General features: G+C 43.8%; 2 protein-coding genes across 9 annotated transcripts; both read left to right on the plus strand.

Annotated features, from left to right (window-relative positions):
* The first annotated feature begins 20,426 nt into the window (after nt 1-20,426).
* Nucleotides 20,427-80,592, plus strand: mef2aa (myocyte enhancer factor 2aa). 5 transcript variants are annotated; one of them, XM_062389541.1, is made up of 10 exons: nt 20,427-20,698; nt 41,489-41,719; nt 49,963-50,166; nt 64,835-64,966; nt 66,606-66,828; nt 73,230-73,414; nt 74,886-74,909; nt 76,417-76,546; nt 76,718-76,841; nt 77,004-80,592. In XM_062389541.1, exons 2-10 carry the CDS (start codon nt 41,666-41,668, stop codon nt 77,338-77,340), a joined length of 1,413 nt encoding a protein of 470 aa, XP_062245525.1. In that variant the 5' UTR covers nt 20,427-20,698; nt 41,489-41,665; the 3' UTR covers nt 77,341-80,592. The 5 variants fall into 5 exon arrangements, with proteins under 5 accessions (XP_062245525.1, XP_062245523.1, XP_062245527.1 ...); XM_062389539.1 differs by lacking the exon at nt 64,835-64,966 and adding an exon at nt 65,035-65,169; XM_062389540.1 differs by lacking the exons at nt 20,427-20,698; nt 64,835-64,966 and adding exons at nt 24,718-24,862; nt 65,035-65,169.
* Nucleotides 80,593-82,926: 2,334 nt separating this feature from the next.
* mctp2a (multiple C2 domains, transmembrane 2a) lies at nt 82,927-116,799 on the plus strand. Of its 4 annotated transcripts, none has more exons than XM_062390645.1 (23): nt 82,928-83,043; nt 83,539-84,612; nt 85,949-86,008; nt 86,086-86,191; nt 88,498-88,640; nt 88,729-88,805; nt 88,912-89,026; nt 89,119-89,142; nt 91,497-91,673; nt 92,373-92,503; nt 92,610-92,796; nt 93,008-93,101; nt 93,197-93,299; nt 93,400-93,502; nt 93,617-93,718; nt 94,260-94,334; nt 94,618-94,737; nt 104,476-104,595; nt 105,714-105,755; nt 111,334-111,443; nt 111,536-111,645; nt 113,671-113,768; nt 115,942-116,799. In XM_062390645.1, the coding sequence occupies exons 2-23, from the start codon at nt 83,551-83,553 to the stop codon at nt 115,999-116,001; spliced, it is 3,219 nt and encodes a 1,072-aa protein (XP_062246629.1). In that variant the 5' UTR covers nt 82,928-83,043; nt 83,539-83,550; the 3' UTR covers nt 116,002-116,799. The 4 variants fall into 4 exon arrangements, with proteins under 4 accessions (XP_062246632.1, XP_062246629.1, XP_062246630.1 ...); XM_062390646.1 differs by having other exon boundaries at nt 86,089-86,191; XM_062390647.1 differs by having other exon boundaries at nt 86,128-86,191.
* The last annotated feature ends 27,380 nt before the right edge of the window (nt 116,800-144,179 follow it).

Raw genomic sequence — 144,179 nt, forward strand, 5'->3', positions numbered from 1 at the left:
CACCTGTGAATAAAACAATGAGTGGATCATACAATAGGAATGTCAGAGGAGTTCGCTTACCTTTGGCTGTGAATCTGAATGAAAGGCTAAATGTCTGCCTGTGGTTCTCTGACCTTTGTGGTTCCTCTGCTGACTTGGTTCAGGTGAGTGCAGGTTGTGTGATGCAGTGGTATCAATAATGGAAGAAAGGCAACCCCCTCCCCCCCACCCCCCTCCCTCTGGTTGCTATGTGGGTCAGAGGAGGCTCTCTGTGGATGCGAGAGATTGATGAAGAGCACCAGGGAGAGCGTCGGAGCCGCCTACCTCACAGCGGTGCAACCCAAGCCGCTCCCCCTGCACTTGTTCCGTGGCCCCCCTCCCGAGCTGCAGCGCCTCTCGCTCTTTAAATGACCTTCAAATTAGCCTTATTTTTCAGGACCCAAAACCCTTCAGGGTCCTTTCCTGGAAGTATGACGGGTCTGGTTCTCACTCTCTTTCTCTGCTTTTTCTCTTTGTTATCCTCCTCTGGACCAGAGACGGATGAGAAAAAACGGGAAAGGAGTCGAGCCGGAATAGGTCTCTGATGTAATCAGAAAAGTGAGCTGTTTGGTGTTCCTGATTATGCAATTGCACACGCACACACACACAGATGCACACACACACACACACACACACACACACACACACACACACACACACACACACACACACATCTTTAACTTACACCCACTCTCTCAAACAATTCCTTTTGTTTCACACCCTCACTTCAGCATCTGAAGACAATGATACATGTGGTGTTTTGAGAGGTTTGTGTGCGTGATGGTGGAGGGGAGTCTCAGTGGGATCTTTCTTTCTTTCTCTGCATCGCAAAGCAACACTCTGTCCAGGTTGCCATCCATTACTACAGCTGTGGTTTGTGTACACACATCAGGCTGGTCCTCAGTCCAGACCTAATGCAGAGCTCCTTATTATCCATTTGCATTAAGAGAAACACCTCTTTCTAATAGAACTAAATGACTCAGAAGGCCGCAATTTGTAAGGTCATGCTTTGCTGGATGGGGTGGATGTCTGGAAGGCTTTGATTTATTAAGTTTTTCAGCAATTTTCTGGTTGACTTGCTCAGAACTTGCTCAGGCTTATTACGGCAAAATGAATTCCCCGAACTCATCTCTCTACATCTGTGATGAATTTAGAGAGAGGAGACGCTTATTGCAAACTCACACAAACAATTGTGTAATCACTGAGTTGATGCTTCGCTGACGTTTTCAATGTAGCCCTTAGCTGCAGACTGGAGCGCAGCAGCCTTAAAGGTGACCCACACGGTGCCGGCATGTGTTGCAACCTTGTGGAACTATTTTTTCTTTGTTATTGCACTGGGGTGAAGCTGTACTCAGAAGAAGACAATACAACTCGACACAGTCCTGGCATCATACATTTTATTTGCTCAAGTGGCAATTCGTCATGGAAAGCTTTTAAACATCCTCTCTTTTTCAACTGACCTTGTGCAGAAGAGTGCACGGAAACTTTTAACTTGCCAAGTTCAGATAACTTAGAGGCTGTAGAAGATCTTCCCAAGCCTCTTTGCAAATATCCAAACCAAGCAGATATTCTTTTTAATGGTACATACTATTGATAATATATACTCGATGATAAGTGAATGGAAAAAGAAAAAAAAAATGCAAAGCTGTCTTTTCTCCACAGGTCCCCCTCCTGCTTACTTTTGACGCTCTGCCAAACATTTGGAGCTGATTCTCCAGCTATCATGACGGAAAATAGGCAGAAAGTATCGCAACCCGCTGGCAGCGAGAGAGTTAGAGAGCAAACATCAAGGGGAATCAAGCTGGAAAACATAATAAGTCATCGTGCTTGCAGCGGAGTGAAAGAGATGGTGTGAAAATAGGTAAGAGGACAACCAGAGGTGGGACATGACTGATGGCTGGGCAGGATGGTGGCTTGTTGCTCCAGAAGGGCAAACATTGCCTGATTGATTGTCGAGTATATCAGAGAGGCCCCCGTGCCCATTTGATTATGATGCTGTAATTCTTTGGTAGCATAACAAAGAAGAGGCTCATGTAAGATGAAAGATTACTGAGGGGGAATGAGGTAAAAAAGAGAATGAGGTCATACAAGGAGATCATCATGGTGTTTATATTATTTATACATTATATCTGCTGTATAGCTCCTAAAAGCTCCCTTATGTTGAGTGTCTTTCATTATAAGGAAAAGATGCTTCATGAGTAAATTCAATATTTTTTTTGTTAGTTTGATATCGGGAGCATAACTCACATATGGTAACCGGAAGATACGCTCGCAACAGAACTATAATATAAAGCATCTATATAAGGACGAGTTGCAGCCATTTTAAAATACTGTATCCACACATATGGAAACATGCTAGTGGCCTGTGAGACTGTAGTCAGACACATTCATGCGGGAAATGGTAATGCTAGCATGCTAACGTGGGCAAATGCACGATATGCAAAAATGTTTAATGTGTACCTTATTCACAATTTTTGTCTATCATGTTAGCATGCTGATGTCGGCAAATTTGCACTAAACACCAATGTTGGGCAATTCCTCCAGCAAGTTAGTCATAAACCAAAATACTGAGCATGTGTTTACTATATGGTCGTACTGAACCGAAAGTACATAAAGATGTTAGACGTATCTCTCATATGGAGGCTTTAACCATTGCTAAAACCAAGACTACAGCATTTTATTTTACGTTTAATTTTCTGTATGCGAACTTGTTCGTTACAGTATTATAACGAGAGGCTCTGTGTTCCTCTCAGATTTTATTGCATTAAACCTCATATCTTATCTCCTCTGTCTCTTCTGAGTGTGTGGCTGTGCTCCATGAACTACAACAGAAAGAAACACTTAGGTTTGGAATGTGCTTCAAAGAAGAGCCTTTCTTCATCTGAATAGTGGAATGGCTGTATCCTGACTTTCTAATACCTATCCAGAGAGGCTGTTACAAAGAGAGGAATATCATGGTGCGTTATCCACAGACAAGCTCAAAAAACAATGATGGAAATGTACTGAGCACTTTGCTAGAACATCACCAGCTGTTTGGCTGTTTTAAAGGAGGAAAGAGGATACATGCTGCCTCCACAATGCACTTTTCCTCTGCTTTTGCCTCTTTGAACCTACTTCAAACATTAGTCAGTGTGTGTTTAGTGTCATGCCAGCCATGTGGATGGCATATGCTAACAGTGCAGTTGGGCCGGCTTGTTATAGGTATGTGGTGACCAGTAGCTTCTTGTTATATCCCTGATCTGAAAGCTTGATGTGAGGCGATGGATGCCAGTGGAAAGGTGACGGCCGAGGTAAATGTGGGTGTGGACACCCTTGAGATGCATGCAGTGTACAACAGTAGCCACACTAAAGCCCCCATGTGGGGCCCCTGCTACCTTACAGATGGTCAGCTTCCTTCGTCCATTAAACAACAACAGTGCTCTGATCTCTCCCCGGGCCAGATGGGCCGAAGCATTAAGATGCTAAATGGAAACAAATCAGCCCGGCTTTACTCTTTAATTGAGCACTGGGGTGTTTACTTTCTTGAGAATGTCATAATAGACTTCAAAATTCCCATAAAAAAAAAACACCTCTGAAGGCAGATTAGCCCATTTAGCATCTCCAGACAGTATTTACCACATGAGACAAGTCTTAAGTGCAGTTCTGCTGGTGGCGAGACTTCCACGCGGGACCGGCCACATCTTTAGTCACTCCTTATTTCTGCTCTGTGATCTTGCACTTAGAGGCACCCCTTGTAAAAGCAGAAGTCGCAGGGAGGTCGCCCTGACATCTTTATCATAATTGCCCTAAATACCCCCATTAGAGAAGCTAGCCAGTATCCTCAATAACACTAGTCATCCCTGGTAGCGCTGGTGCATCTAATTGCCTGGGCCCTTTTTTGAAAGATTGCCTGACATCAGCAGGGCTCCCTGTGGGCTGGCCCTCTTCATTCTCTGCCCAGCAAACCATATCGTTATCACAGCCAGCAAAGAGACCCGGCCTCCCTGCTCCTGGATAATTAACTGTCTGGCTTAACTGCATAATGGAAAAAAAGACCATTGGAGGTGTGGTAGTTATTCAAGCAGGCCTTGGAGAGGAGAGGTATAAGACAATACCAGGGTCATTGATGCTCACCATTTTTCAGTGGGATGGGCGATAATGTAGAAGGATGGGGAGCCATATTGGAGGCAGAGGCTGGTTATGGAGGATTGGTTTCATATGCTAATTAGGCTCATATGCTAATTGCCATGGTAGCCTGATGAATTCCTTCAGCCCGGCTCGCCACTTCACGACTGGTTCTCCAATCAGCTGTCCCCAACGTCCCCCACTTCAAAGACTTGAAACATCCTCACTGCGTTCAGAACTTCCTATCTCCCCATCAGTGCGCATAAAAAATGATTTATAATTATATATATATATACAAACAAAAACAGCAACAGCAGCAACAATAGAAGGGGGAAGCGAAGGGGCGTCGGGCTTTTGTTTGACATTTACAAGTCTCTCAGTGAAACGCACAATGCCCGTCCCTGTAAGTCTGTGCACACAAGTGTAATTAGAACACGGCAGGCACGTGTTTGTCTTTGTGTTTTTGTATGGCGGAGGTATCAAGGACAAGTGCATTAATGAGCACCTGGAGAGGAACAGCTTGTGTCTCCTGGTTAGTGTGACCGCGAGCCGGGGCGCAGACTCCTTCACTGACTCAGATGACGTGACTGATGGAGGGGGAGGTTTCTGTCAGATCTGGGGCACTCCCAGGAGCTGCAGTTTGTCTCGGCTGACAACAACACTCACCAAAGGGGCCCCCGTACCACACATCAGCTGGAAAGGTCGAGAGGGGATGTTGTCCTTCCCTCTGTACTAAGAGTCATACTGTTCTTCCTTATATTTACTCCTCAGAATGTATTCTCCCCTTGTATTCCCTGATAGTGTGACACTATGTCCATTGAACTGGCAGCTGCTAACTTAAACATAAATGGATGTTTTGTGGATTTGAAAGTATTTATTCAACACTCAATAGAAAATGTAGAACATATCAAACCAACAAATGTGTTCTGTCACGTGACATGATGTTGCATATGAGAAACAGATGGTTCATGTATGTTCGGTGTATATTCTGCTCTATTGATACATAAACAAATAGATTCGATTTTGTTTCTATTCTGCTGGTGTTCAGCAAAGTCATACCACATCAGCACAAGTCGTTACTTCAAAAAAGATAAAATAAAAGTACTGAACAGATGTTATTACAAATGTTACTGTTTTTTGAATGGCAGAAGAACAAAGGGATACTGTCACATCCTTAGTTAAATATGGATTGAACAGGATGCGTATGGAGCCAGAGATATGACAGAGCAGCTGGATTTTTTGTTTGGCATTGCTTTAAAGTGTGCTGAGACACTGGGTCCAGCCTGTAATGAAAATTTTTTGGCCAGTCATCCAACTTTAGATAAAAATTATATATATAGATATACATATATAATCTTTTTATATACAATCTTATTCAAGAAAAAACAAGAGCAGTCATCAAAACATCTCTTTTGTGTCCCAAAGCGTATTCCCCCTGTAAGGAGCATGAGAGGTGAATGCATTTTTTTCCCAATGTTGTATTCAGTCCCCGTTGTAAACCCGCCTGTTTGGAATGATTAAGTGGGTCAGGACTGGCTGCAGATCTCAGTCCACAGACCCCTGAAGCGGCTGCACATAGAACTGTTCACCTGTTTGTATAAAGTTCAGCGAAGCTCGACTCAGCACGCAGAACCGCCAACTGGAGAATCAGCTGTCATTACTATTTTCATGAACGCTGTTGTTATCGTGACATTACTGTTGTTGTGACCGTGCTGATGTTGTGATAAACAATGTCACATACATTGATTAGTGACAAACGTAGCTGCTTCAGAGTTCTGGTCAGCTGTTTACTGAAAGTTTGTTACTATTGAACGTTACCCGTGTCCAAATTGCTCAAAACGTAATATTGGATTTCCTTGGCCTCTTAACAATACATATGCAAAGTGTGAAACCGGTAAGATGAAAGGTTCTCGACGTTTATGAGCTTCATACAGACCAACTTAAGACTCTGGAATTAGTAGATAAATAAATGACCTAATGAACTTGTGAGCGAGTGTCGTTCACCATACTCCTGAGTCTTAAAAGTAAAGATAAATCAATTGGTAGTTTACTGAGGACAGTTAATAACACTGTACTCGTGCTGTGACATGGGTAATAGCTGCCTCATTAGATTTGCTCTGTGGTAATGCACTGCATTACTTACAGAATTACCTGTCCACTGCTAATAGCATTACACTGGCTAGTATCTCACATCCCCATCGATGCACAAGGCAACAATAGCCTGTCTTGTTCCCTGTGATGGCTCTGACACAAAATACAAAATACAAAAAACGTGTGCATTAGCACGAGCATCCAGAACAACATGTTTACACTGAAACAGATGTCTTTACCTTGGCTTGCTGCAGCGCGTGAAGAGACTGAATTAACCTCCTGCTTAGGGCCCACTGGTGCCCCTCGCAAACAAAGCAGCCTCAAAGTACATTATTACGTTTTTAACAGCTGTTGACAAAATAACTGCCATACTTTACTGTACTCACCCTTAGGTTTTATAAGCTCCAGTCAGTGATGGGTTTTCCAGGTCCCAGTCTACTGGTGACAGAGTTGCTGGTTTTATGGCTGCAATGGCCCTCTGCAGTTGCTTCAAACACATGATACTCATTATAGTAGAGCATCATTTCAAAATGCTCAGGAAAATAAAGTTTGGAAAACTGCAGCATGCAGAGTTTACCATTAAGTATTCTCCTCTTCTCTGGGACTTCTTGTTGAGATGATTCTCTGAAGTAGGATCTCCTTCTGGTCAGTCTGCTGTGACCTTTACACAAGTGAATCTTTGAGCAGTATATTGATACGGTTTGATAAGGTTATCGATACAGTATTTCCTCCTTGCAGTTTCTCCATTGAAAGTCCTCAGATGAGCCCACAGGGACATTTGAGCTTGTGTTACAGCTGCCCATGTTTACCTTCCTCCACCTCAGGCTCTTTCCGCTGAGAAAAAGATGCTGGCTAGGGTGCAACTCTGCAAATCCCACCTGGATGTGGCATTTGTAGTAAACAACCTAGGGGCATGGCTGCCACCCTTTCTCTTTAAACTCCCAGCGCTCCTCCTCAAGCCCCTTCAACACTGTTCTACCCTACCAAAACAACCTCTAATTTGTGCCTTGATCATTGCCATGTAAACTGAGACGTGTTTGTCCAATAGGTAGTGTGTGCACGGCTGCTCTTCATGCTCTTTTTTTGTCTCTCATTCACACACACATGCACACTCTCTCTCCATCGCTGTGATAGCACATGAGGGGGAAGATATAGTTATTCAGGGAATTATTTTCCTCATTGGTGCCATATCTCATCCGGTCCTTTTGTGCCAAATGGCCGTGTTTCCATGGTGCCTGCCTGTATTTACTGTGACGTGCCATGGCAGGGCCCTTTCTGGTACAGAGGGGACTTAGTGCACAGCAGTGGAGGGTATTTCAGTCCCTGTCTGGAGTTTTGGGGCTTACTTCTCCAGCTCTCCCCTCTCCTCCCACCTGCTCTCCTCGCTGTTGCTTCATTGGTCGCTCGTGTGGCTCTGTGCTGGCGCTCCCGGCCCTGTTCTTAGACAGACAAGGCTAATTGAAAGGGAAGGCTGCTTTCTGCTGATCAGCTCTGACAGCAGTGTCTTGCTAGAGGTGGGTGTGCCACCCCATGCTGAGAGTTTTCACAGGAAAATAACAGTGCTGTCGTGAAAAACACAGGCCGTGCCACGATTACCCAGGCAGCTTGCCAAAGGAGACAGATGAATTCAGAAGAAAGAATGGGAACCTACGTAGTCTGCTTTTTGACTTTTGGGAGGATCGCTGTGCCAGCATTTAGTGCAAATCAAACAGGCATTCTCAATTTCATTTAGGGTTAGAACTAAATGAAACCACATCTTTTAAACCACAACGACTGCGACAATTAATGATCTTGTTTGATGACAGATGAACAGTCTGTCATTTTGTGTTGCTTTGCAGAGCTTCAGGGAAAAAAAGCATTTATTCCCCCAAACTTTAAAGGTAATTAATACAAGAGTTTAAACACTTTCCAACATGAAATAACTACGTCCTGAGTCTCACTTCTTCTTTGTGAGCTATACCCCAATCTTTTCAGATCTGTGTTTTGGTAGCTGTCCCTGGTGCATGTTCACCGTAGTGCATTAGCGTATTTGTGCATGTGAGTTGCTAGCCATGTTTTTAAAGCGAGATGGCAAGTGTAGTTATTGTGAAACGTTCAGGTGAAAGAGACATTCCAGAAGGAGTTCTTCACCTAACAAGGCCTCCAACAAAAAGAGGCATAAGAACAGAATCAATATTTTTCTGGCTTTTTGGAGCTGTGGAGCTGTGAGAGCTGTAAAAGCCTCTGACTTCACTGACTTGTCTTCGCCTTGATTTGAAAGAACTTGATACTTTCATAAGGTTTTGTCTGTTTTCCGTGGTGACCAGTATAGAGCAAGCATTAAAGCATTAAAGCAAGCTAAGTTGCTAAAGATAGCATAAAGGCTGAATAAAGATTAATGTTTTTTTGTTATATAAGTCTCGTTCAGTTGGTACCAAATGTCATCAAAGAAAATAATCCTTAAGACAGACGCCGATTAGGCTAATGGTTGAGCCATATTGAGCCATATTGAACCTAATATGGCTCAACCATAAAAAGGAAAATAATAAAGTGCAAGTTTTGAAAGGGTCACAAAAACACAGCTAAAATTATGCTTGTATTAAATTTATATACATAAGAGGCATACAGTGTAGAAAAATATCAGAGCATGAAAAACCTCATAACATAAATAACACAGACATCAGAAATGTATGGCCAGCGTCAATGGCCATGTCACCGTTGACGGATAGTTTTGACTTCCTGACTTACTGCTAGCATTGCTGTGGAGCGTGTTATGGCAAATCTAGCATTAGCTAATGGTTGGGGATTGATTGTAGTTGTTAGCTCTCAGGTATTCACCGTGTTACTTTATTCAGGTGTGATTCTTCTGGAGTGTTTAGAAGGCCACTCTCACCGGCTTCGCAACATCTTGCTGAGGTGTATGTGGCCTGAAGAAAGACGGCCGTGAGATGTTGTTGCCCCAGTGGGACATCTAGTATTCAACCTTTGAAATTCTTTTTTTCTTCTTTATGAATTTTTAGCAAAAAAATAAACCTTCATGATGTTTCATCTGAACCTTGTGAACTACTGAGGACGTCAATGAAAACAAATCATTTTGAATGGGGGAAAATATCCATTCATTAGCTACATGGATAACGGCCAATGTCCTGGACAGGTTTACTGGCAAGAGTCACCTGCAAAAATACATTGTGAGGAAGCTGGAGGCCAGAATACATGGAGTCAATCATATAGAGGCAGAACCAGGAATTCTAGGTTGGACTTTTTTTAACATTGCAAGTGTTAGCAGGTAATACTGCTTGGAACTCGATGAAAAAATTCTGGCATAAATTTAAGGAAGTAATATCTGAAAGTGTGTGCAATTTGCTGCAGCTTGAAATCTAAGGGAATTGTTGGGCCTTGGTGGTGATATGTTCTCTACTGAGTTTCCATATTTAATGATTAAGTGCATACAGCTGGAAACTATGAAGACAGGTGGCAAAACTCTGATCCTGTATCTGTAGAAACTAATACTGATCACTCGTAACTTTTTTAGGTGAAAATGCCTTTAACGCTGAGTTTGATTGTCTCATTCCAGCAGATCATTTTCACTTGCCTCAGGTTCTCAGATAAAAAGCACCTCCTCCGCTGTGCTCGCCTGCTCGCAGGCCCTTTCCACTGCCCGTATCAGAGGTGTCACACTACAGCGTGACTTGATTCACCAGGACAGGCTGGGACCCCTCAGCAGGCCCACGGTGGACAGCTGTGATTACTGCTGACAATAATGTATGGTCCCTTCTGATTGAAAACATGAGAGCTGGAGATAGAAGAGCTGGTGAAGAGTCAAGGCACCACCTTAAGATATAAAGCCGAGGCCGCAGCTGCTGTCAGACGCATGAGTCCTGCCAAGCTCTGCAGGCCTTCTGCCCGTTTACACACACACACACACACACAAGCTCACATTTTGCTTTCTTTTCTTTTACATTTCCCTTCCTCTGTTTCTTTGCCTGGTTGTAGACCTCTTCTACATTGTGTCTCTCATCATCTCCGTCTTGCACATGCTACTCTTATATTATGTTCCCCTAGCTTGACTTAATGCAAAATGAATGTTTGTCTGAGAGGAAATTTAATTAAATTTAACGTAATCATGCAAAAGAGCCTTTTCATTTGGTTAGTCCTGCAAAAGAATACAGGGAAGCTGCAGCAAAATACATGAAGTGACAAAATACATCCAGAAGACATTGGATGAAAGGAACAATAAGAAAATGTAATATTGAGGAATGCTGTTTGTAAAATGAAAGATGAACAAATACTTATCCCCCCTGGCTGATCAGGTGTCTCCGCGGTGAGCTGTTCCAGCCCTGAGATTACCATGCTAATCCCCACAAGAGCTTCTATGCAGCTGGTTTGAACAACTATCAGCGCTATTGTTTATGTTGTCATCTCTGCTGGATCGTTCTCACGAGGAGGAACCGTTTCAGTGGATTTGGATTCACTTTTTCAAATGGAATTTCTCGGGATGACGACCGCTTCCACTAAATGGATGTATGTTCTGGGTATTATGTTCTATTTCGGGAAAGAGGTCTTGACCTGAAGAGAAGGGGTAGTAGCACGCTTGTGGATAGAAAAATGTGATATTGAACAACCTCTCGAATGAGAAATATTTAAACAGAATCAGACGGTGTGAAATTACAAACAGATAATAAACAGATCATGTCTAATTCTCTGTGATTGTTGGTTATGCTAATCGCGGAATTGAAAGTATGTTTAACACGTGTCCATTTTAATTAGATTTAATTTAATGTCTATATAACAAAGTGATATGTTTCTTCTATAAACTGTCGTTATATAAACATGTTTTAATATAATAATATACAATACTGTGGACTTTCTGATAATCTGTGCTATTTTCCCTAAAGAGTTTTACAATTGTGTCTAGTAAAGACTTAGTTAAGATATCACTTTACAAGTCTGTTCTCTATCTGCTTTTAATGTAAAAATAGCACCTCAGTCTAAACACGGAACATGTTTCCTTTCAGTGGAACAGGCTCGGTGTTATGTCAACAACAGACCAAGTGGAATCCCCCCAAAAGTCAATGTGTATTACTTGGTTGTTCTTCAGAAATAGTCACATCACTACATGAGGAGGCCGTGGGAAATACAGAAATATCCTGTCGAAGGCTACAAGAAAGAAACACAAAAAGACAACATATCAAGTAAGAGCGCACTCACAGACTATCCGCCCAGTGAATGTTCAACTTTTTGCAGTACGTGTTCTGGGATAAGCTCCAGTCTCACTCCTGTGACCTTGAGCAGGATACTGAGAAAAGGGTGGAAAATTAAATTCAGCTTACAAATCCAAACAGTTTCTTTTCATTTATCTCACACTTTTGCTTGTTGTGCTGGGGATGAGAACCAATACATCTATGATGAAACCAGATTTGAGACTTATATATGTTAAATGCAGTCAATGCGCTATGGAGCCTTTATACCAACATTAAACACATTTACATTTATTGTTAGATTTTGATAAGCTCTGATATCAACCAGTACACAGATCTGCGTTTAACCAGTACTGTCATACCTATGATTGTCATACAATGAGGGACACAATACTGTGTAAAAACAAATATCTTGTATTTAAAGTTTGGTTGAAATCTGGACTGATAAGCGACTGGAGATTGAAGGTATACAGTAGATTGAGGTTAGGAATCAATGGAGAGAAAAACTACATATTCTTTTATTGGTATTTTTATACATTAATTGGAGATTATAATAATCTTTTCCAATTTGTCAAAAACAACCAACAGTTTTAACATTTAATTCAGATAGAAGCAAAGTGCTATTGCCAGTAGACAAATAGCACCAGCACTGGGTCACAACATGAAGTTCATCAATGTCATATATTCTATGAACACAAAAGTATAAAATAATAGAGTATTGTGTTAACACTATGTATAAATATGAATTTCCATGTGGATTTTTATACAAGCGATATATCTTGATGATGAAAAAAGCCTATTAAGAACACTTTTAGAAAATGAGTCTTTCTAAAAGCTGTTTATGCAACCTTCAAAATGAATATGCAATGTTATGAAAACGTAGATGTAGAGTTTCTGAGTGTTGTCGAGACATAAGCCCCAGCAGAATGGCTGCTGATGTGCACGTTTTATCCTTGCACACCTGATTATAGGGTCAAACTTTGCACTAACTATGTCTGAGAATTGCGTTTTTTCTTAATCTGGCACGATTACCCTTTGCCACTTGGTTGTGGTCATTAATCCCCCCTCATATAGTGACTGACAATAATTCCTGCACTTTGTCCAGGAGACACCACAACCATTCATCACTCTGTCACCCCTCGCCAGGGACCCAGCGGTGTCCATTTATCCAAAGGAAAACAGTGGCTCAGTTCCGTATATAATATTGCTTCCATGATGTAGCCTCCTAAACTGGGAGAAAGCAAATGACAGAAAAGTGGTAGATGAGATCGTTGCAATATAACTTATTAAAGATATCTAAATTGTTCCTTACACTGACAGAGCAAACAAAAGAAGGCAAGCTAACATTATGGCGGAGTTGGTTGGTGGTTGTTGCCGATTGCTTGATGTTCTTTAGCTCACACGAGGCTGCTGCTATCTGATATTGCTATTTCTCTCTCATCTCTCCCCCCCTCTCTCCGCCTTCCTCGCTCACATTCACTCTGTGCCACCTGCACACACTCACATAGGCACACACATCGATGACATAAAAAGACTGTTTTCTGATGAATAAATTTGTATATTTTAGAACCTATCCCAGCTCTAGCAAGTATTCTCCAGAGGCCCTGCCTTCTTCTCTCCTGAGTTCCCCTGCAACCCAGTGGAGTCATTAGTCTGCTTGCTGTGTTGAACTCTTTAATCATCTGTGTGTTACATAAAAAGAGGACTATTCCTCAGTGACATACAACGGCATGCTCAGCTTGGTCGGGGCTTGCTTTGATGTGTGTAGGCTGTTGTGTTGTGTCTGCACTATAGGCTTCTTGAGGCTCAGTTTTTTCCATTCCTCTGTGGAGGTGCGATAATATGTCAGTCTTCCTCTTGTGGCAGTGAAGACGTGACTGTGAGTGTAGAGTTTGCAACTAAATAGCAGCAATGGGCCTTTGTAGATATTCATCCCACTTCAGTGTATAGTGCAGAGTTTTGTCCTCTGCCTATGGTGCCTGTATCATGTTCACTTTTCCTGATAGTGAGATACATGGCTCTGGTTGCTAAAAGCCCTTCATTATTAATTCACATATTTACCACAATTAATCTCACTTTTCTAAAGAAAATAAAATAAATAAATGGAAAAAACAATTCCCTTTGTGTGAAAGTTTATTGAAAACCTAATGTACACGCTCACACACCCACATGTGCACATGTACACGCTGCATCGGTGTTCCTCTGGGATGGAGGCAGGCGCCTGCTGCCATGGTATCAGGTTGCAGGTCTGTCAGACACAATGGTGAGGAGTTGCCCCGCGACTCGGCCTGAGAGAGCAGAACAATGGAGCCGCAGTGCAGACGGAGCAGCAGAGGGCACGACGAGCAGATCCGTCAGCCGGGCAGAGCTGCGCGGGCCGCTCCGGGCCCCCGGACCCTCTCCTCGTGCACACAATAGAGGGTGGGAGGTCAAGAGCGTGAGGAAATGGAGGGGAATTCCCAGCATGTTGTAATGAAATGGATTCCTCTATTTTGGTGACTGAACAAATAGGACAGAGTCAGGCTACACCCAGAATACATCATAACTTTCAGGGATTACAGTGAAGTCATTTCTACGGGTCAGGGTGCAGCTGGAGATAATCAATTTGGGGGTCAGTGGTTCACTCCTCTTGAAGCACTGCTCATTAGTTTTGCCTGAAAGTAAATAGCTTGTCTGTCTTGACAGCTGAACTTGTGTCATGGGACCATTCCCAGCATGCTCTATCTGGTTATCAGAACATGTTACTGTAAAATATGATTATGAATGATAAAGCCATCCATCCATCCCCTGCTTATCGTGTGAGAGTCTCAGGGGGCAGCTGGAGACAAATCCCAGCTGACATTGGGCGACAACCTGGACAGGTTGCCAGCGTATCGAAGGGCCAAACAACCAGTCACACTCGCATTCACAACCACCATCAATATAGAGTCTCCAGTCAACTTTACCACTTTCTGCATGTCTTTAGAGAAGTCGGAGTACCGGAGAAAACCCACGCAGACAAGGGGAGAACATACAAACTCAGAATAGAAAAGTCTCGGCCGAGCTGGATCTCGAACCTTCCATCTGTAACCACCGGGCCGCCTAGAAAAAAAAATCCCTTTCTGAATTTTAATGCAATAACGTAGAAAAAAAGATTTTGAGTTGCTACTAAATACGTTGGAGGTAGAAAAAGAAAGCTCATCCATGTCCTGACCAATAAATCTGAGTGCGTCTGATCTGTTCCATCTCTTCCAGGAAGAAGCATATCACTTCATGCACATGTATACTGCCCCGATCTGTTTCAGGGGGACCAGGCTTTTAGTCGCTGCCGTGCACAAACAGAGGTCCTGGAGACTGCTGCCCTCAGAGGTAGTGAAAGCCAGATTTTGTTAAAGCTCTTAATAAGGCACAGTGTGATATATAAGCCCGCAGGCGGCAAAGCTCTATGTGCAAACACTTCAACCACTCGTGTGATAGGGCAATCTGTGTACGGAACAGCGGATGGCCTAACAACTCTGTTATTTCACACGCGACCCTATTTGGCCTCTGTGATATCCTTAATTTGGTCGCTGAATTTGATATAGCGCTGCAAATATTTGCTTAGGCACACATTAACTCTGTTTGCCTGGTGTGTTATGATACAAACAAACCGCAATGGTGTACTGAATGTAATAAATGTTAAACAGTGCATGCAATTATGCACTTCACATATCTAACCCTGCATGCTGAAAGCGCACTTTGTGCACATATGAGCTCTATTTTGACGGATCGTTATTCCCCCTTCCTGACCACCTAGGCTTACATTCAGAAATGAACTGTTTATGAGATGCCTTGGGTGGATGGGATATTTTTTTTTTTTATGCCGTATTCCAGTGTGTGGAAAATATAGGTTTTTACATGACAATTTCTCAGTTTCAGGGAGCGGAAAATACATAAAAAAGCACAGATGCGTATGGTCTGGTTTCCTCTTTACTAACCCTAACCCTAACCCTTTATTTTTTTTCTTGATTCGCTTTGAATGGACTTCACCTAATGCCTTTTGTCCTGTTTCTAGGACTTGTGCTCTTTTACTTTCCTTGGCTTCCCTGTAGAAAGGGGAGAATGGCAAACGGTTTAGGCCCCTTTGCTATTATACGTTCAGCTGTTTTATCTCCTCCGTGTTGGGGATTTTTTCCCCCACCTCTCTGGATTTTAGAAAAGCTCTTTTCTCCTGGCCACAGTATTGCCTATTATTCCTACTAGTGAAGTGCCCGTTCTAAACCTGTCTAAACCTCCAAACCTGTTTGGAATCGGATGTTTGTTTGGCCTGTGGAGATACTGGTTGGAGCTTTCTTTCTGAAACTAAAGAGCCATGAAATTGCGCCACCGCTTCTGCAGAAAAAAGCTGCTCACCTATTCAAGTTCACTGAAGCTCGTCTCACCATGCAGAATCACGAACTAGAGAAAAGCGCCTTTTACCGGGAATGTGCTGTTGTCGTTATCGATAATGTGACTTACCTTGATGACTGCTGATCGCCTGTTTATTCAAAGTTCATTACAATTTAACTTATCGTGTGTCCAACTCGAAACCAAACTAGATGACTTCCCGGGCCATCAACAAAACACATGACAGGTGTGAAGCCAATCCGATGATTTTCGAGATATTTGAGCAACATATAGACAGATTTCTGGAATCAGTCGATAGATTATATCCATAACAACCCGGTCATACACTACTTGACTGCTGACATACACAGCAGTCAAGGGTAGTTAGGGTTCACTATTTTGCCCAAAGACACTTCGGCATTAGGTATTGGGACAATGGATTCAAACCGCTGATTCTCTGGTAATTGGACAACCTGCTTCCCCTCCTAAGCCATAGCCACCCACCAAACACATGGATGACCTATAAAAGGGAGGTCTTTGGTAAGGACGAAGGGTTGATGGACGTTTAGCTGAAGATATCAAACTGAGTGGGAAATCTAGCAAAAAGAATATCATGTTATATATTACATCCCATTTGCACTAAATTATATTTAGTTTTCTGATGCAGTCGCTCCCTCCGATGACTCTTCGATGTCCTCAAGAAAGTTGACTTGATCAAATGTGTGTAAAGTCATGTAAGGTCAACAACGTGTTCACCTTTAAGTCAGTCAGGGGAAGAGCTCTTATTTCGCCCCTGCTCGCCTCATTACCTGAAACCCAACATCAGAATGAGGGAGTGAGTGTGTGAGATCCGTAGAAAAGTAGGGCATCAGCGGTCAGCTGTATTCGGATTATAAGTCAACATGCTTTTAGCTGTGCTGTCTGCTGAATCAGCTGTTTCTGCCACATTATGAATGATCTTAATCCTGTATATCCAGGTAACCTTTTCTGAAGGAGGATGAATACAAGAAAAGTGCAGACATTGTAGTCGGGCCATGTCTAGACAAAGACGGCAGCATAGGACTGTTCCTACATGGGGTTAGGGTCATTGATTTTGTACCGGCATGAACGCAACAGCTGCCACACTGTGCGGAGAATGAGGAAGGGGCTCCTGTTTTTTTAGAGTTGCAAGTTAATATCTTTCCTCTGTGAGAATACACCCAGTACGAACCCCACGGTTTCAGAAGGCACAGCACCGGCAGCTTCTACTTCTTGATACTTGTTCTGAAGTGAGCTTTTTTTCCCTCAGCGCGGTGACAGCTCGCAGCACTGGTGAGAGAGGGGAAGACAAAGCACTCTGTACTCCGAGGCAGTGTGTGATTAATGACAGGGGTGTGTGTTGCAGTGGGCACCCTCGGAGCAGCTACAGATCAGTCTTCCTGTAAGACAAATCTGACACTCAACAACCCACCGCCCCACCTGCTACCCCCTCACCGCCATCAAACCCTCAGCTCCTCGCAGCCAAGTGCACCCAGCACGACATCGCGCCCATAAATCATCCTAAACAAAGCATGTTTAATCTGTGACGCGCAGGCCTGACACGCAAATTTATTACCTGTTGTAGGAAAACTGCATGTGCCCCTCTGAGTCAAGCCTCTATTTACCTTTGAGAAACCAGTAAAATACTGGAAGAGACAAAGTCTGCAACAAAAGGGGGGCTGATGATGGCAGTGTCTCTCAGGCTGAATTCAGGAGACAAAGCGTGGTGCTACCCAAACACGCCGCCGCCTTTTCACGGCGGATGACATGCTTGCTGCCACTTCCTCGACTGCACTTGCCAAAAAGAATTAGGGATTTTTTTTCTCAAGCACATTTGTAAAACATGAATACCAAATTATCTCTTGAGGATTAGAGTTACATAGCTGCTCTACGCATGCTATGAGTCATAATGCTCAGCGAGACCTGGGCACCTACCATCAATTGCATGAGGGTAGGTTTTTCAGAAATCAAGTGTGCTGTACCGGGGCATTGTCAGGGAATATGCATGTGAAATTGAGCTCAGCCTGCAAAGGCAGCAGTGTAACAGCAAAAGTTAGTGTGAGAGGAAAATTGTTTTAAAAAAAAAAAAAATAGATGATGTTTTTCACTTATCAGTTAAACAAGGTCTGAACATCATTTGGAGCCGAGTGGAGAAAACCGTCTGCTCTAAAATACTGCCCACAGGTGAACAGTGACAGTGGATCCAGATATCTTTAGCCTCCTTGCCATACAGTCTGACAAAGTGAATTACGGTAGCATTAGCTTGATGTGGAGTCGTCGCTAAAACGCCAAGGAGTGGTCTCTCCCACACATTCCCTCTGGCAGACTCCCTCGATCGTGCTTGTCCTCGACATGTCTTTACACTGTAAATGGTGGGAATGAGAAGTGATGGCACCTGCTGACTGGCTCTGGCAATGTCAGGAAATCACACGTACACACACACACACACACACAAACACACACAACGGGGATATGCTTATGATGCAATCATCAAGTCAGAAAATCTGTGAAATTAGCCGACAGTGAAATGCCCTAGTACAAAATGATCGTTACGCCTCATAGAACATAAAAGTTTTATCCTCCTAAAAGCCAGAACAGGCATTAAGGCATCATGAACCTTTTCTTTTTTTTAAATGTAAATGCAACCAAAGGAAATTACAGCTCTCTCTTAATTAAAAAAAAAAAAGCAGAGGGAAGAAATTTAGAGAAAGTTTGTTGTTCCTTTTATTCTATGCAATTTGTGTGCTTGCAAAATAGACTCATCTTACCCAGCAACCTCTGACACTGTGAATCATTTGAGGTGATTAATTGAATAATACTTGAAATTAGGGACAAAATGAATAATGGTAAGAGCAGTTTCATTCCTGACCTTGTTCAATATTTAATGAGCCCACAGATGATGGAGACAAGATTTTATAAATGGAGCTATAGGCTCATGTGAATATTGGGGATAATTAAAGAGCGTGTGTTATTACCTGCATGGATTTCTGTACACCCATAAAACATACAAGACAAGATGGACACTTGGACGACTCCGCCTCGCAGGTCACAAGCATTCAGCGCTGTGATAAACAGAGGAGAATACATCAATAGACCCGGGAGATGGGTTAATCTCCAGAGAGATCATGCAGCTCATCACAGGGACCTTTGTGGTGCTGTCGTTCTCTGCCTCGGGAAAAGCACAGGCGCTCGACAAAAAAAACAAAACACGGCGGAGTGTCAGAGTTGCACAGAAGTGAGATGAGAAAAACAAGATCAGACAACACCAGAGAAGTCACTCCTGTCGTTAAAACCTGTCTGGAAACCGCCCTGACTCGCAGAGGCTCCTCTGACGGCTGATGACCCTTGCAGCAAACTGGTCACCTTCCTACTCACCCACAGTCACCGGAGCTCTGCGTTACGTGCTCCACTTCACCCAGCTCACTGATATCATGGGGGGGGAGGGTCATTTCAAGTGGCATTCCTCTGCATTAACAGTTGCATGCTATTCTACGCTGTTTGCAGCCGACAGGCCGTGGTTACTTTTAATTACAGTGGGTAATAAGAGACGAGATCCAGACTCTGAGACACAGGGTATTTTTAGATCTTGATCTTGATTATCCAACACGCCGCTGCACAGACACGACTTTGTTGGGAGACTTTTTTCTCCCTGTAAATATGATATAATCACTGTGGATGGAGAGTTTCCGCACTTTGAAACCATCATTATCCGGAGCTTATTATCTTATATGTATTAAACTTCACAAATACATTTGCATGCTTTAGCCAGAAACTCCAACAGCGTATGTAATGAGGACATTATTGTATCACAGTCGTTTTCTCACTGTAGCCGCGGTGTGATATTTGTGGGCAGAATTCGTCTCGTGACTGAACGTGTGGTGTGTGTGTGGCGAGCGGAGGACCACGGGATGGGTGAGGGCCGTTGAGGGCTTTTCAGAGACGCTCTTTTAATGAGCCTCAGATAATGAAATGTTATTTCAGCAGATCGCGATGGTGAGATTGCCGCCTCAGAAAATTGTGTGACTCAGTGATCTGCTCGTGCTTTTCTCATTTACAAAATAAACATCTATTTCTTTCCCCCCACATTCGTATTATAGATCAAACTTGACTCGTACAGCCTAATAAAGCTGGCTGCATGAGACGTGTGTTTTTAGGCCCTTTTTTTAATTGGAGAGAAACAGTGTCTGGGTCTATTTGTGGTCTGGAGTAATGTTGGAAATGCCAGCTGTCGCGCATCAAAGCCCTGCTAGAACAAACCGTTATTTGGCATCTCCCTGCAACTTGTTGAAATACATGGCTTACTTTGTCTTATAGTTAATTTTCGCCTTAATTTAAAAAGGCAAACTGCTTCACATGGACATTTGATGAATAAAGTTGAAAGAAACTTGCCTTTTTAATCAACGTGAAAAAATGCCCTTTTAATGCTAATTTTGATCTAAACGAAATAAGTGTCAGACATAAACTTACGAATGATTAACTCTGAAACTTTAGCCTGTTTTCAGAGAAAGGACAGTTTTGTATTCTGTCTATCCTCCTGAGCGAGGAAAGAAAAATCCTCAACACCTTCTGGAGTTATGACTGACAGCTGTGGCTGGTGCAGAGAGCCCTGAGCCAAGCCCCATCACATAACGCATGCCCGACATGTCCATGTCCATCTGGGGGTCCACTCTCATTGCTCTCTGCCGGCAGAGAGACAGAGGGACAAGAGGAGGAACAGGGTGTGAAGACAGCCTCTCAGGGCTTCGGAGGGAAAAGCATCACAAAGCCAGCTGGTCTGGCTTTGATGTAAATCGATGGGCAGAGTGAAACAAAGCCAGCAGAAAGAAGAGGACGTCTTGCAGGTAGAACGCAAAGGAGAGACAAAGAAAGTTAATACTCTCAGGAGAAGGTCGGAACAGCAGGTTCTGTGAAGGTGTCTGTGCAGCAGCAGCAAGAACAACAAACAGGTGAGACACAGGCGTCACCGAGGGTCTCGACTGCTTCCACGTGACGGAAATGTGATGCCAATTAGAGCTAATGTCACGTCAGGTTTGATACATCTGCGATTATGTGGATTTGAGAAATGATCTAACAACACATACTGCATCATACTTTAGTCCACTGCATCACATTCTAGTTAAACCTAATGAGCTAATGTAAACCACTGCCATTGGGCTGGTTGTGTTTTTGCCAGCATCACATTTTTTTATTTTATGGTTGCCATCACTTTGGGAAGATGTGGAGTGTGGGCTGGGCAAAGGAGGTGCTAAAGGAGATGCTGAGAGCAGCTTGGATCTGAACTGTTGTCAGCTGGCATCAGGCTGAACTCCCAAAGAACCACTACACAGCAGAAAGTTTACTGATTGAAAACACTCCAAGGAAACAGCTGGGGGCTGTAATTGTTTTGTGTCACGACTATTGTTACACACTGTGTGATGCCCAAGAAAGAGCCAAATAACATTCATGTTCAAGAGGATGTTGATTTACTTGTTTTCATTAAAAAATAATGTCATGCTATGCTACTTTTATTGAAAGGAATGTTGCTAATATGGTTTTAAACATAGACTGTATACAAAGATGGACAAAGTGTCCTCATCCTCCCTCTACCCAGAAACGAAGCCAATATATCCAAGTTACGAATGCTAGCATCTTGCTCATTTGAGCCACAGTCTGCAGAGCGACAAAATAACATTTTACACATCATTCGGAGCAGACAGGGTTTATGACCTACAGTGAAGCCAGCCACCAGGGACGCTTTGGCTTCACTTTTGGAGAGCATTCATGTCATCCTTAAAGAGTGTCTATGGTTTTATTGTGGAAACTCTTTAGAAAACTGTAGAGAAAATAAAAATGTTTGCTACATTTTTGTAATATTACTCTTGCGATGCTGTAGCAGCGTGTCTCGATTTGTAGAAATCATGGAAATGAGATTTCAGAAAGTCATCAGTTTTCAGTAAGCCAGTTCTATCACGCTGAAGGACTGGGAAATCACTCGTTTGTTGTTGTTCGGTGCAACATCTTTAAAATAAAAGCCCCTCTGGGTGCCATGGAATACAATCTAAGCCACCCCCACAGAAAGGAAATTCATTTGGTATAATAGTGTAATAACTATAAAAATTACAGATATTATTGAAAATATGCCTTTTTCAGCGAAAAATTGCCCAAACTCTCATTTTGTACTAATGACTTCATTAAAAAAAAGACAACTGAGGACATTTAAAACCTCCACAAATAACAAATACACATATAGTGCATTGTGGTGCAAAATGAGGACTGAAGCAGATGGGAGCATCTGTGTCTCTACCATGAGAACAGTAGCACTGCCCTTTGGTTTGGCATCTACTCTTCTTCTTCTTCTTGAGTAGGTACACACTATTTTTATGTCATTTAGAGTTTGCTACAGCTGCCATTTACAACAATGGACCAAATGATAATTATACACTATCTCGGCTGGCCTTTTAAAAGCCAGCAGTTGAAATGTCTGGCTCCTTTAATATTGTTCTTTTGCACAGTAAAGCAAAAGAGGACCAAGGCACAAGCAAACTGCAGGAAGAGCCAACCAACACATCACCTCATGTTGCCATAAAGAAGGACCTCATTTAACCTGAACAAGTGCATGGCCAGGAGCCAAGAGGGGGACAATACAGACACTAAATCTGGATGCCTACAAGCAATGGTCTTTAAAGTCCACCATTATCATGGATTGTTCCTGCAGATTATGACATACCTATGGAGACTTTAACAAACGTATAGTGCAGTGTGGGTATTAATGCGGCGAGTGTTTCGTATAGGCATTAAAAGTCATTAAGGACAGTTGTGAATTCCTGGCCTAGAGCCCTGAGCAATCAGGAGGGATGAGGAAGGCGAGACACAACCTTCTCCTGTGGGACTGGGACTAAGTGGTGAAAAAGGTAGCTCAATACACCAGGGACTATACTATACTAGACTTATACAAATGAGTTGGAGACAGCGGCAGCAATACTTTGTGAAAACCCTTCTCCTTCATTAGTGCGCATACAGCATAATGACACTGGATGTCATTATAGGAGCGGAAGCCCAAATAATCATGCATTGTTTTACTATTCAGCCACTGGAATGTTGCCATTAAATTACTGATTAATCATATTTATGAGCTCATCTTAAATTTTGTAGATAAAATCTTAATCTGCTGTAACTACAGCTGTAAAATAAATGGAGTGGAATAAAATATTTCCCTCTGAAATGTTGGACTAAGTAGCACCTAATGGAAAATGCTTGAGTAAACTATATGTACTTGAAAACGTATCCACATTGTTAGGGTTGCAGCATTAACATGATAAAAGGGCATGTTCAGCTCAGAACTTATTTAAACGGAAACGGTCAGAGGCCCTTTACATAAAGCCTTCCCTCTTCCTGTTAGTCCTGTTGTATTGAAATATGCTGCAATTCACCTAGAGGGCACTCACTAGGTTGCCCAGACAGCAAGAGCTTTGATTGGTCGCTTGGTAGCATCGCATCTCTGGCAGACTTGCTGCCATTTTTTAATTGAGTCCAAGGACAAAGTCTTTCTTTTCTTCATTGCAGTTCTTTAAGATAAAGTAATTCCTCTTAAACATCTATCAGCTCCAACTCCAACACGATCCATTTGGTAAAGCTCGCCATTCATCTGAAGAAAACAGAGACGCCTGACCAGACCCCGTAAGACACTCAACAACAGCATAGAAACTGTGCCTTGTGCGTAGGCTACGTGTTTACACACAGGGTAGCCTCGACGCAGCATGAATCGTCCTTAACATGGAGGAGGTAGGATTTATGAGCTTTACTGAAGCCAACAACAAGGGGGCGGCATAATGGTTTGGCTTCACTTTTTGTCAAGTCTATGTATATTCCGCACTCAGATGAAAACCGGCTCTGCTGAAACCTTAATGGACCATGCCATCATGGGACAATACTTTACAAATACCCCCCCCCCCCCCCCCCCCCCCCATGTAACCCGGAGAATGGAAGTTCTGAAGATATTATAAAATCTGTGAAGACAGGGGAACCTGGAACAAACTGATTACTTACGCATGCACATCAACTTTAAAGGTGTTTATATACAACAGAGGCCATAGTTTCAAATGACTATGTAGTTCAACCAGAGATCAGTTTGGAGACTTTAAGCTCTCCTGGTTGAACCTGCTGCATTTCTCCACTGTCCATGTGCTTCTGTAGTCCCCTGTCCAAACTTGACTACATGTTCTTCCCCACCATATTTCATACATAATCCAGTGGACTGCTCTTTCACTCGCACCTGCCTCCTCCTACATGCCAGCGCACAGTCTGAGCTGACCACCACACCTCCTCTGATCCTGCACATGTCCACACGTGACACGCTCATGCGCACGTCAACCAGCGCCCGCCCTCCTCCTCATCCTATTGGCTCCCGAAGAGACGCTGCGGGTTCCCATTGGCTTGAGGGCGCGTCCTTCCCACCCCCGAATTCCATCGCTGTTGTCTTAGAGATATGACGTCAAACGTGTCTAATGTGATGAGGCTGAAAGTTGTCCCCCCCCCCCCCCACCACCACCAAAAAAGGACTAGTCAGACTCCAAAGAAACAGACTGTACTTTAACGCAGTTAAAGAGTTGGCTTCAGATTGAGGCTCGTTGAACTTGTTTTTATTATTATTATTAGTTAATTCAGTTAAAGTTTCCACAAGTTTTGATTTACTCTGCGCCCATGGGACACAGTTGTTGTTATGAAGAATGTGACAGGAATCAAACCACAGCAGAGTATTTCATTTTAATAACAATATTGTGCAAAACAGATCTGAGACTCTCTATTGCCTTGTTTACCTCTTGGTTCTAATCAGGGACTTTTCCAAGTTGTTCCAATGTTTTGACTCCGTGTGTGCGTGTGTGGGAGAGAGAGAGAGAGAGAGAGAGAGAGAGAGAGAGAGAGAGAGAGAGAGAGAGAGAGAGGGAGGGATAGGGAGGCAGCTCGTCAGATGAGGGGAGGAGTCTCGGTGACAAGAGGAAGACTGGCTTCTCTGAGTTTGTCAGCGTCCCCCCCCTCCCCTAAAATAGCAGTCAGCGTGTAAATGCGCACTGAAATTACGTTTATCCAGCGGAGCCACCGATATAGAGTGTCTATATCCAGCGGGAGCGAAGGTGAGTACACGGAAATAGAAACAATGTGGCAGTGTTGAGTGTGGCAGCAGCGACACAGAGGGAGAGAGAGGGAGAGAGAGTGAGAGAGAGCGCAAGAGGGAGATGTAGAGAGGGATTGAGGAGCCGGGGGAGACTCCTCATCTTATCTATCTATCTGTTCATCCGACAGAAGACAGCATCAACATGTCCTCGTGGGCAGATCCTCGGTTCGAGCTGTGGTCCTCCGCGTGTGTTCTGTGTGTTCATAACAATCCGAATCATAACGAGAAACTTTTCCAGGATTGATCCGGTAACACGCTCCTTCCCAAGAAACAGGAGGGAAAAAAGAAAAAACTCCCATTCGGTGATCTGTGTCTGTAAAAGTCCTTGTAGTGGAAAGTGTGAACCTGAGTGTACTTTGTCAAACAGGCGCATCGCTTGGGGAAAATAGTAATCAGTGTGTGTAATAACACAGTGGAGCCGTCACTTCACACACACACGCACACACACACCATGAGTGTGTCATGGTGATAGAAAGTTGAGCACAATATTTTCTTTAAACGCATGTGACCACTTTCCTTTTGTTTTAAGTCTACACATCTAATTCCACTTACTAATATTTGTAATTTAGACACGAGTGCTAGAGCCTGGTGCCAGTTTGGCTCCTGGCTTGAAGTTAGTGGTGTTGAGATGTAGATGGTACTGTTCAGCCTGTCTCTCCACTCGCTTGTAGCCATGCACGCTGCTCCCAGTGTTCTCCTTAAGTCTGCAACCAACTTAAAAAATCTATTAAACAGGAAATCAAACCTTGTTTTGGCTTTTTAACTTCTTCCTGAATATATAGTAAACAACCCGTTGTGGCTTTATTTAAAATTTAATAGGCTTAAAAAAGCACAGCTGAAATATTTAAGAGGTAATCTTTAATCTTGACAGTCTTGTCACAGCACAAACTCACCTCACCATCGCATTTTTTTTAAATTTCTTTTTTTAAGTGGCAGTCAGTTACACGGTACATGTCGGATAAGTTGCACAGTCAGGTTTGGTTCATGGAGCCTGTTAGTGGTGCTTCTTTGAATCTCTCGTCCGTCTCTTTTTTCTCGGTGTTTGACCTTAACCTCTGGCCACAGCGAGCAGCGGCCAGCGGTAACCTGACCTTCTCAAATGTTTCTGGTGTACGCCTACAACCTTACTTGTCTCATTAATATTGTTCATAAGGAGCTGGTTGCTGCAGAGAATAGCAAAATGTAACATTGGTTATCTTTGGGAGTTTTTTTTTCTTTATGGTTGCCTGATGTGTTGCAACTTGTAAAGTGTGGTTTGTGTTATCGAACGGATCCAGCCAATTCACGTAGTCCTTAAAAGCTGCTTCTTCCTCGAGTTATTTACACTCACCCATTTAGAAATGATCTCTTTGCGTTGATGTCAGTAATCAATATTTTACAACTTGCTGTATGAACTGAACCAATAACAAAATGCTCCTATTAAAGTCAGTCCTCTGGGACACGAGTTGTTTCTGCACGCTTGTAGCTTTTTCAAAGCCCATTTGCTGTTGCCGCTGTTCCGATGGCATGCACATTACCTTACCAGCTGGCTGCCAGTGATTTCTAAAGCAAAGCATAAAGCACCCTCCAATCTGCAGTCATTAGCTTCTGCGCTGCCCCAGGCCTCGTCAGTAATGGGGCCTTGTTGCTCATGATCCACATCACGTGAGCTCTTATGTCTAATGTGTGGATGAGGGATTCTTTCCACGCTGCCGAAATGAATATCATCTCAACAATTTATGATGTGTATTAGACTGAGCAAGAACCTGAAGGCGCGGAGCGAGCCGTCGTGAATGTCTTTACTATGCATGCGGTTGAACTGTCGCTCTAACCTTTGCCTCTTCCATTACACAAACACCCTGGGAGAGGTTTGATAACATGATAATCATGAGATTTTGCCCTCTATCATTTAATCAAGGACAGGAAGACAAAATAATGCGCGATAGCTGATATTTCCTCGATGACTGCGAGTGTTTATTAAAGGTTTTAGCCTTGTTACATGTTATGTTTGCATGTCCCTGTAAATGTTGCCGAAGTGCGTGTTGTCAGCGTCTCAGCACAAGTTCTCGGTGGGAAAGGGAGAAATGAGAGGTGGCGACGTAGCGAGGAATGGGCAGCTGCAGCATCTTTTACTGCACTCCTCATCCCACTTCAGTATCAGTGTCTCAGCTTCTCCTTCCAGGAGAAATGTGGAGTGTGTGGGCGAGTTGGATCCGCAATTAAGGCTGGTTGTCAGAGGGAGAATGCTGGCGTTCACACGATGCCTCTGAATCACTGAGTGCAAGTCTTTTCTCCTCCACTCTCCTCCTCCCAGGACGTTTTTTTTTTTTCTCCAAGGAGGACAAAACACCAGAAAGCTGAAATCCAAGGATGTATTGAATGAAAAATAAGAGATAGAAGCTGAATATTCTCGGGCCAATAAAGAGGATAGTGTTTCTTTGATTGTTCGGTAAGCCGAGATGTTCTTTTATATTGCAAATTCAGCTTTAACATCACAGCAATTATGGATATTACAATTGTTTCAGAATAGGTTTGTGCATTTTTAATTTTTCCACATGATTATAAATCTATTTTTTTTATGGGTTTTGTATTATTTGATATTGTTCAATGTGCAGCAGTGAAGCCGCATCTGTAAAGGGCTGTTTTTTTTATTACTACTGAACATTTGACAAGTGTGATTGAAGTTCAGTTGCTTTAGGTAGGATTAAATACGGATTGTTAGGTGGTTTGGTTGTAATTATTATTAGCTGCTGAAACATTAGAAATTTAATTTTATAAGATAGGTAACTGTCTTATCCTTTTTGTTTTTTTATAGTTTGTTTTAACTCTGTATCTTGAGAGAATCTAATGCTTGAAATTGGGTTTTATGTAAACTCAACTTTGTCTTTGACCCTTAGTAACATGATTCATTGTTTATTGGAGCATCAATATGGAGATTCCAGCGTTCTCCTGTGAGACCTGGAGGTTGGATGCAGAATCTTGAGCCTGGCAGATAATGTTTTAGACCGCAGTTCACTGAAGACTGTCCTGTGGAGACCAAAGAGCCAAGTCTTGTGTTGTTTTTCTCTTTTTTTTGGTAAAGAAAACTTCACATTAATGCGAATATACTGTTTGATTATTTCCTTTGCTGTGCACAAAGCCCACAACGAGACCTTAAACTATAAACTTTGAGCAGAAAACTTTTATTTAGAGTACTTTCAAGTCATGTTAAATGATTTATAAAAAATATTGTTTCCTTCTGTATCTGGTTTATGGCTATTAGGTCATCATACCAGCAAATATCCGGAGTATGGGGGCGTCACGGTGTATAGATCCTTGGTTCACTATGCGTCACATTTTCATGCTTGTGCGTCTCATATTAGACAGGATGTTCATATGGTGTGATTGTGAGCTATTGTGGTCAAGAACTAGCAGCGGGTCTCAGACAAACATGTATTCATTGTTTAACATTATGTGGTTTTCTTTAAAACCTTCAACCACTGCAAGGACATTAAAACTAAATTTTCAGATGTCAAAGAATGCTTTGGTTATTTATCTTAAAAAACTTTCCCCATATTTATAATAAACAATATCAGAAAATGGTGTTGTTGTTGTACATTTGAGTGACTGACAGCCACTCAAATGTACAACAACAACACCATTTTCTGATATTGTTTATTATAAATATGGGGAAAGTTTTTTCCCCATAAAAAACGGCCCTCTAACAGCTTGATGTAAGCTCAGAGGGTAAATGTCGCTGAGGCAATGTTTGTATAGCAAGACAGCTACCAGTGACCTTTCAACTGTCCTGCCCTTGCCTGAGACCTCTGGTGGTAAGCCACCGCGTTCGGCTCACTCAGCACATGTGCTGCTGAGCGGGGCAGAGCAGCTTAAGGCCGTACTGTCTTTTCCTACCTCCCCTGCTCCTCCGAACAAGGACTGACTGGAGGTCCATTCACCCCTTTTACACCTGGACCACACAGGAGAATCAGCAGGATTCCTCGGCCAGGGCCGCACTCTAAATCTGCTGTTAATCTGCTTTCAACACTATGATCCTGCATGGGCCGCGTCTCACTACACATCCATACTGTTCGCCGACTGTGACTCTGAATACAAACAAACAAATCCATGGTGTCCACTGTTGACACAGAGGTGCATCCAGGACAAAATAGGGACTCTGCGCCTCTAAGAAATGACCCCAAAGGGCATCCGTGCAAGCAGTATACTGTGACCCATAGTTACATGTTTATCATTTGACTTCTAGTGACCATATTAATTATGATGCTAGTAAAGCAGGAAGTCAGCTGACATAGTGTGCAGAGCCCTAAAGTTCACGTTAGGAGACGGATTGGGATGATAGATGGGTCGACAGGACATAAGAATTAGGAGACCACTGTTCTTTTACCATTTGAAACCAATAGTCATCATTGTCTCTTTTACCCATGACCGGTCAACAACCTTAACTGCGTGACAACAAAGCTCCAGGAAGTCCACCACCTTTTCCTAAACCTGACCAAGTATTTTTTATGTTAAACCTAACCATACCGTTTCGGTAAAATAAGCTTAACTGCAATAAAGGTCCTGTATGCCTGTTGTGACACGAGCACTACTCCAGGGTCGTAAGGGAAGGGAGATAAGAGTGAAATATATTGTATGTAAAAATTATTCATTAAAATGACCTGTGTTGAATATTGTTTGATATATGTACTTACATTATACAAAATATTTTTGACAATGTTCAAACCCAGAGAAATTCTCAATTTAATTATTTGTTAAGTAACGGGACGTTCCTTTTTGTGGCCTTTTGACTGTGTCATATCTGCTTAACTGTTCTTTGCCATAATTTACGGGGCAATATATTGTACCTTTAAATGCTCATTCAGTTTGTAGTACTTGTTGCTATTTTTTTTTTTTTCTATAAAGCACCATACAATATTTGATTTTCCCTCGGTTACTGGCTTTGTCACCTATAATTCAATCTAATGAGGTTAGCACATGCACAATGTGTGGTTTGGGATGCTATAGACTGTGGAAGCATGTGGTGGAGCAAAGGTGATGACTTTGAGAAGTCAAGTCATTTCACACTTTTCTGAGATGTAACCTCCTCCCTCTTTGGCTTTCTGGAGTGCAAAAGAAACCACAGAGTCACACTGTGCATCTTCTCACAAGTGAGTGGGCTACACTAACAAGACGTATAACCCAAATATGTGTGTCCTGTGGTTTAGTTGGTCATTATAATTTTTTAGCTTGCTTTCTCAATGTTGTTTACATGCTACAGACATTTCCTAATATGCCTCTTTTACACCAAAATCTGTGTTTTTTGTAAACATGCTGAAAAAAGTAATTGACTCCTTTTCTATTGTAAGTAGAGGAGTTTGGCTTTCCTTTGTTTTATTTCACCTGGTGAGTTAGTTCGAAAACCTTGCTTGCATCTTGCACGATCTGAATGAAACATTCCCAATGGGCAGTACAACAGTACACAAACATTCATGGCTATTTACGCGCCATAGCAAGAAGTTAATGCGCATAATAGTGTAGTATCTGTATCTAGCCTGCCAAAAATATAGAAGAGGAAATTAGGCTATTCACCCATAAGTCATGTTTCCGTCAGTGCCAATCAGAGCAGAAGACGATAAAAACCCGTGTCTACCGTGCAGTATTTTGACCAAGATCATGATAGTGGGTCTGTTTGACCATCGGAAAAGGGTTAACAGTGATGGATGGTAGAAAAGCGGTTTTATTAAGTGATTATGTTGCCGCACAATCCCATAGTGATATTATTAAGTTGAATCATGTGTAAAAGCAAAACTGATGAAGTTGAAAATTAAGTTAAGAAAGACATCTCTTTGCTGAGTTGCGTTTTAACTGAATCTCAATGAGACATACATAAATCAAAGGAATACATTATAATCTAATTTACTAGATCAAAAGATCTCCCATGATTGCTAATATACCCCACTGTATTGAATTCCTGATGCTGTATTGTAGATCTTTTCTCGCTCGCTAGAGATTTAAATTCTCCTGCTTTCTGTAGAGATAATTTAAGGAGAAACATCACAAGCAGACAAACAATTGAAGTGTGTGCTAAGTGAACTTTCTTCAAAGTCTAGTAAGCTCTGTGTAATGGAGCTGTTAACTACGCGTTATCCGGTGCCAAAATAAGTGATTTGAAACATCGCTTACAACCTTTATCGCCATTTCATCTTGACTACCATCATGTTTCCAATAATAGTAAAGACGGAGAGTAGGCCTGGGTGTAACAGCTTTGCACCACTGACTAAAGGTCCAGTAGCTACTGGAAGGAAGCTACTGGACTGGACTCTCCTGCAGCTGGACAGACTCCGTCACTCCTCCCGCGAGCGGCAGGAAGGAGGCCTGGCCTGCGATATCCTTGTTTTTCTGTCTGTCTCAGAAAGGCATGTGAACCAGGACAGCTGAGGGGGCGGTGGCGGCCGCTCTGCTGGTTGTCCGATTCCTCCCATTATTTTGTAGCACATATGGGGCCATACGAACAGGGAAGGGAAGTGACCCAGCCCCTTCTACTCTGTGGACGCGGCCCTGGTCCACTGCAGGGCTCTGACTTGCAGTTCAAAGTTGTCTTCCTTTCCGCTGTGAGGGCCATGAACCAGCAGCATGTACACTGCAACGCCACACGCGTGTTCTTTTTTGGTTAAAGAGGATGAGATTCCAAACTTTGTACATTACAGTGAGATAGAGTTTATTGTGTTTATGTTGTGTGTGCAGATTCCGAGCATGTTTATGACCTTGCTCACTTTAGGGGAAGTGTATATGCTTAGTTTAGTACGATTTTTACAAGCCTAGATATCATCTTTAGACGTTTCCAGTTCACTTAGTTTTCTAAAGCATCAACATAACTCCTCTTTATACAATTTTAAAACCTCTGCAATCTTGTAAATCATGTTTGTTTCCGTTGTGGAGGTTTTTTTTAGTTGCCGTTTGTTTGTTTGTCTGTTAGCAGGATTTCAAACATGAAACTCCAGAAAATGTCCTCACAATAGGGTCTGAACTTTCTCTGGAGTTTACCATTTACACATTAAGAGTACAGGAAGAGATTCTCCAGTCAGACGTGTTCACAACAGGCAGGAAATAATGTTTATATTGTACTGCGGAGAGCACATGCTTTAGTTAACAGCACATCCACACAGTAGACAGCCCTTATCACCGAAAGCTCTTGGATCTTGTTTTCATACCCAGGTGACATCTTCAGCGGTTGTATGATATATATTTCTTTCAGTTTTGCATGTTAGACATCTCTAGGAGTGAAACCTCTAGATAATCTTGTTCTGCCATGGTCTCACTTAGACCGTATCATTAGTTTTCACCAGTTGGCGGGGCAGGAGAAACTCCGGAGAATGTCCTTAGCAACTGACTCAGACGTTTGCGTTCTCACATACAGCCCCCTCTGGAGGGTCTAGTTGTCAATAAAGCTTTTTTTTTAAACTCAGCCAGAGTCTTTTTAAGTAAATTCCATCTATAAAGTATTGTCATCACATCTTTAGTCCCTGGATCCCAGCTCTCTATAGTGTGACTGGGATTGAGATTGAGGTGTCGGGTCCGCCCGCTGTTTGTGCGTCTGCCTGCCTGTCCTCTCCACCCTCTCCCAGTCCAGTTCCCATCTGTGTCCTGTGGGCTGCAGATCTAGGTGAAAATTGTGTCGTTTTTTCTTTTTTTTTCACATGTGAGTTGTTGGCAGCCTATATTCATGTCAGACCGTGTTGTTCTTGATTCTGTTTCCCTCCGCCCCTCAACCTCTGTCGCTGTTCCAACTGCCAGGGGTGTTCAGAACATATATGGGGGCTGGGGAGAGGGGTTGGGGTGGTGTGTAGGGGGGGGGGGGGTGGCAGCCATCATCAGCCGTTGGCCCTGGGACTCGGGACCAGAGGCTATCAGCAAACAGTTTGACTGAAAAGATTCCTGGAGAGGTGAGCAGCAGCAGGGGCCTGTGGGGGTCTCTCTTTTTCTCTCTCTCTCTCTCTCTCTCTCTCTCTCTCTCTCTCTCTCTCTCTCTCTCTCTCTCTCTCTATCACAGTGTTTGCACACAGTGTTCATGTGACAGCTAGCACACATCATCTGATTTGGGAAATACTGTGGGCTAACTGCCTAAATGCCCCTTAGATTATTTGCTCAGTGAATGCCCTTCATTGATGTCAATAGATATTCAAGCCGGAGGGAGAGAGAGAGAGAAATGTTCCCCTCGTCTTTCATGTTCAAGTCAGTTTATCGGCTTTTATTGGTTATAAAGAAATGATCCGCCTCACACTTTTTTTGGTCACATCTGCCCTCTGAGAACAGAGCATTAGTGGATTGTCTGCTTCTAAAACTGCTGTTTTCTGTTAAGACGCATCATTCACAGAGCAGATTCAGAGCGTGCACTCTAACTGAAAACTGTCTCCTATTGTGTTGCAGACATCAAACAACATAAAACTTCATGACAAACATCGCACAGATCCAGATTTTAAGTATTTTCCTGCCACTTCCAGCCTCCATGTGTCATTATGTATTTTCAGAAATACGGTGAGCAGCTGTTTAGTTTGAAATGTTTACGTGGAAAAAAATCTAAAAGCGTGAATCCCAGAGGCTGTAAGGGATCATTAAAAGACAAATTCTACAACATTAAATTATAAGAAAGAGAGAAAAAAAAATCAATGCTACTTTAGCTAGCCCCTTTCACTGTTGTTATGACTCATGGCCATCCTCACTGCTCATATTGCATAAACCTTTTATGTAATGGAACACTGTGGGAAAGAGGCATCGAGTGGAAGATAAAAATGGGAAGAGAAAATCAAATATTTATTCTGAGCTTTTTAATTTTTTTTTCCATTGAAAGCGGACATTCTCTGAAGGCAGACAGTAATCCTAAACTGCATGTACAGTATTTGTAGCAAAGAAACTCTTTTTGTTTTCGCCGCTCACTGTTTATTTAATGAAATATGCCCGCTGATCATCAACACTGGGAGAGAATTGAATTGAATATCTAGGATCTCAGTATCTAATCCGGATCCTCAGTGTTTCCAAAGATGCGTCGAGATTGGTTAAATGCTCGACTGCTGAGAGACATTATGCGTGACGTCCCTAATACCCATACACTGCAGATTCCCCCCGGAGGAAGATCTCGGTTCATCTTCGCTGTTTACCATTTCTGCGTTGCGGCCTGTGCAACATCAAAAGGCTGCCATGGCACTTAACACGACTCGCAGGGATCCTTAGAGGGTTGGGGTGGTGGATGGGATGGTGGGTGAGAAGGGGGTCTGTTGCTCCCAGTGGTGTTGGCATTATTATAATTCCCTGGTGAGGGGTCCATCTAATGATAGACAACCATGCAAATGGACACATGCCATTGTAGGATATCAGACGACAGCACCGCACTGTAACGCTATGCAAATGTATAAACCTCTAGGACCATGCTTGTATTTGTGTTTTTGTGTGCATGTGTTTGTGCGTAAAAGAGAGTTACAAAATACTCATCTTACAACAAAAATCAATAAAACAAAACATTCAAATTGTGAAAACTGATAATAAAACCTACTCAAATTTGTAACATGTATATTTATCAGTTAAAGCAAAGAAGTGATCATCCATAAAGAGTCCTGGATTCTGATGTTCTGTCATGTCAAGAAACTGACATGTTTAAGTGACATACCGACACACTGTCATATCTAGATGTTAGAATTGTGGGAAAATCTTCAAAAGTGTGTTAAATGTTATTAGATCGCTCTGGATTTTTTTCAAGATCCCCTGTAAATGATTATTTAAAACAATCTACTAGGCCACTTTAGAAACTGTATTGTGTGTCTATGAATTCTCAGTTGTCAAGCACCTTCAGTTTTAATGAGACATAATTCCTCAGCCTACCCTTGCATCAAGGAAGTTAACATCGTTTTTTTCTTTGTTCGTAAAAGTTTCACTCCAATCTGCATCAAGGGATTTACCTTGAGGAGGAGAGTAGCTTCTCTACATGAAATGGATATAACTGCTCGGAGAGGGTCATCTCTTTATCCTTGAGAAACTGAGAATCCATTCATTGGCTGGGCTTGAAAACCTGACTGACGCAAATGGATCATTGGGAATAGAAGTGTCCCAGCAGTAATTATGTTACAACGCCGCTGCCGCTCACTACCACAGAGGTGGGATGGGATGGGCGCCGGGTGCTTCTTTGAGTCTTATTTCCTTTACATCTTTTCCACATAGTTAACACACCCTTACTGTCTTTTCGCTCCGTCTGACTTTCCCTCCCCTTCCTCTCTTGTTTTTGTTCAGCCTCCGTGTCGCACACACCTGCTGTCGCACCCAAACACACATGAAGCACAGCGCAAAGTTTCCGACTAGCATTCAGCCTGCGAATGTCTCGTCCCTCCGTTGAATGGAGGAAAAAAGTTGGTGGCCGATCATGTCACCTATTTGTCACTGTTGTCTTCCTTGGCCTCTTGCGCCTTGAAGCTACAGCAAAATTGTCTCTCTGTCCTTTTTCTTTTTTTTCATGCTATCCGGGACTCCCTGGCACTAAATCAGTAAAAAAAGAGACATGAAATTAATGTAATGTCAATGGCATCTTTCTCATGAAACCCCAAGGCACTGAGTCAAAGTCACCTTGCATAGTCCTCTCATCCCCTGACAGCAATGTGAGAGTGAGATGGAGGATGTCTGTCTGGTAATGCTGTCAGCGAATGACATCCTTTGGTTGTTGGTCGTTCCTGTACTTCCACTCGTCGTCATTCAGATGTTGTAGATTGGACACTTGTCCAGTATTTATTCTAAAGATCGACATGGTGTCCATCCAGGCGGCTGTGTAATATTGAAACATGCTCTCAGTGCAACCAGGTTCATCCTGTGGGGCTTTCTTTCCTTTTGATGTCATTTTGGAGGTGATAAGTAGCTTTCTGTCTCCTGGTCCCTGTCTAACAGCACAATCCCACCAGCGCAGGCAAGGTGCTAGCAGCGCGGAGGATTGTTTGAACTTGCATTGATCCAATGTGGGATTACAGCTGGGTCATCGGAGGGTTGGACTCAGCCACCAGTCATCAGGGCAGATTAACCACTCGCTGTCTGCCTGGCTGCCATTTTAGTGCAGACTCTCACTGCTGGCTTTGTGACTGTCCCGACTGTGCAGGTCACTTCCTCCTCTGGAGCGATGAGTTTTTTTCCTAATGAAATTAGTCTTGAAGAATCTCAATGACCTTTAGAGACTTAATATGTCACAATTCTTCATTAACGTGCCTAGAAATGATCAGACATACTTTTTTATATTTTGTTGACTGGTGTACTTACATTATCCAACATGTTTCCAACAATGTTCAAACCCAATCTCCCGACAACTCCCATGATCCCACTCTGCTTCAGGGCGTCATCAAACAAGGTATTTTGTTTTTGTTTTGATTGAGAGGCCCCTCACAGCAAAACATGAATTAATGTACTGTTACGACCCACATTAAGTTTAGTAAGAAATCTATTGGAGATATATCTTCATTTACCAATCTCAAGATTTTAGCCTGGAGATTTTACTTTTGAGCTAATTGTATTTGGTTATTCCTTCAAAACTTTTAAGGTAATCATATCAAAATTATGTTAGCCTGTAAACCACCCCTCTGTATATGAAAAATGTCAACCCTAGAAATTCTTTACAGAGAAAGGGGAAGTGCTGCAGAAATTCCATGATTTGAAGAGAGCCCCACCAATTTCCACATTTCTCAAAGCCTCCCTCTTCCCTTCTTTTTTGTCCGCATGCCCTTGCGATAGCTCTTATTAATTATATCTCATTAGTTGCCTTGGAAACTGAGGTGAAAGAACGTATAACATGGGTTCAAAGAAAGAAAGCCGGAACGAAAAGAAAGAAATCACGAGTAAAAGCCAAGAAAGAAAGAGGGCTGAAAAGAGGCGTTGGAAAAAGTGGCTGTTGAGAGATCAGCCGTGTGTCAGATTAGCATCAGGAGACATTAACACTAGTGATGCTGCTGCTGGGGCCACAATCCTGCCTTTCACTGCTGGAGAAGGAGATAAGCGTGCTCGCACAAAGGGAAGAGGGAGAGAGCATGAGAGGGTTGGCTTGCCTCCACTTCCCTCAGGCCAACAACCCCATTTACAGGTACAGCACCTCCTGATGAAAGCAAGAACAAAGGGGGTGAATGTTCATTTCCTGCTGTGCTGGCGTCAAAGCTCCATTGAAACACATTGGTAAAACTGTGGATTTAGGCTGCTTTAGCTCTTTGTCTGCCGGCTGCCGGAGGCGAATCACATCCGAGCGAGAGTGTTGACACTGGTTTCGATATACTTAAGAACGCCGGATTATTTCACAGAATCCACATATCTCTGTACATCAGATTACTGCATGAGGCTGTTGCATCCCATCGGAAAATGTACTTCTGTCATAATCACGTTGTTTCCATGTATGTTAACTCCTGTTGTGAGAGCTGTGATTCATTCTTATGTAACCCGGTGGAGTGTTTGAACAACAAGGAAAGGTCTCTGCCTACTAATTGCAAAGTGAGCGGCTGAAAGCAGCATGTGCACATTGTCCAGCCTGTGTAATGATCCTTCCAGTAAACATAATAAGCACACAGAGTGAGGCCAGAGGAGATGCGCCTCTGTTGTTGTTTAGTCTCGGACTTACAGTCGGGACAGTAATAAGGGGAAGGATCAGAGGGGAAGGGTGTCCCCAAGGTGGGTCCCTCCCTCTGTCCGCCTCTCCATCTCTCCCTGGCCTCCCTTTGACTCCCCCGCGGAGGGAACGCAGAAGGGTCCTAAATAACAGGAAGTGGAGGGGCAGGAAGTTGAGTCTTGTCTGCCCACGGCCTGCGGTAGGATACTGAGGCTGACGCTGCCTCGCACAGGAAACACAACTGTCACGGCTATGCTCAAGACTTTGGCTGCTGTCCACCACCTTCAAAGAAGTGTAGGCATGCTCGCCTCACGTATTGGGTGCTTCTGTAGCACAAGTCAAACAGGGCGAATGTTCGAGTACCTTCAATATATCAGGTTTTATTTGCAAATGTGAGACTAGAAAAGATTCTAGTGGTGTTGATTTGATGCAGTTTTATTATACCACAAGAGTAACACTGGCCTCATTTTCTGTTCATTAGGTAACCGCAACATGAATGTACTGTGTAGATTTATATTACCTTTTATATAGGACAACAGTTGAGGGAGTAATGCCTCAACTTTGTGCCGAGTGAACACAGGCATGGAAGCGGAGGGGGAGGAGGAGGCCATGCTGGATCCGGTAATTACACAGGGGATTGAGCATGTTTTATTGATTGTGAAAGGACCAGGGCTGTCACCAAGTCCTCCATTGTCTCCATGAGCTTCCTTTAGGGAGGAGAAGGCAGACCGGCCCTCCCGTCAATGGACCAGTCTCGCACCTCGTCATGGAGGATCAGCGCAGCTCTGGTCAGAAATCACCGTAATGCATATTCCGTAGGTATACAGCATATTCCAGAACTGGGAGCATGTGTTCGACACTTAAGCATAGACATGTCATATTGACTTTCTGTGCCAAGCTCATGTGCTCATTCCTATGGCGACATATTCTCCGCACATTGATTAATGTGTGGCAAGGTTTGGTAAGCATCGTTCAGAAGGGCTGGAGTAGTGCACATCGAAGTGGACCACGTGTTCTAGTCACGCAAATGTCTTCATAAAGAGGACGGAATTAAGGCCGTTAAACACTGTCCATCTCTGTTTGTGCAAACATGCACCAATCCTCTGATTCAAGCAGCCCTATGATGCACACAAGGTTCTTAACCTTTAGAACTCCACTAAGGAGGTTATGTTTTCATCTGAGTTGTTATTTGATTGTCAGTTACTAGCAGGATTATGCAAAGCTACTGTTCAGATTGCCACAAACTTGGTGGAAAGATGCGGTATGGGTCAGGGGGGGATGCAGCAGGATTTTTTGTCATTTTGTTTATCAATGTGAGATGTGGCATTCATTTCTTATTTTTTTCAAGAGATAATACGCAGATCTTTATGAGAAAAATCTGTCAACAGCTGAAAATGGTGTGGATTGGGTGAATCAAAATAGATATTTTTTATGATGGAGGCGATTTTTTCAGAACCTTTCTGTGGACATGGTATATGTGTCTCATCTTAAGAAGCAATATGGTGAAAAACATCTGTCAACCTTAGCGGAAATATGTGCTCTCCTCTTCTAGTACGTCCTGTTGTTTGCAGAGTGCTATGTATGAGTTTTGAAGGTGGGATTCTGCAGTAGTTAGGGGGTTTCTGTTCACACTTAGTGCATAGATATTAACCACGTGCTTGCTTTCCTTCTTTTTTTTCTCTATTTCCTTGTCTCCCTGTTTCTTACTCGCAACACAAACAACACACAGAAACACACACACACACACACAAAAAGAGCACACAGAAGGAGCACATGATTACGCCATAAACAGATAGTCTGTCCGATTCTTGTGCTTAGAAGTCAGAACATAACACCAAAACATGTAACTGCACACAGTAGAGACATTGTTCTTCTTTGTAACACAGACATTTCAATATTCAATCTACAGTGAATTATGTTGCGTCATGATTAACGACACTATTCGATTATAATATTTATATTGGACATCCTGCAAATTAGGTTTTGTCAGCATTGTTTTTTGTAGCTTTTTAGGTGCATTTCAGACGAATGTGGACAATTAGTTAGCCCCCCCCTCTCGACTTGTCATTGTGTATCTGTCTTTGTGAGAATAAAAGTCAGGACAGTGTGTCATGCCTGTAGACTTGAACTGTCCTGCTGTGGCAGCTCCTTTGCATAAAGGCAGGACAGAGTGGAAACATTTCGTATGTGAGAATGTCTCTTAACCAACACTGATCACTGTGAGAAAAGTCTCCTTATCTGTATGTGGATACAATTTACCACGGTAGACATTTACTATTGAGACCCACAAACCCAGAATCAAGGTCTTTTATTAAATTAACTTCATGAACTAATGGTGAATTCAACAGCAAACCTTCAATTCCAGTAAATGCACTGAAGGTTTTTTAATATTACATAAACACAATTCACTTAATTAGATCACTTCCTGTAACACGCACAACTGCTTTGTTCATAGTCAAATATGTATTTTGGGGAGCTGAACCAATCCCTGACCTCTTATCTTACACTGCTTTTTCAGTTTGTGTGACATGGTGAATGAACAAGAGCACCATCGTTCTCCCTGACCTGTTGTGATGGGGTTCAGGGGGAAATTCTTCATCAGAGATCAGGCTGTCACTTTCCTGGCTCCGACAGCCACGCGTGGGTAGTTAGTGAGGTGATCTCAGTCAAGGTTGCCTACGGCGGAGCCCCGATTCAGACAGCCAGACACCATAATGCCAGTCCATCTGTAACCGATAATGACTGTGTGCCACTGGAACTGGTCATTTTACATTTTCACTGCCAATTCGGCCCTTGGCTTCCTTGCCTCGCAACTGCTGACTGCATCGAATGGCCTGAGTTGTTAACCTCTCTACATTTTTTCTCATAGGGGAAATAGAGTTGTTTAGACATTTTGTATTTGCTGGGCTTAAGTGATGGATGTACCATTAGGGAGGGGGCTATATTTCTTCTTGCAGAGAAGTAGAGACAGGACAGAGTTAGATGTTCTCAGGGGAACAGTGTGGTCTGAACCACTAGACATGTTAGAAACACATATGTGGGAATACACCCCCTCCCTCAACATCCCCTGTGGCTTCTCCGGCAGCCCAGGAGATTTCAGCTACTGTCAACCCCAGACTGGGTGCTCTCTTAATCATCTTAAGAGCAAAGCCTACATGAGGGTGGGTCAGCTCAGGGAGAGCATGAAACCTCGCTGTACTGTCTCGCCCAACAGGGGAAAGTAAATGAAAAGACATGCGGCAAGTAGCTGGTTAGCTTAGCTTAGCACAAAGACTGAAGATGAAATCCAAACATTTTCCGGTATTGAAGGGGCTGCATCCAAGAATGTTTGAGACATTTGCTTTTGAAATTTTTCAGAACTTTTCCTGTAAACTCATGAAATGCCATGGAAATGTCAGAGTGAGCCCATGGGAGAGTACAGCAGGACAGTTGGAGGAAAATTCAGTGGGGAGACGCAAAACTGGTATGATACAAATATCTCAGCGTGAAAAAGAGGTGCCAACAATCGAAAGACAAAGAGGAAGAAAATCATTGAAAATGTCATGGCCCAAATTTACAAACAAGCCGGAAAACAGAATATAAGATCGAAAAAAGAGGGAAGAGCTCAGATCAATGTGTAGACACCAAATTGTCACACCAGCTCCCATAAATCGTACTAATTAACATCTTGTATCATCTTTATGATCAAATTAGGGTTCGGTTAAGTAGGTTATAATGTATTTCAGTAATTTTGGTTAGCAAATATGTCATATGTTCTGTTCAATTCAACTTGCCTGTGACTCTTGACGCTGCTGCCCTTTAAAGACTGAAGCCATCTTTCATTGACTTGAGCTGTGGCTCAAGTGCAGCAGCTGAGGAGATACGGACATGCCATGTGGCTCTCATGCTTTCTGAATGTGCTCAAGAACAGAACGAAGAGCCCTCCGGTGCTTTGAAGGGCCTGAGGAGACATTGTTGCGTGTCGAGTTAACTTACTGTCCCTCTCTCTGTCTCTCTCTCCTTGTTTCTCTACAGATCGTCCTGCGGATTGCGGCCTGTTCTTGTCGGAGCGCAGTGAGGGTACAGAGAAGAGTGAAAGAGCGTATATAAGAGGAAAGACTTTTGCACAATGTGCTAGGAGAGCGGAGGAAGAAAGAGTGTTGTTTTTCTGATATTGTTGAGGTGTCAGAGAGACCGGAAAGGAACGCAGCCATGGGGCGGAAGAAGATACAGATCACCCGGATCATGGATGAGAGGAACAGGCAGGTGAGTGTCATCATTTTGCTTTCTCTTTGGATACACAGAATCTGTGGTAAGTGGACTGTATAGCACTCTTCTAGTCCTATCGGCCCCTAAAAGCTCTTAACAGTACAAGCCACATTCACACATTCACCACCGGTATAGCAGTGCTTTTTTATCACACCATTCAGCACAGCCATCAGGGGCAATTTGCGGTTCAGTATCTTTGGACACTTTGGAATTAGAAATTTGAGAAGCTAGGGATTGAACCACCATGGTTAGCGCACACCATTCTCTACCTCCTTAGCCCCAGCTATCTAACATCCCTCCATCCCTCCATCCATACACTGTTTAGATACTGTAAATGTTATGCATATGTCCTATAAATGCATTCCTATATTTTGGGATCCTCAGGCTTATATTCTCTGATCGTATTTTACAAAACACTACTGAATACCTAGTATCTGAACAAATATAAAGCCACAGTTTGTACTCTACCTGTCTGGAGGTTACGCTCATGCTCCATTTTTCCTTGTTGCCTTGGACCAGAGTTCAGGAGCTGTCATGGTGTGCATGGATCTAAACAGACATACCTCCCTCCCCAATGTCCCAGGGAGCAGAACAGGGACCGTGACATTTCTTTGTCAGTGCGGTCATATTTACAGACATGATTCCCCTGCCACCCTGCAATTTCAGCCTGAGAAGTTGATGAGGCAGCAGGAGCGCTGGGCTGCAGCGGGGGCCTCATGGCGTGGGAGTGAGCTGAGGGTAGTGAGGAACACAGCAAGACGACTGTGGCCACGCCACACTGTAGGGCTTGTCCCCTGGCCTGGCAGTATGGCCTAGCCCCTTTCGCTGTAACTCTATGTGTTTGCAGCTGTTTGGTTGTAATTAAGAGCAGCCACCGCACCACAGCACCCTCTCATTTGCAGGGTGGGTCAGCAGGACACACAGCACCCTTGTCTGCCTCGGTTACACTGGTCCTGGCTAGCCACAGACGGGGAGAGAACTGGAATTCTCTCTGTCTGCTCATGTTAAATTTAAACTCCTAAACAGCAAAACACTGTAGAAAACAGCCTGAGTCTGTTTGAAACAAGAATAACAGGCTTTGATATCTACAGCAGGAAGAACAGGTCCACTTCTTTTATAGATTTGCTCCCTCTGATTAAAAAAAATCCATGCCGCAGATTTTGATGAATTATACCAAACAGGTTTTCTCTGTAGAACACATTGTGTTATCTCCTGAACTTTTCACTGGGCACAGAGAAATATAGAGAACGGTAGTGCTTCCTTTCCTCTGGGTATTAACATGATACCGTACAACGGTTCTCTCACTTGGCCTCTATCTGCTAGTGTGAGGCCATAACAGCTCAGCCAAGTGTGAAATAAAAATCTTCACTGTTGGCCAATTATCAGTACACCTGGCTCTGGGTGGGATCCAAAAAGAAGCGCAGGAGAGAAATCACTCTTGGTCCATTGGTGGTGGCTGCAGTCCATGCAATGACCTGTTACATTTGGAGGAAAAGGGAAACAGGGGAAATACATAAAAAATGGTTGATATACCCAGTTAACATCAAATTTAGCATGAATATGCAGGTTCTTCAAACCTGGGTAAATTCTAAAAAGAGGTGTTTGACTTCTTGTGTCAAACACCTTTTTTTAGGTGTATGATGTCACAATCGCGCCGGAAACTGAAAAGCTAGTAAAGTGAGAAAAAAACGAAAAGTACTCAAACGTTAATGGCTATTTACATAGAAAGGTCATTGCTCATAGTAACGTCGTGCCGGAAAGGGTGCAGCGCCAACGTCACTCTCCACACTTGGGTGTCATGTTTCCATCAGTGCCGATCGGAGCCAGAGCCGGTAAAAACCTGTGTCTACTGCAGAGTCAATTCACCCTGGAGTGAATGCTGACTGTGTCCAATCCCATTGCAGCCAGATGTTAGTGGGTTTTTTTTACCTGTGGGAAAAGGGCCTTAAGGTAACCCATTAAATGACCCACTCTGAACAGAAACTTAATGTATGGAGGGAGTGAGGGAAGATGTTTAGCTCTATTGTGTAACAGAAAAGTGGAGCTGCAAAGGGCGAGACATTTCTTATTACTGATGCGTCTCCCAAAGTCTGGTGTTTGCATCAGATTTAAAATTTCTCACTGTATAATTTGTTAGAAAGTTTATCAGCAGAATGCAGGCGTTCCATCTTGCGTTTAGTTGATTTTAGCTGGCTCAGCAGAGAAGCTGCTATGACAATAGGCCACTGTGCTGAAATAAAGCTTTGGTATAAAGTGATGTATGCTTGTGTGTCTTTCTGTCTTTTTTTTTCCTGTGGGCCACGAAGCACACAGTGCCATCTCCCCGGGGCATGCTCCGAAGCAAGGGGAAATAACCATTAGCATATGGTCCCCATTGTCAGGAGCCAATTTGAATCTTTATCTGCGCCGCTCTGATACTAGCTATGCATACGCTCAGCGTTAAAATGAAAGGAGTCCTTAAGTGGGCTAATTAGATAGCATTGCTATACAGGATGCTGTGTGGGGACAGTGGGGCTCCCTTGCATTATCACCTCAAGTGTTTTAGGAGGGCTGTTAACCTTTCAGGATTTATAAGATGGAGTGTGGCACAGGCTGAGAAGGTCTGCAATTGCGCAATCTATCAGGAATTGTGAGTCCAGAGGTGAGACGGGCGTTTTTTATCCAGCTTCAACTCATTACAAACAGTGAATTTCTGACAAGCAATATTTATAATTCAGAGCAGCGAAGTCGATTGTCCCAAAAATGACACTTACAAACAATGATGAATAAAACTCTGTGTAGTTGTTGTCTAGTACATTATGTTAAAATACGACCTTAACTTGCAACGTTATGTCCAGACCCAATTCTCTGGATTTTAACTGCAGGTCACGTCGGATAACGGCTAAACCATAGGATATTTTAGCTCCTGATCCAAGGCCTGCATAAGTGATGATCCTACAGCACAGCAGCAGTCATCGACCGGACTGACATGATGATTGCAAATAAGAGCCGGATAACAAGCAGACAGCGGCAGCGCCCTGGTATATTCTCCTCACTTATATTATCAACAGCAATTATGACTTTCAAGCATTTTCAGACATGAACTCTGGAAAATGTCTCAAAATTGTTATATAAAAAAAGGATCACATTTGAAGAATGCAGCAGGAGACACTTTCACTAAAATAAAACCAGTGAAATTTCAAAAACGAAAGGCACATCTGTTCTGTTTATCTTAACAGTTTGGAGCTCATGAACCACAGAAAATAACAACGTTAGAGCAGAGTCTGAGGTACCTGCTTCTCGGAGCAGCTGTCATATATATATAAATATATATACAGTATATATGTGTGTGTGAGGAGTGATGGTGTGGAAGCCATCGTGCACATCAGTCTTGTAAGTTGGTGTAGGGGAAAGGCCGGTGTAGTCTAGAGAGCTGTGTCTGGTGACGTCCTCTGGATGCCATTAAGCAGGCTCACTGGGGGTAATTGCCCAAGTCATTAAAAGTTTGATGATTTTGCTGCTGGGTGGAGGGTTTGCCTGCCCTTGCTGCGGCTCATTTTGGAATTTGCTCTGGCACATCAAATGCCCCTGGGCACAGAGCACTTTTCTCTCACTTTCTCTCCAGGGAGTAGCACAGTGCAAACCTCCCATTGTTTAAAAGTCTTCACCCATTACTGAAGGGCCTATTGGTCACCATTATATTTTGACAGGTAAAGAGCTTATGTGCATGTGTCATTTCCACAAAACTACACTGAAGCAGCAAAACATGAAGTGGGTGGTGTCAACGTAGACGCCTTACCCTGTAGAATTATCCATCCATCCATCCATCCATCCATCCATCCGTCCAACCATCCATCCAACTATACCACTTGTCCTATGAGGGTCACAGGGGAGCCAGAGCCAATCCATGCCCACATTCACACCTTCAAAAATTCAATCTTATAAACCCATCACTCTCAAACCTCTCTATGGCCCCTAAACGGGATCATTCTTGTTTTTGATTAGCTGAATCTCTAGTTAACTTAAGTTTTATTAACTAGCTTGTGATCCTCTCCACAAAAAAGGATCTGTCACGGCTACAGTAGGTTTCAAGGTCAATCCCACCCAGTGGACGAGGCCTTCACGCCCTCCATCGTCCCCATACGGAACCTGGGGCTGTCCTCTCTCCCAGCGAGAGCTGATAGAGGCGGACAGTTGTGGTGGACCTGGCCTGTCTCCCAGGCCAGCACACTCTGGCACTGCGTAGCCAGGGCAGCAGCCACAGGGCCCGGGTCACTCTGCCAGCTGGTGCCAGGCCTCCATGTCTCTCGAGCTGGCTCTCATATCTGCCACGGGGGCCGTCAGAGGTGGCATGAGGTTCTAATAAGGCCGCTAGCTCGTCACCCCTCCGAAGGTGTTAGTGGCTCAGGCATCTCCTGCCATGCCCCAGTCACAGCTGTACTCTCGGTCGCAGATGTCTTGTTTGTCATCTTGGCACGTCGGCCCGAGGACAGACATTGATAGACCCTTTGATTGACACATCAACTCCCCGTGACTGTGTGTGTCGGTTATGTTATTATATACCGTCCCATACAAAACTTGTCCATAGCAGTAATAGCATGCTATGGCTAGTGTATATTGCTCAGGATCTAATTTTACACATACAAGAGTTGCATTAAGCACAGCCAGTGGACTTTGCCTCGTACTCTACCAACCTAGCTGGTTTAATTTATATCCAAGAGATGACTATTACTGCTCAGCCCAATTGGCTTGTTGCTCTTTAGTCGTTTCCCCTTGAGTTTCATTTTGTGATTTCCGGTGAAGGAAGATTCCCTCCAGTGACCACTTATATTGGGATAAATAAGGTGAATCTATGCTGTTGCTAAGGGAAATGAAGCAGGATTTTCTCTGCTGCAGCACCACTCTGATATTGACTGATGCGATGGCCATGTTTTTACAGAAACATCTTGGGTATTGTAGTGTTGCTTAAAATACCTGTTTAGAGCCTTGTTAGCCTGCAAAGCTCATAACTAAAGTATAAAGTATATGCACATAAGACCTGAATTACCGAGCTCAATTAAAGCTCAGGAAAAACACTGGTTAGTGGGGCACCTGGGAAGAAGTCGGAAGTGTGGAAAGTGTGGAAAGTGTGAATTGAGAGCGGAATTACCACCTCAACCGGACATTTTGAGACTGGTGTAAAAGGTCAGAAGTCTCAGCGTGCCACAGTCCAAATGAAATGCTGGTGTAGTTAGCGATGGGCCTGGCATTGTGTGAGCCGCCGTGATGACCTTAACAGAGACGGAGAACGTTTGAGTCCGTCCAGATCATTGGAAGTCCAAAGGTGGCCGATCATCCCTTTTCGCTGAGACATTTGATGCCTGGGAACAGCTGTGAAACGGAGCGGTACAGTGTGTTGTACAACGCTGGCGCTAATCCTGTCACTGCGAATTACATGAATTAGTCAGGGAGCTCGACTACATGTGTTCCACATCTGACCATAGGAGCAGCTCAAACTTTTTTGAAACCGCACTGAGTGTCTTTGTGGGTGTCTTCGACTTGGTTGAACTGTAGGAACACTCTGCAAGTGAACCTCCCACCTGACCTCAAGGATGTCTGTGGTTTTCCACTGTCTCACCAGTCACCCCAGAGAAGACGGGGGTGGATGAAGGTTGTGTTAGTGTGTGCTGCTCTTTATGCTCAGGGCTGTTTTGTGTCATATCTACACATATTAAATGTCCTATGGGGCTAAACAGCCAACTTCCATGCCAATTAAACAGGGTTTCCGTGGGGTCTTGAAAAGTCTAATGTTCATTAATCTGAATTTTTGGCCTTGAAAACTCTTTCAAAATATAAAAATATAATTTTCTTGGCCTTTGATAGATCTTGATTATGTTAATGTGCTTTAACACTTCCTCTGTTGTTCTATAACTATTTATTTTTTTGAGAGAAATGTTCAGTGTTGTAGTTCTCAATGATAAAGATATTAGCACGCCAAGTGTCTCACTACTCTTGGCTTGGCTGTGGGATCGACCATGGATTCCTACAGTCTATTCCTGTCGAGTTAGACTGGGACTCTGATATTCCTTCATAGCTGTCGTACTTTTCATGTCCTGACTTGGACTTGTTGAAACCTGCAGAAATCATGATTAAAGGGAACTGCAAAGAGCTAAATGGTTATCACATTCAATGGCAGCTGGCTTTAGTCGAGGTTCTGTGTCTGTAACTGGGGCCAGGACCAAGTCTCAGAGCTGCTGCTGCTGCTGCTGCTGCTGAGGTTGAAATGAACCGTGCCTGGGTCAGCAGCCCTGCACTCAGCACTCTGCCATCCATCCAGGTGGAACAAAGTCCTCACTCAGCGTCTCATCCTGGGCTTCCTGCTGAAAGGTGACATCTCCCTGGCTTAGCGGCCACATTCATCTGCTAAAGAGCATACAATTTGCTAATCGTTTTCCCACTCGACAGTGTGTCCCTGCTTTCCAATTGGTTTGGCAAGCGAGTAAATATGCAAGCAGGCGAATGGGTGAGTGGGCAACGCTTTATCAGAGGAGACTAGCATCAGCTGGTTAGAACAACAGGTGCAGTAGCCGGATAGAAACAGACATTAAACTGGTCTCATGTGTTTTCCCCTCTTCGGATTCTGTGCAGAAATCCACCTCGAGAAACCCATTGGAGCGACGTCTGCTAAACCACACTATGATTCCTCTTTTCAACCAAGCTTCACTCTATCTGTCTGCGATTTGCAAGGGACGATGTCATTTGATTCGACTTCTCCTGTTTTTAAACCTCCTCATTTTAACAAATGAAATTTCTGAATTTTGTTTGTAATGTAAGCTCGGCTATCGTCAGTTAACAGGATAGAAAATGACATGAGGAGCGGTTCCTCGGTGTCTCGAGCGGGAATAATGGTCCTGTGTAATTACCTGTAGTGAGGAAGATTTGAAATTCATTTATCTCAGCTGGAGTGACCCGGCTGCCTGAGCGGTTACACGGGCTCCATGCAACACATAGGATTATGCTGCATTATAACTGTTAAAATAAGGGTACAGCCGCAAGCTGTGACCAATTAAAGTTGAAAAAAGCCTGCTCATCTGCTCAACTCCTCTCTTAGTAGGTCAGTGAGACTGATGGAGAATACAGACACATGCACTCCTCTGTGGCTCGGAGCTTTTACCAGCAGACTCACGATGGACACAACTGAATACGCTTTTGACAAGAACCATGCGAGATAAACACAAACCCGGAGCCCTGGTTTCAAATGCACGAATAAAAAAAAAAAAACGACATCCTGCGATCAGCCGTTTCAAAAAACCAACAGAGAGAACAGCTGCCTTTCTATCCACCCTACTTGTGCATAATGTTTTTCGCTTGTGAAGTGAGTGTCGCATACTGTAAATAGATGAGTAACATAATGACACGTGTGTATGGGCGACCACAGAGACCGAGCTGCAGAGGTGCAGGACATAGAGTCACTTTGCAGGGAGGGTTTGCGTTACCATCGCAGTGATGTATGACCCCAAGTCCCATCTGAGGGCTCATGTTACGAGAGCTTATGCTGCGCCACAGAGATAGCTTCCCGTATATGGAGACAGGGGCTAAAGTAATGTATAGACCCCTGTTGTTTCCAAAACTCTTGACTCAGCTCGCTGACTCGTGCGTCTCCGCTCGACCTCTGGCCTGATAACTACACATTTCAGGCACGCACTATGTTATTGCTTTCATTCCTAAAGGAGGGGCAATCTTGTTAGCTGTCACCTTGGTTACAGAAACATTGTTGTAATATAATCAGAGCATTAATAGTCATATTTTCCTGGCTTTCCCGCTGCAGATGAGAGTATGGGGTTTCCATTTTCAGAACTCTTAGGGTCTGGTGGGACTCTTCACTGTACTCAGATTTAATACAAAAAAATTGTAATTCTTAATAAAAAAAATTGTAAAAAAAGAGCCGCTCTACAATATTTCTTTTACATTTATCCGACAAACTTTGATACTAACTATCATGACACTTAAGATTTTTACATATAAAACATAGTCACAATAAAGAGTATTTTACTCCATTTTTTGCTGGAGGACTTATAGTTGTATACTTTGACTTTTACACTGTGGTTTTACTCTTTTTACTTCTTCCACCACTGCTTACGTTACACAACAAACACGGAGTTGGAGAAACAAACTGCTGAATACGATGTTAACTTTTATGTTCACATGGTTCACTTCACTTTAGCGAAGCAGTTTTCCTCTTTAACGGATGTTTTTCCCTGCTTTCTGTGTGTGTTCCTCAGGTTACCTTCACGAAGAGGAAGTTTGGCCTGATGAAGAAGGCCTACGAGCTGAGCGTACTGTGTGACTGCGAGATAGCCCTCATCATCTTCAACAGCTCTAACAAACTGTTCCAGTACGCCAGCACAGACATGGACAAAGTGCTGCTGAAATACACAGAGTACAACGAGCCCCATGAGAGCAGAACCAACTCTGACATTGTAGAGGTGAGTGTCGCTCTCCTACCTAACGAAGACAAAACTTCCTTCACGCCGTGCCCCTATTACCCTCACTTCCATCAAGTATTTTCTCTTCTCACCCAACTGATATTCAACTTCATGCAAAAAAAACTAAAGACCCTATAATACATTTTAGGGCTGGAGTCCCACTGTAAAATATCTTTAACCATAAGGGCTTTGATGATTGCTGAGGGGGTAACAGACAATTGTGAGGGACAAGTAACAGTTTCCTCCTCATCCCCCTGCAGATAGGCCACAGGAGGTCTGCACTCTCTGATAAGTTCAGCATCTCTCATGCCCATCAACGGACGTGAAGAACCTATCTCTGCTCATGCATGCACACAGTAGCTGCTGACCGCCATTAAGACCCTGTTTCCCATAGATATTGTACCTGTAGGGCTCAGTTCTCCGGTTGTTCCTCATTACAGACAGAAGTATATCAGTGAAAATACAGAGTTTAGTACATTCCACGCTGCTCCATAAAACTCAACAAACATTTCTGGGTTTTCCTGGCAGCTTCTGCCTGCCCGCCGACTAGCGGAAGAGTAATCCACTTGTTATGCCAGCTTATAAAATTGTCAGCCAAAAGTGTAAAAGCCAAAGTAAATGAGAGTGATTAGAGACACTTCATGTTCCAAACATCTTTTATTGGAACATGTGTGGCCTGTTCAAAATCGGCTGTAAGAGGCAGGTATCTAAACTGACGAGATAAAAGCATGTACAATGTATGTTAATGCCTATTGATTACAAGTTTCCCCTTCATTTATTATAGCTATTATTTGAATAATGTTTTCTGCACAAAGACTGCTGCATTGCAACACGCTGGTTTTATCACAGCCACCTGTCCACTACAACATACAGCCTTTTTTATTATAGCTTCTCTAGGAAGAGAGACGCTAAGATGGTGGGTGAGATTGAACATTTTCAAGAATCCCAGCTTTGGAACAGACTTTCACTTGGAGGAATTAGTGAAATTACATGCAGCATAAAGGAGTCAGCTGTGGCCCATTATCTTTTATTCATGCTGCTGCTGCTGCCTGTGAATTACCTGCTTGGCAGAGCTGCAGAAGAGTGCTTTGGCATCCAGCAGACTCGTGCAGTCACTCCACCATCAGGGGCCCTCGGAGCTGAGCAGGGGCTCACCTGCATAAAAAATACATGGATACATTCCTTACTTACATAAGAGTGACCACAAATGTGTGTTTGCCGTGACTAGGTGCTGTCTTACTTTAAACAAGACTTTAGCTGCAAACGCATTCCGGCCCCTGTCAGCCGGGTCCCTCCCCTCGCACTCTTCTATCACATACATCTCCGGTCAACTGACGTGTGTCTCTGTTGATAGCGGCGGCGTAATGGCAGTGTACATTGTGCGTTATGTTGCTCCAAGGGTCCCATGCTGATTCCCCACTTAGCCCTCCTGGCTACTCTCAAGGAAGCCACCCCGGCTGCACAAAAGGTGAGAACAAGCCACCGTTGTCCACGTTCACTCGTCCAGCATCTTTGCAGATATGCACAGCCCCCCCCCCCATCCCTTCTGCCTGCTGGCCACGTGGTCAAGTTTCAGAAGTGAGGAAGCAGAGCAGAAGTAACCAACCCGGTCCACTTCACGGCATCGCCACATTACCCCACTATTCATTCGGCCGGAGAGCTTGTGGTGGAGGTGGTTGATGATATGTTGCAAGTGTGATTTGCTCATACGTTAAGAGGAATACGGAATCTCCCGTTCTGATTTGCGGAGGTGTGCTCCTCTCCAGCTGCACAGATCCTCGTACGCGACACAGAGGAGGCGATGCAGTTGTAATGATGGGAAGAATCCGCCCCTCCCCCCGTTTATCTAGCGAAATGCGGCTCACATGAGGACACTTACACTGGACACTTATCTAAATTTTTAAATTGCGTTAAACCAATCTTTGGCCATGCAAACAATCATGTGCTCGTTTGGCCGGTTTGTGAGGGCCAGAAAAACCCTCTCCCACTGCTTTTTTTGCTGGGAAGCTGGTTCAGTGTGAGAAAGTAAATCAGAGGTCACGGTGCCGCTCGGTAGTACCATCTGCAGATAAAGGCTGAGCTGTGCAGTGTGGGAGAGCAGGCTCCATGTTTTCCACAGATGGATGCATGCCTGGGCCACAGTGTGATAACCCAGTGGAGGGCTGTGGACTTTGTCTCAAACTTGGCTCCCTGTCCAAAGGCAGAGCAGTGGGCTCAGATTGTTCTTTTTAGTGTGTGTGTGTGTGTGTGTGTGTGTTTGTGTGACGTGTTTTGGTATCATTTTTTCTAGCACTCCAGGCGACAGGTGAACTGCTGCATGAAATCTGTCCTTTAACGCATTCACCTGCAATGCAAATGTTCCTTAATTTTCTAAACACTCATAAGTTTTATTTTAGTATTTTATCTATATATGGTTTGTATTTACTCACTGAAAATATACCAAAGCTACATATTTAGAATCACGGTGCTCGCTTTTGTTTTACTGATCTGTTGGAGCAGTAACATCTGCAATTAAAAGAGACTACACTCCTGCCAATCACAGCAAAACACATTACCTGATCAACACACGCAAATGATGCCTTTGTCTTAATATCATACTCATCATCACCATATAGTCATTTTGCATCGGACATTAATGCAGTGCACAAAGGGGGTTGTGTAGCAGTGAGGAGTGTACATAACAGATGCAGTTTTTTACGGCGTCGCTTAGATTGTGTGTTCTATCAAATTCTGTTTATTCCACAAATGAAAACTCTGCTGTTAGTCATTACATTAATCTAATAATATTTACTCTTCCTCCCCTCTCCGCTTGTGGAGCTAATCAGATTTCGCCTACGCTCCACAACAAACCTCACACCGTTCCCCCCGCGCACAGAAAGAACCGCTTTGTCCCCGGCAGAAACCTTGATAGCCGTCCGTCACTTCACAGACATCATTTGTCACCCATGTGTCCCCGCTTTGAGCAATTCAGGTGTATACTATGGATTAGGAAAAATCAAGTTTGCAGGCACATGGAATCTACATTAAGCCAACACTTAACTGTAATCTGATCAAATCCGGGTTGTGAATAGGCTCTAACCCAATTTGGGAATGCAATTTTAGTCAAATACCGATGCTTCCCTAATTGTCAATAACTGGACTGCATCATATGCAGAGAATTGACTTTTCGCTGCTCCTTTCATGTCTTTTCAGCCGGAGGTTTGTGAGACTCAACAATCAGAGATCATTCATAGGGAAATTCTGCTTTTCTTCCCCGTGCTATATACGAGTGGCCAAAACATTTATGAAGAAGCGTTCGCCTTTTCTCGAGACCCCCGCAGTATCAGAAATTAGCATTAAAGAGTCAGGTAATCTCAGGTAGGCTTTGTGATGAATGGGGCCGTGTTAATTGTTCAATAAGATATGTAAATTTTGACCATTACTGAATGTCAAGCCCTGTGTTTTCATCTGAATCCCACATTTAGCCCTTTTTGTTTGTGATATTTTCTCTGCCCTTTGCAGATTTGAGGCTGACAAAAGGCACATGCACAATCAGCACAAGGCATTGCATTATTATTATTAATATCATTATTATCATTATTTGTGTCATTATTTGATCACTTCAAAAGGGCATTTCCAGGGACTTGCAGCTTAAAGAAATAATATTTTCTTTCCAGTTATGGAATAAACCACTTAATAAAAAGCTCTGGGCTGAAGGAGTTTCAGACAGGATGTGTTTATGTTGTCAATCAAAGGCTGAGTAGTGATTAAGACCCATTTCTTTCTTAATGAATGCAAATTGGCACATCTGCTATGGTGGGCTAGCTGTCCAGACTCTTCAATTAGCATGATTGATCAATTATCCTGCTGCTGGTGGCGCACTGGAAATGGAGGCTGCATTGGGGGACGGGGTTGGGAGTTGGGGGGTAGGAAGAGGAGATGAAAGAGCACTGGGGGGGGGGGGGGGGGCAACCGAACAGCAAACTCTAACCTTCGCTCAGTAAATGAGATTCTTTATTTGATAAGACTAGAGGAAAGAGGCCTCTCACTTTTCACAAGGTGATAAACACAAGTATTCAGTTTACAATCAGAGGTTTATCTTTCAAAGTGTTGTGTGCAAAATACACAACATTGTATGAACAAAAAGAGAATCAGCATTATTTTTCTGATTCTCCATCAGCAGAATTCTGATCAGATATCCCTCAGGGAGACGAACGAGCCTCAGCCGCGCAAATATTTACTATCAATGCGCCTTCAACTCTGAATCCTGCTGAGGATATTGTGTTGTGCAGTTTGTTTGTGTTGGTTTTAACAGTACACTGGCTGGTGAGACTACACTCAGAGCACGAAAAGCAGATCTTCCTGGGCGTGCTTCTTGGACAAACGTGACACAGAAACATAGAAGAACGGTCAAATGAGGCTCTGGCTGGCACACACGCAGATTACGTTTCACACATATCATGGTATGTAATTCTTTCGGTGGTGCAGTACTCACTTTTCACGTTCAGCAGCGTTTTATTACAAATAACCTTGAGCCATTTTCAGATCTCTCGTATCTCTGAGGATCTTTTGTCCTGCGTGCATGTGAGCAGAGTATGGTTGTTTTAGATGTCTCTGTAGCTGTTGCGCGCTTCTAAGGCTATTTTCTGACATCTGTTTATTCTGAGGAAGTTGTTTTTGGCGCTACAAACATGAATGACATCAATTCCTTTGCAGCGCAGCATTTTCTCTCTTTTCTCACTACCTTAACTTCTTAACATAGCTGCAGCTCAGTCTATGTGTCCATATGTTGACACAAAAATTAAATAACTGCAATCCTGAGTTTTCCTTCTTCTGTCTTGACGTTTGACCCGTGGATGTAAATCAGCTGCGTTGCATTGGAACACGTTTACAGGCAGACACACTTGAGTCACTCTCTTTCTTTTTAGTGCAAGTTCTGATAATCCTAGCTGTGTTCGCTGCTCTGTTTTGTAAAAACTAGTCAGCTGGTATTTTGAGAAATGTAGAATAACAATTTAATTAAACATTTTCTATTTATAACAGATATAATACGTGTGAAAAGTCATTATTCTAGTTGGAGATATCTATAAATTCTTAATGCCTGATTGTCCAAACTTCTTTGTCTCTGTCAATAATTATGTACATCTATAAATTGGTGGACTATTTATAGAGGATTGGAAAGAGAGAGGATGAGTCTAAACCAAATCTGAATTCAGAGCAGATTCTTTGTTATTTCAAATATCTGATTGAACAAGTGTAATATTCACAGGATATTTGAAACAAAAATCGATTTTTAAATGCAGTTGACCAAAGAGCTAAACCATAAAAGAGGACACAAAGCTAATGACAAGAAAAGAGTAAAATAAGGCCAGTGTGAGATAAAATCGAATCAAATCAAATAATATAGTATGAGGACACTCAAAAGAACGGGTGAACATGGAAGTCTTCATTCGAGCACTTTGTGTTAAATGATGGATTGTTCCAGAGCTCTGGTACAGCTATAGTGGATAAATGATCAACTCGATGAAATGTGGCAAAACAGACAAGATATTGATATTTTTCAACGAATCAAGCCCATTTAAAAAGTCTTCATTAATCAGATTTTAATATGACTCCATTGAAGTCCTCATAACTCCAGTATCTTTCTAATTCTGACTTCCCCCACGACTGTATGTGCCATCATCATATTACTATTCTCCCTTTTTGGTATCTCACCAGGATGAGAAATCCTTTTTAAGCTAAACCAAATGTCATTGCTATTGACATAGACTTATTGGCTGATGTTGATTTTCCACTGCTTTTCAATATATGTGAAATTTTCTGCCAGGCCATTTTTAATATTACATTTTTTTTTAAGTATGCGCACATTTGGGGCTTCTGTGATTTATTGGAGTGATATTAAAATGATTTTCTATATTTTCATTTCCACTGTAGGTCGAGCACAAGACTGCGGATTACCACGAGTACGATGATCTTGTTTTTCAGGACTCTATATATTTTAATCAGTGGATTTTCATTATCTGAGATATTGCTTTCTAACGAGGGCCGTGTTTATTCTCCGTGTGCCGGGTAATGTGTTGTTTCTGGAAAGGCAGATTCTGCAACATGTGCGATATTAACTCATGTTCCTGAAATCCTATTATCGCCTCTTAATTTGTCACGCACACAAACACACCTTGTTGTTAGGATTAGCTACTTCTGGTTTCCTGTGTGCGGAGAGTGTTTTGTACACCAGAGAGCAGGCACTTGACCTTTGACCCATGTTTGGGGCCAGGTCAGCTCCAGAGTGAACTCGCTCGTCAAAACAAACACGCCAGCTGCAGCACCAGCATCTATTTTCAGACTAGTGCAGTAGGACAAGATAAAAATAAACGAGAAATGTTTGGAATATGGCTGTTTATATGAATAAAGTCTATAAATAACCTAGAACCTAGACATTGCGTGCAGGTGTTTTTCAGCCTTTTTACTGATTTCTCCAGGATCTAATTCATGGATGTTGAGGATAAAAAACTATCTGACCCAATAAGGACACTGATCTATGAGTGTATGAAATTTGTTGCTGTATGATAGGACACTGTATTTACTGAGTGACATTCCACTTTGATTATTGCTTCTTCTGACTGTGACCTTATTGAGGTTAAGGGAATCCGAAAATTATATTTGCATGGCAGAGTTATTCAGATTATCTTCTGAATCGAGTTAATAATGGAAAATGTCTGTCTGTTTAAACAAAGTCAATGAATAACTAAATCAAGACCTAATATATTTTTATAGGTTGTTTGTTGCTTCTTAGATGTTTTCAATGAGGCATTCAGATCCTTGATTTAATTAGAAATATTCACTGTGGCCTTATTTTACATCTTGTTAATGATGTGGTATTTCTTTATTAGAGCCTCTTATAAAGTTATGACAGTGTAAATAGTCCTGTTCACTTATGCAGTCATCCCCCTCCTCTTGATGTACACCATCACATCATCTGTTCAGCAGCAGTCTGCGGAGAGTTGTCTCGTCTTGCCACAGTGACTGAAGCTCTATTAATGGTTCTGTTGCGAGCAACATGCTGCGTTTCAAAGTGGCTCTTTTTATAGGACAAGGACTCCTTCTCCTCTGGGCTTTTAGTGAAAAAGGGTCACCGGTCCTCTTTTGTAGTTCTCTGAGTGTAATGAAACAGATGTGCTAATGTTCATGCGCGTATAGGGCAGATTATTCCTGTAATATATCTCTGCTGTGGAACGTATGGAACAGATACAGTACTCATTAATTATTACTTGGCGGCAGAGTAATGGCGTTGGACTTTCCAACTATTCAAATATAGTTTGATTAACCTGACCATAACCAGCTGTAAGCCACTCCTCTCTTTATATGGGGTTTTCTGCTTTAGGGCTTTTCTACAGTTTCCCTTTGAATTGCTGAATTGCTCGACTCCATTATCCAGAACTAGTTCTCTGTGCATTTTAAATCCGTCATGTATTACATCTCATTGTTTTATTATGTCTCTGCTCCGGTGTGTGATGCTTGTTACCAGGTTACTGCTAAGAGTTTTTTTTTGCTTTTGGCACATGTCGTGCTTCATTGACGTCAGAGCTTTTTTTCCGTCCTCTCAACAGTGCACATGTCTCATTTCAAACTGAGAGGGTTGTAGAGAGCATATAATAAAAGGAGACACAATAACAATCCACGATGCCTTCTACTCAATGTTATTTTCCAGTGACACTAATGAGTTAATACTCCGAGCTCTAAAATTAGATATGCTATATCTCTAAATCTGGGGCCAAAACCATTACATACAAACTTTTATTCACCAGAGCGAGAGAGAGAGAGAGAGAGTGAGAGAGAGAGAGAGAGAGAGAGAGCGAGAGACAGACAGAGCGAGAGGGAGACAGAGAGACAGAGAGACAAAGAGAGAGACACAGAGAGAGAGAGACACAGAGATAGAGAAACAGCTTTTTTTAACTGAATGACTGAATTGTTCTGTTAGAGTATATAAATAGTGTTTTTCATCTCAAATTGAAATGTTGTTCTATCATCATGTTCGCGGAAAATATCTAACTTTTGCATTTTGCTTCTTGGAACCAGTGTTAAGATGGCGAATAAGTTTAAATTTGTTTGTCAAACACAAGAGGACACTTTATTGGGACTTAAGTTACCACGCTTCATCCCTCCTGTAAATAAGACTTGAGTCACTTCAGAGCAGTGGAAAAGTGAACTGTATCTTTATGCGTCAGCTTCCACAGAAAACAAGATAACTGAGAGTTTGAGTTTGACTGGTTAGTCAGTGTGAAGCGGACTAGCAGCAGAGTGAGTTCACGGATCTTTGCATAAACACATTCACATGACCCGTGTCGTAGTATGTTGATCATTTAACCAGTGCAGTGCCGTTCTAAACCTGCCTGTCCTTTATGAAACTGAGAAAGAGTGAGCTGAAGTAATTGAACCGTGGCAAGTTAAATAACGATTGTAAATTAAGAACACTGCTTTAGACACTTAGTTTTATTTTTTTACACTACTTTTCACTACTGGCTTGTGAGAAACAATGAGCGCTTTGAGTGGTCATCGAATAGAAAAGAGCTACATCAATACAGACCATTTACTACATAGGGTTTAAAAATCTCTCTTAACATTTGTACAGCACTACAAAAGGGCAAAACTATATTTAGTGGACTACATTGTGAGTAGCGAGTGATTTAGGACACAGCCTTAAACTGTACACACAGGACCTTTAATGACTTCACAGCGGTGAAACTGTATTTTTCCTTTACAGGTCATCTTTCAAAGAAAATAAGATTACTGATAAATAACATTTCAGAGCTTTGTCAATGCTTCGCTTTAAAAATGTGGAGCTGGTAAAAATTAATTTGTAGCTTCACAAATTGAGCTCAAACCATAAACTGCATGTGTTGAATATGATCTAGGTCAGAAAGCGACAGTAGTCGGTTGGATGTGGTTGCAGAGCGACACTGGTTCCCGCTATGTTAATGATCACTACGACCAAACGCCGTGAGTCCACCCTCTGTGTTCTTCGGTGACCTTGTGCGCCGAGCGTCTGAAACGAGACCTTGCCTTTGTGCTCGGGCGGCTTCTGTGAGCCAGCTCGTTCAACAGTCAGCTTACCCCTGTGCCCGCCTCCTCCCACCGTGCGTGCTGTGTGTCCAACCCCTTCCTGCCCAGGGGCTAGGACAGAGCAAGGCCTGCTGGGATTTGGTGTGGTGGGGACAACTGGGGGGGGGGGGGGGGGGTTTAGTTGGCACCGCGCCACCTTCCCCCGGCTGCCGCGCCTGACCGTGGGGCAAAAAGGGACGCTGCTGGGTCTCAGATTGATGAGGACAGGTCTGTGGTCTGGGTATAGAGTGTTGCAGAACAGACGTCCTGCTGGCACATCCTGCCCTCCCTGCCCCACGCCCCCCCCCAGCCCTCCGTACTCGCCTTATCGGAACTCCTAATTGTCCTTATGAATATTTTAGAGGCGAGCAGGAATGGGAGTTCAGGGTTGGGGCTATGGTTTCAAGGGCCCTGACAGCTAATGATCAACTCAATGACCAGGGAGAGAGCGATAGCCGGAGAGGGAGACAGAGATACTGGGAGTGAAAAACCATCAGAGAGGTTTTCAATAATCCGTTTCTGTCTGGATTGTAATTTCCTCTGATCATTTTTTAATCTGTGCCACCTTTTCTTTATGTGAAGTGGGAACCGAGTGCATGTTCTCATTCTTTTTAGATGGTGATGACATTGGTTTGCCTTCATCCTCAATTTGTAGTTTAATTCCCTCTAGTCTATACTGAAAGTGTGCAGTCCACTGATTGAGACTGTGCTCTCTGATTGTGGCAGCTAATAGCTTTGTCACTTCCGTCATTCACCAGAGTCTCAGAGCAGAAAGCTCTGAAGGGACCGCTCACTGCACTTCCAATTGCCTCTTATTCAGTAAAATGGGTGGGCTATATTTAATTGGCAATCCAGTCAGTCAAACGCAGGCGATAATTCACATAATTTAATCACATAACGGAAAATGACGTATTTGTCTCTGTGGCGGCTTTAGATTGAGCGAACATGACTCACTTTGGATGAATGGCCCACTGGCTTTGAACTCTCGGTTCACCGCGGTCTGTCCAATGTCATTGTGATGTCAGGTGGGGATCGAATCTCACTTTGTATATTGTTTTTTTTTTTCTTACAGCTGCAAGACAACAATATGAAAATAAAATAAAGGTTGAGCGCTCGCCCCCTCCCGCTGCCCTTCCTGTCTCCCCCCTGAGTAACTTGACAATGGAGCGAGCCAAAGGAAGGACACGAGTCCAGCCTCATATCCTGATATCAGTCCGTAATGTGTAATGGTCATGAGATTAAAGGAGATATGTCTGGGAATTACAGAGGTCTCCTTATCTAATAGCCCCCTCGCTCCCCACTCACAATATGTGGTGGAAAAAAGGAGCGAGAGGAAAGGCTTCCTATATTACAGTAACCTAGTGTTGCATGGGCTCTGGCATAGAGTTCCTGAAGATCAACAAAAAGAGGCTTTTATTCCCCTCAAGTGAAGACTGCAGCACCACGGGGGGAAAGGGAACATGATGGTAGTGGAAGTCTCTTAAGATGTTATATAAGAGCAGAAATATTCCGCCGCAGATAAAAGCCTTCCGATCAGCCGCCTCCCCATGCTGATTTCCTAGTATGTTCCCACTCAAAGAAGCCCTTTGATAAGCACATTAGATGGAACGGCCTGGACACAATAGTGATGTCATGTGGATTAGCACGCTACCTTGCTTAGCGCAGTGGCGGGCACAAGGGCTAATTCACAGCGGTGCGGGGCGAGAGGCTGGGACACCCGGCTGAAAACCAGGCGAGGGCACTCGGCCCACTCCACAACAAGTGGTGAAAACGCAGCTTCCCCGCACTTCGGGGAGGGATGGAACCAACACAACATGCATTAAACACTCGTGATGTACTCCACTCCTGAAACATTTCCTGTAATTTCCTGCCGCGTTGCCATTGCGCCACAAGCTGTCTTGCTCGCGGAGGGGCCGGTAATCCGAGCTGCGGCGCACCAGTCACAGGTCAGGTGGTGCTCCAGCAGAAGCGAAAGCCACTGTAAGTAGCCTTTTGCTGGGATTCAGGCACAACGGTGGAGAGTAGGGAAACAGCCTCATCGTGCCTTTCTCTAAGCCAGCCCACTCCCCTACAATTTTGAACTTCAGCTTGTATACCTAACCACTATCTCCGTCCTTTCACCCTCCGTCCTTTTCACGTGCAGTGCTCTACAGAACATGAATAAGTCAAATGCAGAAAGCTCTCCTGCTAAAAGAGACGGAGAACATCAGAGTAAAATGGATTTCCAAGACTCACAGCAGCAGAGTAAATTGCCCCATTTCGCTGAAAGTACTTTCTCAAGAAAATGGTGATGTAGGTGGTTTATGTAATGGTTTAGGTTTTTACGTTTAATCCATTGAAGAGCATTTGGTTAGGCTTCAATTTAGAAAAGAGAAATGTCCCTATAGTGCTTGCAAGTACATCCAAGGCCAAGAACCGAGCTCAATGCAGGCACGATGTGAAATGTTTATGTCTAATAGAAATTCCATTATGAAGAATAACATTAACAGAATCCCAATATCAAATCCAAGTGAGGTCCAAGGCTGCCTTTTTACAACACTGTCACTCCTGCAAACCTGGAGAGGTACTTACTGTGCTGAATGCTCCCCATGGTTTCATAAGTTAGTAGTCGGGGCTCAAGTGGAGATGATGGATGGATGTTTTCTTCAGGAGAAGGAAGCTTCAAGGCTTCCTGGGATGGAAGATTTTGTTTTTTTCTCCTTAAAGAGAATTTGAAGTACCACACAAGCAAACTGATGGACACACTTACACGCAAACACAGACAATAGTGCCCGGCTTTGGTTTGACGTCAGGCCACTCAGAGCCAAATTTCTATCAATACAGGTTTGTGGCTGCTGGGAGAAAATAGCTGCTGGCCTTGGTCCCTCTCATCTTTGTGAGCCTCTCAGGGCCTTTGTGAATAGATTACGCAAGTTTCCTTGTCTATACGCTAGGCAACCCCCCCCCATAATAAACAGCCCATCGTTCATGTTTTAAAAACGCTACTGAAAATCTCATGCATTCACATTCAGCCAAAATGCAAACACTGCCACTTGGTTGAACGTTTTCAGATACAATTCAGAAAGGAGTGATCTATTCTTTTTTTTATTGATGTGATCATCGTGGACTTAGTTTCCCAGTTTCTAGGTCGCATCGCTGTGGTGTCTGGAGCAATCTGCTGCATTGACACGTTAGAGCCCAGTTGATCCGGGGTCTGGTGACCTTCAGGGATACATGTGATCCACGCGGTCCCTTCTACGGCCATGTCTCTGCACGGCTGCCTCAGACAGGCCGGCACGGGGAGCCAGGTCCTGACAGGTGTTTGGAAGAGGGACACCTGCTTGGCCATGTGCTGATTTAGTGATCCATTCACTGAGAGCTGTGGGCAGCGTCTGTGGAACACCCAGAACATGCCAAATCATTTAACAGAGAATTAAAGCCAATGCTTTCCCAGGCCTTAACTGTTATATATACATTAGTAGCTCCACAGGGATGATTAGCTCTTGCACGCCAAATCACGTTGTGTGCACACTGCTCCCCGCATCACAGCTCCAGTGCATCGTTTTGAAGATAGCATGTGTTGCAGTGATTCCTGTCATGTATGGTGGAGCAGATCTGAGTGCTGAGTGCCTGTCTTTGTTTGCCGCTATCTGGTTCCCGCTCACCCACTGCGCTGCTGCAACCTTTCCCTAAATGGCGTGGGCCAGTGGGTGCGGTGTGCTGAGGGCTGGCCAGGCTTGTTGTGAAAGTGGAGCAGCCCTGCACCAAATCACACAGCCGTGCCTGACCGCTCCGACCGAGCTATTCACATAATGAGCAGGTTGGAGCTCAAATTTGCAGGTTAGGTTCGGATCCTTGGCTCGGCTGGAGGAGAAAGTGCATAGTTTAACCCCAGTAAACACAGGCCTTTCAGGACCCTAACTAAAGAGAACGCACCCAGTAAACAGGAAATGAACCAGCAAGGCGTTTTCTTAGAATGAGAAGAATGCCACTGCTTTGTACCACACCAAACAGTAATGTATCTGTGGTACTGTGCTGGCCATTCATTATCCAGAGGCCTCCTCTCCCTCTCTCTCGCTCTCCTTTGGGCATTGTGGATACTTATGTCTGAAAATATGTGGGGGCGCTTCTTTAAACTTTCCTCATTTGTGTCTAAGCTGTGCACAGCGCCACATTTCTGTCTGTACAGCTTCGATTAACATTGTTCTCACGTCCAAAAATGGATAGCCCTCAGAAACAGATGACGTACACTGAGGTTGTGGTGAGCAGCGCTGGGTTAGCCACATTGTCTGCACAGACCTAAACGTATTGTCACACCGCTGTCAGAGGATGTAGCAGCTGTGGAAGTACCTTGCCACACACACACTCACACACACACCTCCACACACACACACAGAGAAAGAGAGAGAATAAGGTCTCATTAGTGTGTGTAGGTAACGCTCCTCCGGCTCCCTCCCTGACCCCTAAATCCACAGGAGTCAGTGACCTTCCTGTAGACACGAGGCCTCGGCGGCAGCCCTCAGACAGGGCAGGGCGCTGCCGTGGACCTGGAGCCGCCTGATAGAGGAACCTTCAGAGCCACACATAAATCATGTTTTGATGTACGCTGCCTCGATATCACAAGCTGTCACATGCTGTCAGCGAGTCTTGTTAACACCGCTATTCAGAGCTGTAATGAGGAGCAGAGAACCGCCTGTACAAAAGTGAGCACAGTGTTCGGCATTTATTTGTTTAGTTGTACGACATGTGTCGTCCCCTCCCCCCGAAGTCAGAACAGGCTCTTAAGAACTCTGTGCGCTCACGAGCCTTCTGCTTTTGTAATTATTGTAAAATGTCATGCTCAAACTGGCATTTTTGACCACATCTGATAATCCATTTCATCCCCCTATACATGCATTAACTTGGAAAAGATCCCACGAGTGACAGCCCTACTGAGTTACAGTGTGGGACAAACTGAAGTGCTCCTCTGTAAGAATCTTCTCATGCAGGGGCTCCTTTCCAGCTGGTTGGCTTATGATAACTGAAATATAATGAAAAATGCAAACATGCACTTGCAGCGGGAGGGGAGGATGAACAGAGCAGAGGGGTGGAGGGGCGGAGGCAGGAGGGGAGGTTCGAGGGGAAGAGACACAAAAAAGGGGGAAGAGGATTTTGTTTCCCCGAACGCATCTGAAGGGTGAAAGAGTATTTCTGACATTTCAGTCTCTACTTGTTCCAGAGCCTGGTTTTAAACTATGGATGCTGGAGCAGCCGTGAATGTTTTGCTTTAACCATAAGAACAAGAATGACCAATGACCCTAAAGAAAAAGAAAAAAATGCAATAATGTATATATATAAATTGTACATGTACATTGTTGATGTCAAAACTGGGAAAACATTGCAGCAAATACTATATAAGATGTAAACTTTTCGGAACAAAACTATGAAAAATATCAATAATAAAAATGTACATAATACATCGAGAGAGATGTCGGATTATTAGAAAAGTAATATTTTATTATTTTGGTACATGCTTGGTGTTTTTCAGGTCAAAACAATGTATGGCTAACAGAAGACAACAACAACCCACCTTGTATACTGTTTCTTTTGAACTGTGCAAATTTCATTTCAGAAATTGAGAAACAAAGGCCATAATGACTGTGCTAGTCCCGATCCCGATGACTGTTTCGGGCACAGCCCCCTCATGGACGACCATTTCGGCAAACTAAGCGAAGAGAGTGATTTAATGTACAAGCGCTGTGGTGTAAGTACTTTCCTCTGTCGCCTGCTCTTTTGTGTTGATCCCTGTCTTTATGTTGATGTTCACTACAGGCGCTAAACAAGAAAGAACACAGAGGTTGTGATAGCCCGGACCCCGATGCCTCATATGTCCTCACTCCTCACACAGAAGAAAAGTATAAAAAAATTAATGAGGAGTTTGATAATATGATGAGAAATCATAAAATCGTAAGTACTGTAAATGCACTGGTTTTGCTTGGCTTTGTGGCACAAAGGATTTTCACTCCTTTTTTTTTTTTTTTCATCTAACTTTTTTTCCTTTTTTTTTTGACCCTATACCCCAGAACCTCTGTCGACTTCTTTCAGATCTACTGTAGCTTAAGATTAATGCCCAGATCTCTGGGGGTGTTTTTTTCTTTACATTGATTTGTTCTGCAGCTGATATTTTGGCACACCCTGATAAGATCACATTTCACAAACAGTTGGAATGTTCCATTATTCTGCTGGAAAGATTATAAGCTGAATACCATGGTGCTTTTATCACATTTCAACACAAACAAACTTCATAACTTAGTAAATACGCATGAGTGTTTACCCAAAGATCTGCATATTCTGTGTTTTAGGGATGAGTAATTTCCATCCCAAGTCTGATTTCCACCTAATAACTCAACAGAAGCAAAGATTTTTTTTTTTTATAGTTTAGAATTTTTGCAATTCATTAAAGTTTTTCATTTCAAATCTTCATATTGCTGCATTCTAGCATTAAACGTCTCTTTTTCTGAAAAAGTTCCGGCAGCAGAGTGTCCTCAGAGCTCACCGGCAAACACACACACTATCATTTAGCATCTTCCCTCTCCCTCATCAAGTAACACAGCGGCTCACCCTCTAAACTACCGCAGATCTTTTTTGTGATCTTATCATGCGTGACAATATTAGGAACGTGCAAGAACACGGTGCTTACTAAAGAGTCATCTTCTCTCTGCTCCTGACTTGAGGGGCATCACTCTGCCATTAACCAACTAATGATAACACCCGACCGGCTCACTGGATAATGCTATGATGAATCGTTTCTCACTGCCACCTGTCATTCTCACTTGCGTTTGCACAGTCAGCGCGTTGTAGGTAAATGCGTGTGTGAGTCACGACTCTTGTGGTTGTGATTCCCCCCCATCAGCCCTCTCTGTCATACAGAGAGACATATTAACGCAAGGGGGGGGGGGGGGCCCTCAAAACACAAACGTACAACTGGCGCGCTGACTGCTGCCATGCCGAAGTGAACACCTGAATGCATGTCTTATTTGGATTTTTGTTTTCTGTGGTTTGTGTGCACTGTTGTAGCACTGGAGATTTGTGTATTCTACATGTAATGTGTTAATGAAAACATAAAATGCCCAATAGTCTAATCTTTATTTTTTTTGCAGCTTTATTAAAGCACTCCGTGAATGTTTTGAGAATGATCTTACTTTATTTAAGCTGAACTTCAGGGGCAGCTCTTTGTTAATGATGCCATGACAACCACTGCTCCATCAGATTTATCATCAGACCTTGGATTTTCATTGTGATTGAGTGTAAATATCTTCTTTTTGTGTGTGCGTCTGTGTGTGTGTGTGTGAACGTGTGTTTGTGTCTGTGAATGTGTGTGTGTGTGTCTCCCTCCTCCACAGCCCTCAGCATTGCCTCAGCAGAACTTCTCCATGCATGTGGCTGTGCCTGTATCCAACCCTAATGCCATGTACCAGCCGGGGGGGAATCTGGGCAGTCAGTCCCTGGCATCAGCCACCAGCTCTCTGAGCGACAGTGGGATGCTGTCCCCTCCGCAGGCCTCTCTGCACAGGAATGTGGGCTCCAGTGGAGGCCCCCAGAGGCCCACCAGTGCCGGCAATGCAGGTTAGTGGCTCGGCTCTGTCATTTGATCAGAAGATGAGGATAATCCAGACTTTGGTTTTGATTTAATAGATTAATACACCTCTTTGATAATAGCATCAAATTAATCCAACAGCATCATTTTTGTTTGTAGAAAAATGTGAACATTCAAGTAAAAACTGATCGTAGCCGTCAAATGTCTGGAAACAAAAGTTGCAAAATACTTATTGACAGATAAAAAAACAATCCTTTGGTTATTAAGTTAGAAATGTATTGCAGAGTACAGATACATAAACATTTAGGACTAGGATGTGTATTCTTTGTATTTTTACATCAAATTCAATGTATTTTAAAATTCAAGACCATTAAGCAATTGAATAATCCCGTAAAAATGACATATGACTATATTAATTTAAGGATTACAACTTTTATTTGATGGTTGATATTTTTTAATGAAGAAATCTACTGTCATGTTATGGCCGTTACACTTAATACACAAAAAACATTAACAAAAAATTGTAAAATAATACAGTTTATGTCTTTTACAGTCCAAGTTTGCTATCAATGTCCTCATCTACTGTATCTTATAATTATTCCTCATAGATAATATCAGGTTTTCTTTGGTCCTTAAATGCGTATATAGTAGAGTTTCAACAGTTTTTTCCACAATGGCATTGGATATAAAGAGAATATACTGTGTTTGTGTGATACTCATTTTTTCACACCCTGAGTTGGCCCCTATCACACTTCTCAGTCTGACAACATTGTGGCAAAATGATGTCAGTCTATGCCCGTACTTGTACGACTGGTCTGACTCAGTCAGTGCAGAAGGCGTTTGCAGGATTCAGTTGCACCACATACGACAGAAGTACTAACAACAAGGTGTGAAATGCCTCATTCAAATTGAACCATACATCACACCCGCCGATTCACACGGGCTTTTAACTATGGCTTGTTTTTCACAATATTCTTTCTTGATTATTTTTTGCAAGATGGGATTTTTATTTGTATTAAATTCCATCAGCATATTTTCTTTTTCAATATTTGGCGTTAGTGTATTTCTTGAAGTGTTTCTGTGTGAAATTATTCATACGACATTTAGGAGACACTCCAGTAGTTGCCCGAATTCCAAGAGAGTGAATGTGTGTCGAAGGTGCGTCCTCGTGGTGGAATGCTTGGTTTTCCACTCTTTCATCACATGGTGGATATTTCCCAATGAGAACACAGGGGGGAGCACACACCTCCGTGTTCTGTGCTCAGTGAAGACACATCCATATGACATTTGGTCTGGCATCTCCATCACATGCTCTGCTCGCTCTGCAGAAGTATCCAGATGGTTGATCTCATCACTCTGTGCATCTCATTAGATGGCATGCTGGATACCGCAGACCTGTTTGTGCCAAATGGTGCGGGCTCTGTCCCAGCGGGTAGGTCCTCCCGGAGAGATCCATGAGCTCTCTGTAGCGCTGCCCGATAGATCTGCGACTTAGCACGCGAGCTGGATAGTTGCGTGTCCATCTGCGATTGGTTCACGGCAGTTGTCGGTGTCGCCGACTGATGGCGCCTTTTGCCTGATTATCTTTTCATCGCATGCAAAGGGAAACTGGTGTGTGTTCCTCCTCCCAACAGAGGCAGTGTATGATATGCTTGTTAAATGCATATGGGGGAGAGCGGGCAGCGTTCTCACAGCGGTGTGTGTGTGCTCTTTAAAGGGGCAGGCAGGTGAGGTAATTAGCCGTCCAACTGTCTCTGGCAGAGAGATAAACGCAGTGTTTCATTTGGACTCGTCACCTCCGCGAGGCCCTCCCTGCTCCTGTTTCCTTCCCTCTATTGACAGGTGCATCTGCCCCCCTCACTCCCATCCCCCTCTACCCTGGCAGCCCTTAAAAGGCTGGAGAGGGTCTGTAAGATGCCTAGACCAGCGTAACCCTGTCGGTATTCGGGCCATGACATCCCTCTAAGTCCTTCGGTACACAATGACCGGACAGCCTGTCACGGCTGCAATGTGCCGCGTGAGAGGCGGAGGCAGGTGGAGTTATAACTCTCTCCTCGTGAGCTCGGCGTATTCCATATAGCATTGCTGACAAAAATGCAGAATGTCGTTGCGAAAGCGCGTGACATTCGAAGATGATAACAAGCTGAAGGCCACGGGGATAAAAGGTCGAGGGGATATCTGATGAGGTATTGATTAGAAAGTATGACGAGCCACCCCCCCATCTCAGATTGGTTTACCGTCAGCAATTTAAAGGGAGCGTTTGAAGTTTTGGGGTGTGGTGGTCAGTTCCCCGGGGGGAGGGGGGGGGGGGCAGCGTTAGACCTCTGCCAGGGGGCGTCAGCGCTTGGCGCGGTGTGATCATGCTGCAGCTGTTGTTTGTACCGAGTGTGTAGAGCAGCAGAGGCTACAGGGAGGAGAACCCCCCCCCCCCCGCTGTCAGATGACCATTCTTGACATAGCTCTGATTTTTCACATGTAGCAGTTATGACCGCAGCAGGAGCCTTTCAAAGTGGCCAAATGGGCGATTTGGGCCGTGTGACACCTCCTCTCCTGTTCAGCAGTGGCCTCCACACAGAGAAAGTGGAGTGCATGTAAAATCCAAAAGTAAATCAAACCTTCTTTATTTCCCTTCCGAACCGCTGGGTCCGTTTTAATTGTGGGATCTGGACTAAGGATCCCACAATTCCCACTAAGGGATTATGTAGTTATTAGATGATTGTGTGGATTGTCTGTTCTGCAAGAATGTGACAGTGAACATTGCCGGAGAGATTTTTCAAGCAAACACATTTCTGTTATGAGGAGAATAAGCAGTGTGTTGTCGTTCTCATCTAGCGGCTGGTTTAGATAATATAGCTCAACAGCTACTATAATTGCAAAGGGTCATTCTGATGTTTTTATGTGTGTGTGTTGCATGTGAGTGTCCTCTGTTATGCAACACGTCTGCGAGCTATACACATCCCTTCATTAATATTGGAGCGTTACAAGCTCTTGAAACACCATAACAAAGCATGTTTGTATGTTGGGCGCCTCACATCTGACAGCGGAATAAACAGTCCTGTCGAGGCACTGGTCCGTGTCACTGCAAACTTTTTTACACTGGTGGTTCTTTCTTTTTTAAGACAACTTAATAAGATTTAACATGTAATCTATACAAATATCATGTCATCTGTTTATGCAGAAATATGTAAATACAAACACCAATCAAAAGTGCAATAAACAGCTAACCTCCAAGTTCAACATTCTTAACAATTCACATCTGGCCTGAGCTAACTTTAGGAGTGCATGGCGACAGTTGTTAGAAGCTCCCCAACACAACGTACAGGGAACATTAAACTGCCACTACCCCACTCGGAAGATCACGAGGGGGGGGCATTATGCTAAGTGGTGATTGGCCTGTTAGCCCGGCGAGTGGGGGTCTCTCTGGGTGGAGTTTGCATGTTCATCTTGTGTCTGTGTGAGCTTTCATCTGTGGCTTCTCCCCACCATCCAGAGACATGCAGATTGGGGTTAGGTTGATGGGAGACTCTAAATTATCCGTAGGATAAGCGGTACAGATAATAACATAAAAACCTTTATTCAAAGTGAGATGATGGGGGTGAATTTCATATAAGCTAAATAAAGAAGCAACAATGTGAGCTGTCTGCCACTTTTTCAGCAGTCTGCAGTTTTTAGGAAAAGAGTGAAGGTCAACTATGATAATATACCTGGTTTTCACAAGTCTTAACAAATCCCAGTGTGCACATCCCGGCCGGTCTCAGTTTTCGGAGGCACGACAATAGGATTGTGCTCTTGTTCTCATTCATCAAGCCATGTTCTCTTTCGCCTTAGCCTGACACACGTGGGACGTTGGGGCATAATAAGTCAGTGTTTTCCTTCCCCGAACTTAAAATGAAAAGCTGAATGTTTCAGTTGTAAACACAGGGCCTTATGTAACGCCTCATCCCAGACCGTGTTAATAATTCAGGACAATGAACAGAAACCAAACAGCTTTCGACGTGCACAGCTTTCAGCCAGAGAGGATTTATTGGCACAGCCAGAAGAAAGTCTGGATATAGAATGAGGACAGACGCAAGTAAAGCCCACTGAAATGAAAAGCTGGTTCTCATTTTGTGAAACCCAAGTATTCTGTGCAGACATGTGTTTCTGCATCTCGGCAATTATCTCAAGCAAGTGTGCTGTTTAGTCATCGTCAGATATCTGAAGTCATAATCAGAGGCACATTGCAAAGATATGAAAGGCAGGTGGGTCGATCCAAGTCGGAATCAGCCAACTGAAGACAGCACTGAGTGGAGGTCTTTGCCCTGGGATGAACTGGCAAAGCGTCACACACTGGACACTGAGTTGGTAGAGACCCCAGTACGACGTCAATGGCTACACTGCTGTTGTGATTTAACAAAAGCATAAAAAAACACAATGAAGAATGCAGGTGGGACACAGAAACAGATGTATTTGATAGAATAACTACAAATAGCCAAGAAAAATTATGTGTGCAAGATGCGCCAGGCGTGGAGCTGCCCATTCACATATCAAACATTTGCTGGAAGTTCACCAGTCACTTGGAAAAAGACGGAGACATGAGGAAAAAGACTGTTTCTCATGATCAACTTCAGGTTTTTAGCATGCCTTGGTTTTCACTGCACCGTTTATTTTAAGATATTTTTGGGGGCATTTTGCCTTTAGAGATAGGACGGCATGCGTGAAATGGAGAGAGAGACAGAGAGACAGATTGAGAGAGAGGTTATCCCATGTGAGAATAGCCAAATGTCACAAAACCAGCTAATTGAATTTGGGCCCTCTCCACAAACACCTAACCATGTGTCATTAATAATGCAAATCACGTTTATTATATTGAGTCTTTTGTCTTTGGCTTTTTTCTCCACAACAGCTTTATGTTTAGAGCTGTAATCTCAAGGTAAAATATCAGAGCCTGCTGACTTGCTGTAATCAGAAAGCACTTCACAAATTGCAGCACTGTAACCCGTTCCCTTACATCAACTGATATTTGTACTTACATCTCATTCCCTCTGAATGACATCTCCACTGCTTTTAATCAGATTTGCTATTTTTAGGGCCCTGGACCCACACTCGGCTACTTCTGTAAACATTAGTTTCTTGCGGCAGCCCAATGCTGTATGATCAAAGCCAGAGCTGTTGGTGAATAGCTGCGTACACACTGTTGATTCAGCTGGGAGATACTATTGTAGGTGTTATAGCTGTTTATTTGACCATGAATTGTTGCGGTCCTTATCTGTAGTCAGAGGATCTATTGTTCCATTATGTTCCTGCACAAGAGCCCGCTCGTTGTGCGCGCACTTTGTGTTACGCCGGGATAAATCGGACACAATGGAGAAGTCAGCAACTTGTTGAAGTGCCACTGATCCGTTGATGCAGTGGGAGATACCATTCATTAGCTCTTCCCGTTGTTTTCAGGATTTTCGTTTGGAGGTCGCAGCTTTAACTCAGACCTACATGAAGTGAAATTAAAATGAAATTCAAGTGCACTTGATGCGTTGCTTTTGTTTGGTGAACCACTCGTTGCGTTTGTGTTTGAGCGTATGTGTGTGGAAACTGCAGAGTCCCACTGCAGACCTTGCACAGATGAGTCACGCTGCATCTTGGACCTTTGAAAATGAATAACCAACTGTAGGTTGAGAAAAGCAGCAGGAATAAAAGAGAAGAGATGCTGACACATGTACTGAGAACAGATCGCAGGGTGCAGGAAGTGATCAGCGATTTGCTTATTATGAACATCTTCGGATTTAGGAAGACACAATTAACATCGTCGTTTACGACAAAAATATATAAGCAAAGAAAATCTCTAGAAAAGCAATAAACAACTTCCTACTGAATTCCAATTATCTCTCCTCACCCAATGATAATATTCACCCCTTTCATGAGGTATTGGTTTAGTGATGAGTGGGTGTATGAGGAGACTCCTAAATGAAGTTGTTGGGGACTTACACTCTCTTTCTGATAAAGAGGAAATGGCTAATGTACAAACCCAAGGTGTGAATGTTAAAAGTAAAGTAACACTTTTCTATTGTTTGTGTGAGCACAGTGTAAAAAAAAACAACAACTAGGAGTTCTTTTATTGTTTTTATTCATTTGTAATGACTTCAGCTATTACTTTTAAGCAGTCACAGTACATTTGACAATCAACTGCTCCTCATCCCAAGATGCAAAGAGCTGACTTTGATGTAATCATTCACAATAAAAATAAAAGGCTCATCAATTTTGAAATGGACATTTTATTATTGTAAATGTGCGGGATAATTATCCAAGTCTATTAAAACTTCCCAGAGGGTTGGAAACACTTAACGGCGTACGCAGGGAAACAGCGCTGTGCGAGAGGCTTGCCTGATGACTGCTGGTGTTGTCAGTCACAGTCCATGGTTTGATGATGTGTTTCTGTCGCCTTGTACCTCTGCAGGGAACGGTTTCGCTAACCCCAGGGGCTCCCCCGGCCTCCACAGCACGCCCAGCGGCAACGGCCTGGGTAAAGTCATGCCCACCAAGTCTCCACCGCCCCCCGGAGGGAACATGGGGATGGGAAACCGCAAGCCAGACCTGAGGGTTGTTATCCCTCCATCGAGCAAAGGGATGATGCCCCCGCTGGTGAGTACAGAGCTCCACCGCTGCACACGAGAAGAAACAACCCAAGGACCTTTGCGTCTTTCTGCCCGCGGGGCAGAGCAGATCGATGTTTAGCGTCTTTATCCAGACTCTCAGAGCTGGGTTTTGCCTACACACATTGTTTGATGTTATCACAGCAGTGCAGCTCTCTGTTCTAGTGAGGTTGTCACCTTACCAAGGACTATATTTATCTGCCAAGTGGAACTCACTCACTCGCAGTGTGCAGGCCTCATCGGAGCTGCAGTCTTCACAGATCTGCAGCTCCAGTCTTCTATCTCTCACTCAGCTATTCACATTTAAATGAGAGAAGTTCTCTAATTATAATAATGAAGCTGCAGAGCGCTCTGACTGCAGCGAACACCTCAGGCTAAACTTCTCCTGGTCATATTTCAACATTTATAAAACATTGTAAATGGGGGGTTTCAGACATTGGCCACGGACGCACTGTTTCCAACTTTACATGTTGCAGGTGTAGTCGGCAACAGAAGCCGTGCCAGGAAAACGATTGTGTTTGGTAAATACACCTCAGGTTACCGTGGGTGCTCCTCTTTTTCCGAGCCTGGATCAGTGTTTTAAAATAACTGCGTGTTACCGTGCCGACCATGTGAAATCGGCGGAGCAGCACGGGTCGCCTTGCGAGAGGTCTGAAACAGGTGGGGGTTGGGGGGGAGGACGGTTCTGCTCCGTCTGAGCCGTCAGGGCGTTTTGGTGGTGGCCGTGGCAGGTCTGCAGACAGCCTGTCATTAGGCCATAATGGTATTAAATTAATCACATCTCGGTGTGACAGAGTGTAGATGAAGACTTAATCATGGGCCCAGGGTGTGAGCCAGATAATATCTTGTCGCCCTTGTCGCGTCTTCCTGCTGCTATTGATTGAGTGCGGGCATTAAGACAGCCCTGGTCTGGTGGCAGTATGTCCCACCGCACCGAAAAAAAGATGGAGCTTCTGCTTCTTCTCTCCGCGCAGGGAGGATAAGATGTGCACAGCACTGTGCAGCCCTTGCTGGTAGAAGCGAAAAAACTTTATCCTGATTATTATGAGGTGATTGTGGTGTCACGTTAAAAATCAGGTGAGGATAAGTCAGTGTCCTCAAGTATTTTTTCAGCCTGTACTCTAAGGTTCTAACCTCACAGACATTGTGCAGGACTTTAGTGTTTCTTCTCCAAAAGTTAGTAATTAGCGCTGTTGTTTCACGGCAAGAAGATTCTGGGTTTAATCTCCCTGTTTTTTTGTGTGGAGTTTGCATGATCTCTCTGTGTCAGTGATGTGACAAGGATTTGGACAAAATGGTTCTTGGGTAATACATTGAACCACAAACCCAAAATGTCCCTGTTGTTCCCTCTACTGTAAAAATCTAGATAGAGTAGCCGGCACGATTTTCCAGAGCGATCTACAGTTGCTCCGCTTCTTTTCTGTAACTCTGCCTCTCTTCTCTTCTCCCGCTGAGAGCAGTCGGAGGAGGAGGAAATGGATTTGGTGAGTTTTGACAAATGCCTGGCGCAAATGGCTGCAAATGTGAACATGCTTCCGGTAATCACACGCACGCTTGACCAAGGCTGCTCGAACCGGAGATTGTCTCTCGGAACTGCCAGTAATAATGACGTTATGAAAAAAAGAAGAGGGTTTGTCACTGCATGTTTTGGGTTTGGCCTGTGAAAATTGCCTGAGCCTGTTAAATTGGCTCCTCCATTCCCAACACGTCACTGTAAGTCATAGACCACTAGTAGTACGTGTGTCTGTGTCTGTGTGTGTTCGTGTGTGTGTGTGTGTGTGTGTGTGTGCTTGTTTTAGTTTGTGTGTGTGACAGAGAGTGAGAGAGAGAGAGAGATGTATGCGTGAATAAAAAAAATATATTCTATCACAATCTGGAAAGTTTGAGGGTTAAATCGTCTTGAGTGAAGTTCAAACCATTAACAGTATATATTTTTCCACTGAAGTGAGGATGACATCATCTGAAATGATATCATTCTGTGAGACACTTGGGTTTGGTGAAGTCATCTGGCCGCTGAGTGTTGGAACAATGCGAGGAAGCCATCAACTCGATTATGATGCAATGCTGCTTCAAATGCAGCTGCTGGCATCGGCACATATCCCTGATACATGCAATTCTGAGCATTTGTTTTGGTATTGTTTTCTCTGCATTTGATTAGTCTTGGCGTGGGGGTTGTGTGTGTGTGTGTGTGTGTGTGCGTTTGTAGCGTCGTATGCTGCATGACCACACCGGACTCTGTAGGTCTGTTTGTGTGGGCTGCATGCCAGTCGCTGCACTAACACAGAAAACGACTGGAGCTCCTGCGTGCGTCACCCTGGGAATTGAAATGTGTCGTTAATTTTACCCCTTTGCACCCTCTCAGTTAAGAGGTGTTTATTTGATTATGAGACGGATCCCCAGACTCGCTCGGATTCGACTCACTCCGGCACTAACGCTGTAAAAGCATTTTGTTTTCTCATCGACTGACAAAGTAGAAACTCATTTAGCAGATTCTAATAAATCTGATTAATCGGATTGTTGTGCCTCCAGCTGCATGTCTCCGCTTGTGATTCCTGCACCGACTACATCCGTCACTTAGCCGCTTTAAATTTATGCAATAAATTCATAATTTCTATTAATTAGTGAAATCCACCTGTCAGTTTTTGTATATATTCAGTTTAGCATGACACACTTTGTTTTGTAGGTGGATACATTTCAGAAAAGAAACCAAAGCATCACTTATTCATATCTATTCAGTTATGGTAACATTGGATCAGAAAGATTCAATATTGGCTGCCATAAAGCTACACCACCCCCTTGTGGCAGCTGTCATTATTACACTCTATGTCCCATATAACCATAATATGCAAATATAAAAAAATTTTTTTTGTAAAACTTGAAAATTAAAGAAAACATTTATGCTGTCTTTATTTCTAAGAACACACACATACTGTTTTCTATTTGTATTCTGGGCTCATGCTTTCTTTCTCTGTTGCTTTGTGTGTTTTGCAGAACACCCAGAGGTTAAACAGCTCCCAGTCCAACCAGCCGCTGGCCACTCCAGTTGTGTCTGTCACCACCCCCAGCTTACCTCCACAGGGCCTGCTCTACTCAGGCATGCCCACCTCCTACAACCCCGCCGGTGAGTCTGGCCACGCTCTCCCCTCGGACCACAGACAGCAACCACCTTAGCTGTGACTGTTTGTGCCGCACGCTGGCTCCCTGCTCTTTTTCCAGTGGCACTCAGCTGAAACGCGAGCGAGTTCTCACCCTGTGTGTGTGTGTGTGTGTGTGGCTGCTTTTGTTTTTACAGAGTACTCCCTGAGCAGCGCAGATATCTCTTCCCTACAGGGCTTCAGCTCTCCCGGGCTCTCATTGGGCTCCATGTCGGCATGGCAACAGCATCAACTGGGCCAGGCAGCTCTTAATTCTTTGGTGTGAGTAACACACTTCCAAACAAAAGCACACTCTCCAGACGCCCGCACATGAAAGCAACACCCACCGCGCTCTGTGATATTATGCTGATTCACACATCTACATATTCCTGTCTCTTCACCTCCTATTTGTTGTCTGAAGTTCCCTGTTTGTCCCCTCTGCAGTGGCGGAGGTCACCTCACTCAGGTCTCCAACCTATCCATCAACACCAGCCAGAGCATAAACATCAAGTCCGAACCCATTTCGCCGCCGCGGGAGCGCGTCTCCCAGTCCAGCTTCCCCCAGCAGCAGCCGCAGCAGGGGTCCAGCCGACAGGAGGTGCTGGGACGCTCCCCCGCCGACAGCCTCAGCTCCTCCTGTAGCTCGTACGACGGGAGCGACCGCGAAGACCACCGGCCCGACTTCCACTCCCCGCTGGGGCTCGGCAGACCCCCCGCTGGCTCTGAAGACAGGGAAAGCCCCTCGGTCAAGCGCCTGCGCATGGACACGTGGGTGACATAAAGAGCCCCGCCCACGCCTCCAGTCACCAGCCAGTCAGAGAGAGGGAGGGGTTCGACATGGAGCTGAAAGAAAGAGCAAGGGTCCTTTGAGCTATTATTATGATACTATTAGTCAACTCCATTTTCAATTTGTGAGACTGAGATGTAATATATCGAAAGTCAATTGTCAAACTGATGCAGTAAGATTTAAAAAGAATAAAATGTCAGTGGGTTGGACTGAATTAAATGCACAAGCGGGTGGTATCAGGTACTTGGTGCAATTCAGACTTTTTGCAGAAGAGAGAAAATTGTTAAACAATAGGCGGTAGATTATTGTAGTCACTGGTCTAGTCAGACACTTACATGTAGTTGCTGTTTTGCTGTTGTGCTTGCATGTTGCAACAATCAGAGGAAGTCGTGTTGCTTTCAGGCTGAGGACCCTTAAATACGATGTTCACTGCAAGAACTATCTTTTAAAAAAAAAAAAAAACCATGCTGTAGCCACACAAGACCTTTATCTCAAGTGGCCTCTCGTGATTTATCGACTCGATCAGGAGACACAGACAGCACCGAGTTAACTAATGCTACACAGGAGTTATGGTCACATGAGAAACAGAGACTACTTTAGTGAATAGATGAAACAACACCTGTTGGGGGAGGTAAAAACAAAAATAGCAACAGAATTTATTGCAATAATGACATACTTATTCATTTTATAATTTAAAAGAGTAGGATATTCAGTCTAAACGTGCAATTAAGAAAACCTGTCCAGTTGAACTGGTGAGAAAATCAACATGTCCACATCTGTATAACAGTTCATCAGTAATATAAGCCAAAGCTGTTTTTTTCTTTTGTTATTTTGTACAGTTGCTATGGTTTCCTAAACAGGTCACTCCAAATGCACCGTTTCTTCGCCATTGTTTTTTTTTTCTTTTTTTAAAATTGTGCTTTATTACAAACAGTGTAAAGTCATGTACGCCACATCATGAATCGATATTCTAAAGCCATGAACATTTACTTGTTCTGTTTGTATGATTGAAAATTTGAGCCAAACATTTTTCTTTCTGTTGTGTAAATAGCGACTTTAATATATATCACCGGGGTGAGGGTACATGCTGAATGTACTGTACGACCACCGTTTTCAAGAAAAGTATATTTTTGTGGATTACAGCCGAGTTTACAAGAGTAGACCCTTCAAAAAAAAAGTAGATCATTCACTGGTCAATATTTGCTATCGTGTTCATTTTACTGTAATCTCTTCTAAATTTAATTATCAACATAATCTCCTGTACGCTTTAGTTTTCTTTCTCTCTCTCTCTCTCTCTTTATTAGTGGTGACTGTTTGTCCTGAAGACATTGTGATAACAATGCTGTGAGGTTGAAGTTCTACTATTTTCATATTTATGAAGGATGATCACAAGGCTACAGGGGAAGTAGGGTTTTCCTCCCCTCCTATTGTGTTAGCTCGTGTTAGTTGTATACCAGCAGCTGCGGAATACACTGCCAACAGTCAAACCCAACGTCCCACATCCCAGTACGATCTACTGTTGCAGCATGAGAGACGTGGCACCTCTCAGGCCTTTTCCACTGTCCTTTTACTGGCAGAAGCAGAAGACATAAACGTGATGGAGGCGGCTGCTGACCTTCACACAAATCTGATCCCGCCCGTGTTGTAAATATCTCACCGGTTTCCTTTAATTGGCTACTGAAAGTGGATTTATATCAATAAGTAGTGAGAGTGCTGCAGGCCTGTAGGAACCTTAGGAGCTAGACAAGTGAAAAATCAGCAGGCGCTGAGGTGACGCAACAAAAGGCCGATGTCTCAGCTGGAAAAAAAAGGAGACGGTGACTTGTTTCCTTCTCGTTCGTCACAGAAGCAAATGACCAAGCAGTTAAATCATAACAACAACAACAACAACAACAACAGTGCAACGTCATCGACTTCAATCTCCTCGCGTCTATCTCACCGCACACCGGTGTCTGAGACGTTTGCTGTACGAGAGCGAGGTATCACTCTGCATTCGCCGCGACATGTCTTGTGTGCGTTTCTCAGGTTTCTGTTCTCTCTGCCCCATCGTCAACGCCATAGAAGTTCTCAGTCAAAGCCTATGATGATCTATGCAGTTTTAACCTCAATTCCCATTATATATATATATCTATATGAATAGAAGATGATGTCATTACAGGTCACGTGTAGTCCACATAGCATTAGGAGGGAGAGCATCAGAGGACAGACTGTTAGCGTCTTAAATCCTGAAGGGCCACAGCTTGACGTCGCTGGACTTCACGATGCACAAAATACATTTTGTGAAATGATTGATTTGGAACCCCCGGGGCAATCTTTTCATGTTCATGCACATTAAGTAGACATCCCATGATGCTTAGTGATTCATTATGTAAATCCAGGTGAAAATAGCAATAATAGACTACCACAAAAAAATTGTCTGACCGTCTTGGCGGCATCACCTCGTAGTTGAGCACATGCTTTAGCACTCGATAACATATCAGGGAGTTTTGTAGTTTACCTATATGCACAGTTAGGAAATGCCTTATCCCAAAGAAAAAAACGACACCACTTTTTATTTTCTAAACGCAGAAATCACTCAAACGTGACCAGACCTGCCTTTTTTCGGGAAAAAGACTCGCACCAAGAAAAACAATGCCTGGGTGAATGCACCGTGATACGCTCGGCTCCCTTGGGTGTATGTCCAGATTCTGCACAACTGATGAATGTGAAAGGAATGGCTAATCAATGAACCTTTGTAGAGGACTTTCTTCACTTTGCTGTGCAAGAGTACACTGCTTTGCTTCATGGCTTTTATAAACAACAGAACTACGTGTTTGGTAAGTGTTTGTAGTTGATAGTTCACTTAACTAAAGAAGCTGTTTTCGGTCTAGACGCTCGGACCGTTTGGCGGCACAAGCTGGACTTTGTTGCCAATAATGAAATTATTTGTTTCGGAATTTAAAAGAGATTTTAAGTTAATCTACATTTTGTTTCCCTTGAATGTGTTATTTTATTTTCATCATACGATAAATATTCAAGTGATCTTTTTATTAAAACAATTAAGATACTATGCTAGCTATTGTTGTACAAAATTTGTATTCTTCACAAAAGTACAAATATTGGCTTTTAATGTGTAATTTAGGTGATCTCTTTTATTCTGTATAAAATGAAGTAAACGACTCTTACATAGAATTTGTTCTCCTGTGAAGTCCCAAACAGTAGAAACTGTCAACTTTATTAAACACCTCAGTGTATGCTCAATCTGAACTCCATGTCTATTCGTCTTTGAATTCCACTTTGAGAATGTGTTTTATTGCCTGAGTTAAAACAAGGGGGGCACTTTCTCTCTCGCCTCTCACACAGTGACACAAGCAGAACAATAAACACAATGCTGTAAAACAAAACTATACGCCCTACATTTATGATAGAAATTGTTTGATATACACCGGGTACAAAAGATTTAAAATGCTGATGTCATGTCTGAGCTCAGTGTGGCAGCCTCTGTTTAAGTCAAAATAGAAGAACTGAAATGGAATGAAATTGTGTTAGTATTATTATTATTATTTAATAATAATAATATAAATCTAGTCATATTTAGCCTTTGGTTGACATTAAAAGTGTTAAATGAGTGTTTATATATATATACACACACATACACATATACAGATAAACTAAAACCAGAATGTATTTACCATGTGACAGTGACATTCCAATTCACACCATTTTACAGAAGAGATTTGTGCAGTTCCAGCACATGACCAGCAGACGGCACTGTAACACAGTAAGCGCCTCTATAGGCCGCAGGTCTGCTGTGTTGATGCGTGTTGTTGGTTCAGGTGGAGGAAGTTGATGACGCAGTCAAAGGTAACAAGAAGTTAGTTAAACATGTCCAGTTCAAGGTGAGTTGAACCCTTTGAATAAGAAACACTGAGTTTAAGTGATTAGAGACCAAAGGTGCTAATAGAACATTTGAACAGATGATAACTTAAAGTGGGAGTTGCGATCAAAGTTCAGAAAGAACTTCAAACGCTTCAAAATGGAGGACAGGTGAAACTAGCTAGTGCTGGTAGTGATGACCCCCCCAAAATAATGACGTGGAAGATGGATGACGTGAAACCTCACAAAGATGAAGCCAAAGCCTCCTGATGCTGGCTGGCTGCAGGTGGGGGGGGGGGGGGGGGGTTATAAAACCTGTCTCCTCTGTGTTAGTGGATTGGACCAAACTAAAGGGCTAAAGTGCATGTCAAACTTCTTTCCCTTAAGGTGGTGTCTGTGATTTGAGGTTTTTCTGATCTCACTGATGTGTTTCAAAGGGCAAATTCTTCCAATAAACTTTGGTTTTAATCAGTTATTTGATGCTATTGAAACAGGGTGAAATGCCATGATTGACAGCTTATACTGAGTCTTGATTGATCAAGTCCGTGCAGAGGCGGGACTTTGATACCGTGGCTCCATCCCCAGATCGCTACTGTGCTAACTTTGCCCTCAAATGCACAAAAGGGTTGCGTTCGTATCCAGGATTATTTTGACTGTATTTCAGGATTCGAAGGAAGTGGAGCCACGTCGTCCATCTTTATGTTTAGTCTATGCTCTGTGTACCTGTCCCTAAGTGCATGTGCTTGGCTGTGATGAACCAGGTCCTGTCTGCATGAGCAGAGTAACCACAGAGGATGTTTAAGCTGTTTATGTTGCATGTGAGGGAGGGTGACATGCCACCTGCCATTGGGGGGCTTGCCCTGCTCCGGTGCCTTTCAACTGGGAGCCAAGATGCAGCGCTTTCATGAGGCCCTGATCTCCCTAAGACGTCAGCAAATATTGAACGAGACTCGGTCCAAACTGAAACTCATCTGTTGTCATATAGTCTCTAGCGAGGAGCAGAAAGAGGGAACACCCGTGGGCCTCCTGCATTAGCCCCCATACAGCTAGAGTTTATACTTTGAAAACACAAATGCTCAAGTTTGACGAGCTTAGGCTAAACCTTTTCCACTCTCAACAAATATGCGGCTGTGTGAAAGAAGTGAATGAAAAGGCCGGTGCCAGATCTGAGCTGAAGATTGGGGGATGATGTAAAACGAAGAGACAGCCAACATTTCATATGCCTCAGTCATGTTGCAGAATCCATCTTCAGTATTTCCGGTCTGTATTGGTCACATAAGAAGGACGTTGTATTGAAGAACTAGGCCAGATTTGGCTTTAAGTGTATTCTCAAATACTTAACCCTCTAAAAACAGATACACAACCTAACAAATGCAAAACGAGCAGTCGTATATTCAAAGCAATAACAATGAGGCCGTCTAGCAGGCTTCTACTGTGTGTGCGTACAATGAACAACTCTTGTGTCATAATTTCAATGCTACTGTCTTGTGATGAACGAAATATTTGTCACTGGATTCTTTTCCCTCTCCCACATTCTTCATGAAAGAACTGGGCAGGACTCAACACTCGAGCTTTGACTGTGGCATTCTCATAGTCATTGAAACTCATCTTGTGAGACTGGTATGGCTAGTTTCACCCTGTTTGGCCTCTCCACCAATCGCACGCCTTCAAAGTTGCCATCAAGCAGGAAAGTGCACTCCACAGTTGGAGCTGCCCCGAGACTCGGCTTGTTTAGTCTTTCCTCATCATCATAGCTAGGATGGTTGAGCTGCCTGTTGGGAAACTTGCTCTCGGTGAAAACTGAATCAGAGCGCGGCTGCTCAGCCGAGCTCGACTGAACAGGTAAAGAATGATGTTTTCTTTTGACTGAATTTAACTGAAATGAAGCGTGAGGGGATGTCAGAAATCTACTCAGAAACATTTTTAGGATCACACAATAGGTAGTACATTTAATTTTAAGATTAACTTTGTTAAGGCGGCTGAATACCTGCTTTGTTTTGAACGTTATTTATTTGTGTTTCCTTTCGCTTAAGACGGATAACCGGGGAAACTTGTGGGAAATGAATATCTGTGCTATTTCCTGTATACGTTGGAAGGGTTTCAATAGATCTAATTTTGCCTTCAGGAAGTATTATTTGTGCCTTAGGCAGAATATTTAATTTAAAACAGACTGTGGGGATGTATCCTTATATTCACTCATTTTTAAAGATTGTTCATAAGTGTAACCAGTAGCCACATGTAGTAGATTTTACATGTGGCTGTTGTTTATTGTCATGGTATGGCAAGTACACTTGTATTTCCCAGGAACCTGATTTGACATTTTCTGGCTATGTGTAGGTATCACTCAAGATGGAGGTTAAGAAAAAGACCTTCCTGGAGAACTTGCGGCTGAAAACGAAGTTGCCCAATCTGAAGAAGCCCGGTAAGAAGCTCGCCAAGCGGGGGAGGAATCTTGCCAATCGCCGCAGTATTTCTGTACCAGATCTGAGGTTGGTGCCTAGTGAAACCACACAGAGCGCCTTGCTGTCCACCGACTCTGATAACATCTCCTTTGGCATTTCTCCCCGTATGAGTGACACTGATTCTGTCGCAAGTGGCTCAGTCACCGATGGACCCATTTTCAGAATGGACAGACTGAATGACTCATATGCAGAAGTTACACCCAGGGTTCATACAGTCTACGCATCGGCAGCTATGAACAGAATAAGTGCACCAGCAGCTATTAACAGAATAAGTGCACCAGCGGATATACTGGCCCTTTATGAGGACGCTGAATGCATGATGAATTTAGAGAGAAGGGGAAACACGCCTGAAGAGGCTTTGTATGCACAGGTGATTAAAAAATCCAAGGGGAGTGGACATATATTTGCTATGGACCCTGTTCCTGCACCAAGATCTGTTTTTGACAACGTACTGAACGTCTATCCACCAAGACCAGACCGTATAGAGAGAGGGAGTGTCTCCGGTGAAGACACCTCAGGAGAGAGACTTCTCCCAGGTTCTCTGGCTGCAGCACTGGCCAGAGCCCATTCACTGGGAGAGCAATCAACGCCATACACAGACAGAAGGGCCCAACCAATTGAACAGAGGAAGGCATTATCTGAAAACAGGACTCCGCCAGTATCCAAAAGAAAAGCTATTCCACAAAGCATGTTTCTGAAACTAGACACTCAGGGTACTCCTTTGGAGAGTGCAGATGGCAACTCGCTGGACTCTGCCTCTGGCACTCCCAGCGAGGAGCGAGTCAGTGGGCCCTGGGCAACGGACTCAGAGGAACTGGACCGCGAACTCTGCTCCCCCATCCTGAGGAGACGGGTCTCCACAGAAGAGGCTCTGCTAGAGGAAACCCGGGACGAGGAGGCTCTGCGAGAAGAAACTCGGGACAATGAGGCCCTGCAAGAAATAGGAGAGGTCAGTTTACTACATGCGTTTTACTCCAGCTACAGTCATAGGAGAAGTATGTTGATTTATATTGAGATGTTATTTGAGGATTTCTTTGTAAAGCAATAGTACACATAGAAACCAGTCCAGTCCTGTGCATAAACTCCAGAGACCATTTACTCCTGTTGGCTGAAGTTTCCTTAAATTCAAACAAGCTGCACCAAATTACATTCATTAATAGCTGCATAAGATCAAGATCCATGCATTTTGGGAATTTGGAGGAAATGTATTTCCCAATGTTAAAGACAGTTGTAAAAATGTCCGCCTCTTTGTCCGGATCTGTGCCCACATTTAATGGGTTTCTTTCTTGGCCCATGTTCAATCCTTTACCAAGTTTTCTGGAAATCCATTCAGTAGTTATTTAATAGATTCCTGATAAACCAAAAAACAAACAAGCAGGGCCGAAATATAACTTCTTGAAGGAATTAAATCATGTATGTATCTGTAGGGCCATAATAAACTGGTCCAGAGAAGGGTTGTGTAAAGTAAATAAGGTCTTTTGAAAAAACTGTTTCAAATATAATATCAGCACAGTAAGAACTGTGAGTAACGCATTACAATGTAACATTCCCTTGAACATTTGCATGCTTTCATTTCTCTTTCAAATAGCATGGGTCGGTTTTTGGTTATTATGCTAAGAGGTATGTCCAGACTCTGACATGGTGACTTACATAAAGTTGACATTCCTTTTTTTTAAGCTTATACTTCATGAAATTTTTCAGTATACTGCTGCAGCCACAGTAAATCCACAGTATTCTCACGAGATAAGTGTTAAATGCTAATTCACCAGAAATGAAACTCAGGCTGTTGTATCCTGTTTAGTTTAGATACAGACACCGGTTGAAAACCAGTAGAACGAGTTAGTGGCGCAAGAGGCTTCTTGCCTTGACACTTTTTCCTGTTGATATCAGTGGTGTGCTTTTTTGTTGTTTGTCTGTATCAGCCATTATCTATTAAAACGAACATTAGAGTCAAGTCAACGTTTTCATAGGTAGCTCATTAACAAAAACTGCAGCTGACAATGTGCTGAACATGCTTAAAATACGTACAAAAACTATTTAAATATACACAAAAAACAGGGAATAAGTAGAAAATACAAAACTCTTAAACAAGATGAAATCATTGTGTTAAACTCTGGTTTAAACATTTCTATGGAGTCTGTTTTAAAATGGATAAGCCCCTTTTCAAGTGAAAAGTACAATGAGACCTTTAGAGTAGCAGCCTTATCTACACACATCAGGTTGAGTGTTTTATTCCATGCTTGCAATCGGATGTATAATAAAATGTATGGTTTTTGTCTGTGTAGATGTCCAGTGAAACATTCGAATTCTTTGAAGAAAATGTTCAAGACCCAACGGACAACTCTGTGAGTACTCAGTACACTGCTGAAGAAAGTGAAAATGTGACATTAGGAAGCATATCAATGTGATTGGTTCTCCTCAGCAGGCAACAGGTTCTGAGGTGCAGGAACATTTTTCATTCCAGAGATACCTCCTGAGCATAAACCTAAAGCAGGGGAGGAACCTGGTCATCAAACACAAGCGCTCAGGTATGTGAACAATCTGCAGTGGATACTAAAGTCTGAAGCTGCTTTCAGAAATGCACTGAACTCCAGAAATTTGTCTAAAATTATCAGGAGGGGCTTTATTTGAGAATTCACATTTGTGAGTCATATTCTAGGTGAGTTCTCTGGAGTTTTTCTTTCCAGCCCCCTAGTAAGAACTCTGGACAACGTCCGATTGAGCAATGTGAGAATACAGCAGGAAAATATCTGGAGGGATACAATCTCAGGATGAAAATGATCCTGCCTCCTGCATGTTCTACCCTGACCCTCCCACACTTTACATGATGTGTGGGAAATGTTTTGAAGGAGCTGTACAGATCTAGAGATGTCAGAACGGATAAGAAATCTTGTACATCCTGAACAAATATGCAGTTGTGTTTAAAAAGTGTTTACACATCCGGACAAGTTCGATGTGTTGATGAATCAATCAGCTAGTGGGAAGTTGTGAATGGGATAAGTGTTAATGAGTATAAAGCCAAGATGTGTACAGTTTTGATTATGTTTTCATGTGAGGATGAAGTTTCTTATCAAGTGGTGTATGTAAAATGGAAAAAAAAGCACACATTAGAGAATCATGCTGTCAGACCAGTATGACAAAACACACACTGGGATCAAGCAATCACCAAAAAAAAAATGATCTGCACACTGGCACTGCCACATGTTTAAACCATTTAGAAAAATGGTAATAATGGATGTGGATTAATTAGAAATTGACTAACAAGAAAAAATCAAGCGTTAACCTTCATAGATTGTTTAGATTTTCACTCATTTAATGAGCTGATTTCCGTAACTTTGTTGACTGTTAAGATTTGAGTCAACAGTGTCAGTCAATCTGATCTGTGAGTGAAAGATAAACAGAGGTGTTGCTGCCCTGAGGCTCATGTAAAGTTTGCATTGGGGAAGCAGCTCCCTCAAGTGGACATAAACGGAACTCTGACATATGAGTAAATCAATGTGTGGTCACATTAAGTGGGACTGATTATTTACTGACTATTTGAGCAGGTATTTTGCCTAATACAGATTGTTTTACTTCAAGTAATAATGGCACTGAAAATTAGTCATTTTAGATCAATAGATGTATTTTATAGCAGAAATTAATCGGCGTCATTAATCCTAATTAATGTAATGTAATGTAATGTAATGTAATTGGAAACGTCCACCCTAAGGCAACTGTGGTTTTAATCATCATTACACATTTGAAGATCATTGTACAGCGTAATGGTGAGCAGACCTTTTTCTCACAATGCTTTTCTTACGATGCTTAACCATTTATTTCCTGCATGGTGGCAGGAGACCCTCCCACCTCAGTGCCCTACTCCCTGCTAGTTGAGACCTTACTCTCCATGACAAGATGGCACTGTGATGATGCAATCCCCACATGCCCCCTGTCTCTCCACTGTTTGCCCAACAATCAACACCATGCCAAACGCTCACCAATGGCATACATTGTCATTACATATTCTGAAAGGACCCACGCCACCGGGCCCCCACTCCTTGGTTTTTGTTCTCCTCTTCTTTCCCATTAATTTCCATCGTCACTGTTCTCAGTCATGCCAGAGCTTTTCTCCTTGCTAGCTGCCACATTCTCCTCCTGTCAAGTTGCCTGGAGGTTTCCCTGTCACAGGCTGGCAGGGTGGAGCTGCTGTGGGTCCTGCCTGCCTTTGCGAGATGTTCATTTGGAGTGGGGAGCTGACAGGCCTGACAGCCCATCCCCACAGGGCCTTTGTCATGTGATTCAAGCCTCCCTGCAGGCTCTCTCAAGCACCCTTTTATTCCCCTATACAAATGAAGGCATAGGGCTGGCTTTCATTTTTTGGCCAATCTGCATGCAATTGCAGAAACAAAGAAGTCCCATACCCCTACCCCGCTCGCAGACAGACTTTCTTAACAGGCTTGGGAGATTAACACTGGTTGCTTCTAGATTTTGGTTTCTGGTCGCCTCATGCTGGCGAGTGATTCTACTCTTTCAAAATTAAACAGCTACTTTCCTCTGTTTTTGCCATGTGTGGGGTGCACCTCCTCCTTCTCCTCCTCCTCCACCTCCTCACATATTTCAGTGTCTCATACAACCAGCATGGGGGAAGGGTGTGTGTGTATATTTATGTCTGTTTTCATACACGGTGTACATTTTAACAGAAATATATGCAATGAACACGTACACAAAGTGATCACAGTAAGCATTAAATAATTCTCTCTCGCCACAGAATGCTACGAAATTAGTGTTTTTACACTTTTGATAAAATGTTCGCACTTCACGTGTCGATTCGCTCATTTTCCACATTGAATTTTAGGCACCAGCGATCCATATGTGAAGTTCAAACTTGAAGGAAAGCAGTTCTACAAAAGCAAAGTAGTTTATAAAAACCTGAACCCACGGTGGAACGAGTCCTTCTCTCATGCTCTGCGAGATCGAGAGCACCTTGTGGAAGTTCGGGTAAGAAAGAGTTGCTTGATTCAAAGTGCTTATAATACAGGTGCCTGTGGTTTACAATATGAAAATGAAATGTGTAATGTTGTTGCAGGTCTATAATAAAAATCGGACTGCTCACGAGTTCATGGGTTCCAGCTCTATTTCTCTGAAAAATCTGGAATTGTACAAGTGGGTATAATATTCTTCATTTGTATTTTATAGAATAGATTATTTTACAGACATCCAAAAGTGATCGTCAGTAGTAATCTTCTTGTCTGTCTTTTCCTTTTAACAGAACCTATGAAATGGAGTTGCATCTTGAGGATCCTAAAAGTAAAGAGGATGACCTCGGAGTGGTTTTTGTTGACTTCTGCTTAATGTTTCGAGATGCCACCATCAAGAGAAGCCCTGTAAGAGGAGTTATTTTATTAAAACATTTTCGCTTGATGCATTATTTTTGCTTAGTCTTTTACTGATTCTTGTAATTCTTTTCTTTTTGTAGAGATGGCCACAAAGAAAGAATAAGGTATGGACTGAGATATCATTACATTTGCGAATTTCGAAATTGTATCGGGAGTACAAATAGTATGTTATTGCATTCGTCTTTGTCATTTACACAGCATAAGTTAACACTTACCCTGATGTGAAGCACTAGGGGGCAGTAGCTCACTGTGCAATGATGCAACAAAGACTGAGGTGTATGCTGAGGATTCAGGCTTTTGTGTGTAACCTTGGTTTCAGCGTAGCCTGTTTCTTTTGTGGTTGTATAGGGAATCATTTTTTTTCTGCAATGCATATTATTTTCAGTGGTGTGTCTGTGAAAAGGTACGGTACAATATAATATTTTGATCTAAACCAAAATAATAGTGTTGACTAAATATGTTGACATGATGAAGCCCTCAGATGAGCATTATAGAAGAGTATTTGTTTTTGGTTGTAAACAAAGTTCCATCTCCTCTCAAGTGGTTTTCAATACATTGCAGCTGTAATTAGATTCAGAGTGAAATAGGCGGGTGGCTGCCTGGGACTGGCGCTGCAGCGAGTGGGTTTATATTCACACCTATGTAGTCGCTGCATCTGCCACTGTTCAGTCTCTTGATGGTCCAGCAGACAATCTCAACTTCAAATTAGATGACAAAGGAACAAAGCCATTTTCATACACATTGTAGGTTATCCACTACAGATGGTTAAAGATACTCAAAGGGAGACAGAAATGTGTGATGGGACTCAACACAACGTTCGGTTTCCTAAATCACAGTGCTAATTTAACAATGTAACAATGCCACCCCCCCACCCCCACCCCCAAAATTCATTTTTGACAAACGTACAATATCTTATTGCGTTTAACACCTCTCCTGGACGTGCTGAACACCCAGCTCTTGCAGCTCCACTCCCCCTCTTTCCGAACATCGTTTTCTCCCTCTGTGTTGCCACCACAGAGACAGGGAATGGCAAGTGCCTGAGTAAAATTCTGCTGTGTGATAGTGTTTCAAACAGGAGGGGGGCGTATGGTAGAGGGGGGGGGGGGGGGGGGGGGGCTCTGCTGTTCGAGGCATGTTGCCAGTGTGGGATGCCTAAGATCGGCAAGGCTGATAATTCCCAGGCATAGCAGGCAATAACCCAGATGTTGGGATGTAATATCACAGCTGTGGATGGACAGTGCTGAGGTACTCGCCAAATGGTCCTGGGTCTGAGCTCATCGTGCTTGTCCCCATGCTGTCCCACCATATGGAAGCAATCGCACAGCCCTTTTAGGACCAGGAATAGATTCTCTTTAGGGGCCACTTACAGTTAAGTGGAATTGTTTTATTGGCCGCTGAGATAGAAATGTGTCCAAGATAAACACTTGGGATGACTTGGCTGAGGCATGGTTTATATCGCTCCTCCACTCCCTCTGTTCCTCTTCTTTTGAAGGGGCTGATATTTATAGGGCTGCGCCTGTGGTATTCCATGTTAATTCAGGTCCCTGAGATGTGCTTTGATCCCCCTCGGATTGGGTGGCACTGTGGGTTGTGACCCCGCAGTGAAGAGGAGGGGCCGGAGTGGCAGGGGAGTTGCAGCGGGGCTGTTTGAAGCAGCGTCGCTGGGGCAGCTGAAGGAGCTGGGCAATCAAAGAGGCGAGAGCAGATTACGGGCCTGCTCTTTAATTACAGTCAGCCCGACACAACCTCTCTGCTGTTTGTTTTTACAGCCCTGGCCTATCACCGCATGGCCTCACGGGAACTCTCACATGGAAACATATCAAGGCCTCTGTTTCTCACTCCCTCTGTGACACGCGGCAGGAGAAGTGGATTAGTTGCCGGGCTCGTCCTTGATTTCCAGAGTTCTTATAATGCGCAACATCTTTTTTCGTTCTAGCGTCACATTAGTGGAAAAGATTTGTCGTTTTAATCTGGCTAAATGAAATTCGGATGAATTTGCCAACATGCAGTATACTCTGATGCCGGCCATACATACTCCATGTATGCATAATTTGGTGATGAGAGGGAGCTGTGGGGTTTGCATCATTACTCACTGCTGCCTGCTGTCTCTGGTGCAGTATGCCAAGTGTCCTGCCTCCCCACACTCAGTCTGGGAGCCAGTGATGAGTGGGACTGTCACAGCCAGGGACATCTGGCTGCTTGCTGACGTCCCTCTCTTCCTCTCTCTCCAGGAGTCTCCGTGGTGTGACTTGCCTGTCAGTAGAGATGTGCTAATGTGCTCCAACAGAGATGTGCTGTATAGTGTAAACCTTTGTCCTACTTTCATGCACTCTGTGAACATGATGAGGTGCCAGGCTGAGGCAGGAGCAGGTAAACGAAGGGGAGCGCCCAGAGCCTCCACACACGGTGCCTCATAAAAAACAACCTTTAATTGTCTGTCTGTATCTGCACCCCGCAGCAGAACCAGGCCGCAGCGTCCCAGCAGCAGGCGGAAGCACAGAGGACTCAGCCGAAGAACCAGATGTGGAGCGGGATGCTCAGTATCACCTTGGTGGAGGGACAGGACCTGCCGCAGTACGGCCATGGGGACGTTTATGTCCGCTTTCGCCTTGGTGATCAGAAGTACAAGAGCAAGGTTGGACTTGTTTTTAAGAAGTCTTTCTTTTGCCCACTTCCCTAACACTCCCTTTACTCATGCTTCCGTGTCTGTTCTTTACACTTCAAGTGTTTCTTCCCAGCCCCTATCTCTTACTTCCCTGCCTCTCTCTCTCAGCAGGTGCCTGTCAGTGACTCACCTCCACCTTGGCTCACTGGGCCATGGCTGAGGCAGCTCATTAGACTGGGCAAGCCTGCCACTCACTTCTCCCCGTGCTTCGGGTGTTGGGCTTCATTGCCTTCATTTGCATACCCAGCATGCCCTGTTCATCTACCTGTACTTGTTGGCCTCCCCCCTGATGATTCTATGCGGCACTTGTCTCGTGTTGTTGTGTCATTTCTTTGTAAACCTCTCCGCTTTCCTCTCTGCTTGTTTGTTTGTTGAACAAAGCTGATTCTAATTGGAAGCTGTCAGTGTTTACAATCCCAGAGTGGCTACTGAAGCGTACACATACAAGCACACACAAATTGAGACACATGCACACATACCCACACAACACACCTCTCTTTCTCCCCCCCCTGCCTTGTTCTGGTTGGACTGAATGAAGACTTAATCCACCTGCCATGCAGGAGCTGCTCAGTCTGATAATGCATTAAACCTGACATTGCGTCCAAACATGTGAACGCGTGTGTTTCCACGTTACTGCACGTGCTGAATCTGTGTCTCTATTGCCCCTAGAACCTCTGCATTCAGGCCAATCCCCAATGGAGGGAACAGTTTGACTTCAATCAGTTTGACGATAACCAGGAACCTCTGCAGGTGGAGGTGTACTGGAAAAGAGGGAGGAAGGGTGAAGAATCATGGGGGATGTGAGTATTTCTTAGAAGATGGTGTTAATTTTGCTCTCATTGGCTCCTCGACAGAACTAGTTGGCCTCATGTGTTTCAATGGAACGATTTTCCTTTTGTGTCTCAGGTTTGAGGTTGACCTATCGAGACTCTCATTTAATGAGAGGCACCTCTACACTCATGTGCTGAACCCAGGAAAGGGCAGGCTAGTGTTTCTGGTCACCCTGCGACCTTGCTGGGGAGTCTCCATCTCTGACATTGAAATTGCTGCCTTGGAGAAGTCTGATGAGAGACACAAAATAGTGGAGAGATTTGTAAGTCAGCCTTTTGGTTTAGGTTATCTTAAGGCAAAAAGTTAAGTTTCAAGTTTTTAGCACAATATCCTTCTACCAATAATGTTTATACAGCTGATTCATAAGGAGAAAAGATATGTCATATGCCAGGATTACATTTTTGGGATACATTTATTAACCCTGCTCTAACACATTTTGAATAACATGTTTAATCATATTCCTTTTTTTTCAGAGCTTGAAGAACTCGTACAAATGTGTGGGGGAGGTTGGCTTCCTGCAGGTCAAAGTTATAAAGGCAAATGATCTCCCTCCAACAGACCTCAATGGTAATCTGAATCAGAAAATCCACTTCTTTATTTTCTATCGTCTTGTTCACAGCCTTTTATTTATAATGACAAACAACGGTTATTTGTTATTGCAGGAAAAAGCAACCCCTTATGTGTTATTGAGCTCGGTAACAGCAAACTTCAAACTCACACAGTCTACAAGACCGTCAATCCTGAGTGGAACAAAGCCCTTACATTGTAAGTATGAAAGAAATGGAAAAAGAATCAGAGCATCTGTCCCTTTCTGTGCCGTGTATCTTAATTTCTTTAATTATATGTGCTCCCATTTATGTTACAGCCCAATCAAAGACATTCATGATGTGATGGAACTGACTGTCCTTGATGAAAATGGAGACAAAACCCCAACCTTTTTGGGGAAAGTGGCAATTCCTTTACTGAGTGTAAGTTTAATTTTTTTCAGTTTGTAAAGGACTTTGATATGAAAAATATGAACTCATTGTAAATTATGACCACATTTACTAATATATATACACTGTTCTTTTAAATACTAAAAGGTCCAGAATGGGCAGGAGATATGTCCTTTCTTGAAGAAGGAAGACTTGGGAAGGGCATCCAAAGGAACCATCACACTGGTGCTGGACGTTATCTATAATAAAGTAAGGCTGAATGAGGTCAAGTTTGTTAGAATGATGACAGTTGCGGAGCACATAGGCTATCGTCTGATGGCGAGTTAGCCTCTGGGGGCAACGGACAATATCTTGTGGCTTTCGGTGTAGAGAGCGGCCCAAGACTCTGTCTTCTTTTTGCCATAGACTGTTTACACCGGGACTAGTTTCTTTTATCACACAGGTGGAACGTTTCGCCACACAAAACACAAACAGCAATAATTTCTGTAGGTGATATATATCCAGAAGACATTTTGGCTCATCTCTATTAGCAGCTACATATCTGCATATGAAGGCTAATAAATTAAAAAGCAGATAGCTGCTGTATTTGGCTCAATGTGTTCCACCTATTCTGCTCCCCATGTGGACTGAAACCATAACACCCCAAAATCCTATCCAACTCGTACAGATTCCACATATTCAAATTCAGAATCTGTTTATACAGATACGAATTATAATAAGGTTCATTATATAGTATAAATTCAAAGCCTGACGTTAAACTGCAATATTTCATCTTCTTTCTTTGTCCCAGGTCCGGGCTGGTGTCAGAACCTTCAAACCAGAGGAGACAAAATTACTGGAGGAAAACCTGAAGTTCTCCAAAAAGGTCGGCTCTATTGATGTTTTTTTAGCAGAATTTATAAGATGGAACAAAAAGCTTTCCCAGAAGGTTCCCCTAGCATCACACTAATCAAGTAGCCACAGCAGAGCTACACATGGTCATAGTTTGGATCGGTCATAGTCGTGCTAATTAGTTTAATTGGCTTTAAACATCTAATTTCACAAGTAGCTAGTAATGGATTTGATTCAACCTCATTGCAAAGTCATAAACATTATGTCCAGTTTCAAAAGATACTAACCAGTGTTTTCTTCCAATTATGTCCCATTAGGTTCTTGCCCGGAATATATATCGGGTTCGAAAAATCAGCACAGCAGTTCTGTACACGTTACAGTACATTAAAAGCTGTTTTCAATGGGAGAGCACACAACGCAGTCTAATAGCCTTTCTGGTAAGTCATTGCTTCACGTTAATGAACTCTCTTTAAGCCTTGGGGCAAACAAGTTTAGTCCCATTTCACCGCAGCCCCAGTTTTAACTCTTTCGTTTTATGTGAATTGGATGTTGTGGAGAATCTTTGGTTTTGCCATTTTCTCTCTCTGCCAGCGCTTTTTTCCTATGAAAAACAATGGCTGCCTTCTGTTTTTATCCCGCGTGTATGTGATGGATGTGCTCGATCCTTTAAATCAAACCCCACTAGGTTTTCCCTTCAGTTCTGATGACATTAGAGTGTGTTTTGAAGGTATGGGGCTCGGGCGTTTGTACATCTGACTTCTTAGCAAAGCCTCCTAACCCAGGGGACGGTGTAAGGAGGATCACCGTCTCAGCTTCCTTGGGCGGAGGAGTGACAGTCGGCCTCCGAGATTTGAACCTTGTTTAAATGTCTCTGTTTAGCTGTTTTTAATGAGGGTATGTGATCTAAGGTCCTAAGCTTAAATAATCTTAAATCACCCTGTGAATCCCCCTCAGTACAGCACATGTAATGTCATGATTAAGAGTGTACACTTGCTATGAAAGCCCTGCCAGCGCCGTGTCAGGGTGAGGAAGCGGTCACAGACAGGGTGTGTGAAGAACTCTCCTTTCACTGCCTTTCTTCTGTCTGTGCTGTCTCAGGATGACATGCAATTCATACCTGGTGTATTCTATAAGCCCTTCTCACTGATCCTTAGGTGCAAAATCCCCTCAGGCAATGGCCATGCTCGGTGTATCACAGCCTTTAGAACAGCACGGCACACAGACAGGCAGGCGGACACACAGTCGGCAAGACAGAGAACAATGCGAGCGATTGTATAAAGATAGTGTGGGAGGCAGGCTACTATCTGGGAAAAGAAAGTTGGAGCACGGAGGGAGGAAGACAGTTGGGTAAGAAGTGCGCAGTCCACAAAGGCAGATAGCGAGAGACTCTGAGGCAGGGATATGGGCAGGAGAGCAGGAGGATAGGCAGGCTGACAGGGGACAGGTCAGCGGGATGGGGCCATCTTCTTCCACCTATAATTAGATCCTCCGCAGGCGATGGGAGTGTGTGGTGGCACACTCTAATCTTTCATTTTCACTTCGACTCCACCTGCTGTTTAGGAGTGCTGCACACAAATGGAGAGCGTAGAATGAAAGAAGAAAAGACTCCCGTACTCCCTGTTTTCATCACCGTCCTCATTGTAGCTGGAGCTGTCGTGCTTCGCCGTCTTATTTTTGTCACTTGTACGTAATCTGCTCCCTGACAGGGAAATGGTAATTATCGTGACCTTGACTGTGGTTGCTTTGTCCTTTTTTTATTTGGAACAACTGCTCTGTTGTCAGACGCCAGCACCACCAGCATAGTGGTTGATGTTTTTAAAAGCAGACAGCAGCAGAATAGTCCGAGCACGCCTCCGTCTGTATGAGGTGCGCTTCTAATAGTCAGAAGTGTTGGAGGTTCGCGGCGAGGATCGCCTGAGCAAAGTGAACCTGCCCCTGTGCATTCATCACCCACTCATCAGCAGACTGAGAGTTCACAGAGTGATACGTTGGTTTCTTTCGATGATTTACTATAATCTCAACAAGCACAGCGAAACATGCAAATGACATGTAAACAAAGCATGTAATTGCAAGTGACAGAAGAGGCTCTGAACTTGCACTAGTATCTGATAACATCAAGGTCTCGACTGCCTCTCATTACAAGCCCTGTGCCACGCCACCATCTACACCCGTGCCCCTGCCCACTCCAAGGCCAGCCCCTTTGCAGCCCCTCCTCCTCCCCCAAGTCATCATTTGCAATTAAGTTAGTGTTTGGAGCCGTCTGAAGCAGCATGCCACCATGTGCCTTAATGAAAGCAGCTCCCACTCCTATCTTTATATCTTTAGGCAGTGGTAATAAGGTAACTGATTCAGACATTGACAGATGGCCTCTGCTTGCCTCTCAGATGTGCATGATTATACCACGAGTGTCTGCTCTTTTCCAAAGTGGCAGGCAGCGCAGCGCTTCTCAGGGTACGCCGTTAGGAATGCTGCAGTGGTCGGTCTGGCTTTAATATACATTACAATACATTATTTATCAAGCAGGCAGACCAGTCCTACCCTTTTACACCATATACATCCTGTAATGCATTACCGCTGTTGTGGTTTCTACTGGGACTGCGGGATGCTCGTGTAGTGCTTTACCAGGAATACTTAGCCATTATATCACTCAGTCCCACAGGCCAATTTTCTGACCCTGGCACAGCATGCAGTCTACATTTCTATCCTGTTTATGTAGATTCATGTATGTATTATGAAGTGCTTGTTGGTGTGTGGTGTGTAAGGTATTCATATTTTGCACGAGGGATCACCGCTCGGGTTCACGTGAGTGAATAGCAATGTGGGAAAAAATTAAGGGTTGTTTTTATTCTTGAAGAAGTCTTGTTTGTTCATTCCGAGATAACTTTTTTTTTTCCCGCGCATGAGTGGCAACCAGAAAGTTGCTCATCCAGGAACACATCACTTTTACAGATTTACAGATTGGTTATTTAGATTAATGCTGCTGCTGGGTGTTATTGTGTGAGAGGAAACTCGGTAAGGAATGGGAAGTCTCTCGGTGCTGTCGCTGTTTGCGAGTGCAGGAGGTTACTTGTTTTGATTGTGCAACCTCATCAGCAGAGTCCACAGTGTTTGAAGTTGCCTTCAATTTTCCACCAATGGGTTGCAGTTTTAAAATAGAGTCTAATTAGGTAATGTAACGAAAAAACTGAAGAAGAAAAAAAATTCTGAGTCACACATTTAAAAAGAGTTCTGGCAAATCCTCATAAACATTTTCATCAGTGAACAGAAACACAAACAAGAATTTTGGATTTTTTTCCTCCTCTGCTTGTTTATGCTACAGTAATGAGCCTAGGATCTGCGCTTTTCAAGAGTTTGACAACAGCATGTTCCTTTATCTGAGAGAGAAAATGTGACAGCTAAAATCTTCATAAAATAACGGCCTTTAGATGTGCTTTTCACTAAGACTGGGTGAGATGAATGTGCTATACATCAGCAGTGACTGCAGAGGGGTCACCCAGAGTTCTTTGCTGCACACAAGACGGGGACCTGTAGATGGAGCTACTGCACTGCTGGAAACGTGAGTGGAGGCGCGAAAAGGGATCAGTTACTTTTCCCTACAGGAGCCCTTCCTGGGAACAACTTGGAGTGAAATCCTCCATTTCTGTGCATTTGACCAACAGAAACAAGTTCCTCCACAAAGAAATGAAGAAAAAAAAATCTAAATGAGCATTTATTATCCGGCCAAATGAATCTGTTTCAGAAGTTTAAAAGTTGAGAACAATTTAGATTTAGATGAAATGGATGAAAGTGAAAAAAAGAAAAGAAAAAGGATAATACTTGAAAGCTGATTTTGAGCTTTGCTGTCATTAGACCGCTTTAAGTATTTAAGTAGAATTAATATTTTAACAGATGAGGAACCTCATCTGTCAGGAGCTGGACTAGAAAGAAACCTGTATACCTAATGTGAGTATTTCTTTTTGACACTGCCAGGTAGCAACTGCTTTAGACATCATTTGACAGCCTGTGAAATGCTGATTGCCTCACATCACACACTGTAAAGATGGCATTTGATGAATGTTTGATGCGGTGCAGCTGTAAACACACTTGGCAGCTGCACCGCGTGCTTTTTCGGGGGGCTGATAGAATCGCCGTCTCCCTAGATGAGGCCAGGACAGGGTCAGATCTGGCTCCAGAGGTCTCAGGAGACCACCTGTGTAGAGCCACAGCAGTTGGGGCCATTAACCGGCGCAGCAGCCCTGCCGAGATCAAGGCTATAATCAGAGTTGTCATAATTGTTCTTGTTAACACTGTCCCTGAAAAGGAGACGCTTTGTGAGTCTTGGAGCCGCCGTTTGTGGTTTGCTGCATTGCAGTGTGGCCGAGCTTTTGTGGGAACAGCGCGAGGACTGTGCACGCCTGTGAATTGTCTCCTTGTTTCTGCTTTGCATCTGTTTTCTGTCCGTTTGAAAAAGTTGGCGGCCTTAAAGGAGTGGGTTTCGTCGGTCTCGTGGGGGTTACACTCTCCATCGCCGTGGTGGTGGGAGTTCTCACAGACCTTGCAGTGGGAATGTGTCTAGCAAGGGAGAAAACAAAAATGATGGCAGTGATGGCGATCCGTGTATTCATGGTTTCCAGTCTGAGAACTATTAATTATTAAATGATGGGCTGTGACTGCTTACAAACTGCTCAGCGGTGCCTCCTGATTTAACACAGTGTTATTATTAAGCTGACCTGGATTGGCTACGTGTCAGTTGTCAGCTCTTGAGGCTGGCTGGATGCAGCCTGAATGTGTAACCTTGAAACATGTCCCCCTATTAGTGGGATTAATAAGCTTTCCCTGCTAATATTCACTTCATTAGGGCTGTGAAATTGTTCCCGTGTTTTTATAAGATTTAAGACACGGATTTCAGTCTTGAGAACACATTTGATTCAATTTAAAGTAACCAAATTCATCATTATTATTAAACAGCATAAAGTAACTTTTAAGTTTGAACAAGTCAAGGGTCTTCAGATTAATATTAGTTTACTGCACTAAATAAGTGTGTTGATCTGTTGTAGTGTTGTTATATTATGAGCGTCTCCAGCCTTGATGAAGTATGCTCTGCATTTAACCCCATTGTGTGTGCTGTATCATAATGACTACATTTAACATACTCACCACCTTCCTAGTCACAGAGGACAGCTCTCCCCAGGCAGCTGAGGTGGCAACCTGTCCACCCCGTGTGTGGCAGTTCCGGGGCCAGACTTGGCCCCTGCCACGTTAACGTGCGTTTGAGCCGAGCTGACAGGGAGAGAGAGTCCGTACCACTCCCTCCCGCCTCCTCAGGGGAAAAGGCTCGCATGGCAGATCTGTCACCCAGGAGGTCGCTCAGTGTTAACGCTCCCGACACGGATTAAACACTAGTGGCCAGTGCCGGAGTGCGGGGTCAGTGTAGCCACCACTGACAGGCACCACGGGGCACCCGCTGACTGCCCCGCTCCAGCCTCGTACTGGTGCTGCTCTGGCCCTGGCATGTGTCAGACAGACGGGGAGACAACGGCCAGCACTGGCCCTGTGAGCAAATGCTAATGCCTGTGCTCGCACGGCTGCTCTTCTTCGATGCTTTGATAAAGAGCTGCTATCACTATTGCACTGTACTGTGCAGGCGTCCTTACAATCTCTGGCTGTTGCTAATCAGTTGGAGCTGGTAACTTTTTGATATGTTTATATATTTTTTTTTTTTTATATGAATTAGTAAAAAATGACCGACACTGAATCAGCTGAAATTACACATTTCAACATCACAGGGTTTTTATATTAGAATTTGGGTATATGTCTTACCCAAATGATATAATTGTTCATGGTTAGATTTAGCTATGATTTTATTATTAAAACAGTTTTTTTTAATCCTTGTGTAGTAGATTATTAATACTAATTGTATACTCAGTGGAAAACTAACCACTTAACTTGAATAGGAAGTGCAGCAAATATCAATGTTGGTAAATTCATGTTTGATAGGAAAATTGAATTTTAAATTGTATCACCCTGGTACTCTTCCAACAGATTTCGACCTGCTGAAGAGGGACATGAAATTCCCCATTTTATTGCTCTCACCCAAATGTAGTTCCACCCTTTCGCTCTCTCGCTCTCTCTCTCTCTCTCTACCCAGTCGATAAGACTTGAGCTGAGCGTATGTGAAATATTTATTCAGCGTTAGCTCAGAGCACTACGGCTGCCCACACACTCTACCTGCCCTGAAGAGAAATCTTATCTGTTCTTCCTCTGCCTCCGACACCCCCTGAAAGCCTGTCCCTACGCTGGCCCAAGCTCAACACAAATTACAACGCTCATTGCTCTGCGTTTACAGCTACTTTAAAGCCTGCCGCTCCTGTCCTCTGCAGAAGCCCTCAGCCAGACTGTGGTTCAGCCTGGCTGTATAAAAAAAGACCTGCGTGAGCTGAGCTGCTATTTGTGCTTTTGATTCATTATTAATCTCTTTTTTTCTTTTTTGCATTTTAATTGAGCAAGTAATGCGGATACATTTTTGCTGCCATTTATTTCACCCAGCAAAATAAGACAATAATATCCTCAGAGTAAAGACTATTCAAGGTTATGTCAATTTTTTTTTTAAAGCAATAATTTGAATTTTTTCCCCTTCATATTTGTTTATCAAATACTTGCACATACTCGCACAATATGTCCTTTTCTCTGTCTCTCAGAATCAGCCGCACACATGCACGCACAAACCCTGCAGCCTGAAGTCAGTCTTGTTAACTCTTTCTGTGTATGTTCACGTAATCTGGCATCCGTCCACAGCCCCCATGACTGACCCTCATAATTCTGGCTGGCGCTCTTCTCGCTTTGTTTAGCTTTCCAAGTGGAGTGCAACTGAAGAGAAGAAGTGAGGATGCGGCCAAGATTAAATCTTGCATGTTTTCGGAGAGTGCTCAGCCTTAAAAATAAAGGTATTTTTTAAATGTACCATGAGAAGAATAATAGTGGAATACTCGATTGCTGTTTTTTTACGGCACAAAGCCATGTGCTGAGATGCCATACTAATTTGGCTCATCAACAGTATTATGTGTGTTTTAGTGATGTGAGGCTTGTATTTATAGTCTGTTGTGTGCAGCAGTGTATAAGGGCAGCGTTTGGCAGGCTCGCAGTCTGCTGCTACGTCTGCCAGTCAGTACTTTGGGTTGGTAGACTGGGCCACCCCACCCTCTGTTAATCAATTTACAGGATGGTAGAAACTCTTACAGAGGGTGTCTTTGTCCCTTTGTTCCTGCTGCGATCCCTTCTCCCTCTCCTGGGAGAGTGTGGGTGGTGGGAGCTGCCATGCTTGCTCAGCTTTAAGTTATTTTATTCACACTTTTAATCGCTGAGTGCTTTATTATTAGGTGCCGGATTCTGCTGGCCAGGGGATCTGCATGAGAAGGCGCAGAATGCATTTAGTGGAATCATATTAATGGCACTATAAAACAAATCTGTCAGGCTGTTCTTAACCCCACTGGCAGAATTGCCCTGCCCAGGGTTGCCCCCTTCTCCAAGCGCTTACAGGTGGCTAAGGAGAGTGCATCTCCATCATCTACTCCACCGTGTGCTAATAGTTTTATTAATTCATTCTATTTTTTTCCTCCCTAGACACCCTGCGCATAATCATACAGACATATTTCAGCTAAAGGGTGTTTGTCAAGGGGGGTTTCTTACACTGGAGACACTCCTCCCAGACATGCATACTATCACTTGCTCAATTACAAGTCGTTTGTTATCTAGCTCTGTGGTGTGTACACTGAAATGCTTCGGTATGTCATTAATTATTACCTCCCTTGCTTTTGTTTATGTCTTTACGTCCTTTTCGGTTAAATAAACGACTGCTTCACAGCTCGAGCAACATATTAGCATTGTCTTGTTAAAAAAAGTTCAAGGTTTTACCTGTCATGCCTGGAGTCAGGCCAGTAAGACTGAAATGGAGTCCACCTTTGAAGGCAATTAAAAATGTGGATTATTTTTTTAATACAAATTTACACTTGCGTTTCAAAGGTTGCACTCTGTCCAACATGTCCTTTAATCACATTTAACCGCTTTCTAATAAAACATAAACCACTTACTTTGGAATTAGCTCTGTCTCCATTTCACACAAACTCTGGAGAACGTGAGCAGACAAGAGGACGGTATAGCCTTGTCTCAGCTCATTACTGTGGGAAATCTGACGGCGGAGTCTCAGTCGATGCACCTGAGTGAAGGAATCCGAGAGATTTCCCCCAGATTTTTGTCCTCAATCGTTTTTATTAGTGTTAAGAAAGCATGTAAGTCCTCAACACATGGGCTGACATACCATGAGGGAAGAATTGAGAAGATACTTCTGACAGTTTGGGTTTATACCCTCATTTAAGCGCTCAGTTTAGACACAAGGCATTGTATTTCTGTAGGCTTTTATCTTGTCCACTGAGCCAGAACGCGGTGTGCAGAAATTTGCATTAGTGGGCGATTATGAATACCTGTGACAGATTCTCTCTGCCGGCTCCCTGGGCGGAAATGAATTGGCTCCCTCTGTTGACTCGCTCAGGAAGACAGAGACCAAGCAATTAGACTTTAGTGGTTAATGTAGCAGCTTTTGCAGGGAGGGCAAGGAGGTTCAACATTCCTGCTGGGCTCATGTCAGTTTCCAGGCACATTTCCCCCCTTTTCTTCCTCCTTTTTTCACGAGAATACTGGGAATATGACAAGCTACCTGTCCTCCAGCCAGCTGAATTCCTCTGGGGCGAGGGGAGCGTCGCTTTAGAATCGCCTCATGGGAACTGAGGTGACAACACATGACGTAGGTTATTCATAACAGAGAGAAGATGTACTGCAGCTACCTTTGCACATCATGCATATTCATTGTTTACCTTTTTTACATCCCCCCCACCAGCTCTAGTTTGCTGCTACATATGTAATTCAAACGTATACGAAAAATACAACAACACATTGTCCATTTCCTTATGTCCTGCTGTGTTTCTGCATTATGCTCCAGCTCACCCACCATCTCCCAGGTTGTACGCAGGGATAATACGTGTTACAGTGGTGAAGCCTGGGGCACTCGGGCCACAGTGTTGTCTGCATTACTCATGGTTCACGTTTCTCTAGTGGCCATTTGAACCTAGGCCTGGTGTGGCAGTAGGTATGACTGGCCCCCTGAGCAACGTGCACTGACTTTGCACGGTTACTATGACACGAGCAGTCTGCTGTTTACAGGCCCGCTATTGAGGCCTGAAGGCCCCAGAGCTTCACATCCTGTCTCGGGCTTAACGCGAACATATTGTTCATACTCTAACCGGCCTCTAGCTCTTTGAGCCTGGACTGCACAGTTCTTCCGTTGCGTGGGGTCATCACAGCAGTAATATTCAATGTTTTGAAACAAAGAAATGACAGAACACAACATTTAGCTGTTGCAATGGTTTTATTAATTATTTACAATTTACATAAAGGGTGAAGATGAAATTAAAGTGTAAAATTGTGTTGGTTTTTTGCCTCATTCCCACTATCAATAGATTTTAAGGCTCAACTTGCAGTTTGGGACATTTTTATCTCATCCCTGTCAACCTGCTGATTTGATCCTCCTCACACATTCCTGATCACTTCAGTCGGAGAAGGACTCATTAGGCTGTCACTAAATGGGTTTAAATGCAGCCGTCCAATTAGTTCTCTGCTGTGAAATGCAGTGGGTGTTGTGCAACGTGCTTAGCCCCACTCCTTTACAGAATTATGAGGGATTAGTCATTCAGTGTGATCCATCTTATTTCTACCAGGGGTCTTGGCTTTTCTCAGTATCATCGCCACGGAGGGGGTAAATGTTGCAAATGCTTCTCCAGTTGCCATATGTGCCTCGTCAAAGAGGCTCGCTGCCTCCAAATCTGAGCGGATTTGATGTGCCAGTTAAAAGACAGCACACCATGCCTATCCATGTCGTACTTTTCTTTTCAGTTGCAAGGCGCTCTGCCAGCACAGTGTTTCTCGTGCAGATAAATAGGATTTCAAGATATTATAAGTTGTCCCTGAATATCTGTCACTTTCAAATCGCTAACAGTACCAATGCTTGCTGTTCATGAGATTTACTACATGCTTATCGCCATTATACATTCAATTTTTATAAGAGCCTTGCTGAGATTCCAAAGCTGGGTGACATTGCTATAGTGTGATGTGCTTTGCGTTATAGCTGTCGTGTGCTGTCTCCTCAGATCTTCCTCGTGACGGTGTGGCACTGGGAGCTCTTCATGCTGCCCCTCTTCCTGCTCCTACTCATCGGCTGGAACTACTTTCAGCTCTCTTCGGGGAAGGCCAGCTCCAACCAGGACCTGGTGAGTGACGAGGTCCCCTGAACTCCTCAGTGTTCATCCACACAGATCTGTAGGCGCACGCCGCTATAGTGCAGATTCAATCTATGTAAACCCACCGATGCTCGCATCCAGATGGAGTTGAATCCTTTAGGTAGACACTGGAGGAATTGTGGTTTTACAGCAATTCCAATTAACAACTCTCACACTTGCATACATACTATATAATACAACAGTTGTTAAATAAAAAGCACCTCAGTCCGCTGTGGCAGCATTCCAGTTGTTTTATAGCTGGTAAGACTAGTTTCTACATTGTCTCCAGGGGCTCAATAAAACATCAAGCAGTAAGAAGCCACTGAAATTGAATCACTGTAAATGTACAGTACAGCCGGCGGTCTGTTGATATAGTCTCACCACATCTGAAGAGGCAAGACTACAGTTCTTTCCACACCGTAAGACTATCTCCTCGCTATCTACTGTTATGGAAATGATGTTTGCCCTACACATGTCTGTGAAGGTTAATGCTGTTCACACTTCTGACTGCCCCCCAATTTCACTGTGTTGTAAGCCTCCTCCCCAGCCCGCCAGGGGCCTGGCCTGTTCACGCACCCTCCCCAAAGCAACATCCTCGGCCCAGTGATTGTGTTTATGGCTGCTGGCAAAGATGCCGTCCCTAGGCAATGTTAAAGCCCGGGCTCACCCTCATATCCAGTGTGGAGACTCTGTCACCCCTCGGTGACCCTCAAGCTGGCAATGACACAGCTCTGTTCCCAGGCAATGTCACAGCGTGCAACACAGCGGGGTCAGGGATGACTTGATATAAAGTGATCTAGGCAACAGCATCCAAATTAAATGTGGTTCTTTTTTTTCTTCTCCTTTCCTCTATCTGTTTTTCTGTGTGCTTATGTTGTGGAGAAATGAGATTGCTTTGGTGTGACAGTGCTCTTGTGAAGAAGGCCCTCTTTCACCTCTCCTTTTGTGTGAGGTCACCCCTGTGATGCAGTCTCTATGGAAACAAGCCTCTCCCAATAGGGGTGAATGTACTCAAAGAAAATTTCATTACTAGGTGTTTGTTAAAAATGCTCCAGTGCCCACATGTCCCGTTCGTTTGAAATCACCCTCTACCCTTTATTTTCTCTCAGGTGAACATGAGCATAGGTGACGACGAAGAGGAAGAAGAGAAGGTATTTCATCTTGTCTCTTTCTAACATTTTAAGGGATAATATGTTTTACTGGAATGTTATTACGCCTCAGTTTTCACTATATATATAAAAATATATCTTTTAAGCTTCACCACAAACACAGGATCTTGTACCATTTTGGCTGTGACATTACACTTTGTACAGAACTCTCTTTCTTTATCCCCGAGTTTGATCCTTGATAATATTCCTTTCCAAATAACCAAGGTTAAATTAAACGATGTAACAACATCTGCATACTGCTGGGTAGTGTAGAGTCATTGTTCAGCAAATACCGGTGGTTCTAATACAAATATGCTGCTTTGAGAACAGGAAATATTTCATCCAAAAAAAGGCCATTCAGGTACTAGTCAATATTTTAGCACATTGACAGTCACTTCTCAGAAGCCCTTTTCTAACTAAGAATAGAAATATTTTCATGCATCCCAAATGAGGGCAGCATCTTTTGAAACAGTTGCAGCATGAAGCTCTTTCTTCTGATCCTCTGGGTATTCAGCGTCACTCTGCAAATGCACCACATCGAGACTGCAGCCCTTTGAAAAGCTATATTACTTCAATTTAAACATCAGTTACATTTTGCACAGCTGTTGGGGACGAGATTGGTAGATATTGGAATTAGCATCAGACACGTTTACATAGAAACTAATATTCTGGTATTAACCAGATTAAGATGTAAACAGCATTTTCTGATCACCTTAACCCAAATAAGACCATAATCAAATTAAGACACGTTGAGTATTCAGACCATAGTCGAATTATGTTGACATGTATTTGTCTTAATGGCAATAAAACGTCCTGTTGGAGTTTTCACAGCATTTTGTGAAATCGACATATGCTGTTACTAACTGCTTGATGACATATACCCTGTGTTTAATTGTAAACGAGGAGGATGTAATGTTTACGCAAGTCATAATCAGACTCTGTAACAATCACAGAAATGTGAAAGGTAAATTCGATAGAAAATGTCTTCAGAATAATCAATGGGAGGTGTTCCTCACTTCTGTCCGTTTGTTAATTGGCTCATTTGTTGATTTTTAAGCTTTATAATGCAAAAACTTTATTATCACAAAACTTTGTGGAAGGATCTGGTATGGGTCGGGGAGGAACCCATTATATTTTGGTGCGGATCAGGTGGCAGGTGCTGGAACTTTGTTCACTTTCTTTAATATTATGAAATTTCGTTTTCAAAAATTGTCACAGATTTTGGAATAATTCAATAATCTTTATAAGATTTGGTCTTTTTATAATAGACCAAATAAACAAACTACAATGATACAGATGGAAACTAATACTCTGCTCCAGAGGTTATGGGTCATTTTCACTTGTTCATTTAAGAGAAATCGTAATAATATTTATTTATGCGTCTTGGCATCTCTTGAAAAACAAAACAGGACATTTTTAAGTAGCTTGAAAATTATATTTCCCCACAGCAAATAATATTCAATTACACTGATCCCACTGTCCTCTGTAAAAAACGGAAGCGTTAACAGGGATGTGCATTATTGCTTTATGGCAATGAAGTGCGGAACTAACGCTGAGCCTCCGAGCGATGACCCTTGTGCTGCGTGTCTAGGCCCAGGATTCATATCCATAATGCGCTCAATATATTCTGTTGTGCTGACCTGGGGCGCTGAAAAAAGCCAGCTTCCTTTAAAAACAAAGGCACATCCGCCAACTCCTGTCTGAAAGGATGAGCTAATCCACAGATGAAACTCGCATGATACGTCTGCACATAGAGTGGGAAGCCACACACTGGGTATCACCGCGAGGAACCGGCAAACTGGTGCTCAGACACGCAACCCAGACACAGAAAATTCAGCGTTTTTTATGAATATTAAATCACATTACAAATTTTAGATTTCATTTGCCATGAAACTTCAGTATTTACTTTTTAGAATGTTAAGAAAGGGCAGTGTCTTTAGAGGAGGTTGAAGATCCTCTCAATGTGCCATGTGCATTCCCGAACTCAGCTTTCCCCTCCCTAAGCTTTTCGAAAGCTTTTAACATGAGGCGTCTAAACCCTTTCACACTCGGAGGAAAGGAAATATCTCCTTTCATTTACTAATTAAGCACTCACCCATGTTTGTTTTAAGCTGTCAACTTTAATTTAAAGTGGCTTATTTGAAAGTCTTGTTATGGTCTTGCTGTCACTTGAATGTGATATCATGCAGCTAGATCAAGCAGTGTATCTTTACACCTCCAATCAAAGTCTGCTTTAAAAAAATATTTGGGGTTAAAGAGTGATCAGTGTTAAATTTGATAACTTCAAAGCCTTTTGCTTTTTTCCCTAGTCTCTGCTCGAACATGTGAATAAAGGCTTTTCCCTCTGAGAAGGTTATGATTACCACTCAAATATGTTTTTATCCCCCTTTTGTCCCCTTGAGGAAGGAAATATGTAAACCTCAGACAGAGTAGCGCGAATATGAAGGCATGACGTTAAAGAGAGACGAAAGGCTAGGCACTGTTACATCAGGATAATACAGAACAGATTCTCTGCCTGTGAACAAATCTGTCCTCGGGGAAAGAGGCAGCTTACAAATTATGTGTGGGCAAAGTGACTTCCCTTTGGCCTTAGGTATCAATTGTGCAGATAGACAATATTTAATCATAACATAAAGAAGCAGAGAGGCAAAAACAAGTCCATAGATCTCCAATAGAAACGAACAGGGGAGATGAAACAGCCCGTTCATTGCCCCCTGGCTGGAAGTGCTGGTCTTGGGTTGACTTGCTCTCAGAGCCCAGCCCAGGGGGGTTGGAATGGGGGGCTGGGAGAGGAGGCAGTTGCGGGGGTGCTAGACTGGGCTGGGGGGGGGGGGGGGGTTAGTCCATCTCTCACCCGATAGTCCACAGTCACTGCTGGGTCTCCTTGAGTGCACCAGATAGGCGGACTGCCCAGGTCATGATCCGTGATGTGCATTACGAGAGCCCATCGCACACGGACCCGCAGACACATTAAAGCCTAAAGAGGGCTGGGTTGTTTTCCTCTGTTTTATCCCAGCAAATTGTTTGTCAGCTCATTTTACCTCCATATGTGATAATTTGCCAGGAACACAGGTGTTTTTCATCCAAACACACTTCTTATCCTTGTCAGAAAAGTCCCCAGGAAAATATTCAGTCTGAGAATTCAAATTTGGCAGCGATTATTCTAATTAAAATTATGCTAAATGAGCTTTTTACAGTCTTTGATGACACCCTGCATGTCTGCGAGAGTATGTTTACCTTTGTGCAGGAGATCAAATTGGTTCTCGATTACTCCACCCTTAAAAGGAAGCTTTTACAATTTTATTTGAATTGAGAATATGATTTCACACAGGTTTTCTAATCAGTAAACATTTAGGATTCATTTAGTCCGTCCCTCGTTTAATCGTCCTTTTCCCATTTCAGCAGGACATCTTTTATTTATTTAAATTTTCATGTTTTCTCTGCACTCATGTATGTGTCGGGTAAATGAACAAAGATAAAGAATATTGATTCATATGATTCATTTAGGAAGGACTTCAGTTGCTACAAGATGGGAGGATTCTGCAAAGCTTACAGCAGATGAAAACTGATAATCACAAGACCTCCGTCTCTAGATGCATGATTCAGAATATCCATTTGTCTGTTTTAACATTTAGAAATGAAAGCCAATAGAGTTTCTGTGTAATCCTGCCAGGACAGGCTACATTTCCCCTGCATGTTTACCCACTGCAGAAACCTGCAATTTCAGATACTATATGTAACATTCTTAAAATAAATGTCCAAAAGCGATAAAATACAAAAAATACTTACTTTATCCAAAATGTTTTCAACAATGTTAAAACCCAGAGAAACCAACAAATAAATGTAAGGCCGGGTGATGTTTAATTATGGTCACCTCTTAATCACAACATATCCTCTACCTGTGACATCTCTGCTGTGTTCTTCCTCTATTCATATTGGTGACTCTGGATTATTCATTGCCATTTGCTGCACAACGGGAATAAAACTTTATAATGTCAGGTAGATTTTCATCGGCAATGATGGTAAAGACTACAACTCCCACATGATGTCATCAAACTAGGTTTTTTTAAGTATTGTTTTCATTGATAGACTCCTAGTGGCCAAATTTCAATATTGTATGTTTAAATAGTGCGTCTTATCGCATATTGAAATAGAAAATGTGAAAGTGATGCAAGCTGAGGAGGAGGAGGAGGAGGAGGACCAGGAGCTCACAGACCTGGCTCATAGATTGGAATGTCTCATACACAGTTCCCTGCTTTCAAAATAAACTCAGGATAAAGAGCTCAATTAACACCTGATGTTGGTGTTAAGCACCTGCACAAAGGTTTGCTCATCCCCCCCAGCGCAGCGAGGCCGAGCAGGATGATGCACGCACACAGACAGTCCTCTTTCCCCACGATGAGACTATGACGTTAAACTCAGCATATTTGTGATAGTTCTTCCTTTTTTGGACAATACTGAGCCTCCAGTGTCTGTCCGCATCTGAGCCCAGTGGGGGAGGCTCCGCTAGTGTGGGAATTGCTCTCTTCCTGCGCCTTTCGTGGGCCTGGCGGTGGGGAGTCTCTCTGTGCTGGCAGACATGGTGTTCCCAGGGGCTGTCTCATGAAGCTCTGATAAAGGCGTCCTGTCTGGAACCTGTCAATGCACACAGGCTGCGACTTTGGCTGACTCGTAACATAAACATATAGACAACCTCATGCCTCCCGGTAGGGTCCATCAACGTGCCCTCCTCCCCCTGCGACACTCTCCCTCCCCGTCTGCCCCTCCCACCCTCCTTTGTCATCATTCCTGTCATTATTTCCTCCTTTTGATGTGAGCTTTCTCAGCCCCCTTTAGCTTGTGTTACTCGTGTTATCATTAGTCACTCCTCTGACTCTGGAAGCCTTCACACTCGTTACTTCTAGCCTTGATGTGATCATGTCTTCTTTTTTTTTCATTTTGACACAACCCCCCCTCACATGTTGACTTATTGCTTGACTCAGTCATTACCATCGTGGTGCTTTAAAAGCCGATAATACTTTATGTGCAGTGGTGGCTGTAACAAGAATCATATGAATGAGTGAGTGAGCGACACATCCCACTGGTGTTCTGAGCAGGAGTTTTTTTTTTTTGTCAGGGAAAGTGTTCGGGAGCCAGACCTGGCAGATTTGTAAAAACATGTTGAAGCTTGTCCCTGTGCAGGCTGCTGGAATGGAATCCGTCCTCTTAAGTCGTGAGGCCCCTTGCACTTCTCGTCTAGGTTGTCTCGTCTATCTGATTGCGGATTGGCCATTTTGTGTACTTTTCATCTACCGGAGAGACTTGATTGTGCCGCACTTGTGCAACAGCCCTTTTGTGTGTGTCAGACAAAAGCTGAAATCTCTCAGCCATCCACATAACATCGTCTGAGCACTGAGTCCCTCTCATCTTCAAAAGCAAAGTCTGAAGATGTACACTGTTTGCTCATTACGGGCCTTTCAATAGATAAATCGCACATAATGGCATTGCAAAAGATAAACTGGTCTACCCTGCCCAACAATTGACATACAGTCGTCCCTCATCAGTGTCTGTGCATTTTGTGTTTCCTTTTTTTTCTCTCTAGGAATCTGGAAAAAAGGGTTTGATGGATAAGATCCATATGGTGCAGGAAGTCGTCCTGGTCGTCCAGAATGTTTTGGACGAAATCGCAAACATCGGAGAGCGATTCAAGAAGTAAATCCACCACTTCATTTTTTTTTTTAATTTAAAAAAACGTTGACTTCCTTATCCGTTGACATTAGACTGACGTGATTATTCCTTTACAGCATATTCAACTGGTCCGTCCCCTTCATGTCCTGCCTGACCTGCTTGGTGCTGTCTGTGTCAACGGCGCTGTTGTATTTCGTCCCACTGCGATACATTGTGCTGATATGGGGTAAGTTGTGCATCCAAAAACACAAAATTGTAAATTGTGTGGGCGGTTGTTGCTCAGGAGGGAGAGAGGCGAAGGTTGGTAGTTCGATCCCCGGGTTCCTCCAGTCTGCCTTCCAATGTGCCCCATGGCAAGATATTTAAACCCAAAACAGACCTCAGTCTTGCTAGATTCTTCATTACTCTGAGCAAAATGTCCTAAAAACCACTATAAAATCCAACGGCCATACCACACAACTCTTATTCAGTCGTCCTAACTGAAAATCCATGAATTTAATGAAGTGCAGTAATTTAAGAACTCTGCCATTCCAACACCTCTGCAGATGCACCGAGATCAGACAGCTGCAGAGGTTTGCTTTGCTCAGTGTGGGCTGATGTGGCAGAGCCCAGCAGAGGCGAGGCCTTAGGTTTGTGTGGAAACAAAGCGGAGGTAGAGCAGCAAGCTGTATATAATACATGATGTCCTTGGGCAGTCTGTAGGCTCCTGGTCTAGCCTCTCATTATCTGCTGTAGTCATCCAGAATAGACAGTCATCTCAGTGGTCAGGGAGATAACGCTGCCCTTAACAGGCTCTCCTCCTCCAGCTGTAAGCCCACAACCACTGTACTTCCACGCTGCCTTCAACACAATCAATACCGAAAAAAACACTGTATCAAACAAAAAAAAACACACAGTCTGAGACACTCCTCTGCCTTCCCAGTTAACCCCCATCTCTGTGGTTGCAAGGCAGGCCTTTCAAGTTGCTTGCACATATTTAAGTCCTTAGGTTCTTTGTCTGCATGTTGAGGTACAGGCAGTACCAGGCTGTGAATATAATGGTCCCATTACAAGACCCAGGAGATATTTCTTCCTCAGCGCTGCGCAGCCATGTGCAAAGTAAATATAGATGTGCTAGAAATGATCGGGTTGAAGCTGAGAAAAGTTGTAATGAAAGTTTGCCTGTTGTTCATTTTGCTCTACCTACTAATCCCATAAACGTCTGTCTGTATGTGGAAGGTCTATCTCCCAAAGCGATCATCTTATCGGCTTTACACTTGGCACTTGTATCGTAAATTGTCCGGGGAAGTGCAGTGTTGAATTTGGTGCGATTTGAAAACATGATAATGTTAAATGTTAATGAAATGGGAACAAACGAGCCACTAGCACTCTGTAGCAGTCAATGGGGGCGGGGCATCGAGCAGCTGGGTCAAAATCGAGGCGGGATCATTTTAATCAGCTGATTACTTTTATTTCACCACATCAGCCTGACACAGACATTCACCGGTGTGGTGGGTCCTGTTCTTCGTCGTGGAAACAACATTCACAGAGTCACTTCCTGCTCGGCAGATTTGCTTCAAAGTTAAAGCCCAAGGTCAACGTGCTGCTGCAATGCTTTATACTGAGCTGAATTATAGCTTTTATTTTGAGAGGTTGTGAATTGGGTCTGAGGATTAGGTCAATTGCTTTACAGACTTCTGAAATTTTTGACATGCAATGTATGAACAAATAACAGTTCAGTAAATCATTTGAACTTGAACAGTAATAAAGTAAATTCAGTTTAATTCATGAAAAAAATTTATAAAATCTTCACTGCAGATAAACCAGGTAGGATGAACACATGATTAACTTCCCTCTGCACCACAGACTGTTTATAAAAAGCTCTGCACACAGTGACAGTATATTGTAGAACTTTTTGAGGTGGACTCAAAAATGACAAGGAATAATTCTGAAGTAGCTCCGGAGCTTCAACACAGAGACAATAGAACATTCAAAACACGCAGGTTTACAACGGGTGGTAATAAATTGAGGCAATGCTGTTTCCTAACCTGTCTTCATTGGTCTGGCTTGAATTTAGTTTGCCTGGAACATATAATTTGAAATGACATCAATGATGTATTAGCTGTATTTTCTATTCTGTGCATGCAGTGTATACGGTTACACAACACTTTCAGTATAATATTAATGCGGTTGTTTTGTACAGTGTAAATCTGTAACAAATTTGCCGGTTGGTATGACACCTTCATTTATTAATGTGTTCTTGTTTTCACAGGCGTTAACAAATTTACCAAGAAGCTGCGCAACCCATATTCTATTGACAATAATGAAATACTGGATTTCCTCAAGAGGGTGCCTTCTGATGTTCAAAAGGTAAGGGTCCAGTTTTACATACAGATGGGGAAGGGAATTCCCTGAAGATGTCGGCATTATTTGCTGTACCAGAATTCCCAAGTGTTGCAGAAATATATCCTCTGGCTTTGTTTGATTATTAATGGACTCTCGCCTTTAAAGCAGCCCTGGCCCAATTATTCCTCGGTGCAGCTCCATGTAGTCGCCGTGGCTAGGAGATGCTTAGATCTGCACTCAGCCATATTGCCGCAGCCTCGTCCGTTATTAGCAATTTTGTCTGTGTGATTGAAGCGCGGTGACATTAAAGTTAGTGATTGGCCGAGGCACCGGCAGGGGGCTCCTGACGTGTGTGGCTGTTGTGTCAGCGCATAAAAACTCTGATGTGGCCTCAGTCACTTCAGGGTGGCTGAGTCAATTAATGTAGTCATGAGCCCCGGTCGTCTTCCTGGGTGCCATATGTGATTACATATTAGCCATGGCTGATATGTCATTTGCATTTACATCACAGAGCTGAGGAGAGCTGTCAGGGTTTTTTGTAAGTGGCGCCGGGCGCTCGCCGTTCTCCAGGCCGAGAATTCTGCCTGGCCGGGAAATGAAGTGCCACACAGCGCCTTCATCTCGGAGGTGACTCGCCAGACAGGATTCAGGGAGAAATCCTTCCAGTCTGGATCTGGGAACACACTCTCACCCCAGCCTCTTTCTCTGCTGCACCCTTGATGTCCTCCTGCAGCAAGCCATCCCTGACTCCTCTGTGATGTTGGAGGGAGCCTGTGTTGTTTGAGATTTGGCTGACTGAGTTGGCAAAACAAGGTGGTAAATACATTTTGATTCGGAATCTTTTGTATGTCTCCTTCCCCGTTGGGAACCAGCGTTTGAGCTTTGAAAGCGACTCACTTTCAAATCCCATGGAAACAATACTTTTCAGCCGGGTTTAAAAGAGAGACTACATCTTGAGAATAGCGCCAATCATAAATAAACAAAACACCCTTAAGATTCATCATAAGTACGTTTCATTATGTGCTGTGAAAAATAACCTTAACATCATATACACAGGAGACCCAAAACAATAGACCTCATATTTTGTTTTTGTTGACTTAGAACATCAATGCTCGGATAGGTGTGGACACAAAAACACAAAGGCTGAAAATTGACTCCTGTCTTTCTTGCAAATGTGACTTGGCAATTAGTGCCTGTGCACATCTACAAAGTCTGCCTCAAACGGGGACTTCTGACAACACAGTGTCTGTCCTGAAATAAGAAGCATCTGTCAGTTCTGAGGACAGTTTCATGTTCTGATGCAGGAGGCAGTCACTTTGTTCCCACATTCCATCTCCCATTCTAATAATGGAGCCCGGCTAATTAGCATAGTTCTTACCTTTATTCAACAGATTCACCGCATTGTTTGAGCTCGGCAGGCACGCTTCAAAAGCAAGTTTTTCGAGTTCCAGCTCCTCTCCTTTTCAGTTCACCCTATGATCAGCCTTCTTTGGACGATGGTGGCAATTTTGGTGAAAAAAAAAAAAAAAAACCGGTCCACTGAATTTGTTTTATTGTCAGAGAGAACATGATTTTGCGACACAAATTTATTTAGTATATACATCTGAACGGCATGGATTTTCTGAGGGAAACACTGAGACATAAGTGAATCAACTTAGACTTAATTCTACATATGTAACTGGCAGGAAAAAAAAAACTAGGCTGTGAGTTCAAATGTCCCTTTTCACGTCTTGTTTTTGCCAGAAGAAGAAATTAGTCACACTCCGAGTCTGTAAAGCCACGAAGAAAGTTAGAGATCAGCCGATGTTGATAACTTCTCCGCTTCAACAACCCTGGCTTTATACTATTCTGAGGCTGGAACAAAGTTTTCTTTAGGGGACAGGAGCTATAGTGAGTGATTATGCAGTGTGTAGCTCGCTGACTGGCCTGGCAGGTCATCTCAACAGTTGATGTCTGTTTCTAATATTGTGATTGTGGTGCAGAATGAGGGGGGCGTACACTGGTACGGAACCCTTGACTCTTCAAATCCTTCCTCCCGGTGATTAATCCCCTCTGCTCCTGTGTTTAAAAAATGATTCATTACAGGCGAGCCCGCCTCGCTTTCCCCTGCACCAGCTCTCCTCAGGGGAGCCATTACCGTGCGCTCCACTGAGCTCGGATTACCTGCCTCTGACCAAACTCCTGTTTGTTTTTACAGGTGCAGTACAGCATGCTGAGAGCGCCCACCAGCCAGAGCCAGCATCGGAGGAAAAGGTAGGCTCGGCGGACATGCCGGATGAAAGCCTGCTCTCCTTTTGAATGTGGTACGCCGCGCTCTACCTGACAACAATGCTCCAGCACTAGCAGAGCCCATGACCCCGTGCATCCCACCATACCACCCTAACTCTGCCCCCCTGCTGCTGAGGGGCAGACAGCCGCACTCTGGCTTGTGTGTTTGCCACTCCCCTGACAGGGGCTGTGAACTGCAGCGGCTAGGAGGGGAGCACATGGTGCTGTCAATCACAAGCCTGGAGGTAAAGAAAAGAGCGCTGCCAGGCGCAGCCTTCATCTTTGGATACGATTTAGAAAAGGAATGAAAAGCGTTGGTTTTAGTTTACATTCAACTTCCCCTGTTTTTACTTTTTTGGACTTTGGTGAAACAGAAATTTGCCTTAAGGTTATGGAAAAGAAACCATGGTAATTTTTTTATATCCACATGTTAATATAGTTAAAGGCTCAAAATCATAGACGACATATCATTGATATTTGAATTACAGGGGAATCATTGTTTTGTTGCACATATTAGGACAGTACTGAATTCTATTAAACTTGTATTGGTAAGGTTTTATTGTATATAACAATATGCTGTAAGATTTCTTTATTGGATTTCAGCATCTATAGAAATGTATTTATATGTGTGCGGCAACTGTATGTGTGTTATCTCTGGTTTGCCTTTTTTTATAAAAGTTTGTAAGTGTTATTTTTCCGTCATGTTCAGCTGATTAATTTGACAGTTTATTTTTTACTCAACATCATGTCTGCAGCATCAAACATTTGTAAGAATCCTAAATAAAGAATCGTGATCAGTGTGAGCTTGTGTTTTGTTGCCCGTGTTTCTACAATGACTGCACTCTAGTGAGGATGGATTACACCGCGTCTTTACTTGAATACACAGTAAACACATCTGATTACACAACACAGCCATTGGAACAGAGCTCACACACCGGCCACCGCTGCGCCTTGGTTACCGAGCTCACATCAAAGCTGTGTGGCTCCACTGTGCTTCCTAATGCACTGCTTTGTTGCCTCCTCACAATAACAGGGTCCAGATGAGAGAGAGAGAGAGAGAGAGAGAGAGAACTCACTCCATCCTCAGCACTTTATGATAAAATCACCCGGCCTCTCGTGGATACACACACACACAGGCTCTGTTTTTTACACACTAGTTTATGAAAGAGGATTTCTATCTGTCAATTATTGACACATTTAGATTTTTGCAAACTGGATAAGAAATTGTTTGACTTTTCTCCCATTTTCTCCTGAGAGAGGAAAATAACATCCTCAATGAGTACATTTCACTACATGAGCATAATCTACATAAGTGGCTGTTAAACGCTCACTATACAAACCCGTTGGCATAAGTAAATAAATTCCTCCACCTGTTTTCTGTAGTACACAAACGCATAAGCGCTCTCTTTTTAAACACACATAGTTAGAATGAAAATGGGGGCTGAACCGGGCTTGGACCTCAGCGATGGGAGTTGGTTATAACCGACCGGGGGACTGAGCATCACGGCCGGCTGCCCCCCCACCACCACCACCACCGCGCCGCAGCAGTAGCACGCTGGTGAAAGAGCATCCATCTGTGCTTTGTGAAGAGTTTGATTGGCTCAGGGGGACCTGGTGGAGCCCCGGGCTATCTCTTTTGACAGGCTGATAGAGACATCACTGGGCTCTCCCAGGAGCTGCCACCAGGGGTCCATTTCAAAGTGAGAGGGTGTGGAGGTGACCCTGAGCTTCTGACGAGCTAAATCCCACACACTGGCTGGAACCCTCCTACATTCTTGGCTCCACTGGGGTTGTGGGGGGGGGGGGGGGGAATGATGCGGGTTGGGGATGCTGGTTTTGGCTGTGCTGGGAGGAGGACAGAGCTGTGGAAAGAAGGGGGGGAGGGGGCGGGGGGGTGGTACAAGCAGATCACTGGCGAGGCCTGGCGAAGTGTCCCCAAGAAGTGAAGCCAATTAAGCAAAAACTCCCAGGGTACCTTTTAATCGACAGCTCCGCAAACAACCAAAGTGCCGCACCAGGACGTCTGGATCTCTGACAGAACACACGAGAATCAGACCCCGGCAATTAGCGTGCACGTATAGAGCCCGGTTTAACTCGCTCCGGTGAGTAGCAGGTTTTAAGTTGAAATAATATTGTGTCTTGGGAGGGGGGATGGGGATGGGGATGGGGGGGTATATATCATTGAGGCAAATTCTGCCGATGACATCACGAGGGGTCGTGTGGGACCACGGTCGCCTGCCTTCAAGCTGTCAAGTCCTTGAAACCGTGGCGCTGAGGTTGTGGACTCGGATGTTCCCTGTATCATTCATAGTCAACGGATCACAGAGACGAGTGTGACAGGGTTACAGCAGTTGTGGATTTCAGCGCCGCATGCACCAGTGCACACTCACGCCACCCACTCATATAAACACACACACACACGTGCAAACACAAATAAGCCCCCCTTTCCAAAGAGGTGCAATCTTATTTGAGGAATCTCGGTGGAGGAAGTCACTTTAAAACATGGTGTGGCGAAAATCCCCTGGATGCTTCGCTCGCCTGCTAATGAACATTCGAGCCGCGCAGCAGTTAAAGTTGTCTGATCACGTTTTTTTTTTTTCTCTCCTGCGGTAGTTGTTGTTGTTGTGCATGTTGTGGCAGTGATGTCTTCATCAGGCTGTCAGAAAAGGAAGTGCCTGCAGCTGTGGCGGATCCCCCCCCAGAGCCTGTCACACTCCTTGTTTCCATGGCAGTCCTTCAGGCGGCACCACAGGCAGGCTGTGTGCGAGGACCCATACAACCTGTTTTTTCAGCAGCCGCTCCTCTGATGTTCAGCCCCGGAGCGGGCGTCGAACTACCAAGTGCAGAGCGAGGGAACAGTGCACCTCTTTCTCTGTCGCAGTTCAGCGCTGCTCTTACAAGGAGATGCACGGCACACACAAAACCTCCCTCATTTGAATAAGCCACTATTCTCAGCAGCCCTGTAGTAATTGTTACATGTGCGGTGCCGTCGAGGTTCTCTGACCTCCTCTCTGAGAGACATAATGCGCACAGTGGGACAAAGTAACAAAAGCGCGACTCCCAGTTAACGTACATGTGTTGAAGCTCTTGTGCATGTGTTATTTGGTCTGCGTGTGCCACCTGAGCAGCGGGGTCACGGAGATCAGCGGCTGCGCTCCGTTTCCCGACCGGCCTAAATGAAAGGTGTGGGGGTGGCGCTGTGCCGCCGCGCACCAGCCAGACTCCAGTAAAGAGCAGGATTTGCTCAGCGTCGACTCGGTGGAAACACAACGCAAATGACAAACCTCTCGCTGAGTTTGCAACAGTTAACTGATTGTTTTGTGACTATGAGCCAAACAGGGGCAGAGCCAGGGGTGGGGCCAGGGGGGGGATCTGGCCCGAGCTGAAATGTGATTGCCCCCAGGAGGGCCCCTATCCTGTCAGTAGTCACTTAGTAACAATACTAGATTTCATTTTTTGGGATTCTTTTCTTTTTTTTGAAGTATCCCAAAAGGAGCAATTCACAAAATATGTTAATATAAATGTGGTTTAGCTATCACGCTAACGGTAAACAAGGAATGACTTTGTGCACCTTAATGCATCAGGAGTTGTGCATTGATAATAATGCTTATAATTGCCCCATCTCTGTAAATGATGGCCCCCGATTTAGAAAAACCCTGAAAAAAACATGAGGAAATAATAAAACTAAAAGAAAAAAAACAAATGTACATTTTTAAGTCCCCAGATGCAACTGCAGAACCTTGGGGTGCTTTTTCTTTTTAAACCTAGCCAAACATTACTGTCTCCATCGTTGTTTTTTTTTTTAAAGATGCGCTAACCTGCTATTCGCGGTTTGTTCCAGATTGTAACTTACCGAGTCGGCACATTGCTTTACTCTCTGCTGATGAGAGACGATATAAATCACGGTAACCAGGATTGATGTTGTCTCTGGGAATGGGGGGGGGGGGGGGAGATCCGACTGAGGTAACAACAGAGAGAAAAATGGTCGCTAATAGCGGCTGTTTTCAGTAGCCCCGGTTTGCTAATAATTCATTTTGTGGCCCGCGGTACACAGCGGTGTTAAGACATGGCAAAAGCCATAATTCTTTACGGCTTCAAGAATACAAGATGGCCTTTAAGAGCTGAAATTAAATCATTGGCCTTTAAAAGCATCTCTCTAAGGGGCAAGCTGCATTAATAAATTCAACTGATTCTGCTTTAATATTATTCAGAGTGCATTAAAATGAAGACAACAGCTGGGATCATGCCCAGTCTCTGGAGTGCTGCTCGGGCCAATGAGAGGCGGCGAGATGCAAAGCATGTCTGAGCGCAAACCCTGCGTGGTGGACGAGGGGGGGCACAAGGTCCCGGTGCTACAGGTGCAGTCCTGACAGTCGCTGTTCCCAGATCAGAGGTTGTCGGGGATCTGACACCGGCCACAAGACAGCGACTGCCTTGCCTCAGAAATACAATGTCACATGGGAACAGACAGTTGGCCACCCAGCCAATCGGGGCGCCTCCTGCCAGAATCCTGACAGTACTGCTTATGAGAACTGCGACAACCTTCAAATTCTTAAAGGGCTGTGTTTTTACAGCCGCTGTGGGGAATAGCTATGAGCTTACTTTGTTAGGAAATGGATAGACTGTATGAGGAGGGGGGGGGGGGATCTGCAGTGTGGCTTTGAAAAAAAAGAGAGGAAATAAAGTGTTAAGCTTTCTCACACTTGGTGTTACATCAGTGCTCCGCGGTTAGCACGAGCACACGCGTCAGGAAACAATACAAAGAATAATTGAACTGCATATTTCATTCTAATTAACAGTGATATAACGCAATGTGACTCCCAGCCTCCTGAGGAAAGAGAGGCACACTTTGTTTGATGAATCTGCTGAAGCCACAGCTAGTCTCGCCACTAACCCCCGGGGAATCAGGTATCATTAGAGATATGAACAGATCTGCCTTTTTGTCTCGGCGAGAAAGGAAAGGGGGAAAACACATTTCCTCCTCCGCTGGCACACGGGCGAATGTGAGAGTGTTCAATATTAATAGCCTTTCATCAAGGACACAATTAGGACACCTCTATTTGACACATTCTATAGGTTCTGGATGAATATGAATATATGGTCCCAAGGAAGGAGCCAGTGGCGGAATAACAAAGTCTCCGAGTGAAGAATGCACAACGTGACAATCGGGGGAGCTGATGTATTTTGATCCAGTGTGAATTTAAAAGAAGCAAGAGACTCTAAGTGTATTATTATTAGCCCGATTTATAATGCAGGGCCCAGGGCAACTTGTATATTTATCTGAATTAGCATACACGCTGCTATGCAAACACAGAAAAATGCAGAACAACATATTAAAGAGGCAACGTTACTTTTTCAGATACTTTGAAAACAAATACAAGTTTCAGTATTTCTAGTTTAGAGCAAACAGATTAAACACTGAATCTGGTCATGGATCAGTCGGGGGTTCGGGGGGGGCAGACTTGATTGGCGGGTGGAGTTCCGAGGCGCCGACTGTGAAGCTGTAGGTGTGAAGAGGTTGTCGTGGTCGAAGCGAGGAGACTAATCACACGAGCATCGCCCCCGAGCGCCGAGTCTTCTCCGAGCTCCACCGCGCCACCACACCAGAGACCGGTGTGTGCAGCCCCCCGTTTGCAGTCAGGCCCATTAACCGCGGCGGCTAATTATCGGCTCCAACGAGGTCTTCCAGCTCTCGGGCAACGCACGCTCTCATTTCGGATTAAAAACATAAATGCAGTGAGAGAGAGAAAAGAAAGGATCAATTACAGCGAGGCAGAAAAGATAACAGCCGCGTAGCAGAGTAATTAGGCCGCGCGTTTCATCGGAACCGCTCGCTCTGTGATGAAGGTGTAAAGAGTCCAGTGGCAACGAAAAAACACGGCACAACTGTTTGTTTTATTTATGATGCCGCCGTGTCACCCACCGGGGCCCAATTAGCCAGCGACTGATGCCTTTGGAAAGCATCTGTCTGCTCCTGTTTGACAGGAAATGAAAGCTCCACTTCCTCATGTCCTTCCAGTGACCTGGGGGCTTCAACCTGTTACAAAGGGAAATCTGGCCAGCAGCGGCGGTTCCAAACATGCCACCACAGCCTCTGGTTCTTTCCGGCCGATTGCCAGTTGATTTCATATCATTTAAGTGTGTCAGTCGGGCAGAGGAACGCCGCGGGAACAACGCGAATGGGGGGGATTCGCTTCCTCGCCACTTTCCTCCCGGCTGATTTGATCGTGATCCTCGCCGATGCCTCCTCAGCGTTTCCTTGCACCCACATGAGGGAGCACCACCATAAGGAATGAGCCTGATTGCAATGTGGGCTTGAGCTCTCGCGCCGGCTTCAAACAGTTTGTCAAAGTAATTTTCTTAATTAACTGTGATGTGCTCTGATTAAAATTGTATTCACCAATTTACATCATATCGGGCGGCGCTGCGTTGAAATTGGCTTTCATGGACGTAATGCATGTGTTTTACGACAAGAGGGGAGAAGCAACGCAGGAAAGGATCCAGTCGCGCTTTGATACGGCATCATAAATACTCTTAGATTATTTTTTCCTTTAAAGGACACGCTCATGTTATATTGAGCAGCTTCTGCTTTCAGTCTTAATAAAAATAACAACCATTCTTAAAACCACCGTGTAAGCGGCCCTTCACACCTTTCTCTTTTCTCCATTAGAACGGTACAGTGCTTCATGTGATCCTTGAAACACCACACACACACGCACACGCGCACACACACACACACACACACACACACACACACACACACAGTTTATTAGTTCCAGTGAAAAAAAAAAAGAAGAGAATGTCTATGGTCCTTTAAGCAAGCAGCAAGAGACCAATTAGTAAGTATCTCTATTCAATTTCTCCATATCTCTACTTAGTGAGTGTGAGGGAGAGAAGGGGTGTGTGTGGGGGGGGGGGGGGGGGGGGAGGAGTTTGAGCAGCGCAGACAGGAAGAGAGAAAACAAAGCCATCATCTCCCAGTGCTTGCCCTCCTCTCCCCTCTCCTCTGCAGCTCCAATTACTGGGCTTCTCTCCCTGCCATCAGTATGCAGCAGGGCCGCTCCTCTCCTCCACTCGCCCCAGGCCATTGAATACGTTACCTCCGCTATGGGGCTCGGGGCTCAGGGGCACCGCGCCCCCTAACCCCCTGGATAATTTGGGATTCCTGCTCCTGCCTCGGAGAGCTGAAAACAAATAAAACACCCGGGATAAATAAAAAAAATAAGGTTGCCTCGCAAATATCCAGAGCTCTTACTGATTTATTGATTTGTTCATTTCTCTACTTATTATTTGTAAATCATTACTGATCCAGCAGCCACCCACACCTTCCATCCCGAGCCGCCGAGAGAGCACGAGGAACGCAGGCGGAAGTTTTCGGGGCAGATGATTCACACTTTTTTCAAAAGTTCAACGTTTCTCTGCTGCCAACAAACTTGTCCGATGCAAATATTAAGAAACGAGAATAATCCATTCAGCGATATTTGATACAGTAATCTCAGTTTTTGTGCATTTTTGAACTGTTTTGCTTGAGTTATGGTTGAATACACACCTTGATTTGATGTTCCCTGTTATCTCCGTGAAGGTTGTGTCCTCATGTTTGTTTTTATTTGTGAGCAAGATTACACAAAAACTACTCGACAGATTACCACGAAACTTGGTGGGACACTGCGTCATGGGTTAAGGGATACCTCATTCCATTTGGGTGCGGATCTGGATCAGGCGGTTGAGCCAGGATTGTCCTTGAACTTTGTTTAACATTGAGGGTTTCATGCACGGCAAAGAACGGTGCGTTTTAAAATCCAAAATATGTTACGGAGAAGTTGTCAAACTATAAAAGCCCCTTAATCTGGGGCTCGACATCACTCCTTGTATCAGGATCACGATGCTTAAGTGGAGCTGAACATGCAATCACGAGGTGGGATGAATAACAAAGCGCCGCCCCACTGCAGCTCTGAAATTGTGAAAGACTATCTTTGTCTGTCTCGGGCCTTTTTCATGTTGACAAACACCTACACTGCGCTTCTCCTGCAGTGGTCTGCGTCCACAGCTGCTCTTCCCACTCGCCTGCGAGCAGATGCGTACTCCTCTCTCTCTCTCGCTGACCGACTGGATTGTTTTCAGAGAAAGGGGGGGGGATAAACAACGAAACGCAAAGAAATGGGGTGGAAGTGGTGGCGTGAAACCAGGAGATCTTCCACTCCACTGGGCAGCTCGAGGAGGTAACCGAGAGCAGGGCCCTCGACGTGGGCCGTCCAATTCTGCTCTCGCTGCCGCGCGGCGCCCCACACTGCTCCGTAGTGACACTAATGCCAGTTGAATATGCTCGTGTTTCTCCAAACACGGTGGGTGTAAATGATTACTGGATTACTTAATGTAGCGCTGAATCGATTCTCAAAAGTGTCCGTCCCCGCCACGCGGAGCAGGAGGGCCGGGGGAGCAGAGGGAGACGCTACAGCCGAGGGGGGGGATTATGAGACTATTAAGGAGACACTGTTGTTACTCTTGGCTTCTCTCAGGATTTAGTCGGTGGACGTATCTCTGTTTTTAATATCTGGCTGCGTTCGGTGAGGTGCAATTTATCTGCCGGCCACGCGATTTTAAATTGTGATATTGTCAAATAGCATATTCACAAACTTGGCCATGATGCAATGCTATGTGAGGTAACCTGCAGTGATGGTGAGCCGCTGCTCTCATCTCTCCACCGGAAGATTCCAGTGTGAACTTCAAGGCTGTAACGAAGCGCCTCTTCATAATGGCCCCCACGGAAAAAAAGAAAATCTGAAACAAACCACATACATGGTGGAAATTGACAAGCTCATAAAGGATCATCTGCTTAAATGCCTTATGACAATGTAAGATTAATGACGGTCCAGTCAGTGCTAAGCAGCCGAGGACGAGGAGGCACCTGCTCCTCAAAGGCCAGCTCTAATCATTCTCATCTGGACTCCCCGCTGACACACTAACCTGCTGTTCCTGAGGAAAGGAGATCTGCCTCCCAGATCCTCAAACACATTTCTGGGTCCGACGTATTACTTTCCTAATTCGGCCCAGATGTGATGTCCCCACTCTGCCATCAGGATTTTTTCCTTCCTTCACTCCCCTGCTCTGCTTCATCTCATTCCCACCTGCTAGGTGACCTGGGGGACCCGGGGCCCAGACTCTCATTTGGTTTGCCTCTCTCAAAGTAAAGTCCTGCTCTTTGAATTGCAGCAATCGTTTTTTTTGTCCTACCCTCAGCCTGGAGGGTCTGTGGTGAAGTCTGCATCCTACAGAGAGCACAGGAATCCTCCTGCTGTCACAGCCCCGCATGCCTTTTGTTGTCTTAATGAGAATCCCCTGTTCGCTGCAGAGTGGTCAGCCTTCAGTGTGGACGGGTAACAACTGGGAACACTTACAGTACATATACCAGTGACTCCAGTCTGACAGAGGCCCCACATCACTTCTTCTGCACCATGAATATGACTCATATGTCCTGCTCCACTTTACTCTTCTTTTCTTGATGCCAACAAGTGATGACATTGCATAGTTTTTATAGATAGAAGGACAAACAGACAGATGGATAGATAGATAGATAGATAGATAGATAGATAGATAGATAGATAGATAGATAGATAGATAGATAGATAGATAGATAGATAGATAGATAGATAGATAGATAGATAGATAGATAGATAGATAGATAGATAGATAGATAGATAGATAGATAGATAGATAGATAGATAGATATATAGATAGATAAATAGATAGATAGAAAGATAGATATATAGATAGATAGATAGAGAGATCGATATATATATATTGATAGATAGATAGATAGATAGATAGATAGATAGATAGATAGATAGATAGATAGAGAGAGAGATCGATATATATATAGATAGATAGATAGATAGATAGATAGATAGATAGATAGATAGATAGATAGATAGATAGATAGATAGTATAGTATATATAGATATAGTATAAAGAATACAAATATAAAAATACATTGAGAGAGAGAGAGAGAGAGAGAGAGAGACAATGCAATGCACATTATACACACACATATATTTATTTACTGTGTATTAGAGATATACATCGTGAAATATTGTTGCAGGAGATACTGGGGGAAAGAGTTTGTGTTAAACTGAGGTGAAGTGTTGTAGTCTGTATAGTTTGCTCCTCTTTCAACAGCAGATGTGTGTTTTGCTTTTATTCATCCCTGGATTTAAATCACTAATCATTGAAGCGGTGTTGTCGTTGGGTGATGACCACCGTTGGTTAGCGCCGACTGCCTGGAAGATCTCCAGTTTAATTGGATTGCTCGACTTCCCCCAAGCTGATGGACATGCTCGTCTCTCAGGACCTCAGTGTCTAGATGGGCCCCAGTAAATAATCTCTCCCCTAAACGTTTACTCTTAATTGTATTTTTTTTTATCTTCGTCTTGTTGAGAGTCAGAGTGGGGGTGTGGATGGTGGTAGTGCTGATGGTTAGAGGGGGATAATTAAGCCAATGCCTCTGTGCTTCATTTTGGAGCGAGGGAGGGGGGGGGGAGATCCCACCAGGGCCGAGGCAGGTGTCTCTTACTGGAAGAGACTTAACTGACAAGGCCTGCCAATCACGGCAGCCCAGCTCCCCGTGTCCCGAGCTCGTATGTAGGATGCCTCGATTCCCTTCAGTCCGTTTATTCCAAACACAGTTTTAAAATGCCGGGGATTAAGCAGGGAGCAAACAGAGCCAGTCTGTCGGAGGACATCAGCGTTCCCCCGACTCTGTGTACATCGTCTGTCTCTGATTAGAGAGTTCAGACTTTGGGAAGTAGATTGTTGCAACAAAAAAAAAAAAAAGCAGCACACAACAAAGTCTTTGTTTTATATAAATTGCTACTGGGAATATCAGTGTTGGATATAGCAATACAGTGCCTTTATTTGTTATTTCATTTTCAGGGCCAATTACGGAGGTTGCTGAGCGAGGACGCACCAATTAAACTCCTGGGTTGGACTTTCGCTAATGGCAAACAGCACTCCTATAGCTTCTCTACTTTTCAACGTTATTGCTGAGCATCTGCCTGCAGAGAAATAGATCCAGGAGTCCTTGAGGAACAGAGACAGAAACTCCTTTTTGTTATTGTTATACTTGACCTGGAGGGCATCTTCAAACTGTGCGGCCCTGTGCGGACTAAGCGCATAGCACAATAACATTTTGAAGTCAAAAATGTAATGCAACTGGGAGAATATCAATAATAAAACAACAACAAAAAAAGCATATCTCTTTAAATTTGCTCCTCGCCCCCTGTAGACAGGCTGGGGAGTGGTGCCAGCAGCTATTCACGATGAGGCAGGAAAGCAGGTCACAGAGTCACGGCCACTAAGAGTCGCTGTGCTATAGAGCGCCACTGACAGGCTCGCACAAGGCCAGGGCCTCATCTGGCTGCAGAGCCAGCATGTGAGGCTCTGATTGTTGAGACAGAAAAGATATCCTTGCAGTAATAATAAGAAAAGGAATATCCATATCTATCTAGAGTGTCCATGAACAGCTGTGAGGGAATGAATAAATAAAGGCTTTGGAGAAGGAAAGAAAACATCCCGCTGAATCAAAGTTTAAAATCCAAAAAAACGTTGTGTCCGATTCTCGTGTAACATATTTTTCGGGGTTTTAGATTTGACGAATGGGCAGACACAGGCTCTGTGCTAAATGCGATATGGGAGTTAAGTGAATGTGAGAGTGGGTCTGAATTCCCCAGCAGCCGCAGCCACTCGTCACACACAGAGGAAATGGACAGCCACTTTGGGGAAATTCAATTCGGTTGTCGTCCACTGTGAAAAAGATTGAATCATGTAGACATTTGAGGTGATTTAATGGTGTTAACACATGCACAGCGGAGCTTCACGACTTAAGCTGCACAGGCTGTGGATTATTGAGTTCAGTGTAAAATCAGTCACTTCTCCAGAGTCCATTTGACTGGTAGAAATGGATAGACATTAGCAGGAATTCTGAAAGTGATCCATTTTTTCTCGGTGTAAACTAGTGATGGATTTAACCGGCGCTGTTGTACCAGGGCCCTGAAATCCACTGAAGTTCTGCTTTTTCTTCAAATGCATTCGGGAAACATCACATTTGAACGTTTGATTTGAAAGTTTTCAAACAAGTTCTGACTTTAAATCGGAGACGCAGCGAAAGAAGAAATATTGGTTGAATTTTCACCATAAATGGTCATTAGCGAGTCCAGACCTGTCCACACTGCATTAAAAACAATGTAAGTTACGATGTTAAAGACGTGAGTGTTATTATATATGCAAATGTTTTTATGCTATACCAAAAACAGCCCATGATGTCATCCAAGATATTGACATTATTTATGAACATAATGCATTTTCTGTTTACCCCTGACAGCCTCTCTCCATTAACTGCTGTTGTGTTTGCCCAAGGTTCCGTCTCTTTAAGTGCAGATTAAAATCACACAAGTGCACACAGTCGCTAATTTTCCGATAAATATGTTGCATGTAATAGTTATCAGCCTTACTGTATAAATACATACATACATCCATCCACTGTTACTGTATTTTACTCATTCCTGTGATGTGGAAGAAGATAAGTGAAATAAACTTAACTAACTTACTGATTTATGCTGACTCACAGAGGAAGTCATCAAACTATCGTTCAAATCACGTCATCAAATCAAAGTTTGCAAAACACATTTCAATAAATTAAATGGATCCATTTTTTACTTTCAAAAGAGATTTCTCTTAAAAACACAGCAAATAAATATTATTTGTGTTTGCAAAAGAAAAATATTTTGTTTTTTCATCAAAGATGTAAGCTTCTCTATTCTCATTCAAAAAGCCGTTACAAGATAAAGAGAACTGAGAAACACTTAGCTTAGTGACGAGCAGCAGGAATTCCTCAAACTTGATGCACTGTGCACGTTTAATGTCATTGAGACACGGAATGTTTTCTGAAGGACAAACTGTGTGTGTGTGTGTGTGTTTTTGTGTGCGTGCGTGCGAGCGTTTGTGTGTGTTTGTAAGTGGCCAGCAGGCGCAACCCTGAGGTTCCCTGAATGCACTTACAATTAATAATAATAAAAAGGGAAATGAACTGATTCTCTGCTGTTTCCCGCTTTTTGAAAAATTGTCAGTTCCAGTTGGTGGCGTGTGGAGCCTCCACCGTGGCGTCCTCCTCACCAGCGGAGATATGAACAGTGTCTAAAGGACTTCCTCGGCAGCTTCAGGGAGTGTGGGAGTCCTGGTATCTGGAAACAAGCTTGAGCCGACTCTTTTTCAGACTACAACAACATCCTCCTCCCTGTGCTCCGTCCACATGTCCTCTCACGCCGTGCATTATAACCCTGATGAGCTGACCACATCCTTGGAACACTTCACAAGATAAATAATTGAACTCTCAATAGCCCTTGATGGACAAAAATTGCTCCTCCAGCTGCCACTTCTTCTTTTGCTTTGTTCTCAAGAGCAACAACAACAAATGGGCCTTTGCAGGATCCCGGCACTAAGAAAACACATTTCCCAATGATAACACATAAGAGCCGGGGGTTGCATTACTCTCCTGCTCAGATGATTTGTGCCATTAGAGGTACCCTATGTGTTGTACAAATAGTAATAAAGCCGCCTTCAAAAGAGATATGTGATCTTAAAAGAGTGTTTTATCCCGGCAGATGACTGATGTCACTATCATCAGTTATCTGTTACCAGCTAACTTGTCTTCTCAGCAATCAGGAGAGGAGGCGGACAAAGGCTTCGGCGGTAGATTGGAGCTCTTTGAACAATAGGTGGCAGTGTGCTACCACAGAAGCTGTGGAGCTGTCTGAGTCTGAGTCTTGGCAGAGGAGGGCTTGAGGCTGTTCTGTGGATTTAATTAGACAGAAACAGATACTCACATGTTCATTTCTCAGCTGCCTCCCATCCATTTCTTTACAGTCTGTTGGGGGGGGGGGGGGAGAGAAAAAAACGCTTTATGGTCCAATTGTAACTTTAACTGTGAGCACAGAAAGAACAGTGCATTCGTAGGGGGAAGCCAAGTGTTAGGACCTTGTTTCACACCTCCTAGAGGCAACCGTTACAGCAGGTAGAGCTGTCGGAATCACAGGCCATCTGTTAAAACACACAAAAGAGAGGGCAGAGACTTCTGCTTTTGCTTCCACGGATGAAGAAAGTGTTCAGAAGTGTTGAGGTGTCCTCGTGGCGGAGGACCACACCCCACGCTTCCTAAACAAAGACGTATGGAAGCCTTTGTATTTCCCGAAAACAGAAAACGCGCACTTTTTCAATGTAGGCGTGCGTTTTTCATTCAATATGTCGTTTTCACATACAGTATAGTTCAAATATTGACTTTTATTCATTTACACTTTCACCACCTATTATAATGCAGTATGATGTTCTGTTCATCCATCTCACAACTCAGAATTCAACAAACCAGCAAATGTGAATCCGTCCATGTGGCACTGTGGTATGCTAGCACGGTGACTGCTAACATACATGACGAATGCCAGCAGAGGAACAAAGCACGAAAAAAGGAAGAGGGGGTATAATTGAATGAGAGGGAAAACATGGGGGTGCTAGTGACAGTGTGGGGGGGGGGGGGGGGGGGGTGTACAAAGGAGCTGCAAGAACAATATTTAGACCAATGGCCGCTGAGGAAGTGGCTTGGCCTACCACTAACCTTCACATCCATATTAAAAGCAAGGTGTCACTGCATGCAAATCAGAAGTGGAGCCGGGTAGAGCCCTGTTAATGAACCCGGCCATTGAACTCGGTGCGGCAGGCCTGTCGTCAGATAGGTGCACCATAAAGAGTCCATTTGGCCGACAGCCAGAGGGAGAGGCTGAGGCAGAGTCACCGGCAGAGGGATCGGGCCTTTATTGTGTTATGACAGACAGAGGGGACGATCAGACAGGATAGAGATATGGGCTTTCCTTTCCAGATTAATTAAAGAAAGGATCAATTAACAGTGATGAAAACCATGGCGGCACACTGACTCGCTGATAGGCCAATCAAACCTTGAAATGCAGAGTAGATGGCGTGTTTTATCTCTCCAAACTTAATTGCAATTTTCCAGAGGGAATGATGTGATCAAAATGGCAGGGTGAAATTAGCTCTGCATGGATAAAGTATTTATTTGATGCATTTGCTCTGTGATTTCAGGACTAAGTCTGTGTTGTATTAATATGGAGAACTTTATTTTCTTTTTTTTTTGCCGTCTACACAATTCTAATTTTCGCAATTACCTCTCACCTTTGTCGTGGTAATTGCAACAGCGGCTCCATTCCTCTACGTTAGCTTTTACTGAGCCGCAACAGGCTTTGGCCTTGGTTTGTCCCACACTGCCCAATCATGCCAGATGCATGCGGTTACACAATATGGAGCATTCATGGCTTCATTTGCATATAAGGACATGAGTGTCATCACCCTTCACCTCCGCTGCTATGTGGTGCATTTGCGGCAATTACCTTACAACAGATGAAAAGAACATAGATTTGATGGCTTACTTGCACTGTAAAATGAAAGTATATGTATATTTTAGTTACAAAATGGTCACATGATCTATCTATCTATCTATCTATCTTTCTATCTATCTATCTATCTATCTATCTATCTATCTATCTATCTATCTATCTATCTATCTATCTATCTATCTATCTATCTATCTATTTATTTATATAGTAAACGGAACAGAGCAACGACCTTTAGCCCCAAAACAGAGGTTATATACACTGTTTGGTGTCGTCCATATTTTGCCCATTAAAGAACTGTCTCACCCTAAAATCTCAACAAACATATTTACTGCTCTCCACAATGAAACTCCACCGTACTGTCAAAAGTTGTAAAACACTGCAACAAAGTCGAGATGCTCTGGTGGTCCTCAGAATGTTATCATTTGCTTGTTTTTAATAATTTATCCAGTTATTATAACAATATTAGCTAAGATTAAACACACACACACATTGCTCATTACCTTGGGAACACAGCCCACCGAAAGCTCATTTCCTGTTGAGGAAGACTGCCTAACCCCGATTGACCCTCAGATATTCCCATTACCATGAGCCAATGTTTAAGGGAGAGCTTATTGAGCTACCTCAGCTGGAACACCCACCACTGATTTATGAGCAGGAGACGACTCTGCTTTTAATGATTATCTGTTTATTTTTTCTTCATCCCCCCCCCCGACACACACCTCAAATCATATCAGAAACAAGGAAACGAGAATTATTATTCAAATGTGCCAAAGAGGAATCAAAGGAAGCACATTTTTTTGCACAGTCTTCTGCTGGTTGAGTGTAAAAATAAATGATAGGGGAGAATATTTTTGGAGGAGTTGGAGGATGGAGTTAACTTCTCATTCGGTTCAGTTTCTTTTTATTTATATCATATGTGCAAGTAGCTGTAAGAAAAAGAGAGATGTCAATAGGCTTGACTCCCTTATACAGCCTCAGACTAATTAATCTAATCCCTGTCAGTCTTTGCAGCGTCCCGGTGGAATGGATTCAGTGTGCGTACGTTCCTCTGAAACCTTTCATTACAAGAACAAGGTCGGATCTGCAGTCGCCGTCACCTCTTTGCTTCCCCTGCCAGTGTATGACCATTATGCACAACAAGAATCCCGAGATCTATCCATGTCAGTAATGCTGCGAGATGGAGGAGAAGCCTAAGTGAGGCTGTCATGGTAATTATGGAGGATAGTTGAGGACTATCAGGTCCTCGGCTTGAGCTCGCTCAACGCCGGTCGGATCCATCCTGAGCATAAAGAGTCTCCTGTGAGCTTGGGCGAAATTGAAAAGATGCACTTATCTACCTAATGGCAACAGCCGAGAGCAAATCACATGCATTTCATGGCAAAGAGTAACTGTGTTTGAGGCGTAGCATCAGCGCTCGGCATTTTGAGCAGCGATGTTTGATTACCCATCAGAATATGAGTGAACGCTACTGTAACCAGCTGACTGGTTTATGCAAGTGCAATGTCATAGATTCATAATTTATTTATTTATTTTTTGCTTACTGACAATCCAGTCAGTCTTTGACGGCCATGCAGAGTGTCTGGAAGCAGCAGCAAACATCTCACAGCAGCCACATGAAGCAGCCATGTCTGTTTCAGCTTCTCGTTCCTACACGTCTGGTGACAGCTCTCTGAGCAGGATGATGCCCTCCAACCAGAAAACACAGATATTTAACTCACTTTTCCTGTGGTGAGAGAAGGATCAAGGGATTTTGCATCCTGATTTTAAATGTAAAAAAAACAACATCCGTTTCCACCGGGTTTAACAAAATGTTATTTTCTTTTATCTGCAGTGACGTTATTGTAGCAAAATCCTCTCCAGGATACATCGAGAGTTTCTGAAATGAGACAGAGGGACTCTATGTAACCAGAGTAAGGCTGTAACTGTAATGTGTTTGTGAATGGACATCACTGGCGAGGAAGAGCTGTTTTACAGTCATTTATCTGAAAATGGCAACATAATGTAATAACATTTGGGAAGCAACTGTTTTGATTGGGATGGGATAGTCTGCCGGGCTGCAGTTACATGCTGAAAACACAATATTAGTGTCCATCATTTGAGGTAACTAGCAGGGTTTCGGTTTCAGGGTTTTGGGGAAATCAAATTAGTCTGCCAGACATCCAATTTGTGTTTTGGTTTAGTCAAATGTGGTGGCTGCATAATATGCTGGAGGCCACAAGACGAGGGGAAAGTGGCTCATTTGTGTTACATAACACGCACACAAAAAAGTGCCGCTCTTGATGGGAAAAGGAAACTTATGTTTTGCTATGCTACGAAATGACCTGCACTTGATGCGCGGAAGACCTTGAGATCAAGAGGTTCACACACAGCAAAGTGCTGCAGCGAATCCAATGAGAGAAATAAATTTCCATTGAAAAAGGCTCATTAAAATAATTGTTGGTCAAGAAGCTAGTGAGAGTTAAAGTTAGCCTCGGAGCAGCCGACGGGTGCCAAGCTTCTGCGGTGAGCACATAGTTCCTCCACAGCTAAATCACGTCAGATGGACTATTGACAGCATCCTGTCAATAGCTGAGCCCTTGGAGGGTTAGCTATTTGCACATTGACTGATTGACTGTTTCTTAATAGACACATAATTGGTGACAAAGACCTTCCAATGAAGTGTCATTTGCCAGAGCATTTGTGATAATTCACAGCCTGTCCCATTTTCTGTTGGACACCGTCCCAAAGCAGGGGCTGTGATGAGAAACACGAGCCACTAGACAGCGTCCCACCGACGAGGGAAAATGCACAGTGGTGTTGGTGGCGCGGTGAAACGGCTCCGCGGCAATCACAAGGAACACACGACAAACAAACCAGATCGCTGCGATGGAATCTATCGCCGGAGAACTGGAGGATGCAATATGGAGCGTCTTAAACTTTGACCCGATGTAACATTATTCATTGGAAGTAATATTACACGCTATTTCCTCTCATCCCACACTGTGGACAATGTTGATGGATAGTAATTTCCACATGGCACTTTTGTTTACCTTATTTATCGGCTCTGCTGTCTGACATAACCATCACGGCCCTCATCAGGGGACCCGAGCGTTTGCAGCTGGAGGCTGTGATTGCAATGTATTCCAGACATTTAGGGCAAAGCAAGGAGAGGACGTGAGATTAAAAAAGAAGGGAAAAAAAAAAAAGAACCACCGCATGATCACGGAGCGTCTCATTGAAGGCTCTGCTTTTGTAACCAGCTGCTTGGAGGATTTTTAACATCTATTAATGCGGAATTACTCCAATTACAAGCCTTCTTTGCACCAAGGCCCCTTTCCGCTGCCTGCGTTAGATAGTGCACACCTCTGGGAGCCAATCACAGCCTTCACAGCCACTGGCAGCAGATGTAAGCAATTTACTTCTGATTTCTTCATATTCAGTGTGAGACGAGCTCCTGGTGACCCGCGACCCCGGAGCCTGCAGGATTCTAACCCTATCAAATTAAAGCTCTCTGCTCACTTATTCCCCAGCGCTCCTCTGGTGCTAAGCAGCCATCTCGCTGCATAGCAACGCCGGTCGGGCGTGCTCGCTCATACGCCCTGCCTCATCAGCTGCTATTAGGGAAAATATACAGTGCTCTAATTGGATGAGATTCAGCTAAGGAAGTGCAGTTAAAGGTCATTTTCCACCGTGTGCCTCCTGCTCTTCAGAATAATTTCTGTGTCCTCCGTCTTTGGGAGCTGTTAAACAATAGGGCCAAAGTTACAATCCTTTCTCTCTCTTCTTGACAGTCTGCCACAGGCCGTGATGAGCAGCCAGTCCAATGAATCATGTAAACAACATGGCCAGGCCCTGACTGATGTTCTCCGTGTCAACTGCACATCTCCTCTACTGTCCTCCTTCAAAGTGTCCTGGTGGCTCTGTCGTAACCTTGTCGTTAGCCAATTTCATAAATTTGCAAAAGGTTAGAGAAGACCGCCTACTATTCTAATTAGAAGTCATTTCGCTGTATCTCCTCACTGTGGTGTCAGTTTTAAAGGCTGCTCTGCATCAGGATTCCTCAAACGATGGCTGTAGGATCAGTGAAAGTAGAGAACAAACATCCACAGACCGTTTTCTCAGAGCTGGTACGGTGCCATGAGAGCTATGGATAACTATTACTCCAGATGATTTAAATCTTAGAAAAACTATTCAGCTGGAATCGAACCAAAGAACGATCACGAGAGCCGAGACAATCCACCACCACTACCAACAGCAATTACATTGTTAAATATAATGAGTTTTCATAAATACACAACCCCACTGTCAGTAATAGCTTCCATGCAAACATCCCTCAATGAAGTTCAGCCACGTTTTTATGAAAATGATTGACAACAGCATTCTTGCTCATCACCTAAAATAACATCTCAGTGTGTTTTGTGAAAAGGTGTCAAATAATGTTAAAACAACAGTGGTACCGACTATCACATGGGATCAAAGGACCCTGCAGGATTTCTATAAACAGCTTGGTAATGATCTGACAACCTGTTACGTTGTTTAAATGGATATCAGCTGTTTTATGTTACAGTACGTACTGTAAATCCCACCATGATCCATGATCCTCTTAAGTCACGGGCCACTTCATAAATAAATGATTTTCTCCACTGAGGGGGATTGTGGCTCCAGTTTAGTTCACTTCTGCAGCTTGTGATGCAATAAAGATGAACGCAGACTTCCAGCACTCTCACTGAGTGCTCTAATGCAGACTTACACCATCAGGATCACTACACTGACACTGTGAGCAGGAACAGATACATGGATACACCATTTTTTTTAAAAACAGGAATCATAACGTGAATATAATAGTTATTTATTATTTGAGAAATTTGTGATTTTTGTTTTATTTTAGAAGTGAATGCTTTTAAAAGAAAGATTAAAAACATACAAACACATTTGCCATTTGAGTTTTCTGATCAAAATAACAATTCTTCTGAATTTTAATATTTTTTTTTAGTATTTAACTTATTGAATTCACACAAACAAGATAATTGACACATTCAAAACACAAAATGAATTCTCCTGTTATTGTTCGGTATACAGAATAACTCCTTAAAATGTTTGCAAGAGATGATGATTATATTTCACAACTGTAACATCTCCTTTCTCAGGTCTGTACAACACCAGTATAAATTTCTGGATGCACTAAGGGTAGTTGATATGTATGTATAGATTTATTCAGAGAACCTCTCTTCTTCAGAATAACAGTATGCAGAATGTGTTTGTTTCTGTCTGGTGTGGGCTGGGCCACAGCCCAGTTTGCTCCCTCAGAGTAAATGCTGCAGTTTTGTGTGGACTCCACAGTTGTAGGGGATTTCAGAGGCTCCCCGTCTGCCAATTTTACAGCTGGAAGGGCAAAGGCCTTTTGAGCTCCTCTGGAAAACTGAGAGACATTCACCGAATGAGAGCGCTGGGCCCTGAGTCCCACAGCTTCTCCCACCCTTTGTCCTGCCTGAAAGGCCTCGCTGCCTGAAACGCATCACTTGACGCCCAGTGTTTGCTGTGGGGAAACCTGATTAAAGGAGGTGAGACGTACACATACACAGCCTAAGCCTATCAATGACTCTCGCAACCCCCCAAGATACTGTATTTGTCCTTGCAGCTTGGGTGCGCAGAGTGAATGCTGCCGTCCATTGATCTTTGTCTGATAGAGCCCGCTGGTGTGGTGTGCATGCTGCCTTATGGGTTTCATTCCACTCAGGCGAGTCCATTTCAGTGAGCTGTGGTTGAGCTAATGTGGGACATGCTGCGCCAGTCACGGCCTTTGGGATTTGGCCTAAGTGCTGTGCGTTGTGATGCTTTGCTCTGAAATTCTCCAGCACAGGCAGCCTTGAAAGTCTTTTACACTTCTTAGACGGTTTCTCTTGGACAAATGTGTGTGGAGTGAAAAACCAGGCAGAAGATTCTTTAGAGGTTCTAGTATTTTTAGCAAACGATTTACTTGACAATAAACCACCTTGAGATGTTGCACGGCAGCATCGTGGCATTAATGAATTCCTTTCTCTGCACAGAGTACTTGTGTCTCTTCAGAAGAATGCCGTCTGATTGCTGAGCAAACACTCCTGTCGAAGACGTCTGACAGATGCTGTTTGAGTTCTATTGGCTTAGATCCTGCTGCCTGTCACCTTTCACATCTCAATGGGCCCAGAGGTGACCTCTCCGTTGCCTCGGAGCTCCATCCGTTATTGGCCCTAACACAATCAAATGCACGTTCAGCATTTGGGGGTCGAAGCAGTGGCAGCCACTAAGGTGCCCTCGTGCACGGGGAGGGTCGACTCCTGTGACCTCCAGCACCTGAACCATGACCCTCATTTACAAGCAGGTCACTTCTGCAACAACTGCATTTACACAGGGTCAGCTGAGATCTTTGTACACAAAACAGCTTTTAAAAACCGAGGACAGATCTTGATCACGTAGTGTTCCATAAGAGTGGAGACCCGATGACACATCAGCAGTATCCGAGAGGGGTCACAGCTGTGGGCTCGGCTCGGAGAGAAAGACAACATTGCAAGTGGAAAGACATCAACACCTCCGCTCGCATGAAAACACACACAACACACATTTCGATCACACTCACACACACACACACCTCTGCCTGAGGTCAATTATCGTCACTGGTGTTGAGGTGAGGCTTGTGCGGAGCCTTACATTTTAGGTCACAGCTGATACTCTATAGGCCGATCGAGGCTAAACACAGAGTCTTACAATGTTTTTTACATTGAAACCACAGGAGAAAAACATCCCATGTCTAAATTACAAGATTAAGAGTGAGGACAGTTTTATGTTTCCTGCCGTCACAAAGATCCTGAAGCAAATTGCAGATTGCTGAAATCTTGTTGAAATCACAAAATAACCCTACAGCTATTAAATTATAACATGGAGCGGCAGAGTATGAACACATGCTGCCATATGTAAATCAGTTTTTCTCGGGTAACATGATCTAACCATATTTCACCCCCCCCCCCCCCCCCCATCCCTTTTATTCTGGATGCAGTGAAAGTCTGAAATGCGGTGGCACAGAGACGCTCATTGTTGATGATTGGCCTGTCTTGGCATACAGCTGTGCTGAAACAGTACCCTTATTGCCGGGACATCTCAATAAAAGTAAAAAAAGGGTCATTTGGCTCTGACCTTCTGGCAGCTCTGAATGGCAGAAATAGGAATGACATAATGCACCGTTTTATGGTTAATCAAATTCCCACAGAACAGAGAATCAGGAGAGCGGCTTTACAGTCGACAGATGTAGTCAAATATGTTTTTGTTCGCTTCATGCCCGAGTCATTAATGATGATTTTTAAGTAGCATTTATAAAAGTCTTCATTATTAACACCAGAGTGATGAATTTATTATATCACATAGACCCGAAAAGGAGAATTCATTTCTGGGGTTTGTTCTGAAAAGAAGGAATTTCATCTGATTCATATTCTGCTTAATACTCCACACACAGACGGCTTCACCTGGCATCTGCCACTCTCTCATAACACATTTATAGAGGGACAGACAAAAGGGGCGCGATTGGAAATGAGGAGGATATGGAGGGAGAGAGAAAGGAAATAAATTGAGAGCCAGGGAGAGCGAGGGAGAGGGAGGTCACGGTGACCGTGTGATGGTCGCTGACACGGGAGTTCAGCCCACGGTCAAGGGAAGCAGTTGAAGATGAAGCAGACACACAGGCAAGGCTCTGTGTGCAGGTGCCCCCTCGCTGCCCTGCTTGCTTTCATCCCCCATCCACTCCCACATTGCCCCGCCAGCCCCGCCTGCTATCCACCAATCAGGGTACAGGGGGGCAGCGGCACAGTGGGGACACATCAAAGCGTTCTCTCGGTGAGAGGCTCAGGGCTGATGCTGGCACAACACAGAGGAGCACAGAAGAAAGCAGGGACGGCCAGTTAGAAAAAAAGGAGTCCAAATGGGATGGAAAAAGGGAATCCAACCAGAACAAAACATTTCATTCTCTTCACAAACCAGCATTATGCCAGCCGCGCATCCAAAAACCCAGACACATTTTTCTCACTGCCTTGAGCCAATGGCCCCCTTGAGTATGTGAACAAGGGGGATAATTTAATTAAGAAAATCCAATCTTCCAGTTTGAGGGAACAAAGTTAGATTTGAATGAGCACAATATGTTCCCTCCTTTCTTTTTTCAAATTAAAATTTCATAGCTGAAATCAAAGTGTTGCTGAGGTGCCCCCCCCCCCCCCCCCATCTCTGTTGAATGTATGCTGTCAGAGCAGACGGAATGCCAGGAAAAAACTGCTGGTTTCCTTGTGTCCTCCAATCTAATTAAAAATATTTATAATGTGTTGCGTGTGTGAAAGGAATGCGCTGGTTTGTAGGTGAATAAAACAGTTTCAGTGTAAGAATGCAGGGATTCTCCTTCTATCTGTCGCTTAAATAACTTAAAATACAGACTATAAATACTATTAACAATGTACATCCTCCAATATCATTAACTCATTAAACCACAGAATTTTCAAGGCGCTCAAACTCTCACTAAGACATAATAATGTCTTCCCTCTGATGTATGACCCTTCATGTTGCCTGAAAACTTATAATGACTTTCTGTGTGAAAGCCCTCAGAGCAAGGAGAGCTTTCTAAATGAGAAGCACCCCGACAATAATGCTGAACAGCCCGCACAGAAGTACCAGCCTCATAATACGAGCGTGTCAAGTCCCTAAGTGGGTATGATGCACAATCCAGCAAGCTTTTTGCATATGTTAAGAAGGATAATAGGCTCCTATGGGAGACGGGGCTAAGGCCCAAAAGTGAGCATGACTATGAAAGTGCTGTGAAGGGGATGCACACTACATGGAAAAGTGTGGAAAGAAGCCACGACGAACAAACACCACTTTGAATTATAAGCTTCGCGGAGGAAAGAAAGCCGCACCAGTGTGTTGAGCTAAAGGTTCTGCATCACCTTCCCTAAGGCACTCTCTGTAATTTGAACAAAATGTCACTCACAACACAAAGACAGGGAGAAGGAGAAGAAAGCAGGCAGTGCCCCTGCTTAAAAAGCAGATCTTTTGATTCGCTAAATGCTCTCTTTACTCATCCGCTCCCCCAATGGAAGCCAAACATGAAGCGCAACATTAAGATCAATACTTAACAAAAACAACAGCTACAAAACAACACCCTGGTGACTCCGCTGGATGGAGCTGCGAGGGAGCGCTGCTGCCGTTAGTACCCCCCCCCCCCCCCCCCCCATCGCCCGTGATCTCGGCTCCGTCAATAAGAAAGACGAGCAGCGCCTCCAATTCCAGATGTTTGAATTCGACCTTTGCCTGGTGTTTAAAAAAAACAAACACGTTTAAAAAAAAAAATATTGGATCATTGGACACCTCAACGGCACCTTGATGACTGGAGGCAGAGGAGGAAGAGGGTTCCTTTCATCATCTCCTGCCCTGGGAAGAAACTATCATGGTGTATTGACGGATGGCAACCCCTTGTTGATCATTACAGGAGTGAGGACATACAGGTGTGGAAACATGAAGTCTTATTGATGGAAATATCAAAGCCACAGACAGATGCTGTTGACCCTGTCACGATGTCAATGCTCAGCTCTTGCTGCCGGGCACTGTTTAAGTGATAATATAGACATGGCGTCTCAACATAATGAAAAGTTATTGATGCCCTGCGCTGCTGTAATGATGGAATTGACTGAATGCGCCGAGCTATTATTTGTATTATTCCGAGCGTTTGACATGTGTCAGTGTCCCGGAATAAAAGGGAAGGTTTTTATCTGACGGGTGTCGATCACTTTAAAGCACATTATAAACACTGTGAAGGCGGCAGCGGGCGTACCAGCACGAACAATGAAGAATGTGGCACTCGTGACAAATCTGAGGATTTATCACCGAACAATAAAACAGAGCTGCTCAGCAGGAAATGGGACACATTGAACACATGTTCCATGGTGTGTGCAATCTCATGTAAAGACCCAGCTGACATTCTGGCAGCGCCCGCCTTTCGGTTTTCACTCGCCGCTCTCTGCTCCTGTGCCAGCTCATCCTTGTGTGTGGTCTTGGCTATGACTTGGCACTGTATACCTCGGCGGCTCAGATTACCACGTTCACGTTTGTTCCTTTGAGCGACGCTCCACAGTAGCTGGTTTTTTTTTGGCGGGGGGGGGGGGGGGGGGAGGGAGGGAGGGAGGGCAATGGACGACATGGGCAAGGTCGAGCTGGGAAGTGGAGATTTGAGTAAAGTGAGAGGTGTCACCGTGGCGCGGCGGCCACGTGGCTCGCCGGCATGTTTTTGGAATGACCTTGCCATTGTTGCTGAGCAGAGGCTGCCGTGCCCCTGGCCTGGCTCGGGTCTGTGCCCACGGACAACCTCATCAGACACCGAGCGACTACCTATCCATCTTCCCTCATTGTGCACAGAGGTGACAGCTGGCATTCAGCTGTTTGTAAAAGGCCTTTTAAAAAACACGCAGGGCCTCAGTACTCGGCTACATTAAAGTAATTAGCTGCTAAGCTAGGAGAAAGCACCCCCCACCAAGTGCCAGCAAGACTGCGGATAGAAGTCGGCATCCTGTTTGACACATCTGGGCAAGGGAGAGTAATGAAAACAGCTGCTTCTGCCCATATGGCATGCAAAGGCTGGCAGCGTGGCGGTGTGCTGTGCCAACCTTAGGCAAATTATCCATCATTAATCCCAGGATCTGACCAGCATACGAGTTGCTGCTAATCAAAACATCTGGGGATGGTGGCAGAAGAGGGGGGGGGGGGGGCCTCACTTGAAAGGGACACATTTTGTGAGTGGAGTCAACGCGAGGCGACTGTACAACAAAGAGCCCTGTGTAGATTACAGGTGTCTCTGCAGACACACTGTGGACGGATAAAGGCTCCTCAGAAACTCACAGGAAAGAAGCACAATGGGACAGAAACATTTAAAGTTTAATGAGCCTATAAGGTTGTACATGGACTGACACCAGAATAATGGTCAGAAATACTTGTTAACCATGGAGGCCCCTCAGATCCACTGGTTCTACTCTTTTTGAACAGTCACCAAATTGCAGCCATTTCATTTTGCGTCGCTGGAACAGCCTTCAGTGGAAAATAGCCTATAGATTTTGTGAAGGGCATTTATGGTGTAATTATTTAAATTAATTATCTTTTACCATAACTTCTTATAATAATATCTTATTCCTTTTTGACAAAACCTTTTTGTTGATTATATCCATTTAATTTTCTTTGAGCATTTGTACGTGACTGGCTTTTCACACCCTTATGAACATGCAAATCTATCTATCTATTTTTTTCTATAAATAATCTAGTGCTAACCACCAACATGGGGACCCAACATGACTTTTTATAAAAAAAGACATCACCTCAAACAGTCACACACACCCACACCGAGAAAAATCAATTCCCAGTCATTTTTTGATTAGCTGCAAATTGCCCTCACATTTGTTTCTGTGTTTGTCTATTGTGTGTCCTTTCCGTTCATAGGCTGGCCCGTTCAAAACCAGCCTTCAAATTCCCTCAGAAAGTCAGTGACATTAAAATGTCCTTTGATGTGGCTTCCCCAAGCAGGGAGCACTAACAGTAATAGTGATTCTGTCACTTAATGCTTTTCCGGGGATCAATACCTCTTAAATGCTAAAGTGGGACAATTAAAAATAAATAGGAGGTTGCTCTAGTCTAAATCAGATTATACATTGCTGCCCCTAGCAGGTCCTCAAAAGCACAGTATGCCTCCTCAGTGAGTCATCTGCACAGCACCCTGCATTGTGACTGATGCATATGTAAGTGAGGATGAATTGGAAACACAGCACTCGGAGGCTCCTTCAGAGAGTTAATACAATGACTGCAGAAGGGGAACAAACCACAATCTGAATTATCACCTGTTATAAAAGGGCACAGCACTGCTACACAATTTACTGAATATAAACAGGGACTAATAAAGATCAATAAAACACAATTAAAATCAGAGAAAACCCCCAAATGGCTAAATAACGCCATGACTGAGATGTATATTGGTTTTTATTTTGAGGATCCATCAGCCTGAGCCATGGCAGTGGGGTCGCAGGTTGGCTCCGGTTCCCCTGTGGCTGCTGCTGTAATGTCAACTCTGGCAGTAATACAGCTGTAACTGGAGGCAGAGCATGATGGGAGCCCGCTCCTGACAGACATGACCAAACCCAACACAATTAGCCAGCGACAGCAGGTGCTGCCTAACTCTGTTGCGTTAACACGTCTCAGGTTTCCTTGTAATGGCCACAAAGTGATCCTAACTTTCAATTAACACATCCCCTGCCTCCGCCGCCCCGGCCAGCCGCTCATTTCCACATCCCCGCCATTAGCTGCGTGGGAAGCAGTGCTTTGGCACAGGCGAGCTCAGTGCATCCTGACTGTGAGAGGCAACAGTCTCACAAAGACACTCATCTACTCACAGTTTCTTTCTTTTCCCCTCTCGCTCGCTCCCTGTCTCTCTCGGTCTCTCTCTCAAGCACACACACAACACAAATAGACAAACAGCACTCCATTCCTCAAAGCTCTAAACAAACACCATTCTTCAGAGTTTTACAGCACAGACTTGTAGCAACAGCCACTGAGGCTTTGAGGGGCTGAATATCCGTCTCTGTCCGGCACAAAGGGGAAGTACTGATGTTGCCACTCCAGACTAAATCAGGACAAATGGCCAGGCCCTCCAGGAGGAGACGAGGAGGAGGCGGCTCTGCCGAGCGCACAAACACAC

Source organism: Platichthys flesus, chromosome 6 (genome assembly GCF_949316205.1).
Source record: "Platichthys flesus chromosome 6, fPlaFle2.1, whole genome shotgun sequence".
Taxonomy (NCBI): Eukaryota; Metazoa; Chordata; class Actinopteri; order Pleuronectiformes; family Pleuronectidae; genus Platichthys; species Platichthys flesus.

Excerpts from the sequence above, each read along its gene's own strand:
- mef2aa (XM_062389539.1), top strand. The coding sequence starts at position 41,666 with ATGGGGCGGAAGAAGATACAGATCACCCGGATCATGGATGAGAGGAAC. Across the intron at positions 76,547-76,717 it reads CACCTCCTACAACCCCGCCG|AGTACTCCCTGAGCAGCGCA; the intron begins GTGAGTCTGGCC and ends TTGTTTTTACAG. Across the intron at positions 76,842-77,003 it reads GCAGCTCTTAATTCTTTGGT|TGGCGGAGGTCACCTCACTC; the intron begins GTGAGTAACACA and ends TCCCCTCTGCAG.
- mctp2a (XM_062390645.1), top strand. The coding sequence starts at position 83,551 with ATGGAGGTTAAGAAAAAGACCTTCCTGGAGAACTTGCGGCTGAAAACG. Across the intron at positions 89,143-91,496 it reads GGCCACAAAGAAAGAATAAG|CAGAACCAGGCCGCAGCGTC; the intron begins GTATGGACTGAG and ends TGCACCCCGCAG. Across the intron at positions 93,102-93,196 it reads CCCTCCAACAGACCTCAATG|GAAAAAGCAACCCCTTATGT; the intron begins GTAATCTGAATC and ends TTGTTATTGCAG.